This window comes from Sylvia atricapilla, chromosome 2 (genome assembly GCF_009819655.1).
Source record: "Sylvia atricapilla isolate bSylAtr1 chromosome 2, bSylAtr1.pri, whole genome shotgun sequence".
Classification (NCBI taxonomy): Eukaryota; Metazoa; Chordata; class Aves; order Passeriformes; family Sylviidae; genus Sylvia; species Sylvia atricapilla.
The window spans coordinates 104,541,654-104,645,646 of NC_089141.1; the positions used below are offsets into that span (position 1 = coordinate 104,541,654).

At 39.6% G+C, this 103,993-nt stretch overlaps 2 protein-coding genes and 1 pseudogene across 5 annotated transcripts; 1 reads left to right on the top strand and 2 right to left on the bottom strand.

Moving 5' to 3' along the window:
* Positions 1–16,602: 16,602 nt before the first annotated feature.
* TASL (TLR adaptor interacting with endolysosomal SLC15A4) lies at positions 16,603–18,174 on the bottom strand. Its single transcript, XM_066340065.1, has one exon. It carries the CDS (start codon positions 18,172–18,174, stop codon positions 17,299–17,301), a length of 876 nt encoding a protein of 291 aa, XP_066196162.1. The 3' UTR covers positions 16,603–17,298.
* Positions 18,175–44,883: 26,709 nt separating this feature from the next.
* GK (glycerol kinase) lies at positions 44,884–80,005 on the top strand. Of its 4 annotated transcripts, XM_066314007.1 has the most exons (21): positions 44,884–45,037; positions 52,651–52,724; positions 53,142–53,248; positions 53,792–53,869; positions 54,851–54,930; positions 55,940–56,077; positions 56,504–56,613; positions 57,314–57,380; positions 57,989–58,006; positions 60,256–60,291; positions 60,895–60,962; positions 62,335–62,377; positions 63,044–63,124; positions 65,002–65,080; positions 66,883–66,979; positions 68,495–68,579; positions 71,814–71,934; positions 72,127–72,270; positions 72,855–72,935; positions 74,381–74,467; positions 77,612–80,005. In XM_066314007.1, exons 1-21 carry the CDS (start codon positions 44,972–44,974, stop codon positions 77,617–77,619), a joined length of 1,668 nt encoding a protein of 555 aa, XP_066170104.1. In that variant the 5' UTR covers positions 44,884–44,971; the 3' UTR covers positions 77,620–80,005. The 4 variants fall into 4 exon arrangements, with proteins under 4 accessions (XP_066170104.1, XP_066170107.1, XP_066170106.1 ...); XM_066314010.1 differs by lacking the exon at positions 74,381–74,467; XM_066314009.1 differs by lacking the exon at positions 57,989–58,006 and having other exon boundaries at positions 44,917–45,037.
* Positions 80,006–92,203: 12,198 nt separating this feature from the next.
* On the bottom strand, positions 92,204–92,821 carry LOC136375184 (pre-mRNA-splicing factor 38A pseudogene; annotated as a pseudogene).
* Positions 92,822–103,993: the final 11,172 nt, after the last annotated feature.

Genomic DNA, 103,993 nt, shown 5'->3' on the forward strand with positions numbered 1-103,993 from the left:
CTGACCTTACTTCAGGCAACCCAGTGATTTAAATTGCACTGGCTGGCAGGAGAAACATTGTGCAGAATTGCTAACAAGAAAGATATGATGCCTGTTAGTTTCATGTGTGTTAAAGGGAAGGCTCCAGCTGTCCAGAGTTTTCACAGCAATGAAGATTTTCTGTTGTAATTATTTTAAATGGGTGTAACTGTATGGAACAGATGTGGTGCAATGTCATTTTAGAGTTCTTATCAGATTTTAGAAGGTTTGATAATGGTGATTTTATATCAACCCTATTAACTCCAAAGGACTGGAGAGTTAATGATTTGAAGGCAGCTCTTCCTTTAATTTGTGGATCTGTTCAAATCAGAAAGCATTAATGATTGTAAGCGGATGAGAATTCCTACAAACTGAAAAAGACCCCAAGATTGTTGCAGCCTCAGAAGTAAAACATTTCATACAGTTCCTAATTATTTTCATATCAACCAAGTACCAGCTTTCAGTACCAGCACTGATTACTGACCTTACCAGTACCTTCTCTGACCTCCATTTAGACAAGGTATACTGCAAATTATCGAGATTTTGAGTGAATTATGACCTGATTAAGATGACTGGTGAGCTATTCCTGGTATCACATTATGCAACTAAAACATTATGCCTGCATTCACATATTTTATAACTGTCTAAAAATTAAAATCTTTTTGTCAGCATAATAACATTGCTGGGACAGCACTACTCAGTTCCAAGGGTATTCTGGGGACAGGAATTAAACCCACAATGTTATATAAAAAGCACATCATCATCAAAGAAGTGATATACAGGAACAAGGTATATTTGGTGCTTCTGTCATTTGTCACTGGGGAGTTTCAAATCTTGACACCCTTTTTGCATCAAGAGGTAGTTTTGTTCTAATCTGATGGCAACAAACTATATGTTTTACATTGGCATAGTGGGAATTACAAAATAAATCTTAAATAGTATTCACCTAAAACATTAGACAACAAATAAGTCAAATATATCAGCAATGGCATGTGACTAATAGTGCACATACATAAAATATGGAAATCGCTTCTTCTCTTGTAAAGGAGCCCGTACTCACCAATTACTGCAAGATCTGATGGTGCAATAAGTGGTTGCTTCTGTAGGCAGTGCACACCCCAAAATCACAGAGCTTCTCTATCACACATTAAACCAAAAATCCCACCCTTGTGCTGTCCCAGGACTGCAGGGCAGGCCTTGGCATGTGCTCAGCTGCATCTCCCATCCTCCAAACATCACAGCCTGACATGGGGCATCCTGCACCTCATCATCAGCGTGGGGCTTGTCGGTGAGATGCTGCTAGGAGATTCCTTGTCTGATAGGAGTGGTACTGGTGGTCAGCAGGGCAAAGAGGTGACAATTTACACCTCCCATTTGCCGTACCTGTAAACTTGTTCTGCAGAGACTAAACCAGCCCTTAGTTACACCTGTGCTTTGACAGTTCTCTTGCAGCTGCAGAAGAGTCAAAGGCAAGTTATTGACAGCCAATCCTCTTCTCACTTATTTATTTATGCCTCTCTCTCCCCACCTGAATCCCAGCTCACCTGGATGCTGGGATATTTCCTGCATCTAACAGTGACACAAAGCTCACAGGTGAGGGAGTTTTCCATGATCCTTGAATCTGTGTTTTACTGCCATCGTGTAGCGTCCTCTGATGTATGCTCTGTATTCACTCAGTTTACATCGGTCACTGACTTCAGGGAATATTTCTGGGTTTGCACTTTCAGTAGAGATGAGGCAGCTCAACTGCCTGTTTTGAAGAGAACATGAAAACGCTGGAAAATAACAGTAAATAATTGTTATTATGCTTATGCACAGTAAAATATCCAGACAACTCCAAAAAAAGGGATGTGCTTTTTTACTCCTTGTTATGGTGTTATGGAGATAGATATTCTATGTCCTCATGCACAGAGCAAATGAGATGCTTTTACTTGCTTGCTGTCTCATTGAGTCATTAAAGTGAGTTGATAAACATCCATTTTTACATGAGAAAAAAAAACAACAAATGAGTCTTTCTTTCTTCCTTTAGTCTCACCTTCTGTTTGTAAAGTTCAAGGAATTAATAAAGACTGTCACTTTCACAGCTCACAGATGAGAATTAACCATCCTTATTGTGAGTTTGGAGATTGATTTAACCTCCTTTGGCCCTGTTATGAACTACACCTGAGGCATTGTTAATGTTTTACCACCTTAAACAGAAATGTAGATAATGAAATCCTGAATCTTCTAAAATCCCTTAAATATGTTTTTATTTCCTGTTTCTGAAAAGTACCCAAACACTTCTGTTTCTTCTGACCTTTTTCTTCCTTGGATTGCCAGTCTTCTGATTTGCAGCCACTTCAGTTCTCAGAGTAGCATTGCTCCACCACATAAACCAGGGATTCAGGGAGGTCTGATTTTGGGAACACCTGGAGGCTGAAAGCTTCAGGCATCAGTTAGACTGTGTGTCAGCCCCTCAGAAAGCTTCCAAAATCTGTCTGCTTAGTAAAACCCTTTGAGAAGTAATGGCATTTTAGCATAAGCAACACATGGACTGCATGTCAGGATGATGATGCATCGTTTCACCAGTCTCTTACAATTCATTTGCTACAGCCCCTGCCACATGTGGAATCTTGACAAAAAAATAATGAAATCTTTCCTCACCATGGGCTGCAGGGCACTAATATTAGAATTAAGAGCTGCTAGAGCTCAGAATTCCTCCCCTCAAAATACAGCCACATGAAAAGCTCCAGAAAATTATCCAGGGTTGAGCTAGTATCTGGCAGGTAATCAGATGGCACAGGCTCAGATTTCCCATCTTGAAGTGGAGCAGAGAAATTGTCCAAAATGTAATGAGCACCATTTCTTTTGCTTCTGTTTCCCTACCCTTGCATTCAACCAGTCATTCCTGTTCACACTTTGCTTCCACTCCAGCCCAGCCACTTGAGCTTGTGCTGCTCCAGCTGCTGGTGGTGAAATACAAAATACAGTGACTTACTCAGCCCTTGCTGGGGTGAAACCAGTAGGAAATGAAAGTGGGTACAAGGATGAAGACATTTAAATGTGAGCGGGGGCAGCTGAAGGAGGTGCCATTTGAACCCCCACAGAGCATCTGCAGTTCTCAAGCAGGGCTGGTTTCCCCAGGTTTGAAACAGCAGCAGAGGAATTTTTCTGAATGTTTTCTTCCTCTCCTTTTCTGTTCTTCACATCAAAAACTTTTGAAAATGGTTTATACTTGGCTTCTTTGCTCAGTTTCAGACTCTCAGCAGACTCAGAGAGATAAGAAATTCTGAGTATGATCACATCAAATTTCAAACTCTCCTTCATAATTTTTTCATACAAAAAAAAAAATTGCTTTTTTTTTAAATTAGCTGTCTGTCATTCTTGAATGCCCATAACAGACACATTCCATGGCTCTAGCTCTGTGTTCATTTCAACCATCGAATGCTCATTTTCAAACTTGTGTTTTAGCCTTAGTCAAACTTGCACTTCAGTTGATAAATAAATCATAGCAGCATGCCCACTACTCTACTTTATGATATTGTGCATAAGAAAAAGGGATGTTAAATTCATGCAGCTTTTGAGGAGGACAAGAGACTTGTTTTAAAACTGATCTGAGATTAAAGCTCCAGAAGAAAATTGCTCTGAGTTGGATCTTATAATCAGGACATGTCTATGCCAAAAAAGATTCCCTCTCTAAAACCCTGTTGTGCAATGTGTTTCAATTACAGGAGCTTTGGACTAACATTACCACTGCTCAGGTCAATTTAGCTAACATGTTCCTAAATGTATTATGGCCTACACTTTATAAAAAGAATTTAAAACCAAATTGCTTGGACCATGTGCTCATACATTTTTAGCTAGGCATCGAGATATAATTTCACTACCCTAAATATAACCACAATATTAAATCAGACTGTTTATGTGAAGATGATTATTTACATAATTCCTCAGAATTAGTCATTTGGTTCTTAAATTCAATTGTGGCTGTTGCATGTATTAATGCTAACCTTTAAATATATTTTTCCATTTCTGAGAAGCAAAGACCTCTGCTTCTTCTTAATATTAATGCCCTTTGTCCAACGTGTTCACCAGGCCCAAAAGTGAAAAGATCAAGTATAGAAATCCCCCAAAACTGAATAAAACCAAACTATTTTAAATATTCTGATGAAACGACTTCTCATTTTGCTTTGCTCAACCTTCAATCTTTCACAGACTAAATGCTCAGTAGTTCTTCAGTCATTCATAAAAAAGAAAAGATAAATAACTTTGTCTGGTTTGCTTTTGCACGTCTTTTAGTGATTGTTGTTTAGATTTAGCTCAGTCAGAACTCAGTCACTTTGTCCTCTGTGCAGTGATACATCTACCATTGCAACGGTGCATACTGAATTAATACTTGACTCAAAGGTAGCTTTCTGATGCAAATTTAGGAAATGTTTTTACTCACAGGTGGAGTAGGTGTACAGCAGGTGAAGATTTGTTCTGCAGTCACACCAAATGCAATGAAAAGGAAACAGAAGAGGCTGAACAAATGAAATCCTGAAACTGGTCACCAGAGAGAAGAGATCAGCACTCAGGACAGTTTTGTAACCCCTAGACACTGGATAATTTAACCACTTTCCATTTATCCCAGCCGTGTATGCCTGTATCACTGAAAGTGATGAGTGGACTCGTTTGGTTTAAGGTGCAGTTGAAGCTGGAGATCCCCAGGGGGAAGCATCTGCTCCCGGAACAGCCCAGACACTGCTAAGGGAATTCCCTTACTTTGTATGGAAGGACTGGGGGAAACTTTAACCTAAACCCTCCATCCAACCTATAAATTTTAACTCTAATTTGTTTCTTTCTAGGAAAGATGCTGCACAAATGGCTTGTGTGGCCAGGAGAGGTTTCAGATCTTCTAAACTTGCCTAATCCAATCCAGCATCTTCCTGAGTCATTTGATGTCCTGGTAACTTATGGAAAGTTTCCAATTAGGATGAGAAATCAATGCTCCCTGACTCCATTGATACGGTCAATCAGCAGGCACAGCTCGAATTTCAGCTGACAACTCACACTGAGCTGGTCAGAGTCCATTCACAATGGAATAAAATGCCAATAGGAAATCATTAAGAAAGCATTTCAATGGAATAAATGCAAGAAAATAACATTCTTCTAAGTGCATTTTCTGCAAGTACAAACAGAAACAGAAATTGTCCAGCTAATTGTTCAAGATGATTATTGAATACTTTTTATTGTTCAGATACTGAATACTGTCACAGAAAATACATCTGCTCTTCTCTAAAAACTCTTTACTGAAATAATTCGATATAAAGGTTTAATCTTCAGAGGTTATTTTATTCCTTGCTTGTACACTTGAAGTAGATATAAAATTCAAATCCTGTCTCTCATTGAACTTACAAGATTTGTTTCAAAATTCACCTGGGTGTGAATCAAAAGCTATGCAAAAAAAATGCACACATTATATTGTGCACATTTCCCTGTGAATAAAAAATCATATTGTCAAATTGTCATGTTTTCAAGAATTGTTTGCATATCAGCTTCACAATTAGTCCAGATAAATTGCAAATGTTGTTGCAAATAATGGCAGAGCTCTGTATTTTCCCTCCTAAGAGTGAAAGACAAAGTCAATGTATAAAACTGAAAAGTTCAAGAAGAGATTTTCACTTAATCTGCGTGTGGAGGGGTTCTGATGGCAACTTTTTAAGGTTTTTTTTCCCCAACTGTCTTTCTTGGCATGTCTTAAATAGTATTCATTTTTGCTTTGAGAGTTTGAGCCTCTCTTAATTCCTGTGGTTAGACACAAAAAATACTTAGTGGTTGTTGTCTACCCACAATCTTCACCTTATAATGATTTTTTTTTTTTTTTTTAGATTGCAATCCCTTCTCATTTCTTACAGAACAAAACTGTGCTCACAATTAAATTTAATGGAAGCCAGAAAAAAATATGGAGGTCAGACAAATGAAATTATGTCCTTTGCCATACTGCAATACACTTCTGAAGAACTGCTTAGCAGAATGGAAGGCTGTTAAAGTCCTTTTCCATTCCCATACCATGTTTTGTTTTACTTGTATGAAAAAAAACTAATTAATATGTCTGAAATAATTATTTTTAATGAGGAGTTATCTATTCTTTTTTTCATAGGAAGTTCTGGAACAGGAGTATACAATTAAGAGATGACAGCTCAGTTATCCAAAGTCTATTTATTTCCCAAGGTGCTATGGATCAGTCCAAGTTCCTACTTCTTTCTATAGACACTCTAATAGGTTTTCCATTTCTGAAGAGGATTTTTGAACAGTTAATCCCACTTTGAAGAAGTAAGAAGCTTTCCAGATGACATTTTACATTCATCAAAATATGTCATTCTAGATGTATTAGGCCTTTCTTCTGCTAATTCACAGACAAACTGAAGAAGGATAAAAAAAACTGATTCAAATTAGTTCTAATGATGTGCATCAGGAAGACTTCAAAATTAAACCTTAGTCAAGACATGGAAAAGGAACAGGACTAAATATGGCTTCAAAATATTGATCATAATATACAGCTTATATAAAAACGCATCCAGCTACAAATTCAGATCCAGTAGAAAAATGTAAGGACAGTAATTTCTGTATGATTTCTGCCTGCAACGCTGCATACTTTTTCTTTTCCCTTAGAGCTCACAGGTGAAAGCCAAGAATCTCTCTTGCTTTCCTTCTTCTGTATCAATAAGGTGTTTGCCAAGGTAGCAGCAAACATGGCTCCTTGTTTCATTGAAATTCAGAATTACACAACAGAATATCTGTTACCCTTACAAGGCTTGACACGCAAGGAACACCAGATTTATGACCCTTCTTTCAGTCAAAGATTCTGATCTTCATTTATCAAGTGCTGTGAAATCTCAAAATTCAGTTAGGTCATCCCTCAGTCTGCACAATGAAAGAACAGTGTCAAAAGAGTGCCTTAAAAGCAAGTTCCTGTCTTCCTTTTGCAAATGGATCTGGGGACAGTGCCTTTCATTTCATTGTCTCCAGACTGCATTGCTACAGCTGTCACTAATGTAGAAATGAAGACAAATACAAAATCTATGCTTTGAATAAATCCATTCCTATACAAGCTGCAGAGCAGCACACAGTGCTGCTGTCAGTGTAGGCTGTAAGGACCCTGTGCATGCTGGATTGGGTTCCACAAAATTGAACACCAAGGGTCTCTGTGGTAGTGTGCCTTTAATCAGGACAAACTGCTCTGAAGCATTTTCATTTTTTTAGTTTGCTTCTGCATGTCCCACTCCCACAGTCAGCTGAAATCTAGAGGCCTGATTTTTCAAATATATTTGTTTTTCTGGCTCCCACTACAGCAGATGCAAACAATGCCACAGCTGTGCTCATGTGGGATCCATCAGGTGACCCAGGCCAGAGGGAGAGAACTGAGGAGCAGAGAAGTCAGGCACGGTATGTGATACATGTAAAAGAAACTTAGATAATTCCAAGTGGTTAAAAACAATCTCCGGGGCATTCTGCTGAGGAAAAGCTTTCCCATGGTATGACTGTTTTCCTTTAAGTGTGAGTAAAGAATAAGAAATGACTAGCTATTTCTCTTCTCCATCTTCATCTTCAAGAGGAAAAGGAAGCCAGTGGGAAAGCTTCCATCTTTCCCTGCCTGAGGGCAAGCTGGGAGTCCACTCTCAGGGCTAGGCACACTTAGATACTCAAACCATTGCTCTCATCCAAAAATCCATTTAAACATTACAAAAAATACATATCCCATAACATAAGGTTTTCTCTACATATACATGTATGCTTCTCAACTGCATTCCTTTCTTCTTATTCTTATTTCACTCTGTAAAGTGAAATAGGAACACTAATATAAAATTGAAAGTATCTCTTGTCCTAGATAGCTCAGTAGACTCTTGGCACACTATCATGACATCTTTACTTGCTGTAAGGCTCTCTGATATTTGGAATTCATTGTTGGAAAGTCTCCAGAGGAAATGCTGAAAGGTAGCAATCTGCATTTTAGCCAAAAAGTGGAATCTGCGTATGCAGAATGGCAAGTCACATCAGAACAATTACCGTTCTTAATTTCTATTTCCCTCTGTTCTCTTACCATCTCCAGAGTAACCACTCCATTTATAAAAGTGAGAATGCATCTGAAGCCTCTAGACATTTCCTTCAGCTCTTAAGTTTTCTTAAGGAAGTATGTTTTTAAAATTGGTACTCAAGCAACTGCCCTTCTTTGCAAATTGACATTGTGCATCCTGGATCAAGCACTTCCTGGGACTCTCAGGTTTCTCTCTTATTCAACACTTCTGTTCTCTCCCTTTGCTCTCTTTCTTCTCATCTAAATGCAATTTTTTAGGGTCTTCTCTCCTCACATCTCCTAATTCCTGTGATATGAACCCATGAGTCTTTTTCTGCAATTTCATTCTATTTTTAAGTTTTTTCTCTCCAGTCTCTGCCTCCAGTTCCTGTGGTAGGTGTTGACATGATCCCTTTGGTGTACGTTCCACCACACATTGGGCAGCCCCAGTCAGCTCTCCAGGGCTGTGTTCACCAAACACTGGTCTCTTCTGATCTCTCTTTGTGTTTTACCAATCTTGTCATTTCCTGCACTTCTCTCTTTCCCACTTGTCCCTAGCCAACAGTATTGCAAACTTTTATATGGACACCCAGTTCTTCCAGTTCAATTACATTTTTTTCATCTTAAGATATCTGTTTTCTATTCTTTTTCCTTTCTTCTATGAGCATAATCATTGATTTTCCCTGTTTCAGCCATAACTTCTAATTCTTCCTAGACAAATGACTCTACTTTTTAAACTCTGTTGACCACAGCACTAGATCCTTTCACATCTTTTACCTGACATCACACTTTTTCCTATTTCCCCCTTCATTATTTTTCTTGATAAAAGAGCTGTTGGCCATGCTAAATTAAAATTACATTTTAACCTTTTGATTCCATGACACTTTACCTTTTCGTGACCTCATTTTTCTTGTTCATAATTTCTCCCTCCTTTTTAAATTTAATCTCCACTGTTTGTCTCCATGCCTTCGTGTCCCCAGTATAATTTCTTTTGTATTTCTCCTGAATTTTTGTATTTCTCCTGAATTTTTTTTTTTACCTTCACAGTACAAAGATGTTTTAAACAACATTTTTAAAAAGCCCTTTGATTCTCTTTGGTTTCAGAATAACTACATCTTCAGTTGTCCTTTTACCTCAAGTTTATTCCACATGCCAGTTACAAATGGTGTCCACCAACAGACACAGGTGGCTCTTGTCCAAGTTCTCAACTTCTGCATTCTCAAGCACTCCAACATCCTTGACTAATTCAGTTCTGCCTTCCCCATGCTTCTATAAAAATTCTTTTACTATTTCCTTGTTCTGAGCACGTCATTCTTCTCTCTTAATTCCTCCACTGCTATCCTGCCTTCATATCATCAAACATGAATAAAAATGAAGTGTTCCGCCCCCTCACAGCCTTACCCTATTCCATCTGTCAAAATAAGATAAATAATTAAATAAATTAATAAATAATAGCAATAACAAATGATCCATGGAAAAACACTACCTCCAAGATGATGAGATTTGAATGTCTCATTGTGAGAACATCAATCTAACTTGGCACATCTAACAGAAAGCTTCTCTCCCAGTTGTAGTCACATCACTGAAGTTACTGTTCATATGTTTTGGATAATTTTTCTTTCTTTGTATTAAAGGTTTGCATCTGGTGCCTTACTTAAACTGAGTAATACTTTGTTTCATTACTTAGTCCACTGAGCTCATGACTTGCAAAGAAAAGTGATATTTAATTGCCAAGATGAAACAACTTGCCTGTAACAAAACTTGGCTTTTAAATATTATTTTTAATTTTGTGTTTGAAAGATCATACTTTTTTTTCCTCTTCTTTCACTTTATTATTTTTAAAAATATGTAAATCACATCTAATAATCAAGGATCAGAGGCTGTGTGACTTCATTAGATAAAGGAATACATTTCATGGATTTTTCCATATGCTGTTGTTCATGTGAGCAGAATAAGGAAACAGGTAACTGATGAACTTCATTTCACGGTACATGACAGTTGGCATGCAAACAGAATGCAATCTCAAACTGGTTTATCTTCTTACAACTGCCTTTGATCTTCAATTGCATATTTTTATACATCAATGGTTCAATAACTTTTATAATGTATGTAATGACAGCTGACATCAGATTAATTGATTTTTACACAAGTACCTTAGAAATATGGTGAAATAATTACTAAATAATCATGTTCCTGACTGAAGGGTAATATAATATTTTACAAAAGGATGAATCTATCATTCTAATAATTTCAAATTGATTTAATGAATGTGATTCTATCAGACACCATTCTGCTTTGCTGCAGTCTTCAAAAGTACACTTTATTAATAGATCTTCTTTTTTCCACAGGAGTGCTCTGGATTCTATGTTCAGTCTGGAATTTTGGCAGGGTTTTTTTGGTTTTTTGAGGTTTTTTGTTGGTTGGTTGGTTGGGTTTTTTTGCAATAGGTCATAGGCTAACAGAAATAAGAAAATTTACTATACTTGTTTTAAGAAGCTTATGTTCTAATTGATTAATTTTAATTGTTTTTTCCAATGACTAAACCTCTAGCTTCTTATCAAAGTTCTACTGGTCAAGGCCTGAACTAAAAGTAGGGTGAAGGGGAAAAAAATCTATCCTAGAGCTGCTCTGTATATAACCACTGATTCAGTTGTGTAATGTGCCTGTGACATCCTTATGCCAAAGGAGAGCACATTACAAGTTGCCTGGACTGAAGGGATGCATCCAAATAATACATGGGATGCATCCAAATAAATCCAAGTAAAGTAACAGAAGAAGAAAATAACAAGACCAGAGGAAAGGAAATTAAATTAAGTGCTCACTGATCAAAGTTGCTAAGAGAAGATGATAAAGCAAATTTTATACAAAGAGCTCATAGCCTCATTGGAGTTACAGCTGTAAATTTGACACTATGAGTTTGAAGAAAATAGTTGGAAGCAAAAATTAGTTCTGTGAACTGAAAATAATTAACTAGTTCTCTTTTCTACTACTAATAAATTTCTTTTTACCATTGCACCCAATCCAACTCTCACATCTGTCTATAATGAACAGTAAAGCTTTATATAAAATTGAATGTCTTGATAATAATTTGAGTTGCATACTTTCATGGCCTTGAATGTACTTTAGTCAAGCACTGGGCTTCTGAAGTGACACTGCAGCTAGCTTTTGCTAAACAGGTCAACTAAACCTTGAGATTAATTTGTTTAAAAGTGCTGCAACTGAAAACCTCTAATTTCTCTTTCTTAAAATTGGTGAGCCTACCTTTGTTAAGCTCTCTCCTTTTTTTTTTTTTTTTTTTTTTTTTTTTTTTTTTTTTTTTTTTTAATGGTTTCTATGTAGAAATACACTGGAATGTGTCACCTCTGTTAAAATGGTACTGATCAAGTTATTACTGGTTGTTTTTTTATCCTGTTCCATCACTGCACTCCAAACAGGATCCATTTTCAGGCAAGGGAGCCTGTGTGTAAAGATGAACATTGGACAACTGCATCAATGAAAATACCAAAGTCAGCTCTGTCAACTGTGATTTCATTCTTATAGTCTAGCTCTGGTTACAGAAAAATTAAAAGAAAAATTACAGAATTGTTACAGAAAAATTAATTTGTAAAAAAAGTCACTGCATGGCCTGACTCTATAAGTTCTGTCCTTCCCATTCCCATTGCTTCTTCCTAAGAAAGGTTTCCTATCCCACTTTGTGTTTAACAAGCAGAGTTCAGTAAAGGAGGAAAATACCTGGTGATCAGAGCTGAGTAAGCTGGGTCTGGAGGAAGGCTGTGGAGTGTCTGGGTGGCCACTGAGTTGTGGAGTGTCCAGCAGCAGCAGCTCCTCCAGCCCCCAGTCCCCAGTGTCACCCTCAGGAGCAGGAGTGGAGGCTGGAACACGTGTGTCCAGCACAGCTGATGGGCACTGCTGTGGCCAGAGGCCCCTTGTATCCCTGCCCAGATGTGGCTGCAGAGGGAAGAAAGGAAACCCCATGTGGGACTCTACAACTCTTTATGCTTGAAAACTGCCATGGGTGGAGCTGGGGAGATTGCTGTCTTTTAAGTACAGAGACACTCCTTCCATCCAGGGAGTGGCTGGAAATGCTGGCATCCCTCAGGCTTGTCTTCACTGGGAAAATTGTGAAACCTCTTTCCTCAGCTCCCCACCGTCTCCCAGGATATTTCACAAACTCTGCGCTGCAAGGGTTTCCTCCACCTTCACAGGAGTCCCTCGCTTCTCCCACAGGAATTCAGGCCATCACCAGCCCTTTCAGTCTCCCATCTCCCTCTGCCAGTGGTTCCCTCCAGATGTTCAGTTCTGACTCTGCCATCGTACTGGTTGTTCTGGTTGTGAGGGGAGCCAGGATCATCTTCTCTGAGGGGGGGTTATAGGGGCAAGGAGTGCTTAGAGAGAACAGGAGTGCACCTTGCAAAACCACCAAATATAGGGTTGCATGGCAGGAGGATGGAGGGAAATGCTGGGGCAGTCCTGGAGTTTTTGACACAGCAGAAAGGCAGGAGCTCTCAGTGACCAGCCTTGTGGAAAGCTAAAGCAGGAGTGAAGGACAGCAGCACGGAGTTCAGTCATAACCAGATGTTAACAAAATGAGGCACTTTTAATACTCCTAGAGGGGATTTCCACTTCAAGCAAGGTAGTTCATTCAACACTTGCCCTGAAAAAGATGTAAGAAGGTCTGAGAATGAGCCTCGGGAACATTGTTCCCTTCAGCCCTTTGAAAGCCTGCCTAATGTTCCAAAAAGTCCTCCTAATCCTGTCAGCAGAAATGCCTGAGAGACAGTAAGCCAGCTCTTCCCAGCACAGCAGAAGCAGAAGTAACGCTGCAGTGCACAGAATAATTCTGGTTTGACCTAAACTTCTGTTCCTTTACATGTCAGTGATATTATGCTACGTATTTTTAAACTGCAAATGCTCTTCAAAGACAGTTTTACCTAGCACAACAGAGATTGGGGACCAGGTCTCAGTCCATGTTAGCTGACATGGCTCCAGCAACTAGAGACCAGCCCTGTCGATTTGGATGCCAATACATTGATTTAAGCTGTTGTCGTGCTCACACTCTATGTAATTAATGAAGATAGTGAAATTCATGTCCCCTCTGAGCACTGTCCATAGCCATTGTAAGAGTCTGTCAAAGAGGGGGTGATTGTGAACAGAGAGGTGCCAAGCAGACCCACACCAGCTGCCCTAGACACACAGGTTGCATTTAATGAGGTGTGTGGCAAGTCAGTGAGCTTTCACATGCCAATATTGGTTTAAAATCTGCAGTGAGATGTCACTGCAACATGGTGATTGATCTCCCTAAATTGTTAATTATCCCTCCTGAATCTGGGGGAACAAGGGATGCCTCCCAGCCCGTACTGTCCATACCAGCAAGATATGCTACAGCAATTCTGATAATCGAGGTAACAAAACCTGCCCAAACCATTTATAGTGGCAGCTGGTTACATCCCAGCAGGTCCTATCTCAGAAAGAAGCCTGTGGTAGGAAGAAGCTTAGGGAAGGGATAGTCCTAAATAAATCCCCACTGTTTCAATCTTTGAAAGGACAGTAGAAAGGGAATGAGATGAACCTTGGGGTGCTGGGAGGTCCCAACTTCCCCAAGGTGAAATATCAGCAATATGCCCGGCTGGAGTCAGCACTGTAGAGCTTTATTTCAGTTTTAGATGCTTGGCTTTTTGCCTTCATCTGAACCTAACAACCAGAGCATGAAATGCTCACTTTCACATTCAGTACAAATCCCAATCTGTACTTTATATCCATTTTTGTTCCCTCCAGTATTTCTTGGTACAGACAAGAAATCAGAGACAGCAAAGGGGCTAAAACAAAAGGCAGGACCTACAGGTTCCAACAAATTTGACAAACTCCTTTTCCCTCTCTTTTCTCCCTCTGCCGAGGGTTTTTTCTTGTCACACTACACATCCAGCCTTCCTGGAGTCCACAGGTAATGTTCATCTGCCATACTGATGTGCTCAGACTGTGCAGACACCGTCACAACATCTGTAAACAATAAAATTCCTAGCTGCTGCAATCACGTTGTGAGCAATGAGTAATATGTTCTGCAGAAAAGGGCTAAGGAAGCTGCTGGAGTATGCTGAAGATGGCTGTAAATGATCCTTCTGAGAACAGCTTCTTGACAGTTGGTCAAAATACCAACCAAAGAATTACTGAAATGTTCATCACAATTTTCTTTGCCTCCTTAAATTATGTTAGTCATATTAAAGTACCCATAGTGTTAAGATGTATTGTGAGGGCAGAATTCAAACTCTCCTCTCTAACACACACCTCCCAGACACCAGGGCTCTTATCAGCATTTTGATAAGCTCATGTCAAGAAATTATGTGCCCTTGACTAAAATTAGTTGTTTAAGAGAGCTACTAAAAAAATTGGGCCCTCTCTCTTTAAATGCTTGACCCTGAGGCAGAAGAGGAGGTGGGGGAGAGAGAGAGAAGGAGAGAGAATGCGATAATCGCTTTAGATAACAACCTGAGTCATGCTAATAGCAGCCTAATTGCTATCCAAGTGCTTTCAGCAGGAAACAGGCACACCTAGAGAGGCACCTGTGCAGAGCAAGATTAGGTTTAAATGGAAGGACAGAGGTATAAATGCACCTTCATCTGAGTGTAGCGCAAAGTAAGAAATAGTTGTTTGTGTAGAAACTGCCTGAAATCCAAGAGCTGCTTCAGATAACGGGATGTGGTTGGTACGTAATTCATGTAAGAAACAGGCACGCTGCAGGGTTCCAAGTGAAATGGGGCATTTATATTTAGACATAGCAGAGAAAATAACTGTATGTGGAGAAGAAGTGGCTGATGCTGTCTTTCCAGAATAAATCAGCTTCTGCAATGATTATGACCATTTTATAAAATAAAATAAAGTTAGTAATGTCAGTCTGACAGTACATAATAAGACCTTTCCTTGAAAGTCAGTACGGCTGCAGGAAGCGATTTGCTTGGAAGAAAGCTGCCTGAGAATGGAATGGTTCGTAGTTGACTGATAAATATCAAACATGCCCTTCATGTGCATAAGCCCGCTTTTGTACATTTAAGATTTGCTGTTCCTCTCCAGTGCTGCTCTCAGCACTGCCCCCGGCTGTGGCTGCAGCCTCCCGACACTGCAGCTGCGGGAGAGTGGCACCCGGCTTTGGGCAGAGCCCTTGGCCCCTGTTCTCCAGCCGCCCTCCCTCTTTCCTGCTTCAGTTCTGAGAAAGAGGACGTGGTGACCAGGTGCTGCCCACGCGTCTGGGGGGGAAATGATGGTCGGGATTTCTGAGTAAGAGACGATAAGATGTTGCTTTGTTTGCCCAGGACGAGGTCTGTGGACTGGCGAGAGCTGAGTGCAAGAATCGATTCTGTGCTCTGATGAAGGAGTCAGATCCTTCAGCAAGGGTATTGATTTACGCATTCAACTCCGCAAGTTGCTTTCCACTACGTCTTTTGCAACTGAAACTCAGTGATGGGAATGTCAATAGGCATGAACAAAAGCCTCGTGTTTTGAAAAGCCTGAATCTGTATCTGTAGGATATAAAAACTGCTATATTTCCATGCTTTTGCTCTCCTCTGGAAGTCATTTTCCAGGTTGTTGGTAACAGATGTTGTACGCAGAATATATTTGTGTGCCTGTGCATTACCATGATTGTTGTTTTCCCCTAAAAAATATCTCTTTTTTATTATTTGTAAATAGCATTCGATCACAGTCTAGAAATATTGCATGCCAGAAATTATCTGTCTTGAATTGCTGAATAATAGTATTTGGTTAGGCTGTTATGGCAACAGAGGTACACCCTCTAGATTTAAGCATCACAGGTTCTCATGGCAACTTTTTTTTATATACCTGCACATGCAGGAAAATATGCTGAGCTGTCCCAGTAATCTCTGGAAAATCAGCAGCAACAGAATAAAATAACATGTTTAGCACCTTGCATTTGTTTTTGAAATATACATAAAAACCTTCCTTAAATAAAATACATAAAAATAAACAAATGGGGGGGGGGGAGATGGGGAGGCACAAAAAGGCCAAAACAACACTGTGGAAACAAGAACATGAAATCATTTTATGAATATTTAGTATAAATTTGTATTTATGTTATACTGATTTCAGAATTTCAACCAATGATGGATTGGCATTGTCAATACACTATACATTATGAATACTCAAGAGTAGGTACCAACCCTTGCTATGAAGCAGCTCCAGTTATTGAGTTTTTTTTTCTTCTTTTTTAAGACCTGGTGAAATTTTACAAAATAGGACCTTCTATCAGAAATGCATCACATTCAGATGACCTTGATCTATGATACAACAATCCTAAGCAAAAGACCAAAAGAAATGTTCAGCCATGGTGTCAAATGCTCCATTTCAGGTTTTCTTCTGCATTCCAGGGCAGTGGATTTGGATTTTGGAGTAGCCATGCAATTCTCCGAACAAAGCTGAATTCTCCTTCCTCTTCTCCCTATATTACTACTGCTGTCACCACGTGACCCCTCCACAGTGTGTGTAAGCACCTGGCAAAGGTGGTGTCTGTCTGTGATCACAGGTCCCCAGTGCTCCTTGTGAGGGCTCAAGTCAGTGCAAGGCACACAGGCTTACACACACACTCCAGAGGATGTTGTCTGTTTGGAAACAGAGTTTGTGCTTCACAAAAAGGGATGGGAACTCTTGAACAGGAAGACACCAATTAAATAGTAAGGGTTAACATAGAAAGAGCTCTAAAGTGTCTATCCCTTAATATCTGTAAGAACAAATTATAAAACCTTCTGTGAGGGCTGTCCTAAGTAAAGCTCTTAAGGGCTGGGAGGTGAACTGGATGACATCCTAAATTCTGTATTTCTGTGGCTGTGCCGTCACTATGCTTCCTTGTCCTCACATGAGTGTAAGCCTGCACAAGCATGGACTCAGAGGTAGGATGGCAAATGTCAGAGAGAGGAAACTTGAAAGGATGCATCAAGTATGTGGGGAAGAAAGGGAAAACCTGAGCATCTGGAAATGTTTCATATGCTCTTAGTCATTTTTCTGTGAAACTTTTTTAATGTCTGAGGTTCATTAAAAACACTTAAAAGAAAAAAAAAAAAAAACTTACTGGTCCACAAAAGGAGCTGCACAGCACAGGAGTACAGGTTGTTTTACTTATTTAATATGTACTGTAAGGTTTTATTTAAGTGGTGGATGGTAAATACATTTTTATTAAGCAGAAAGTATCTCAAACTAAAAACTGACTTTGAAGAACACAAAAACCTTCTACCATTCAAACACTAAACATTAATATGACTATATTGGGAAATATGCAGAGTGGGTGTGCTCATTTCTGAGGAAATCTTCCCACTGGCTATTTGTAAGAAGCGGCTAATGACAATGTCTTTGGCCTTGACAGTCTCCATGTTCCTCTCCCGGGATATCTGCATGCTGATTTGATCCACATTAGTCATGATTAGCTCCGAGGCCAGGATCTGGGTGGGGGATGCCCTGTTTGCCGTGCTGTCCATAATGTACTGCTTGTACAGTTCCACCAGCTTCTGCTCCAGGTAGTCGTTCAGGGCGGAGTCGGAGAGGGGCTGCAGGTGGGGCCCCAAGCTCGCCAGCCGCCAGCACGAGGAGTGGCCTTGGGCTGGCCTGCGGATGGTGTCACTGGTGGGGGGACCCTTCACTGACTCCAAGGGAGGAGGAATCTCCGAGGACTCCAAGAAGGGGCCTATGCCACTGTCGCAGGCAAAATCTGTCGTGACTGAGCTAATTGGCACCACGTAGTCCCCAGCTATATGCAAATCGTTGTAGTTTTTGCAAATGCTCTTGCAGGAAGGTGGGACCAGGTAGGTGACTTTCTTTGTCTGCTCCTCATGGACATGTGTAGCTGGAGGTGGCTGCCCTGTGGGCGTTGGGTGCTGGACAGGCTGTGGAGGATTGTCCTTCTGCCTTCTGCTGTGCTTGCTACCTCTAGAGCAGACTGAGGAAATGCACTTGCCAGCAGATCTGCATCTCTGAAGGAGGCTTTTCCCTTGTGCTTCGCCTGTGGAAGAATAATTAATGGACTTCATTTCATACACCCCTTCATCAGGCAAACTCTCGTAGAGTGTAGGGTTCAGGTCTTCATAAAGGTAGATGATTCTATGAAGGTAACCTTCCGACAGCATCCTTCTCCAAGGGAAAGGAACCACCAGCAGATACAAAAATGATAAGAAGAAATTAATTACAAAAAGTTCATTTGAAACTCACTGAGCTGTGATTACACTCGCCAGTGTGTTACTAGCTGCAAAGAGATGTCTCCAATCTGGACATGAACAAGAGTCTCTCTGCCTTACTAGGGGCCTTGAGTCAGGGAGTGAAGTGATCAGCCAGTCTCCCTGTTGTGCTGAATCTCACCAAAGCACATTCCGTATAACATAACGTATGGCACATCCAATGCATCCAACAGCAAGTGAGTTGTGGAAAGAGGGATGAGAAGTCTTTTGTTATGGAATAGATGCTGGTTTAGCTTATACTTAAATACATCTAATTATGTCCTGGAGTTCATTAAGAAGGCAGGGGTTGCCCCCTTTTCTCATATGCTTTTAAGAGGTCAGGGGTTTCCCCCTTTTTCTCATATGATTTGAAGCAATTTTTGTTGTGTGTGGTTTGTCAGCTGCCTCTGAACTATGATGATTTGAGATTCATATTGAGAGTATCAGCCTTTCTGTTCCAGACTAATCAACAGCTGTAGGTGCAGTTCCTTTTTCATTAAAAAATCTCAGACAATTAAATTTGCACTTTGCATGTCTGCATTGTAATCAGTATGGAATTACTTATCTCTACCTTTTATACATGAAAATGTCAGTGGAAAAAGCAAAACTTTTTGGAGGCATGATTCATCTGGCCTGGTTTAGACACCTAAATCAAAATGAAATGAATTGTGCCCTAGATTTGCTTATCACTCTCCAGTTGCTATAAAAGGATCTTAAACTAGATCCTAGATATGGATATCTGCAGGGGACTTTTGAAGAGAGAGATTTCAGTGCAATGCATAGGAAAGTGCACATTTCAGAAGTACTCCAGCTCGCTCTTTGACTGTGGGATTAGTCGTACCACAGCTCTGGAATAAGTTTTCATTGCATTTCTGCAAAGGCACAGTCAGGTTCCAGCAGTCACTAACTCTCTCCACACTCTGAACAGGCAGCTCAGACCCAAAAGCTGCACAGAAATGTCAGTAATTAAAGGCAGGATTTGCCAGCAAGGACACACATTCTGCGCACCAGTAAATGTTCTGCCCAAGCTTTAGCAGCTTCACTACCAAAAAAAAAATAGTTTTAAATTAATCTCTGTCTTTTTTTTTTTTTTTAACAGATGTCAAGGATACAATCAATGGGAAAGTTGTTCTAAAGAAACTGTTTGGTCCAGCAAAAAGAAAGTAGATTTAGAGTAAAAATAAATTAAAATAAAAATAATTAGAATTATTTCTTTCATTATATACTACAAATGGTCTTTTCCAGGAGTGGAGGGACTCTAATTTCTTAGTAAAGTTTTCATGTGTTGCAGTTGCTAGTGCAAAATGCTGCACTAATAATCGTTGGCTAAATCCTGCCTAACCATGGATGTAGAGTTTACACACATGTTAGGGAGAAGACAGTGTGAGAAAAGACTTTCCTTGGGGGGAGGAAATCACTCCCACACCATGAAGAAGATTGAAGAGAAAGTTGAAGAGAAAATAACCTTCCTTCAGGCAGAAAATATTAATGGGAATTAGATGTGTCCAAACACTTGCATTGGTGACCCTGAATCCCCTTTGTTGCTGCCAGTTGTGTGAGATTTCCCACCGGCAGTAAAATGTAATTAAAGGTAACCTATTTACACAGAAAAGGGGGAAAATGTTTGGGGCTTGGCAGTCCTTGCAGCATGCTGCTGTTATCTTGCTTTGGCTTTTAGCTGTAATTAAGGTGCCTCCACAGAAATCTCAGCCAAATGCTAGAGCTGCTCAGCTTATCAACTCTCTCTTCTGTCTCTGTTCCCCACTTTTGCAAAGGCTGTTCCCTTCCCTCCACATCCATGCATGGCCCAGATGTCTTTATTGCAAAGTCACCACTAACCGTGTCTAGCTTGAACCTGGAACAATTATACATTTATTTGTACGTTATTTTTAATGTGGATTCGGAGAAATGAGTGGAAATGTAACATATGGCCTGTCCACTGCTCAACCAACATAGGCAAAGGCAGTTGTGTTCAGGTAGCATGTGACACTTTGGTCTGTCCTGCTCCCCAGCTGTGAGTTGTTTCTGCCATAAGGTGCTACATGAGGGAAATGAAACCATTGGTTTCATTTCTTCGCGCTGCATTCTGCTATGCTTATTTTAAGGGTGTTGGAACACACTGAGACAGTAGTGGAAACAAAAGAATTGGCAAATTCAAAAATATTAGGGTCTCTGTGCTCAGTGTTGTGTGTTCTGCTGAATGAGTTACAAGCTTACTGTCTGAAGGTGGCAAAGGCTGCCACACTAATCTTCCCAGCTCTGCAGCGAAATCTGACTGAAGTTTTGATAGGCAGTGCTGAGAGCATGAATGCAAAAGGGAGGTGCATGTATCTGGTGTTTCTTGTCCCAGTACATAATATAATATAGCTCTAGTCAAGTAATTATCCCATCACCCCAACTGTCATGCAACTGTGCCACCTTTAATTTTTGCATTTTAAATCTGATAAGAATTGAAGTTTTCATTAATTCTGCTTTCTTGTGCCTCTTCTCTTAATCCCCTCTCTGTACCACTGACATAGATACACCAGGGTTCCATGGGCATAGAGATTATATCTAATGTCTTTCAATATTTGGGTTTCATGCTCCTTAAATCCAGATTTCACTTATACCTGCCTGAAAATAATTGTGTAACTTTTTGTTGCACAACAAAAACCCATCTCTTTTACAATTCTGCTCTGACATATTTTGTATGTAAGGTGAACAAAATGAACTTTCCTTGTGTTGCTGCTGCCCTGGCAATGGGCATTGACTACATTCTGTCTAAGCCTAGTGGAGATAGAGGGAGAAGACTGTCAGGTTTACACTGTCTTTTCTATCTGACTTAGTCTTTATTACGGTCAGATGATCTTAAAAACTCATATGTCTTGCTCGAGGCTTTTGTTCAGTTCTTCAACAGAAGAAAAGCCTGAAGACAGGATGAATGTTTAAGGTCACATGGAGAATCTAGGGGTATTATCAGTGTGTAGCAGCAAATTTGCTAGGTTGTAATGCTTGTAGACAGTGCCAATGTTTGCATAAAGACCTCAGATTACAGTCTGAGAGCAGGAAAACAGAATGGGAATTCCTGGCTCAGGATAAGCAAAACACTTACAGAAAGCCTGAAAAGTGTGCACAAAGAGATATGATAAATTGTGTGCTTTTCAAAAACCTAAGCAAGATGAAAAGTTGTTAGAGAGAATGGAAAGAACGGGGTGCCAGCTGGGATCACAGCCCAGTGGGGAAAGAGACATTCTTCTGCATTGCAATAGGAGGGGATGGAAACTCATAGAAGAGACAAGCTTGTGTTAGATATGTCTGGTTTTCAGATCCCTGACAGGGCTCTGAGTGGCATTAAAGTTGTGCTGCTGGGGATCGGAGCTCAACTCTTATCACAGGGTATACCTTGTATACCTTGAGTTCTAGCTGAGATCCCAGATTACAGTCTCCCTGTCTCAAGGAAACTCAAATCCTATGGATCTCTCTTTATTTTTTCTGTATTTTAAGAGACATTTTTCCAGTTTGTGGAAATAGATCCCCACAGAGAGGTGTGGGATCCACCTCAGATTGCCAGATACACATGCAAGAGTCCTGGCAATCAGGATAGTCTGTAGAGCAAGCTTACATGTATTGCAGGACCCATATCTCACCTTCCCCTGGGGCTATGTGGAACAGCTCCCAGGAAGCCTCAGCACAGCCAGCGTGGGGAAACCACGGCAGTGAAGAAGATAATATAATGAGCTGTGCACATGGTTAAATACAGCCTCTCCTTAATGCCTGAAACCTGCAGATCTTAGGTATCTGAACCTCATTTGGCCTGGGTAAAGGTAATGCTGATTACACAAAATTGTGTGGTGAGATGGACACATTTTACAGGGAGACCTGCTGAGGCTGCAAAATGGGCCAGCAACAACAGCATCAGGTTTAGCAAAGGCAAGTGGCAGCTCCTGCACGGGATGACACAACCAAAGACCCCAGCACAGGGATATGTGCCTGGGGAGCCTTGCTGAGAGGGACCTGGAGGCCCTGGTGCACAACAAGGTGATCCTGAGCCAGCAGAGCAGGGCTGCAGCAGTGAGGAAAATCAAATCCTGGCCAGAACCCATTGGGCAGAGCTGGATGAGATAGAGACAGGATCTTCCCACTCAGCACCTGTCAGGCTGCCCCTGGAGCATCCAGTTCCGGTCCCAAAAAATTCAAACAAGATGTAGATAGACTGGAGAGGGTCCAAAGGAGAGCCAAGAAGATGATCAAAGGGCTGGAAAAGATGTCTTGTGAGGAAAGTTTGAAGGAGTTAGGACTCTTCTCCCTGGAGAAAAGAAGACCAGGGGAAGGGGACAGCTCATCATAGTATTCCAGTATCTGCAGCTGTAAAGAAGACAGAGTCTTACTCTTCACAAGCAGCCACATGGAGAAGATAAGCGGCAATGAGCACAAGTTGCATTGGGATAGAATCACCGAATCATGTAGGCTCAAAAAGGCTTCTAAGATCCTCTAAGTCCAACCATTAAGTCCAGCAGCACCACGTTCACTGTTAAACCATGATCCAAAGCGCCACATCCACAGCGCCACAGTTTTTTAACTGCTCCCAAGGATAAGAGGGAAGAGGTTTCATAACAATATGAGAAGGAATTTTTTTATAGTGGAATTTTTTTACAGTAAGGAATTTTTTTACAGAACAATCATTGACTGGAACAACCTCCCCAGAGACATGGTGGAATCCCCTTCACTGGATGTTTTCAAGATGGGATTGGACAAGGTTCTACATAATTTCATATTTCCCATGAAACGTTGGACCAGGTGATATTTTGAGGTCGTTTCCAACTTATGCTGCCCTCTGACTATGATTCTACAATAGCAGTGGCTGCTGTTTGATGTAGGAGTGGCTCACTTTGCCCACAGCAGAGGAGAAGATGAATTAGCTACAGGGGGTAGGTTTGCACAAGCATCTGAATGCTGCCCACTACATCCTCTCCCTGCTGCTGCTGCTGTGGAAGATCTGGGGCCCACAGAGCTGCACCATGAGACTCTTTAAGCAGTCACTGTCACTTCACTTTGATCTTTTGGTCTTCCCACAGGAGAAGACATAAGCCCTGTTCATCTTCTTTTTTCACATGTCAACAGTTGAACAGAGGCAGAAAAGCTGGAGTACCTCACCCATGGGCAAGTGTGGGCTGGTTGGAGGGAAACAAGTAGGTCTGAGAGAATAATATTCCTGTATATCAAGAGTATGAGGGAATCTGCTGGAAAGACAGGCTAAAGAAAGCAAGAGAGGAGACATCTTCCCCAAGAAGTCTGCTATAATGTTGAATGCTCTTGTCACACAAACGTCTACCAGTTTTTGATCAGGCTGAATGGATGGCAATGAGTTTCAGGAGCATTCAGGTTCTTTCACTTAGAATCAAATACATTCTCAGTGTATTTCTGAGTGCTGTTGTATCTTTAGGTTGAGTTGGGGGACATGCTTCCATTAAAAATATAATAAAAACTGTATGTTGGTAAATATAGCTTCTTGAGCTCTCAAAGTTTTCCACCCAAGTTTGTTTTATCAGTTCAAGATCCTTGAAACTTCATGCAGACCAAACCTAGTTCATCATTTTCCATGCTTTTCTTCATCATCTATGCCTATACAAAAGTTTAGGACCCCATCAATCTGGTTGGGTAGCATTTTACATCTCGTATCCACGGCTATAAACAACAGCACGAAGTCTGAGGCAAGAAAGAATCAGGCTCCACATTCATAAGGAATACTTGACTACATAATATTTCTACCTTCTGCTTTTATAATTTTCTTCCTGGGGTGGAAATCATTTCATGTCTCCGGATGTCCGTGTTAATTTTAATGAATTGTTAGCTGTTATGACTGAACTATGTGTACTGCAACATTTTGAATCTAGGCATTTGAAGTAAAGAGGCAATAAATCCACATGAACTCTTACAGAAGAGAATGTACTTTCTAAAAATGAGAAGACTAAATGGTAAAGCAAGAAAGACAGAAAAGGCTGAAGGTGTTTCCCAGAAGGAGTGAAAGAAATGGTCCACAAAAAGGCATTGAAATATTAGTTACATTTGCTGCAGAGCGCAAAAATGAGGGGACAGGAGGCATGTTGAGTGTGTATACCCTAGCTGAACTGTGAATTTGCAGCAAACAAGAAAATTCACTGAGAATTGGAAAAATGTGATCATGAAGTTTCTTTGTAATTTTTAACAACATCATGTTTTCAGAGAAGTCTAATCTTCCTTTTTATGAACTTTTTTTAAAAATATCATTCCTATATTAATCTATTTTGGTACCTATTTTTACTTTTTAATCTACAAATAGAGTACTCCAGTTGGAGGACATTACTTAGACATACAGTAACATACACAGAAATTTCAATAACAATATCTTAATTATGATAAAAGCAACACAGCTACTAAGGCTCACTTTTAAAATATTCTGAAAAACCTGTTTAGTCTGATTTTATAAAGTCTTTAGAAGTATCAGAGGAAAATAATTGTTTTCATTATGAAGTCTCATTGGAACCATGGTTCATCATGGTTGTGAATATGGCACCTTAGAAATGTTCTCATCATTTCTTAAGGAGGTAGAAAGTGTCTGTGCACAGAAGTTGAGACTCTGCAAACACATGTGCATTCAAAACAGAAAAAGTGCATCCTCATTTTACCAGCTATCAGCTGTGGTGCCACACAAACAGAACCAAGCCACTTTGATAAGCAAGGGCAACATTTTCATACATTTATATGATGCACAGTATATTTTAGTTCTTACCTCCAAAGATACAGCAGCTGACGAGGCACAGAAAAAATGATGTCTTCTAACTAGTTTGAAGCTTCCTGTGAGTCTGTCCTACCCCAAAATGAAATGTTCTGTTTTTATTTCCTTTTTAATTACACTTCTAAGATAACATCTGTTTTACTTCTAATCCTCTAGAGCAAAGAAGTATAGAAAGAAAGTCCCTTAGGAGATGAGGGGGTTTTATAACTGACTGAACTGCAACACACTGAACTTGCTTCCTCTTTTATGTCCAAATGAAACTTCATTGTGAAACTGTGTACTGTTAAAATAGCTGATTGCAACACGCTCAGTCCAGGCAGATGGACAGTTGCAAGGAAAAAAAAAAAAAAGCCCTGGAAAGTCAAATACTCAGAACAATCTTAGAGAAACTGTTCATCTGTTGGCAGCTTGCAGTGCACTCCATCTCAGCCATCACTCTCCTTTTAGCTGACACAGTGAGACACCTTGACATGGCAAGACTGTCATGCCAAACAGGTTGGAAGAGTGAGGTGCCAAAGCAGAAATGCATTACTCAGCAGGCCTAGTTTGTTGTCTGCAGACCCTTGTACATATAATTTTCCACCAAGCAGCACAGCACAGCTGCTTTCTCAGGTTTTGCTTCGGCAAGGTTGACACTTGTCAGGACAAAAATAGACCTGAAAGTTAGGCCTTGTCTGTTTTAGCACTCAGTGCCACACCCAGGAAGTTTGTCTTAGTAGGGGTAGTGGATGAAAATACCTGGGGCAAGCAGGAATTCATCCAAGTGTGAGGCATAAGAACAGTGAATATGGCTTTGAGATTGGTGTTGGAGTATTCCTTAATGGCAGAAGACAAACACTGTTTGAAACACATAACTGGACTATTTGAATTGATCCCAATAGGACATACAGAATTTGCTTTCAGAGGCATCCATATTTACTTATGCATCCATGTGTTGCAATAATAAGAGAAATATATTAGAAATGTATTTTAGTTCTCAGTGAATCAACTTCCTCATTCAGTGCCATGGGTTTTTCTCAGAAGCCTCCAACTCTGCCAGCCAGAAACAATACTTCTATTGATGTCATTTTCCTAAATACCCACTATGATGCAACATATGATTTGGATTAATATCAAAGACTTCTTCCACAGTCCTCTTAGACATAGGCATGAAAAAAATGCATCAGTCTGTCCCTACCTACACATTTGTAGCTAATTCATACAACAGTTTAATGAGTAATATTGTACCCAGTCATACACCAGGCTAGGATCAACAGCATCTAAACAGCACAAAAACTGGACAACACTGGCAGTTAAATGCAAGTTTTATCAGATATCTTTGCTGTAAAAGTTCTCCCTGTGGAAACAAAGCTACTTTTGTAACAGACCAACTCTTTTATGCTTAACATTAACATTAATATTAACATTATTGTACTTTTTTCTCTGATCTCTCATTTGTACTATGGACCAATCTCAGGCCTTGTCACATTTATACTGGCCCAATCCTTTTATTTCATGTTTCCTTACCTGGATGAAATGTATCCAGGGAAGCAAGAAATAAATCTCTGTGAGGTTTTATCTCTTCTGTAGATCCAGAGAGCTCTATATTGACAGAAGTTCAATATTTCTAGTTAGACTCTTGGGGAAAAAAATAGTAGTATAAAAAAGCATTTCTGTAAATGTCTTCAGAAAGTATTTTTTTAATAATCTAAAATACTGATCTTCTTCAGAAAGTCTAAAATATTTACTTCTTCAGAAAATATTTTTTTAATAATCTAAATCCATGCAAAACCAGGAAGATACAAATGGGCAGATACAGCAGAAGAAAAAGTGCTTCTACTACCAGAATAGCATAGCTATCCAGAACCACTTTAAAATCAATCTACTATCATAGATTTACCTAAGTATGGATTTAAGACTTATCTTCAGGCATCTAGATTTGGATAAGTGACCTTTTTTTGTACTGCATGTGGAATGTTTTCAGTTTTCTAGAGGAGCTCAAACATATTTCTGCATTTCTGCACAGTAGCTTTGTGTCCCTATGGAAGGAAAATACAAAACTGTAATTTCTTGTCACTGAAATTGCACATTAACACCTTGACAGTCTAGACTTTAAGGACACCCACTTATTCTAGTGACCTTTCCCACATTCATTCCTGACCTTGGAAGAGTTATCCTCAGCTAACAAGCACTGTTCTATATGAATTTTGCCATGTGGCTTATAAACTGCTCTGAGTGCAGCACTCTGAGGGCCAGATCCAGATCTGAATGAGCTGGGTACAACACAGCAGCACCTGACCCCTTTTGCAAAGATCCCCACATGCGCTGTGCCTCCCATGCCCAGTGAAACAGATGTGAGAGAGAAGAAAGCTCCAGCACCTTAGGGGATTTTTCAGTCAGTCTCTTCAACTGTAAATGTAGCTCAGATTGTCTGAGGCCATGCCAAATTATTTTTGTCAGTGTCATTCACTACAGCAAGCCCAATGCATCAAGACTGTGTATCCCTATCCACCCTCACCTCCCCCCCCCGCCCCCCACCAAATAAGAAAGAAAAAAATTCAAATACATTACCATGCTTCCTTCTCTACCACATTATTCTACTCAGAAGGAATTTCCTTGAGGAAATTGCTTTAATTTTGATCCTAAGTAGTTCTGATGCTTAGTTTCTTATTTCAGTTCAAGAGTTTGTCTTCAAGAAAAATGTGCCAGTTGTTTGCCCTCACTCTGCTTTGGTTGGCCTCTGCTTAGCCTGGCCTGTTTGGTCAGAGAGTGCAAAAGCAGCTGCCTTGTCATTTGCAGGTGAAATGTTTATCTTCTAAAAATGACAAATTTGAATCTTTTGATAAGACAATATTCCATGGCTTTTTGTTACATTTAATAGTAGGAATAAGTGCATAAAATAAAGCAATTCTCCTGTACGTATACTCAAGGAGGTATGTACACAGTAGGCTCTCTCTGGTTGTCAAACTATTTTAGCTCTATTCTTATTTGGTATGTCTATACCTTTAACCACAAGTTTTGAAATTTAAAAGGTTAAATATACCACCTTAAGATTACTTCTTACTTTATAAGTGCTTTGTGCAATAGGACAAAGGGGTTATTTTTAAACCTTTTGATCTTTGGAAGGAAAGATTTTATAGGAAGGAGATAAGCATGCTATCCAGTACTCCATCATAAAAAAATAATCATGAATGATTTATATTCCTTACAGCAGCAAAATCAGATCTATTTCAAGCTTTCCTGTATATGTGAAAGTTTAACTTGTTTTGACCTGAAAACCCAGTTTTCAATGCATTAATTGCACCAGTACAATCCATTATTTGAGTAAATCAGCAGTCTTTAAACAGGGAAGAATCTCCATTATACACTGTAATCTCTCCTCTTCCTTCACTACTGGTAGTAAAAAAATAGATCAGTAGAATTTTCTAGGTAAAATGCAGAATTCCCATCTTCCAAATGAGTGCCAGGCAAGTCTGGTTTTGAGAAAGCTCAAGCCAAATGGAGTCTCCTGAATTAATTACTCCAGCCCTTTATTTGTTGTGTGGAAAAAATGTGGTTGTGACATCATTCTTTTGGCCATGCATTTCCAAGGACGAAAAAAAGACCATGGATACACAGAGAGCCCTGCCATTTAGAAAACATGAAGGAGTTTTGGCGCCCACCAAAACTGTATTTGCTGTTTCCAGCTGCCCATAGCCAGTGATTGCCCACACAGCAATGAGAAGTCTGGCTGTCCTTGGGGCCCAGAACCTAAACTCCAGGAACTCAAGGAGCTCAGCACCTTCCATACAGTTATTTCCATCAAGTTCTGCACCCAGAGCATGAAACTTCAAAATTAAGCAATTGTTTCATCACATAAGTAACCACTAAACATTTAGTTAACTACAGAAGTACTTGTACTTCAAGTACAAATAGGGTAATAATAGGGAACATTTACTGCTTTTTGTGCTCCTTGTCCATTAAATATAACCTGTGTTAAATTTCTTTTCTCCTTTGTGGATCAAATAAATATTTAGTTATATGCAGAGATCTCTACAGGTGCAATCTAGGTGCAAATAAAGGAAACAAAAGCAAGGCCTTTGATATGATAAAATTATAAGCAAGAACATTGCACCCTCTGATAAAATCTCCAAGGTCAAGGAAAGTTTGCTTTGGGAAGAGATAACAGTATTGGATATAGCATATTGAAGCTGATTTACATTATGTTTCCCAGCACTAGTCTTTTGTAGTAACAAGTAGCCAATTAGTGAAGTCTTTTCAGTTCATGTTCTTGTCTTCTCTCACTAATTTACACAAACTAGGAGACTGATCTTGTCACAGTTCAGAAATCTTTCCCTTCAGTCTCAATCTCTCTTCATTTGTGACCCCTTATTTAACTTTAGTTGTCAAAGAGTTCTACCCGTATCTTTTTTCTTAATGGTCACAAATAATGCACTGATGCAGCCTGAACAAAGTACATTATTGTACAAGTGATCCCACTGATGGCAGAGACTATCCTGGGGTTTCCATGCATAACCACACATGGGCACATAAGCCTTTAAGCACTGCAGAGGGTGAATCTCGTGAATCACGAGTGACCTGTAAAGCATCAGAAGGCAGCAGGCTGGGCAAGCTGCCCTCTTTCCATTGTCTGTGTCTTCTCTTTTATTATTTTCTTATATATATATATATATATATATATATTTGTCTCCTAACTAGTACCATGATAACTTAAAAATGGATTTTTTAAACCAACAATCAATAATACCTAAATGGAAATGCCACCTACTTATTAGCACCCTCCCCTCAAATAACAACATGCATAAAATGTGGTCTACAGGGTGCAGATACATAGAAATATATTTACTGGAAATCCTGATGCACACCACAGGTACTGTGCAGGGCTTGCTCTGTGCTGCTGACTGAAATACCCCAGGGTCTGATGCATTTCAGCCAGCAGCAGAGAGGAGCCTGACCCTCAACACACTGGAGAGAGTGCAAACCACAACTACTCCTCAAGCAATGAACCATATTATTTCCCAGCTCAGCACCCAGCTCAGACAAAGGCTTTATCAGCACCTATAACTCTCCTGTTTGCATCTTCCAGATCTTGTTAGACAGTCTTCTGGAGTTATTTTTTAAGCTTCCCAGAATGCACATGTTAGTTCGGATCCTTTCACAGAATTTGTGTTCTGGTAGGCCTCATCACTCCTGTGAAAGTCTGGTTTTAGAGAATTTTAGCAATTACCTTTTTTTTGGTGGAGGGGGGTGACTTTTACTCAAGATGTATCATTCCTCTGTAAGTATTTAAATTTTCAAAATATGTCAGTATACACTGAAGGTTTGGTGGTTTATCTCAGTTTTGGATTAATTTAATGGTTTTCATACATTGAAAACTTCTTTAAATGCTTGAAATTTACATAAATCAGTTCAGCAATGTAAAAAAATCATAAACCTGAGTGTGCATAGCAAATAGAAGTGATGAAAATCAGTATTTCAGGTATCACACAAATAAAACTACCTCAAATCCCTAAACCTAAGGCATCTCTTGCAGAATAAAAAAGGGCTTGAATTCCTGACTGTCAGATCACTTCCTACCATAGGAAACCCCCAGGGATATTACACTTCATTCCCGGCTTCACAAGTCTGAAATGATTACCCACACGTGCTACCTAATTAAGTAGAAGCTAATTGCCTCCTTCCTATCAGATAGAAACGTGTACCATTGGGTTACTGATAAAGCTATCCAGTAGGCTGGGAAGGAAAGATTTTTGCTGCCTTGACCTTTTATTGAAGGAGTCTTTTTGCAGATGCAGTGCCTAAAGCAGAGATTCCAGCAGCCCACACCATCCTAGGGAGAGGGCAGCTTGACAGAGCTTGACTTTCTCTTCACAAGACTCTTTTTCTGCTTTCTTGCCTCTGGGTGAGCCCATGAGTCCCTTCTCAGCAGGTCTCTAGATCTAATAAACTCTAGCCTCAGCAAATCCCAGCTGATAAGAGGAGGAGCTTGTTCTTTCACCTGGCTGCACCTTGAGGACAAGGAAGACTATTCATCTCTGCAGGACAAGTGCATTACAGTATTTGCAGGTTTTTTTCTGGCTTTCTTCCAGATTCCCTCTGTGGCTACACACACCCTCTAGGATAAAACAGGACAATCCTAAGGAAGAACTGGTTAATTATATTATAAAAGTTTCGAATGTCATTTCCAAGAACAATAAAGACTGTCTGAAAGACTGCCTACCTGTACAAAATCCTGTCATATAATACATACCCTAATTCCAATGTTTGCATTGGGTCTTTGTTAAAAATAAATCGTGCATCCAGCTGCTAATGTACTTCTTGGTTCAGTGACAACTATTCAGGATTTATGTGGACAGGATTTATGATCAGGCAAAGAGCTTTTATCTGTAAAAAAGGACTTAGCGATAGATGAGGGCTTTACACATCTGTGTTCAACAAAATTGAAGAGAGTCAGGCTGCTAAGAAGTGGGGTTTTTTGTTAGTGTATCAAAATACCACAAAAAATGCAGAAATCCAAGAAGTGTTACATCAGTCTGGTTTCTTTAGGTGCATTGGCACATATCTGTAATTTCTAGGTAGAGCCATCCTGTGATAACTGGGTTTTCATGCGGATTTTTCCTCAAGTACTGGCTCCTAATTTGACTCTGATTTCTACATTCCTCATTTTCTTATTCTTTCATCTTTCCAGCAGTCAATTTTTACAGCTATTCTAAATTCTGTGTCAGGAACATTAATTTGAAAATTTTGTCTGAAAGTAACAATAGAATAAGCAATTGATCTGCTGAGTCCTTTTAACAAAATAATGATAGAAAACCCTCCTGCACTTTGGTCCATGAAAATCAGAAGTCATCACTGCCCACAGGGTTTTTTTGAGTTAGGTAATCCTGGGCAACCATGCCATGAGAAAAGAAAATCAGGAAAAGCAGAAAATGTAGGGGTCTGGAACAAGTGTGGACAAATCACTGGTTCCATCTGCTAAGAAATGAAGCTCAGCACAGTTTGCTGCTGCTGAGTATTATCCAGCGGCATAAGACCTGCCAAAGGAAGTGAGAGGGAGGAATGTTTTAATGGAAAACTATCTGAAAAGCAAATTGAAAGCAAAGGATTACCGAGTTGAATTTTTTGAAAGAGGTGGTTGCTGGAAAGGGGCAGAAAAAACACAGAATTGAGCAATTACATAAGGCATGGGGAACCAGGGAAGCCTTTTCAGATGGAGTCTGCAACCGAGATTTTGCAAGGAAGACTGGTAGGAAAAGGTTGTTTAGTTACATAAGTAAGAGGGAAAAAAAAATTCAGAAAAATGGATGCCGTGTGGTTTCTGAAGAAAACAAACATACTTATGTGAAGATACAACTCAGTGAGATAATTAGAAGTGTATGTTTGATGTGGTACTTAGGGAATATATGGAAGATGTATATATGTATTCAGAAAGACTGGGACAGAAACAATACAAAGATTTAGAAATATGATAGAACATTTTAAATTTAAAAATTTAAATTACAAGCCAGCAATGTGTCATCATAGAAAGAAGGCAAATATTATCTTGTGCTGCATTAGGTAGAGCATTGTCTACAGTTTCAGAGAGCTGATCCTTCCACTCTGCTCCAGCCTTGAAGATACTCAAAACCAAATCGACACTGTCCTGAGCAACCTGCTCTCACAGACTCAACTCTGAGCAGATATTAGCACCAGGGGATCTTCACAGGTGTTGTGATCCTTCCTGCCTCAGCTAGTCTGTCATCCTAAATAGGAAGGAGGCAGAAAATACAGCATTTGGTAGAACAGTCAACAAATATTTCTCTGCAGATGTTTGTTGCTACTGCAGCATAAAAGAGCATTGATGCGTGAATACAATAAAATGAAATACACAAATATGTGTGACTGTAAGCACAATGACACAATAGACAATAGCTGGATATAAAACTAGACAAAGAGGTAGCAGAATAACCACAAAGGAGGAAAATTGAAATTAAAGGTAAAGGAAGGTTTTTTCCTCAAAGCAGCATTTGATACTTGAGAATTTGGGCTATATTGGCAATGCTGCCAAAATCCTCTGTTTCCAAATGAGATCTGTAAATATTATATGACTAATTATCTCAACTGGTAAAATCACTTAATAGCAACCATGGGTTTACATAACACTTTCAGGGAAACAAGGCAATCTCTTGGATTTGATTACACAAAAGGGGGAAAAAAAAAAGTTATTTCAGTAACCACTAAACAAAACAACAAAGACAGTGGCCACAGGCCAAATGATAATATTTTCACGGTGAAAGGTATGAATGCTGGCATCAAGAATCTCAAAAGAGCAGAGAAATTTCTGAAAATCAGTAAGAGGCAGGAAACTTATAGATCTGAACTCCTAAGTCAGTATCAAGGAATGTTTGTATCTTTCTGGGCATTACAGAAATGTTTGAAAAAGTGTAAGGCTGTAATGTCAAGAAAAATTGGTCATATCCTTTTTTTTAATAAAATTTTTATCTTTTATTTCGAGTTAGATAGCTGGCATCTTTAATGACTTGGTAAGATACTGGTAGGTAAAGGGAAGAATGAGATAAATCATCAGAAATTAGAGATGGTTAGTATTTGTGCCTTTTTTTTTTTTACCCCACATCACATCAAGCCACACAAACATCATTATTTACACAGAAATTGCAACCTAAGGATTATAGTGACCTCTCAGATATCTGTATCATCATCAAACTCAAGAGCTATTCGTACTAAGTCAGACAAGGCAAAATAAAATAATAAAGATCTATAAAATAATTATACATACCAGATATCATGATAAGGAGCACTTACCAAGTATAATTCACATTTTGCTATGGATTTACTATTACCAGTAAATGGAAATATTTCACAATATCCTTGACTCACCCATGTGTGATACACGATGCAATCAACTTCCACGGAAATTTGTATCTAGCCCTTCACTAGAACAGTACTTTGAACCCCATATTATTATACCTTGGCAAAACTCAGGATTAAGGCTGCCTGCTGTCAAAGCAGGTTGTTGAGCACCCACAGACTGCAGGGAAAAGTGGGCATATTATTGACAATGTTCTCTGGTAGCCCTGAGGAACTCTAAAGTACAACTGCTAAGGTCAATGCTCCTGGTCTCTGATGATAACCCTGAAGGGTTGGGCTTTTATTTTGCTGAAGTGTTTGAATCACTTAAGTCATTCTAGAGAGAACATTGGACTGTGGAGACCATATCTCCACATCTCCCCAGTTACATCCCACAGCTTGTCTGCAGACTCAGCTGCACCTTCAGTGTAAAGCAAAATCTTTCCTTAAGAGCAGAGGCTGTTTGGTCACTGCCTTGCTGCCTTTCAGTTGTGGCTAAGGAGAGGACAGAGAGGAGACAATTTTAGCCATTCTGTTGTTTGCTTTTGCTGCCAAGCAATGTGACCTCTGGGATGAACTGAGCAGGTCTGACCAGCTCTGCACAGTAAAGGATGGGCATTTCCCATTAACTCTGCAGGTTCTTAGAGCAGCCCAGGGAAAAGGACAAACTACCAGTACCTTGACTCACAGCCCTAGCAGCTACGGAGGGCAGGGGAGAGGAGGAGAAGCAAAGTTACCCCTTTTGCTGTTTTAAGGTTAAATTTAATTACTTATGATTAGGACATACCTCTTACACAGTGGAATGTCTCTTAATGCAATAAACATCAAACTGACATGAGGAACAGTGGGTATCTTTGTAGAGCAGGAGGGAAGGAGCTTTATCCTGTCCTCTAAAAAATGGATTCTTAAGAAACCACTTGAGAATTGAGAACTTGTTTTACCTGAAGCCTGGAAAGAATCATTCTTTTTCATTATTTCTTTTTTCCTAATTCTCCATCCCTCAGGCCCACAAACACAGAATATTATTGGACTGACCTGCTCCAGCTGATATTGTGCATGTTTAAAGGCACAAAGGTGAGAAGGAACATTTGAGCCTCTTAAGATTTGAATTTATAAGTCTTAATTCATAAGATTTGCTAAGAAATGGACACTCCATCTTTGAACTGCTTCTGTTGCAGAACACAGCCCAGTTCCTCATTCTTTGCCTTCTGAGGTAAATGAACTGAGCATTGCTCGTGAAAGAGCATGACACTGTTTAACACCACAACGACACAGACTCCAAGATTCAGAAGGCTGAAAATGACTCCTTGATTTTTGAGATGTGTCTCCCTTATATACTATTTCACACAGACCAACTTGATTGGTGAAACAAAGGCAAACCTCTTCAATTACACTGGTCAGACCATAGGGATATCAAGAAGTCCCTCCTAGGAAAAGGAATGAATAACAAAGTTACAGTCACAAAAACATTTCTCCTGTTTACCGAAAATTCCCTGGGAAAAGAATTTCAGACAACCAAAACACCTCAGGCATGGAACCAGGGCTACAGGTGCAGAATGAACTTTCCTGGGGAAATTCCCTATAATCAAGACAGCCTGGGAACTTGAACCAACAAATGAGGGGCAAAGCAACTGTGGAATAAATACAGCATTCACTCACCTGCTGCTCTACATGTAGAAGGCCACACCACATTCAAGGAAAGTATCCTCTCACCTTTCTTCCAGTAGCCTCTTCCTCAGTGAGTGATCACCTCAGATTTCCTTGGGAGGCTAATTGTTTGAACTCTACTTGGTGAGGGCTTTTTGCATAGCCAAAAGGTAGTGTACTGTTCTTAAATCCTCCCTCTCCTGCCCACAAAGCTCCCAGGAGAAATGTCCTTTGTTAGCTGGGACCACTTGTTTTACATACACTGTCTCAGCTGTCAAAATTACAAAAAGGTTAAACCTTCTGCTACTGTGTACAAGGAAAACAGCATTTCAGTCACAGAAAAGATCCGTGTTTTATATCAGGTTTCTAATAATTACAAAATTTTAAAGAAGAAGAGGCAAAAAGAACATACAAATCAGTCTTTTTGGAGAATATATGGAAAAAATACTTTTATTTGGATTTTGTGGCCTCTGATAAATTAAAGCGCAGCATAACTGAATATCTAGGCAAAAAACAAATGGTGTTTTCAACTTTAGGAGAGGGTGATGGGGAGACTTTCTAAGTTCCCTCCCAACCCAGATTATTTTATTAAAATAATGGCAAAAACTATTAGAAAGCCACCTACTACTCTATGCTATTTGATGTATATCGTGATGTTATTTTAATGTAATATGTAGAATTATTATATTATACAAAAATTTATCTCTGTTTTTATTACATATATGTATATAAGAAGACTTTTGCGCGATCATATGTATTATACCTATGTGTACTAATTATAATTATTTAGTATGTATACCATTTCTTTTCAAAGTTCACATCATGCATATATTGTGAATTAATAGAACTGTGTTTCTCTATGTTCCATATGCCCCCGAGATTTCTAACACCCTCAGTTCTCTTTTGTTTTAGCAGACTCACATGCTCCACCATCTGAGAAGTCTGTACAAAATACACCATGGATGTAGGTCTTCTCTGTTCACTCACTGTTTTCATGTTGTTTACAAAAGTACAGCAAACAAAACAGTAAGCAAAGATAAGAGAAAGAAACTAATTTTCGTGTTAAAATTTTAATCTTGTTTCTTTCTTAAGTAAGCAGTGACAAAGCAAAGCAAACACACACATCAAGCCCCTTTTAGGGCATCCACGGGAGACAGGCACACCTCCTTGCCTTCTTAAATTCACTGCAAAAGCTTCCTTTGACTGCAGGGGGAGCAAGAATTTTCCTAAAGTATTTGTGAAGCATTTAGCTGTGGTGCACTCACTGTGCAGCATCTTGCTCATTAGCTAGATAATTATTTCTCCATAGAACAGAAAAAATAAACTACACAGCATACGAAACATTGAGCAGTGTGTTGCCTCAGGCTGACTCCCTGTATAAACAAATATATAAAAGAGGCTAAAGTTAGTAATTTAATTCCTTTGTATTATTATACCAAAAATATAATTTCATACAGAATGAACAGCCAGGTATAAATTTATCTCAAAATAAAAGGAAACTTGTATCGTTAGAAAGGTAATTTTTCTGCTTCTGCTATAAATAGATGAATTTTATCAGTGCTACACTGGTGTTCATCACCTGAATGTGTTACGATTTTATCTATGCCACTATTTTGTCCTAATAAGGAGTATATATAGACAAATCATTCTTTTATAGTCATTAGAATGTTATTAAACTACACAGAAGAATCAATGCAGCTTCTAGAAGTTAATGTACTCATAGGGATGACTCAGAAATAAGGCAGCTGGAACAGTTTCCACCCCAGCCCTAACTCTGCCCCCAAAGAACTTCTGTTCCTGCAGAAGAACACTGTAACCTGGAAAGAACCAAATGTTGTGAGTAAGCTCTTCTGATAATGAACCAAGAGCATTATTCAATTAGCAGTTGATGACAAGGAGCTGCAGTATGAAGATTGGCATCCATTCTGTTAATGAACCACTCATAGGTAGATTGGAATGTCAAAGGCCCTGGAGTATGAGGGGTAACATGACTACAGTGTGCTGCAGTTATCAGGAACTCACTTCAGGAAACCCGAGAAGAAAACTATGTTTTGAGGTATATGAAAGAAAAACAGGAACCTGCTGTTGGGAAACCACTCAGACAGTGTATAAATTCAACATAATTTGACCATGTATGGAACTCCACAATAACCAATTGACATAGACGTAAGTGACAGCAGAGGTGGAGCCATCTTCAAGATGCAAATATAAGCCTGTAACAAATACCTCCTGCTGCACAAGTGTCTGTGCTTTAGAATCCAGAATGCAAACCTGACCACTCAGCTTGCCTGCAGTGCTCCCACCTAAGTGTTACCTAACTGTCATCCCAGGGAAACACACCTTTTATCTTCACCTCTGATCCTGCATCCTGCCCAGCAGGTTTGGCTGTAAACCAGCTGGGTCTGACAGAGGCAGGTGTTAACCCCAGCATTACCCTGGGCTTCCAGGATTGACAAAGGCCTGGTGTCTGTGCTGGATCAGGACAGTATGGCCTCACTTTCATCCTCACTTTCCAGGACTGGAGCGGGAGGAGCTGAACTGGTCACTGTTTCAGACAAGTGTCTTTGTGTGTCATGCTCCTCCACAAAGTGCAGCAGGAAAGTGCATTCTTTAGATCAGCCTTCCTAAGTATTGCTTAAAATACATGGTCTTGGCAGATGCTCAGAAAGCAAACAATAAATCATCAAAATGTCAAATTCAGTCTTTGAAGATCAGTCCATATATCCACTTTCTCTTTGGGTGACTGAGCTTTTTCCCCTAATGATATCTCCTAGATATGTCATGGCGTTCTCATACTTTCCTCAGGACATTTTTGAGCTTACCTCACAAACTCAGTTATCCTCCACTACTGAAGAGCATTTTTCTCTTGGGCAGCTTCATTGATAGCTTAATTATCTTCCTCTCTGTGTTTTGCTGGGAGTTTATTTCAGTGGATTACATCTGAGAGTTTCATTTTTCTGGAGCAGAGTTGTTACTTTCTTTCTCCATGAGCACAGCTTTGAGGTTCTGCTTTGGCAACCACAGAAAGAAACATATGCAATATTTGCCAGATTAATTTCGAACCAAATTCAGTTCTCAATACAAACACAGCAAGGCATCTTTTATGAAGCTAGTCAAAACTGGTGTTCATTTCAGTGTCCCTGGTGAGAGACATCATGGGTTAGGAGTACTATTCCCCAATTTAGTATTCCCACTGTAAAGAAAAGCATAAAACACTCCCCTCCTCTACTCCAGTAAGAGAGACAAAAGGCAGAGATTACAAGTTGGAAACAGCAATGAGATAAGAAAGTGAACAGTAAAATAGCATTAATAATAAAAGCATACAAAAAGTGAGTGATTTACACACAAAAAGATGCTCACTGATATTCCAAGAGATCTATCTCCTCTATACTCTCCCACCAGGCAAAGCTATATGAAGCAGTGAGATATCCCAAGGTTTTCTCTTCCTAGGGCCAAGCAAACACATCTCTCTCAGCAGCTGTCTGTACACTATCTGTGAGCCCTCCAGAACTCCACCTGCAGGTAAGGAACACCATTTTGCCTTCTGGTATAACCAGAGTATAAAGAATCTGCAGAAGACTTCAGTGTAGCTGAGCTCTTCCGTCAGTTTTATGAGAGATACACTTGTTTTGTGATGTAAAATTGGAAACATCAGTGTATTAAAGTGGTTCTCAAAAGCAGACAGTACAGTCTAGTCCTCATGATAATAATGCAGCCATTAACATCTCCAGAATTTCCTAATAGATGGCTAACATTTGATTTGATGATATGGAGGCTGAAGGTCTGTCAGCAGCTGAAGGTCTGTCTGCAATCTAAGAGGTTGCAGCTGCTGAATATTTCATGCTGTCCCAGTCTCTTCCACATCATCTCCTACTTAATTCTTAACCTTTCCCATGCTCTTTGCTGTGGTAAGCTCTGCTTTTCCACCAGCTCTGGCACTCATTACAGCAAGTGAGTCAATTCAGCTTCTTGGCAGAAAACAAACCGCTTTTATTTTGTCTGGGTATGTTTTCTGCCATATAAATGAGCTCAGGGGACTCAAGTAAGGATCCAATAAAAACCAGATCCCTTGCACAACAAACAGAAACTGCATGGCCAGGATCAGGATGGTAGTGGTAAAAACACCATCCTTTAGAATCCATGCGAGGCTAGATCTACTTACCCTGTGGAATCCTGCCTCTGCCAGTTATTACCAGTTTATTCAGTCCTATCCTCTCTGAGGGCAACAGGAATGTAGTTACTGATTCCTGAGAAAAGCAGTGGCCAAGGAAAGCAATGCCTTTGGACCTCAGAGAAAGCTGTGCTTTAGCTTTGCTCTGTTAAGCACTTGCTACATGACCATTGGCCTGCAATTTAGCTGCTCTAGGCCCACCTCTGTATCTGTAAAAAAACCCCAAAAGCCATAGGCATTACATTTTCACAAGAGATTTCACAGAGATAATACATAAAAACCCTTAGACAAACGTACAGATCCTGAGGGCATCTAATTACCCAGAGTAAATTACTAGATGGCTTTATAATAATCAGTACTGGATTCTCAGTTCCTATCTGATGGTGTTGCACAGTAATTCAGCATGCCATCACCAAACTGAAGCAGAAAAGCAAAAAGATGGGATATATTTTCTTTACTAAGTATGTATTTTCCTTAATAGAACATATATTTGACAGTATGCTTTAATAAAAACTATCCTTCTGTACTCCCTATAGACATATGGCACCTCCCACCTGAAACTTTATATTCTCTTCCTTCACTTTAGTTCTTCTGCATGATATAAGAGCCTAGGTTTGTGCAGGATTAACAGAATTTAAAACCATTGTAGCCATGGTCTCAGGTCTTAGTGTAGTTCTATTGCTGCTTCTTGGTTTTAGTATCTTTACCACATATGAAAACCAGAGCCTAGAGTGTACATCACTAAATTTTCGACCTCCAACTAGGATGTGGAGAGGCAAAACTATCAAATATTAGTATTCAGAGAAATTTGCCCTTTTTCTAAACCTACCATATGCAGAAATTTCACATAACCCTATTTTTGGAAATATTCACTATGCAGTTGTCCTAGGATGACTCTATAATGCTTGTATTCCCAATCACCTGTTCTGTTTGTGCTGTATATTGAGTTCCGTACCTTTAAGACTGGTTCTGAGAGCAAAGACGGGGAAAAAATGGTCAAAAAAAAAGAAGTGAAAAGATGTTCCTTATGACCTGCAGTTGCCTTGCCTCTGCTAACTCAATGCTAAAGTAAAGTACAGAATGAGCCTATGAGAATTGGCCCTATCATCATCTTATGGAGCACTAATTAGATTAGCTCATTTTATTAAAAAAAAAAAAAGAAAATGAAAAAAAAAAGAAAAAGACCATTTTTATGAAAACAGTGGAAAGCTAACTCATATTTAATGTGTCCCTTCAATGCAGTGTGTAATTTCAGGAGTAAATTGTGCAGTAAGTTGCCATAAATTTTTATGCAAGCTAGAAGACCAAGCATTGCAGTTCAGGATTTTGAAGCATGGAGCAGCTACTATACCACTAATTAATTTTTATATTCTCTGAATTATTCATTTTAATCCCCATGAACATTTACTTTTATATATACAAAATTCTTGTGGGTTTTTTTTTTTTTTTTTTTTTCCACATTTAAATTTGAATAATAGGGCTTGGAGCAACCTGATCTAGTGAAAGGTGTCCCTGGTCATTGGCAGGGGAATTACCACTAGATGTACTTTGATATCCCTTCCAACCTAAGCCATTGTGTGATTCTACGACCCTTGTAAAGACTTACTGGCTTAATAACTGCTTTTTGAAGGACTTAGTATTAGCTGTCTTCAAAATGTGAATTCATTTTTATTATTGGTGTATTTTATTGCTCACCAGAAAGACAGCAACTGCAACAATGATTACTCAGGGTTTGAACACTGTGAGAGTGATTCTAAATATAAAATGTCATTCAGGGAAAACTATTGTCTAATACCAGGTCAGAAGTAAAACATCCTGCGAAACATTCATTGCCTCACTGCAGTCATGCTTCACTATAAAACAGTTCTTGCCAAATGGTGACAGAGCTGTGCATGTGCCAAAACAAAAGCAGAAGACAGAACATGTTATGGGTCATAGCAATGGCCCTGCCCTCCTCGGGAGCTATGGAAAGGTTCCCTGCACACGGGATGAGCTACAGAAACGTGAGGGCAGCCAAGGTCACGACCTGTTTGTGCCGGCTCCCTGCGCCAGAGCAGCCGAGTTTATCCACTCGGGCAGGCACAGGCACCCTCACACATACCACTCATCTTCCCAGTAGGCAAAAGGGTGCATGTGGCAGCGTGACTCGTTACCCTGGTGCCCTGGACACTTTAAAAATACACCTGTTCCAGCCGAGCTCCAAATATGTGCCTACTGTCCCTCCTGGGGGAACCCAAGGATCCGACATCTGCGAGGAAGTGCAGGACTTGACAGCCGAGCCCTCTCTGTCACTAAGAGGCAGAAGGGAAAGACATGGACCCCTGGCATCGACTCTTTAATTCACACTGTGTCACATGCTTGGAGTAGCCTGACACAGTCACATTTTGTCCTTAGCTTGAGGTCAGTAAAGAAGAATCAGCCAGGAAAACCAGAATGTAATTGCCAACTTCACTCTGCTGAGATTAAAGACAAAAATCAAACTGAAACTAAAAAAACCCAATCCTAAAGCAAACAACCGGGTTTATGTGCTATTGAAACTAGTTCTTTAGGAACTAAATTATGTCAGCTCTGAAAAATGAACCGCCAATATTTGTGTGCTTAATGAATGTCTTCCAATGTGTCAACTACCTTAAAAAGACATTTTAAGAAAGCAGTGGGGCTGTATTCAAAGATGGAAAAACCTCCAATTTGAGTTCAGTTTACAGAACAAGAGGTCAAAAAGCTGCATGTGGAACAAGAACATCATTTACAGGAATCTGCATTGCATGGGCAGTTGAAAATAATCAGCAACTTTATACTTTATACATGTTACATTTTGAGGAACTGAATTCAAGTTTCTTATAACTAAGTCTTCCAAAATCAATGAGAGCCTCCATTATTTCTGCCAGGCTGGAAATTGTTATAGCAAGTATATCTAAATTCCAAAATCTCTCCTTCTGTCAAGAATAATATACACAAGGGTCTCAACTAGCCCTTGAGCTTTCTTCTCTTTTTTTTTTTTTTTTTTTTTTTTTCCATTTTGCGAGTCCTTCAGTAGGAAAACAGAACAGCAAACAACTTCAGCTGCATTGTGTAGACTTGCCTCAGTGAGATTTGAGCAGAAGAAATTAGTCCACACGGATATCCGTGCTCCTTCCTTTAAAGGAAGCCAATTCCTCAGCCGAGTGTGGCCTCACAACATCTTACTGTAAAGGTATGGCCAGAGCTCCACCCTTCCTTCCCCTGCAGGCTTCCCTGGGACACTGCCCTCTATCCCTACTCTGCAAATAGTATTGCATAATAAATACTACAGGGGAAAAATGTTCTATTCAAACAGTGAATAGGAATGTGAAGGAAGCCAGAGCACGCTGTTGAACAAACTAGGAAGAATAAACTCTTCTCCCTGACTCAGTATTTTCTAGTTTTGGACTAAATTATTTCCCCCTTCCACCTGTCTAGCATGTCTGTTGAGGCTTAAGGAAATATCACAGGTTATTGCTGTCACACCTCCTGTTCCTGGTCTATAAACATTCACAGCATTGCTAAAGAACACCTAAGGAAATGGCACCTCCCAGAGAATTTCTGTAACTCTCAATCCTTAACAGTGCAGTGGTATTTCATGTTTTACACAAATGTCTGTCACGATATTGCTTCCTCCCTTCTTGGATCTAGAGAGACCTAGAAACCTTTCCTGAAAATTGTCACCTCCAATCTTGAGTTGAAATACACTAAGAACACAATACTGCAACTTTTAAAAGAAACAAAAGAAATAACACAAATCCCACACTTTTCCTAGGAATTATACTAATCAATTCAGATTTAAGTCAAATCCCATGGGATTAATTCCTTGAATTCCTAATCTACATGGAGATGTTGTAGCCTTGCATAAGTATTCCTAATGAACTGGAGTTCTTGGCCGTAGCTTTAGAGTAGAAGCTCCCTGTGACAAACATGGGAAGTAGAGGGGATCTCTGGCAAAGCCAGAAGGGATCATTATGACCTTTTAGTACAAACTCTTACTGGATCCCTCTCTAAGCGTTGAAGCATGTTCTTGAGCAAGATGATCTCTAAACTAGAGCTAGGTTAAAAAAAAAATTTAAAAAAATCAAAAAAAAAAAAAAACAGTCTTGGCAATAAGATTTGAAAATAACAGATAAGATTTGAGAATATCTGGCAAGTGGTCCAAGTGCTACTTTACTGTCAGACTTGAAAATGTGGATGTGGATCTTACCACAAGACTGTATTTGTCTCATTTCAGATGTTGTAGCTAAGGGCTGCAATGAAATCCCCTGCTATTACACATGAGCACTAAGTGCTGTTCACGCCCCATCCGAGGCTCCTCGATGCCAGCCGAAGCACTAAGAAACAAGAAACTGAAAGAGCTGGGTAAGGTATCCCACAAAACATTCCTAAGTGGCAGCAATTAGTTTTTGCTTATCGCAGAGCAGTTGCAGTAAAATACCCCAAGTCTGGACAACTACCAGTAACGTGGAGTAATGGCGAAGGCAAATCTTGTTAATGGTGTCTGTAGGAGCCGGTTTACTGGCACCGTGTGTCACTGGTATCTTTTCAGGCCCTTCAGTCAGCATTGTTGGCTTTTGCAATTCCATCCAGCTCTTACAACACCAGCGGTTTTTCCTGAACCACAAGTTACCAACATGCAGTAAGGAAGGAAGACTGAGATTCCTTTTTTTTTTTTTTAAGCCGATGAATACTGGGTAAAGCTTTAAAAGATAAAAGAAGCCGCTCTGAGGATGTATCATAAACACGTATAACATATATTGGTGATCCATGATCACTCAGCCTTGCCTAGTTTCCCGGCAGAATTCGCCGTGAACGGAAGATTTCCAGCGGATACTCCGCCTCAGAGAGAGTGGCGTTTCTTTCCGCTCTCCCCGATACCGAGCGAGACACCTTTCCCTCGCTGGAACGCCGCCTCGAGGCACAAGTGACCCGAGCAGGGTTCCCGGGGCCTGATCCCGCCGCTCCCCCGGGACCGACCCGGGCTGCCCTCGGGAGCCCCGCGCGCGCCCCCGCCGCCCGCGCGCCGCCGCCTCACGGGCGCTGGGGCGGGGCGAGGGAGGGGGGCGCGCCGCGCGTCACGTGACACACCCCTCGCGCGCCCTTCCCGCGAGCCGGGCCCCGCCCCCTCCGCTCCGCCCCCGCCGCGCCCCGGGCGCCGATTGGCTGCGGGCTGACAATGCGCGAGGCAGCGCCCCCCGCCCCGCCCCCCCCGCCGGCTTCACCCCGGCAGCCACGCGCCGCCGGCCGCGAGCTGCCCGCGCGGCGCCGGCGCGGCCGTTACGGGAGCGGAGCGGGCGCTGAGGGGCCCCATGGCCGAGTCGCTGGGGCCGCTGGTGGGAGCCATCGACCAGGGCACCAGCTCCACCCGCTTCCTGGTGAGCACGGCGCGGCGATCGGGGCGGCACCGGGGGCAGGCGGCGCCCCCGCGGCCTGAGGGGAGCCGCGGCTTCCGCGCCTTTACTCCCCTCCGTGCCGGCGGGGGCCTCTGCCGTGCCCTTGGGGAAGGGCAGGGGAACGGGCCGGCAGGGCCGGGGGAGCTGTCCCGGCCGCAGCCTCCTGTCTCCCGGAGAAGCGGCGCTGTCGGCCCGGGGTGCCGGGTCCGCCGCTGTCCCTCCGGCGCGTTGCCGGGGAGCAGCGCCCGTCCCGCCGGGAGCGGACCCGGGCCGAGCCCGAGACCGGCGGCTCCTGCTGCTGCTCCGGGGGCTGCGGGATCCCGCTGCTCCGAGCAGGCTGCCTTTGCAATCTGTCAGGTTTTCAGTCTGTCAGGTATCTCGCCCCGAATGGAATCAAATGGACTAGGTCCTCATGCGCTGGGAAGTAGATCCTTGCGAGTTCAGTGACTGTGATTAGCTGGTGCTCAAACAGTTCGATGGTTCCGCTGTGTTCCCCGCTAAAACCTGCCCGGGGCCTGCTGAGTGACTGCTGCACTTCCAGCCCTAATGTCAGTGCACCTTGTGCGCTATAGGTATTGAAGTGGCTGAACCTGCACGCCTCGTTAAACACTGATTTGTTTAAACACTAGAGGAAGATAAGTTTAAGGAGAGGGGAATTGATATATTAATGATATATCTGACCCTTTAGTTGAAGGATCTAGTTATTTCTGTATTATGCAATAGACTGTAACTAATGTTGTCATGTATGAAACCTACTATAGATACTTCTGGCTTGCAAATCGCTACAAATGTACTGTCCCCTAGTCAGTTAAGTCGTGGTAGTTTGACTTAATTAAAGCCCTATGACAATTTCCTCTGTGGAAGTGGAATAGAGATAATTACTAGATATAAAATGTCGTCAAATGTGCGAAGTATGAATTGGGAAGATGAATGTTTTGGTTTGCCCTTGCTGGGTTCTTTTGGGGTTTTTTTTAATGCTTCCCCCATCTGAAATGTTCCTTCATGAAGCAGGAGACTAGAATATCTTCTTGACCTCTGTTACCATTATTACTCAATATCACGACCTTCATGCGATTGTCAAATGAGAAAACACAGCTCTGGGGGTGGAGAGAAACTCCAGACTGACAAATGACACCGGGGGCTGTCTTGGATGCCAGTCAGGAGTCCTTTTTGGGAACAAACTTGAAGAAGGTCCCTGTAATGCTTTAAGATGAATTCTGTTTGCTTTTAGGTATATGCCGAGTTAACTTTTTTCCTATCCTAAAAGGATAACACTAGTAGCAGTAAAACTTAAGCTCTTTTTACAAGTATTTTCACAAGTTCCTCTTAGGAGGAATTTCTTACACTACACACGTTCATCAGTGGCTGTTATGCAATTGGGGAGATTTTGCCTGTCTACAAGAGGATTCAGATGCTTCCTAATTTTTGCAAGAAGTGTATTGTGTCTGTCACTTTTAAATTCTTCTCGTATCCATCTCATTGTCTCTCAATTAATGTCAACATACAGCATTATCTTAAACTTGGCAGTGTGGTCATGTCATTATGATAATAAAGTTACACATGGACTTGAGCAAACAAGATACATGATCACTAAACTAAATCAGAACACAAGGGAGAGGGAAAGAAGAGGGTAAAATGTTCAGAGATCTGCTACAACTCACCTCAGTCATTCAGATAATAACACATGTATCTGGAGACTTCTGTGCTGGGAGGTGATTGCTGCAGTTGGAAGAGAGATTTTGCCTTGAAATATTTTAAGCCAGAATGTAATATATTGTTGTCTGTGCCCAAAGTATTTCCTTGGCTCTGTTGTTCTTTTCCTTTTGGTTGTTTTGGTTACATTTCTCACTGATCTCTCTACATTTTATTTTTAAACATAGTGTTTCCAACAGTTTTTGTCTTCACCAAGTTACAAGTCAAAATCAACTTGCTAATTATTTTGTACTTGTGTATTCAGTAGTTCAGAGCAACTGTTACCTAATTTTTTAAGTGGAAGACCTATGATTTTGACTTAGGTTAGAAAGTTCTTCTGAGTGAGAAACTGTCAGGTCCAATTGGGCCAAAGAATAGTGTCAGCATTTCAGTGTAAAGTCACAATTACAGGTGGCAGATTTACCAGTGGTGTCCATTGCAGTCAGTAGCAGGGGCTGATACCCCATAATATTTTCATCAATATCCGTGGGCATGGTCGGAATGTTCTCTCAGATGGGAGTGACCAGTTGGCTGAAATTCCAGTCAGAGAAGGAGCCTGCCAGAATATTCATAAACTTAAAGTTTTAGCACTTGAGACAGAATGCTAAGAAGCTGCTTAGTGAAGAAAGATACTCCTGCTGGACATGAAGTTGGATATATGTGAGCAGTACATCCTTGTGGTGCTGCACATTAAGAAAAGTTCAGAAAGTAATTGTTGCCATCTGTGTAGCACTTAGGAGGCAGCATCTGGAACACTGTGTCTGGTGTTGGACACCACAGAGGAAGAGCTGGATTTTATCCAGCCAAAGGAATCCCTGTGCTGCAGCGCAAGGCTGTGGAAGGAGGGTGTGGGAGGTTAGGGGTTATTTCTTCACAAGAGAGGCTAAGGGGTGTCCTCAGCTATCTAACCACAGTTTGTGGAGGACACAGAACCAGCCTTTTCTCACATGTGCACAGGAAGACAGTGGGCAGTGAATACAAGCTGGAGCAAGTGAAATATCCAGTAGATGTAAAGAAACAATGTTTCACTATGGGGGCTCCAGGTCAGCGGCTGGAGAAGGTGTGTGGAATTTCCATCTTTGCAGGTACTCAGTGCCTGACTGAAAAAGGCCCTGAACAGCCTGGTTTTAAATTTAGGCTTACCTGAGCAGCAAGTCAGGCTAGGTGACCTCCTGAGATTCAGAGTAAATTATCCTGTGCACAGACACAAGTTGTGTTTCTCCTGCTTGTGTGAATGAGGAGGCTGTATGAGCACAGGGGCTATAGAGGCGCCAGAACTCAGGTGAATTTCTGTTACTGTCGCTCCTTATTTACCTTTGTCTCTCACACAGCACACACACCATTTTATGCTGTAGTTTTATCCTCCACAAACCCTGTTTTGGATATTTACCTTTATTAACTACTTTTGCAAAATAAGCTGTAATTATTTTTGAGACTGTAACTTTTCTGTTAAGTTGGGTTGAAGCTGGGTAACAGATTCAGAGTTACCAGGGAGAGCACAGTGCTTCGAGTACAAGGCAATTGTTTAAGACAATACTTTAAGGCTAATTTTCTTTAAAATATCAATCAGGAACATAAATTGGATAGACTAAATAAGTGTACCCAGATGACTGAATTCTGGCCAAGATGTTTCACTGAATATTTTCATCTCTCCTGTTCTATTTCCTATTATTCAAGAATCATAAAAGTACACTATAACTTCTTTTGTGAAAAGTCTTAGGATCAGGAGCTAATAGCCAGCTCAACCATTGTTTGATCTCTTGAAAGATATTTGCTGGATAGTGTTTCTGTCATTTTATCCAGGAAGAGCAAGAATTGAAAGACGCAGTGAAGTGCCTACACAATACTTTAAGTTCTAAGTTTGTCAGTTAACCACAGAACATTTTTTCCACCTCTGTGAAATATTTCTCTTTTCCTTTACTTCATCCCCAGAAGAAACAATCAAATAATGCTAAATCACTCTGCAAGCATTCTTTTTCAATAAATAAAAACTGATTTTAGGTAAGGAAGACATTCATACCCATTGAGCTTTCTCTTCAGAGGAGAATCCATTTTACCCCTCTACTGAAGTATCATGACCTTTTGGGAAAGAGAAAAACTTGATTGTACAACTAGCAAAAAGGGTTAAAAATGCTGTAAATACAGTTTTTTCCCCTAGCTCTTACAACTTAAAATACAATGTAGTTTTACTTTTAAATCCCATAATTGTAAGCACCTCCTTGATGGTGAAGGAGATCTGTTCATCATGAGCCTTCCAAGAGAGGTCATTTCTAGGAGACTTGTTAAACTGTATTTATTCATAGATTCTGGCTGTGCTACTCCTAGTTAAATACTGGAGAGAGAATTACTGTTTGTCTCTTATCCTTGCCCCAGCTGGGTTGATTTCAATGCAGTTTCAGAACTCCAGCTCTGAGTTTGTTTGCCTGCAAAACCATGGCTGCTCCAGCTTGACAGAAACTCATGAAGACACAGCATAGAATAACAGAAGTAGCTTTTCTGCAGGCAGTTACATTGAAAAGCTTGAGAGATATGAAAAGTTACTTCTGAAATCATTTTTTCAGCTGTGCGGCTTCTTGCGTCACTACCATGGGCCTCCTATTTCTGTTCATTCCTTGAAAATTGTTGCAACTGATTGATAGGAATTTTTTCCACTAAGATAATAAAACATGAATATAATACACAATAATATGTAATAATTCGTAACTGCATCCCTTGATGTGATGCATTATATTAAAGACCCTATAAAAAGCTTGAATTAAGTGATCAGCCCCTGTGCCTCTCTGCTTGTTCACATAGAGGAGATACCTATGTAGGCCTTTCTTCTCTGCAGTCCTGAGACTCAAGGCTCAAGCTCTACTCCTCTGTTGGGAGTAAAGGGAGGATGTTATTTATTCCTTTTCTTTAATCTCTCACTAGAGAAGTCGGTACATATCTGGTGGCTTTTACTTTCATCTCTGTTCAACACAGCTGTACAAGTCCAAATAGCCTAGACAATTCTTCATTATTACTGCTGATAAAATTAGGGCAAAGCTGACTTTGGCTTTCCCTCCCCCACTCACAAGTGGGGAGGATACAGTTTATATCAGTAGCATAAACTGGAATCAGTTCTTAATAAATATGAAAGGATTGAAAGCCTTTAGTCCCAACAAATTACAGAAATGCACTTCAAGCCTGTTTCAACAGGGATGTATTGACCTTATCTGAATTATGCGTACTTTCTGGCACTTATTTTTCTATCTCTCCACTGTCAAACAGGGACTGTGTATGGGATTTTTTTTTTTACAACAGTAGTGGCTTTTTGGAGGGAGTGGGAAAGGAAGGCTTTGAGGTCCCATTTGATCTATTTATTCCCTAAATTTTTTATCATTTTTGTAGGTTTAAATTTAGTGACTCATTCACCTTTCCACATATCAGAATTCTGTTTATCAGTGTAGAAGTCATAGAATGATTTGGGTCAGGAGAGACCATAAGGGTTACCTGTTTCCACCCCCACCATGGGCAGGGACAGCTTCCACTGGAGCAGGGCACCCAGGGCCCCATCCAACCTGGCCTCAAACAGGGACTGCTCCCAGTGAAACTTTTTACTCCCTTGCTCTGAATAGCAGGGAGTGTCTGCTGCTTTTGTTGAGAATGGCAGAAGCTTGCAGGTTTGTTTGTGGTGGATTAGCAAAGTGTGTTTACCTAGTTCTTCTCTATAGATATGAAAAAATCTGTGCATTTGCAGTGTTATTGCTTCCATTGAAAATGTATTCCTGTCACAGTTGATTGCTGTGTCTGCAAGTCACACAGTCCACATTCACTTGATAACACTGTCTAATTGAATCTGTATTTCTTGCTACCTGTAGGAATCCTTTGCATTACCTTCTGTTTAAAGAAATACTGAATGAGTAGTTGTGAATGATTACAACATGATATTTTACATTGTTAGTATGTCAGATCTATACATACAGGTTAAATAAAAAGCCTTCTATCTTTCTGTCTTTATTCTAAAAACATAATAAATGCGAATATACTTTGGGCAGAAAGACAATTTCAAGTGAAGAAATCTTACTGCATGCATATAAAACAGCCTGTCCTATTAAGTATGTTGTGTAGCATTTTGAGATTCATCTAAAAATGCTACACAACTTACTTAATAGGATATTAATACTTAATAAGACTTAATTCCATCTAAAATGGAATCAATCTAAAAGTTGCTTCCAAATGTGTAGTACTGGCAGAGCTTTCTCTTGTATTAGGATAGATTCATCTGAAGCTTGAGCTGGTAGATGAAACATAGATAAGTAAATAAAGTAAAAATAATTTAATGATGCTCTTTCTATGTAATCTTTCCAGCTGATAGCAGAAAAGAATGATCATGTACCTTTTTATGACTTCTTTTCTGGGTACTGGAGCTTTCAGTGTTTTCCAGAGTTTGTGCTGTTTTCATCCGTGGAGGTTTTCAAGACTTGCTTAGAAAAGTTCTTGAGCAACCTAATCTAATCCCATTGTTGATCCTGCTTTGACCAGGAGGTCGCTAGAGATGTACTAGGGATTGCTCAAAGTCCCTTTCAGCCTGAACTATTCTGCAATTCTGCTTTATAAGTAGAATGTTTCTAAACTTGAAAGTTTCACTCTAAATATACTCCTTAAGGTTCGGAAGAAATTGGAGAATCAGAACTTCATCTTTTTGAAGAGTTGTTCTAATAGTTTCAGAGTAAAGTGTACTGTGTAGATGATACCAAGAGTTTATGGATTAAAAGCTTTAAAAGAAATTCCTAAAATTTGTCAAATGAGAAGAGAGCATTAACAAGTATAGAAAAGATTCAGTTGTATCCTAGAGGGTGGATGGATATAACTGAATTTTGTTTCTTAGGCATGTGAGTGGTTTCTAAATGTGGTTCAGCTCTGCTTGCCATTAAAAGGTAGGATGGTGTCCTACTGACATGTTCTGCAGTTCACCTGAACCTGCTGCCCAGACTTTACTTTCTAGGGCCCAGAACGTTCTTCACACAAGGATTCTGTGTGGTGCTGGGGAGCAAGAGGCGTTCCCACAGGAGTGTCCCCACTGCCCAGCCAGGCACTCTGGCCACCCGCTGGTCACTTCCATTGAATGTTTCACTGGGTGTCCCTCAGCTTGGCCTCGGCAGAGATTCCTTTTGGGAACAGGCCGAACAGGCCACTGCTGGTTAATGAGGCTTATTGTGCATTCTTGATGAGCTTCTTCACTCCAACTTGTGGTTCCTTAAGAACACTCATTGATAGAGTCCTCGTGATTCTTTACTCTGCTGGTTTTTAATGTAGTGTATCCAAATTTAAGTTACTTTTGTGCATGTTCTTCTCTTTTTTGATGTGTTGTGTTGCTGCCGTGGGATTCTTTTCTTGTCAGATTGTGAGCTCTGTACTTGTAGTTTGTTTTGAAACAAAATGGGTTTTGCATAGGTGCTTTCTTGTTCTTCAGTTTGGTCCCTTGTATGTGTTGTCACAGATTTTCACTCTTCCTAAAAGTGAGCTAATGCAAGAAAACACACAGATAACTCCAGCAATAGGGTGGCCCAGCAAAAGCTGAAGAAATGTTATTATCAAAAACAGTGGGTATTTTACTGAGAGAGATTCTAAAATGCATCAGGAGTTTAACTTTTATAACCACCGCGAGAAAAAATCTGGTTCTTTTCCAGCCCATCAAGGAAAGAAAAAGCAGTTAAAATTGACAGAGTGACAGCAAAGTTTGCCAAAATAATCTTTGCCTACCTTAATTTTAAAAGTGCATATATCTGGATCCTTGTTATATAGATATTGGGGTTGATGATAGAAAATTACTATCTGTTGTCACAGCACTGCATTTGTTCAAAAGAATAAATGTTAATTATTGTTGTTTGGACTTGTGTGTTCATAGAAAATTCAATTATGTAATTTATTTGCAGGTTTTTAATGCAGAAACAGCAGAGCTTTTGAGTCACCATCAAGTGGAAATAAAGCAAGAATTCCCTAGAGAAGGGTATGATTTTTTTTTTTTTCCATTTGTGTACAGCTTGGTAGAGCTTATGATTTTTTATCTATGAGTCATCAAAACTGAAGCTGATTAATAATTCTTAGTAGCACAGTAACTGCTGTAAAAGACTGGGCAGAAAAAATGGCATCAAACAGTGGGTGTCCGGAATGTGCCTGAGTTAGAGAAACTAAAAGTTCTTGGTGTTTGGCTCTGATCGCTCATTTACATATTGAATGTCTAAACGTTGCAGTTTCAAGTTTAAATGAGACTTAACATCTCATTGAAGGTGATAAAACTGGTAATTTTTACATTTGAATCACAGTCTTCAGCTCGGTCCATAGAAAGATCTTTGTTCTCTGAGGTTTTGTTGGTTTGTTTGATCCTAGTAATTTTTTATTAACTGATGTTTACTGTTTGTTAAAGATGGGTGGAGCAAGATCCAAAGGAAATATTGAACTCTGTCTATGAATGTGTGGAAAGGACCTGTGAGAAAATGAACGAACTGAACATAGACATCGCAAACATAAGAGGTACTTCTGGGTGGAGGGCTTTAACATGCTCATGGTTGGGCAATTCAGATACCATAGTTTGTAAGTTCATAAATAGAAACGTGGCAGCATGTGCCAGCCTCAAACAAAATGTATTTGAAAGCAGTTTTTTGGGGGAGGAATAATGAAAAAATAAGTCCCTTTTGTTTATTAACAATGCAGAATCTACAAAGTAGACTTAACCTAAGCTTGTAAAATCACAGAGACAAGTGATGAAGAAATTCTGAAATTTAGTTAAGGACTTTAATTCAGGAAAGCTGTTTTCCCTGTCACTGTTATTGCTGTCACAGTTTGTGGTTGAAAAAGAGAGGTTTGGAGCATATAGGTTAATCAGCAAAAATGAGTTCTTAAAAGTAATATTTCTTGATTATACCTTGAAAAACTTGGAAGCTTTTTATTTCCCATTTACTTTCCTCTTCTCCTTACCTGTTCCTCCCTCCTCTCCACCTCTCCGTTCCCTCTCTCACCCCCTCAAAAGGGGAAAACAAACCTTCTGAAAAGGATACTTTCTGTTTTGTCCTGAAGCCATTGGAGTCACCAATCAGAGAGAAACAACTGTGGTTTGGGACAAGACAACTGGAGAACCTCTTTATAATGCTATTGGTAACTATTATACTTTCTGAATATGTAATATCGTAATATGAACATGTTGTGGAAAAAATGCTTTTGTAGTTTCCTGTGCAGATCTGGTTGTTTTTACTAGGCCCAGCCTAGTGATTTTTTGGGTTTTTTGATACCTGTATTGTAAGATGTGTGTTTGTATACACACCAGTGCAGTTTGAAAAAGCCTATTCCATAAAAAATAATGCTTAATAAATCACTTTATTGGTTTTCAAAAAAGCCCCCAGTGTTCCTGAGGAGTTCCTGACACTAAATGATCTAACTTGCACCCAATCACTTCCTTAAAAATTTTCAGGATGCTGTTGATTTTAACTTTAAAGGAAAATCATGTTTGGTAGGTTTAATGAATACTTATTGATGACTTAATGAATACTTATTAATACTCAGGGTTTTATTTTTAACTGGCCTTAGGTTTTTAGATATTGTCAGCTGAAAAATGGTAATTGTCTATAGGGGTTTTTTTAGGTCATGTCAAGTGACAGATAAAGTTTGACATAGTATGACTGTAAAACCAGGACTTTTCTATAGTCAAATATATGTAGTTAACAGCTTTATCTTTAACCCAGCTATATGTTGATAACTCCAACATAGTCTTTTAGTTGAAAGTTTACACAGAAATAGTAAATAATCAATCTCCTATCTAGTTTAGTTGTAGTCATCTACTGCAAAGTAGCATTAGTCACTTGCTTATATTCTGATAAAGTAAATGTCCTATTTATGGAAAATCCTGCTTCTTTCTCAAATCATTTGTTATTCTAAATCAAGTGAATTTTTCTAGTAACTTTAATTTTTACAACAGTGCCTTTGAAATACAATGGCAATACAATATTCTTTCAGCTGCATGAGAAGATAAAAATAGACAGGAATTCACCAGCAAGAGCTGTGGTTTCATAGAAGCAGGCAGAACATGTCACTTTTTGTGTATTAAATCACATGATCAATTAATTTTATTCATGTTATTAGTGTGGCTTGACCTGAGAACCCAGTCAACAGTTGAACGTCTTCTTAAAAGGATTCCAGGAAAAAACAAAACATTTTCTAAGGTAGGAGCTATTCCAGAACATTTAAATGATATCTGCTGCAATATATAATGTTTTGTATATATGTGTTTAAAATTCCCCAAAACAAAGTCAGATGTAGTTTCTGGTCCCTTCTTAGCTTGTCAAATTATAAAAAATGAGCATAAGACACCAATGTGAGACTAGAAAATTCTTCATTTCTTTAAAATAAATGTTTAACACTCATTTAATTTTTCACTACAGAGGTTAAATGAGTAATCGTGAGACTTAATCCTGTGCTATCTAGGCGATATAAAATAAACATTACACACAAAAATTAATATTTAGTAGATAAAAATCTAGGAAATAATTTACTATTATGAAATAATATGATATGAAATGTAGTATCCATTCTCATGCCTTAATACTGAAATTAATCACATCCAATCTGAGAACAAGAAAGATCATTCGTAAAGAGCAAATTCATTCTTTTTTTGTGAGCACATGTATAATAATTTGGAAACTAAATGCTTGCATAAAGGTGTCACAATTGTTTGATTAATGTTGTCCTCTACTGATTGAATAAATATTATGTATATTTTATAATATATGTTTTCCTATAGGCAGGTAATGGATGTCAAAAACTGTATAAACTTACTTGATTTTCAAGTTCTAGTAGAATGCAAATTTCATCTTTCCTGTGTTGCCCTGCTTGTTTTTGTTGTTGTTACTTATTGTCTAGTCGTATGGAGATATCCTAGATAAGACAGGCCTTCTGCAAACAACTTTTTCCACGTACATGATCTTTGAACTGCATTTGATCAGCTTTGATCTTTGTCCAATATCGCTCTGTTCATTTGATTTTGATGTTTTCATACCTCTGTGTTATATACTTAGTACTTATTTAAATAATTACACAAGTTTGTGTAATTTCTCTGAGTTTTGTATCTTTTTTTACCCTTACTGTCACCATTTTTACATACAATACAATATTTATGGGGAAAAAAAAAAACGACTTGCATGGTGTTTTAAATTAATTTTTTTAATTTCACAGTTTAAGACCGGTCTTCCACTTAGTACTTATTTTAGTGCAGTGAAACTTCGGTGGCTTTTGGATAACGTGGAAGAGATTAGGAAAGCAGTTGAGGATGGAAGAGCTATGTTTGGGACTATTGATTCATGGCTTATATGGGTATGTATTTGTGAGTTTATTAGCTCTCTTCTTACAATGAACTGCTATATCATGTAAATCTCCATGCATGTGCTACACAATGCCCACTGATGACACAATGATGTAAATAAAAGCTACTAAAGACATTCCAGTAAAGTTCCTTGCAAGGTGAACTTTTACTGTCCCTATACCACTATAGTTTTTTCTAGATGCTTATGTGTAGTTTACCATCATAGTTTGCTGTAAAACTTTGTTCACACTTTCAGAGAAATCTTGAACTTTAGAAAGGTGTATTAGGTCTGCCTCTTTAGTTGTTGCAGAAATACCAGAGTTCCTAATCCCAAGGTGAACACTTTGTGATTTTGAATTTTATTTTTTTTTTTTTGTAATTTGTTGAAGTAAGCCTGTATCTCTCCTTGAGGAATGCTGTGGTTTTATTTTGCTCAGAGTTTGACAGGTGGAACAAATGGAGGCGTTCACTGTACAGATGTCACCAATGCCAGTAGAACAATGTTGTTCAACATTCATTCCTTGGAGTGGGATCCTGAACTCTGCAAGTAAGCTCAGTTTTTTGTTAATACTGTTATTTAGAGTTTCTAACTCGTTTAAAGATAAGAATCTCATATCTAAACTAGGATCAGCAGGTACTGTTCTATTTACTCTTGACATTAGTAACTGAGATTCATTGTTCTCCAGGCATCCAATTTACAATGGTCTGGATTAACTAAAAGCAGCAGAATCTTTCTGTAGGTGGAGGCCTGGCTCATGGAAACAATTTAGCTCAGTTGATGAGAGCATGATGCTAATAATGCCCAGGTTGTGGGTTCAGTACCTATATGGGCCATTCATTTAAGATCCTTGTGGGTCCCTTCCAGCTTAGAACATTGTGTTTTAATAGTTTCTTTATTACTTAATTAAATTTGTACAGCAGCTGGAATGATAGTGTCTCTATTTGAAATTTGAATTAACTAACAAGTGTATTATTATGATATAGTGAGAAGAGGCAACGTAGGTGGATTTCTATGTAAAAGAGTTGGATATGTCCTCAAAGATTGAAATACATACTGTTTTACTCCAAAATTCAGTGTCCACTGGAACAAGTGGAAGAACACATAGCTGTACATTAAAACCTAGAAGCAAAAGTTCCTTTTATAGTTTTTTTTCTTTATACCTTAAATTTATTTAAGAAAATAAATGCAAAGTGCTTTCTGATTTAGCACTGACTATATAATATACATTATTTTTTGTTGTGTTCAGGTTCTTTGATATTCCTATGGAAATACTTCCAAGCGTACGAAGCTCCTCTGAGATTTATGGCGTGATGGTATGTTTTCAGTATTTGTGTGAAATTTATCTTATAAAAATATAACCGTATCCATTTGGATTTGACAGATTTCATAGATTAGGACTATTGGCTTTTTCTAGACCAGTGTTGTTTGGTTTATGATTAGTATGACGTTATCTACTGTTACATAATATTATAGGAAGTTGAGTATTTGATTACTTCAATGCATCACTAATTCTTCTGACACAGTGGTATCTAATTAATGAACTTCAAGATTGGATAAACTGGATGTTGCAATTTTATATTCTTTTTCCTGGTAATTTGAGTTATTGTTAAATAAAAACACGTGTATTCTGTAGTGAACACAAGTTGCAAGATGGATTTTTTTAAATAGAACTCTAACTTCCCTGAAATGTAAATATTTTTGCTAATGTGCTAATGGAATTGCCACTAGAAGTCATTGCTGACATTTATTTGTGTGAAGGTAGGGTAAGAGTGAGTTGTATTAAGCTGAATGAGCAAGGTAAATGGAAAAAGGTACTGCCTGACCACCTGAACAGAATTGCTCATCACTTTAAATGTGAACTTCTGTTTCTCTTCCCCTTTCTTTCCATTTTTTTTCTTTTTCTTCCTTTTGCTGGCTGTAGAAAATCTGTCCTAGCCGGGTGAGTAGAGGCTTCCATTAGGCTGACCACCTATATCTTACCCATTCTGCTCAGATGCTGTGCATTTTCATTGGTTTAAGGATTAAGAAAAGTGCACTTTCTAGGTCAAATTTGCTGTGTGTTTCCAAATCTGAGATAATAGAATTAGAGTTCATCCCAAAATTATTTCTAAAATGTGATCTCAGTGTATGTGTTTGTCTTAATTTCTATGCTGTTGAATATTTCTTTTTATAGTGAGCCAAAAAATACAGCTACTGGCTAATAAATGTTAGCTATAGTATTTTATAAATGAGAAAAACTGTCGATTCTATCTAAAAATATTAATTCTATGGCAGCTAAACATCAGATTCATGTATAGCTTTTTAGTGCATTTATAACCAGTTATCTTAAACCCAGTTAATTAAAATGAAAATTAAAGAAAAAGATATTCAGATTGGAAATACACTTGCATGGCTTCACTGAAAATGCATTTTCACAATTGCACAAAAAAAAATTAAAGAAACAGGTAGAAATTGTCAGGAAATAGTTAAATTATTAAATAAAGTTTTCAGGATACCCTCACTAAGTTTGCACATGACACTGAGCTGGGCAGAAATGTTGATCTGCTGGAGGGCAGGAAGGGTTTGCAGAGGGGTCTGGACAGGCTGGAGTGATGGGCTGAGACCAACTGTGTGAGGTTAAACAAGGCCAAGTGCCAGGTCCTGCCCTTGTGTCAGAAAAACCCCAGGCTGAGCTGCAGACTGGGGGAAGAATGGCTGGAAAGGTGCCCAGAGGAAAAGGAGCTGGAGGTGCTGGTCAGCAGCAGCTGAACATGAGCCAGGTGTGCCCAGGGGCCAGGAAGGCCAATGGCACCTGGCCTGGATCAGCAATGGTGTGGCAGCAGAACCTGGGCAGGGATTGTCCCCCTGTGCTGGGCATTGGTGAGGCCACACTCAAATCCTGTGTCCAGTTTTGGGCTCTCACTCCAAGAAAGGCATTGAGGGGCTGGAGGGAGTCCAGAGAAGGGAACAGAGCTGGGGAAGGGTCTGGAGCACAGGTCTGATGAGGAGCAGCTGAGGGAGCTGAGAGTGTTTCTGGAGAAACCAGAAGGGTTACCATTCTCTGTAACTGCCTGAAAGGAGGTTGTAGCCAGGTGGGAATTGGGATCTTCTCCCAGGTAACAAGTGATAAAACAAGAGCTTTCACAGTTTCTCAAATATTGGAACAGGCTGCCCAGAGAAGTCACCATCCATCGAGGTACTTAAAAGATGTATAGATGTGGCACTTAGGGATGTGGGTTAGTGGTGGACTTGGCAGTGCTGGGTGACATCAGAGGCCCGGGGGTTCCAGCTAGCTCTCACCCCAGCCTTGCTGATCAGGAGTGGCCGTCCTTAGGCTGCAAGCAGTCCAAATAATGGTAGAGAACAGAGCTGTTTTCTGCTCTCTTGGTCCTGCATATCCTCGATATCTAGGTTCAAGAGTCAGAGAAGGCTTTTTTCTTACAGAGGTCTTTATTCTTCAAGGTGGTACAGGAAAGAGCAAAGGCAGGGTCCCACGCTAACATTTAAACCAGGGGGGCAGATAGGTGATTGGCCCCAGGTTAACACAGGGTGAGGTCATAGAGGGACAAGGGAGGAGATATCTTTGGAAGGTACCTCAGTTATCAGGGGCAAGGGGGAAAGCAGGGATGAACCTTTGGCATAAACAATTCCAAAACAGCTTAACAAAACCCAGCACCACAGCTGGATTAATGGTTGGACATGATAATCTAAGAAGTCTTTTCCAATTTAAATGATTTTATGATTCTGTAACAGGAATGTAACTGAAAAACTCTGGTAGTGTTTGGAAGAAAGCCAAGACTTAAAATGCTTAAAATCAGGCATCTACCTTTGCTTAGGACGTCACCACAGCCATGTTTTTTTCCTAACCATTTTACTATTTTGCACTTTTGCATTTTACACTTGGCATTTACTTCACAGCTTACATTGAACTGAATTTTCTGTATAGTAGTATTTCAAGAAAATTTATGCTAGGAACTTCTGAGGTCACATAAAGTATATTTGTAAAACTTCCTGCTCTCCATTTTTTAGTGGTTTAGACATGAGCTGCATTAAGCTGAACCAAAGCGTATGCCTGAACTGAACCATGTTGCTTACATGACCCTTCTTGGTCTTCCTTTGAGCATTAGAAGTTTAGCTTATTTTTCATTGCCTTCAATTCTAGTCATGGAAAGCTAACTCAGAGTCATTCTTTCTCTTTTTGCAAAACAGGAATCTGGAGCTTTGACAGGTGTACCAATTTCTGGGGTAAGTCCTACTTCAACGTAGACTCTGGCATGACAACCTGAAACTGCATGAACATAGTTTCACAGGAAAAAGCTTTAAAGATGAGTGAATCCTGCTATGATTTAAGTTTTTGGGTTTTTACTTCAGATTAAACAGGAAGTAAACTTTTGAAGATTAATCACTATTTCGCTTGATCCATTATTATTAAAGTCTGGCTGTGGAAATACAAATAAGAGCTTTCTTGTATATGAGTAGTGCTGTTGGAAAATTGATATCTCTAAGTAAATGAGTAACATTACAAAATGGAAGCAAGCTCTGCTTCACATATATATATATATAAGAGAAGTATATGCATAATCCATAAATTCTGGGCAAATTCTCAACTTTTTCCAATAATTTGTAAAGATAATAAATTTTCATTTCTTTAAATTGCCCACCATAAGTAGCACAACACATTTCATTTGCAGTTCTTACAGAGGAAAGAGTAATAAAAAGCATAGCTTTTTTCTGTAGGTTTTTCCTGGCTTTCAGTTACCCATGTGCTACTAATAGATTAGAGTTATTGTCAAATATGTAATTCGTGTGAGGACATTTGTTAAAGGAAAAAAAATCTCTCATTTTCAGTGCCTGGGTGACCAGCATGCTGCTCTTGTTGGGCAAATGTGTTTTCAAGATGGACAAGCAAAAAACACGTAAGTTATTAGGAAAGTAAATAAGATAAACACACTGCTCTGTTTTGAATTTAGTATCACATTCTCTTTCAAGTAACTGCCAAATTCTTTTGTAGTTAACGTGTAATTACAGATCTACCTTTAGAGTGTGTTGACCCACAAAGTAAACCATGTCTTGACTCTTATATAAATAATGAAGATATTGAAGTTACATGGCTTGTGAGGGATATTTTTGGAACACAGTCATAGTGAGGAAAATCTCTATGTGACAGCAGGGATTTCATTTTATCATTCTTCAAAACACAGATTAAAACAGTTGCAGTGTCATTTAAATGGTGACTAAGGTGAAGCAAATCCAGGACGGTGAATTAGATTGCATAGACTTGAATGACACAGCTTTGCTAGATAGGAAAGGTCCCTTTCAATTGCAGTGCTTAGTTTTGCTTCTATGTCCAGCTTAGAGTGGAGAATTTTATGTTTGCTTTTTCCTGTTTCTCAGCTTCTTGGTGTCCTTTCTTTAAAAGAGCTGCTCAGTTAAATCAGGCAACTGGTATAATCAAACAGTCATTGGAGGAAAAGCTAAAATAACTGTCTGCTGTCTGCTGAAATGACTTACCGTTCCATTTACAACCAGATGTTTAACTAAGCATGTAAGGACATACACAGTATGGGAGTTTCACAAATGTAATTACATATTAGTCTATACTGTTTTAATTCCTTTCTGTTATTGCTTTACTATTTCTTTTTCCAAATATAACTGGAGGCTATCTCAGTACTAGTTTAAGCTATTAATTTTGAAGATTTAAAAAAGGTAAGGAATATTTTTCTCAAGGATAACCTCTTAGAGTAAGTTGGAGTGATTTGTAGTGTTTTGTATTCCTTATATTAAACTATGTTCTTGTATGAGTGTGTAGGCACACACGTATATGACTTGGTTTGCAAAAGGGAAACATGCCATTTTTAGAAATTTTTGAATGGGATATGTCTAAAGAAAACCCTCTTTGTGACAGGAACAAAGTTTTAAAATTTCCTCTTTAATATTGTGAAATATTTGTTTAATAAAGTGGCTCTCATAGTCAGCTTAAATTGAAGTAGGTAAACACTGCCACCAAGGAGGAATTTACACTTAGTTTTCAGCCATATCTCTCCTTGATCAAGTGATAGACAAAAAATAGTGTGAGAGAAAGAGAGAGAGAGACATGTGTCTAAATTTTTAGCTTCAGGCTGCATTAAAAATCAACTTTTTGAGAATAGTTTTATCATCAGTTAATGATAGCAAAATCTTCAAGGGTCAAAAAGTGGTGTCTTGATTCTTCGCAGGGGTCCCATGGATTGCAGTAACAGGTTATTCTTTAAACATTCTGGTTTTAACTTTGCTTTGCTTTCTTGCTAGGTATGGAACAGGTTGTTTCTTGCTGTGCAACACAGGTCAGAAGGTCAGTTGCATTTTTGAGTTGTTTGCTGTTTTGTTTTTCACAATCTATTAAAGTTCTGAAGCTCAACTGTATGTTAGCCATTCTTGGACTCATTAACAACAGTTATATTGCCAGACAAAAGAAAAAACACATACTGAAATCTGAAAGGGTTAAAGTTATAATTTTTTCAAAGTGTTTCTGTAAGACTCCGTTTCCTGCCACCTTAAGTTTCCAAACAGAACTTTTCTTTAAAAATTTCTTGCTCTTCCCTTGTATATGTTTCTTGTTGTCACACAGAGAGGATTAAGTGTTATGTTATTTAACCACATGCTTTTTTCCTTGTCTTGGCTGTTTAATTTCTTCCCTTCATTTCCTTTCATTATTTCTTTATAGTTGGAATTGAATAAATAGTACAAAACTCTGGTTTTCATCTCATTTATATCTCCCCTTAAAGACCCCCAATTCTTTTCTATAAGGTAGATTAAAAGATCTGCAGCAGCTTGTGGAAACAAGCTGAGTGTTCTATCATAGGTGTTTATTTAGAGTGACTGATAATTTACTTTGTTTAAATGTTGCATATTTCATTTGAAGGTATGGTCTCTTGTTTATTATAATTTGAATGTTTTTATTTAAGCATTTTCTGCCTCTGTTCATGCTTTGCTTTTTCTTTTCCCTTTCCCCATTTAGTCTGTGTTTTCTGAGCATGGTCTTATAACCACAATAGCTTACAAAATGGGCAAAGACAAACCTGCTTTTTATGCACTAGAGGTAAGTTCAGTATTTCTTCCTTTTCGTAATGATGCATTTTCTTGTTTACTTCTGTTATATGGTATTTTTATGGTAGCATCAGCTGTGAGGAAATGAAAACAGCTCTGTGTTCTGCTTGTGTCCCTGAAGGCTTCTGTGTGGTTTTGGTTATCCCCATCTCTGATCTATATCATGTAATCTAATAAAAACTATTTCTTCTTTGCATTACTTATACTTTCAGAGCTAGATGGCTAAAGCATTTTTTCTGTTACTCAGTCTCTCAAATTTTTAATAAATACTATAAATAAACCCCATCAAATTTAAAATACTAAATTGGATTTAAGAAAAGGGGGAGGAAGTACTAATGTTTCAGTTATTACCTCATAATAAAAGTCATAGCTAAATGTTTTTATTTTGTTCTAATGGATTTTACTTCTAACTTTTAAAAATGTGAATCAAATTTCTGGGGAAAAAATCCTCTTACAATTTAGGTTTTTTACTTCTTTGATTCAGGTGTCTACTTAGACAATTTAGTTTCTCAGTTCTCCAAACAAGTCTGAGGGCATCCAAATTCTATAGAAAATTGTATTTATGCTTAAACTTTGGGGTTCATTGTTCTAAAGCTCTGCTTCTGATGCAGAGATCAACTGAGCACCTATTTGGCACCAAAGCTTTGTTTAGAACAACAAAATTATTATTCTTCCATCTGTGCTGCTTAATGTGCTAAGTACTGTAATATAATAATTACTTTTAAAACACATACACTGAATGCTGATACTGAGCTTTTGTAGACAGACTGTTTTCCATGTGAAACAGACAGCACAGGATTTTCTTCACTGCGAGAATAGTTTGTGGCTTATGGTACTTTATTAGGATGTGTGGAGGCTGCATTTATTTCCTTTTCCTTCCCTGAGAAAAGTGAATCTTATATTTGCCATGACCATGGTGAACTCAGGGATTTTTTATTTTGTGTGGGTGTGTGAGAGGTTTGTTTTATTTTTAACCCATGTTCTTAAAGCAAGAACTGAAACTGTCTTGAGAGTGATTTGAATTCCTGCATGCTGAAACACCTGCACTTTGTCTTAAAGTCTTTAATGATATTGTCTGAAAACATGGCTTCAACAGAAACTGTTAAGTGTGCTTTGTCCTGTATCCATTCTAGAATTATCTACAATCTCCTGACTGAGGCACTGCAGAGAGGCAGAAAATGTGGATTCAGCATTTTCATTTAATCAAACTGGTATCTTGTAACTGTAATAGCCAGCTGCTTAGAAAACACCCCTGCCCCTTTAGCAGTGGCTGTGAATGAAAATTGTTTTACTTGAAGCTTACTGGACTTGGCTTTAGGGTTTAGATGGGAGCCATACCATCCATCTATGATGTGGTGATGCCATTCAGGGCCATTTGCTGGGGCAACAGAGCAATTTTGCTGGCAGATGCAGAAGTGCCTAAATTTTCTGTCTTTCTGGATGTTTGTATTTAGACTAGAAATAATTAGTCTTGGTTTGTTTTTTTTTTTTTAATCAAAGCATAAAAATATTAGTGTGTCAGGAAAAGAAGTCTGAGGCTACTGAACCTCATAACTGTATATTCAGAAGACAAGGTTAGAAGGACAAGACTGCTTATGAAATCTCATTGTAACTTCTCCTCATGGAAAAAAGCATATAATATGCACCTTTTCTACCTGGAGTCTGTGTAACAGGCTGCCCTTTTTACATGGCAGTCTCCAGATGCCAAGAAACTTTGTGGTTTTGTTGTGAGCATACTTGGGAGTGCTTCAAGCTGTGACTGTGAGCCTGCAGGTGGAGGCCACCGTGACCTCTCCTCCCCAGACTTTTTAAAAGCAGCACAAAGCTACCAGTTGTTGTCTCCTAATGGAGTGACTTTGTTTCCTTCAGGGATCTGTTGCAATAGCTGGGGCTGTTGTTCGTTGGCTGAGGGACAATCTGGGTATTGCTAAGACTTCAGCAGAAGTTGGTGAGTAAAGAGTTTTCAGTTTTTTAAGTTTTCCCATGTCACAATGTCTCTACTGGTGAGTGAAAGCTCAAAATATTGAAGTAAAGAAAAGCTGGAAGGTGCATATATTTTGCTGTATTTAAACACAACAAAAATTTACTTTGCATCCATGAGCTCACTGTCTCATTGAGTTTGGTACATGTATTTCACAGAGCCAATCAACACAGTCTTGGAAAGGCTTTGTCAGCTTTGCTCTGTTACAATCTGTACTTTTTGGGAGTTTCCCTGGTAAGCAGATATACAATACTTACAGAGTATCTCGTATTGAAGTTTCCAGAGCCAAGAGTTTTTAAGTCTGTATTACAGAAACCAGTATATATTTGATCCTAAACCACCTACATATTCTTGTCATAAATATGAGAACCTGAGGCCCTGCAAGTGCAAATATTTATGCAGAAGGCTTCATATCCATTGAGTTAAGGATCTCAGTTTGCAAAGTTGCCTTTGCAGTAATCCTTTAGCATTTATGTAGCTGATGTTTTCTGATTCAGATGAACTTAAACAAGCTGGTTTGTGACATAAAAACTACAGACATATCAAAATTTGAAAGATAAAAAATGTCAGAAGCATGCAAGGACAAAAATTTGAAAGTGACTGAGATTTAGGATTGAAAAACACATTCATTATATATTTTTAATAAATTGATATCTTATTCAAGTTCTAAAATTTAGAATTAAAATTTATGTAAAACTTCAAAGGTTTACCACAAACTTAGAGCATCAATCTATTCTTCTGAAAGAAAGCTTTGAAGATCATACAGAAAAATATAAACTGCTGTCACAGAAATCAGCCATTTGTTAAGACTGCAGTACCTCTTCACAAGTTGGACAAGTTTAACCTCTTTGGAAGGGTTGGGTTTCAGGACCTTTACCCTTGTCAGTGTTGTTAAAGTCACATGGAAATTCATCATCTCTTCCCGTTTCACTGAACTTCTGCCTCCGCTCATTTTTTTTAAGCGGAGTCTGTATGAAAGAATCATTTTTAAAAGACTTTTTGAAGATGTTTTACTAATTCTTTCCTACACTGCTGTGTTTCTCTGATCAATGCATACAGAAGAAATTTGCAAAAGCAGAAAGAAAATGCTCCTTTCTTGTTATAGAAAAGAGCTATTCATTAGCATTATCTCTTTTGTCATACTACATGTCTTAATATAATTTTTAAAATTACAAATATTTTGGTATTGAGGAGTTCATATATCCACAATTATTACTGTCATATTTAGAAACTTCAGATTTCCTTCTAGCTAGCCTTGTGATTAAATACATAAGCTGACAATTTGGAGCTCTAAATCCATTTGAAATTAATGGGAATTTAGTTCTTAACTCCCTTTGGTCTTGATCCAGTTTCACTTGCTTGCCTTGATTTAAATGCAAGTAAAGTGTGACCTTTTGAACTGCTTTGAGGGTTGGACTGTTTACCCACATGATAGATAACATTTGAAAACCTCATAAATCTAGGTCAGAATATTGAGTACACAGTTTTAGGTTTCACTTTTGATTTTTCATTTTTCATTTTGCATTTTACATTTCCCAGAACTCCCTATGTTCCATCTTCTGTTCATGTTGTTGCAAAAGGAAAACTGTTTAATAAGGAGCAGAGTGCCAGCATTAGTTGTGTTTTCTAGTTCTATACATGGCTGGATTATGTTTGTAGCTACCTAAGATATCCTGAATATTGTTCTTAAATAATAACACTTTAAAGTGCTGTGTTTAAGTGTTGGTACAGTTGTGGAAAGCTGAGTAAGTGTTTTCTTTGTGCATCAGAAAAACTGGCTGCAGAAGTGGGAACTTCTTATGGCTGCTACTTTGTGCCAGCATTTTCAGGACTGTATGCACCATACTGGGAACCCAGTGCAAGGGGGTAAGGATCTGACTGGATGCTGCATTTGCAGGGGGATTTAATAATTTTACCATTTAATTAAATACCATTCCTTCCAGGTATGTGAAATTTTCCCTTTTTTTGCCTTGATGTGTCCAGATGCATCAGATGCATCATTCTCTGGTATTTTATGAGCTACTGTGTTTCTGTTTTATACTCTAACCTGTTCAAAACAGCAACTGCTACTGGAAGTTATTCATCCTCCTCTCCTCAACCCACTCCTCAAAAAAAAAAAAAAAAAAAAAAAAAAAAAGTGTGGGACACCAGGGCAGGGAAAACAATTTCTGGTTTGGAAAGGATTTTTATCTTATGTATGTAAAAGAAGAGGCCTGCCTCCTTGTGAACTGTCAGGCAACAAAAGTAGTAAAGGATGAATTTTGTACTGATTAACTTTTTTGAGTTCAGTTTCAGGCAATATAATTCCTTCCCACTTTGCCTCCTACCCCTTGCATACAGCTTTCTTTCCAGTTGATTGAAAATCCTTTTCTACTCCTTTTTTCCAATCCCTTTCCTGGTAGTTCAGACTCAACCACCTCGTAATAGTTCAAACAAAAGGTTTTCATTTGCCTTTTCTGCTGTTGTGAGCTTGCCTGCTGTTGCTGGAATCACAACATGCCATGGCAGTCATGGAAGCATAACAAATTTAATTATAAAATAACTTTCCTAGAGTGGGAAAAGATGTCTTAAAGGCTAACTTGTTCCCAAGGTTTCAAGAAGTTGCATCTTTAGAATTTAGATGCTTCTTGCATGTATTTTTTCTCTAAGGAAAAAGAAAAATCACTGAGTTAGATGTTTTTACAGTTTTCATATCATAGTGCTTAACTTTTTAATGGTTAAAAACAGATCTTTGCAATGGTAAGAATGAAAAATGTCCTTTAATATCTTTGAGCTTGCATGTATCCAGCAGCATTTCTGTGTAGTATCATGGTGTTCCTCAGCTGTTGATATAGTATAAAAGATGGTTATTTGCTCTGCCCTTCAAGAGTACATTGGCAGAATTCAACTCACTCATGGTTCGATGTAGCATAATTCCCATACTCAAAAGTCTCTTTGAAAGTTCTGAAGCAACTAATGATCCGACTAGATCTGCAAACAATTCAAACATTTAGAGAACAGCACTGACCCATATGGGCTTTTTTCCTTAAGAACTGAAAGCATTAGAGAATTTATTAAGATTTTAGGGATAATTTATATTCTTTTTTAAAGATAAATCAACTTCAATCATACTTCTTTTTTTTTTTTCTTAAAGACAGACTAGAATTTGTGAGGATGTTTGTGTGTGTTCACGGATGATTTATGTCAACTGTATTGATTGGACCCTGAAAGTACCTTGTCAGGAAATGAGAGAGTTTAGATTAAACAAAAACAAGCTTTTTAATATTAAAAAGTAGTCTTTATACAATGGAACTGAATGAGATTTGAAAACCTAGATGTGAAGTATAGGTTTATGTCTGATAAAGAAGAGTGTCCTAATTGGATTTTTTCTCTTTTCAACAGTATCATCTGTGGCCTTACTCAGTTTACAAATAAAAACCACATCGCCTTTGCTGCACTAGAAGCAGTCTGCTTCCAAACACGAGAGGTAAAGGCAAATTGGGTCCTAAATTCATTGTAAATTAGTGTGATAACAGGAACTGTAGCTCTTCAGGAAAAGAGGAGATTTTCATTAAAAGATTTAATGAAGATTAGTCATATGCTTTATATTGTACTTGGATGCTATTCTTGTCTGTACTTGTTGCTAATGTTGTAAAATTGCTCCTGTGGACTTAGCTAAAATTGAGTGGTACATTTTTTGGAATGGTCATGCTGCTTTTATCAGCGTGCAAGATAAGATGAACACGTTTTGTGAATATTTTGAGAGACAGAACATAGAATGTTTAAAATGGCAGGGCCAGTGACATAACTACAAAGTCTCATTAGTGTAGGAACCTGCACTTTATGGTCTGATGTGACAGAGATGGCTATGTCACTTTTGATAAACAAGAACAAAAAGGAGTTAAAGCAAGACAGCAGCAGACATACCAAGGGAAGTCTGGCTTCACCTCCTGCCTGCTTCATCCTTCAGTGCCTCAGCTGGCATTCGGTAATAGCCAAAATTCTCACAGAGGAAATGAATCCCCCAGCCAAATCAAAGGGGTTGATATCAGTATGAGCATTGAATCTTTATATCACCATCTACTCCTCCCTGTGTTTGCAGTCCCTGGGTTCTGTGTAAATATGGGAGGAAATGAAATCCCTAGACTTTGCAGGATAACAGTCAAGCCTTAATTTGATTACATTAATTAAACTGCTGTTATTTAAGCATACTGATTTTTAAAATAGCATCCTGCTCATACCATGTAAGATGAGGGAAGCAGTGTGCTGTTTCTGTAGTGACACAGATTAAAGTACTCATTGAAAAAGACTGACAGAAATTTCACCCAGGGTTCTGCTTTTGAAGCTGTGCTGACAGCCTCTGAGTGCTCAGAAGGCTGTGAAGGAAATTGGAAGTAGCATTCTAATTTTCTAATTCTTGTACTTGAAGTCAGGGTAAAGTTACAGGCAACTGAACTGATTTTTTGTCTGCTCCTCTTTCCTTGTCCATCCTCCCATCCATTCCCTCTCATGTGACAGCTCAGTGAACTTTCCAGCAGAAAATTATCCCTTTTTTTTGCTGGGCTATTTTTCTGTTGGATTAATGACCTCAGCTGCCTCACAGAGGCATTCAGCAAATGTCAGAATGCAAGGCAGGGCTTGTGGCTGGGAATAGGAGAGGGGGGAATAAAACTGTTGGACTGAGTGAGGGTGAAGTTCACTATTTGAACAGATCTAACACTTCCCCATACTTCAGTCACTCTGATTTTATCACAATGACAGGAGTACCTGATCAGGCACTGGACACTCTTAAATGAACAGATTAAGTGCTAGATTATTTACACAGGTAAAATATATGTATGTTTTCTAAAGATACATCATTAGTTCTGCCTTGTCAAAAACAAACTTCTTTCAATTCCAGTAAAAACAGAAGTCTTCAGGAAAACTCTTCATTGGAGGTCACCTGCATTGGAGTTCTTGCCTGTTTGTGACAGCAACTCCTGAGTACCTTGTTATCCAAAAAGACAGATGGTACTTGTTATGTTTTTATCTTCCAGGAGACATTTTGGAAAAATAAGCAATTTTTCAGCTGTTAAGAGCTGTACAATGCTGTCATTAGGCAAAATCTGCACACTTGGATCCTTGCTCTTCAACCAACCTCTGTACAATAGAGATAGCAGCAGCAAGACCATGATTTGTTTTGTTCCTTCATCCCTTCCTGGTTTCTAGCATTCTTTTGATTATTTTAATGTCTGCTGAGTGCATGCTGATCCACCATGCTCTTACACAGTGGGAAACAAACCCAGAGCCTCCAATAGTGCTGAAGTTCTGAATGGTAAAAAAGGCAGATATTATCACCTTAGACAAATGTAAAATGATGTATGTGAAGGAAATAAGTACTAGTATAGTACTGCCAGCAAACTTAATGCAAGAATCCTGGTTTCCAATTTGTTTCTACTGCACTGAACATAGGCAGATGCTGCTACCTTGAAAACTGGCCTTACTCTTCTTACCTTGTAACTTTTAATCTTTGTTTATCCTGGGCAGTTCCTTTAGTTCCTTTAAAGATTTTTCTGGTAAGGGACATTGCTGACTTTCTGGAAGCTGGGAGAATCTCCTGGATAGTTCATCTCCATGTAGTTTTCACTGTCTTGCAAGCCTACAATTTTTTTGTTCTTTTTTTAAATAGCGTGTTGACTTTTCCTGGTAAATATTGTATTACTGGGTAGTTTGTGAGCTGTAGAACAGGGCAGAATGCATTGTAGTTTTGGTCTTTTTTGTGGTCTGTGTTGCTTTGTCATTTAAAGCTGAGAAAACACACCTCTTTTCTTTATTTAAATACACTGAAAAATTCAGAGAGAAAATCTGTACTTGTTAATGTCTAACTTGTGAACAAAAATTATGCACTAGCCTTATAAAATGTAAATGAGACATTTACAAACTGCTTTTACAAAACCCTACAAAAAACACTATTCTGTATTTAATGGTACTTGTGGAGTAATGCCATGGTGTTACCAGTAACTAAGGTTTGAGGCAAGTCTTATGCTCTAAAAAGCATATTGAGAGGTATCAGTGAATCAAATACTCTATCTCAGTTAATTATCCCTTTGCAAACACTTCAACATTTTTCAGCTACAGACTATGCCCAAAAGAAGGAAACATAATTTTACAAAAAAATTACACTAACAGTTTATTCTTGCTGTCTGTCATGTTTGATATAAAATTCTCAGTTTTCAATAACTAATTGAAAATATTTGAAGTGGTTGCTCTTTCAAAACATTTCAACATTCCTCGATTCTTACTGAAGAGTCTTCCAGATTGCCAAATGTTTTAATTCTTTAATTCTTTAGTCCATCAAATTAGAGAAAGTATATAGACAAAGGAGGATCAACTGAAGGACTCCATTTATTATTGCTGCTTCCTTTGTTAGCTTTCATAAACGTTCTCATTAGCTTTTCTTAAAATTCCTCTCAGGCTACAATAGCAGCACACAGGCTACATCCGGAGTACCTAAGGAGAAAGATGCCCTACACTAGGGTTTCTGTAATGAAGAGAATACACATGCTGTATATTAAACAAAACTGTGTTGTCTCTACATCTGTTTTACCTGTTAATTTTTAGGAGAGAGGAATGAGCTACTTAACCCTCTTCAGCAAATGCTGTAGTATCAGTGGTTTACACTCAAAGAGTATCAGAGCATTTCTGTGCAATTGAATTGTAACATATATTACTCTTATTTAAGATTCTAGATGCCATGAACAAGGACTGTGGGATTCCACTAAATCAGTTACAAGTAGATGGAGGAATGACCAATAACAAAATCCTCATGCAACTTCAATCAGACATTCTCTGTATTCCAGTAGGTAAGATAAATGTACAGTTCCTGGTGTTTTTTTTAATGCTGAAAACAACATTAGTTTGTAATGGCTGTTGAGAGCAAATTGGGTAGCTTGCTTTGTTGTTGTATCTTGACAGATATGTAAATCTTTAGTTCTGATGTCATCAAGGTAACTTCCATTAAAAATTATTATGGTCTTCTCTGTGTTTTGCTTCAGTAAAGCCATCAATGCCTGAAACAACAGCTTTAGGAGCTGCCATGGCAGCAGGAGCTGCAGAAGGTGTTGAAGTTTGGAGTCTGAATCCTGGAGATTTGACTGCAGTGACATGTGAACGATTTGAACCACAGATAAACCCAGAGGGTACAGCTTTTTCATGTTATCTGAATTGCAAACTTATTTTTTTCACAGATGTTGACATGACTGGTTTGGGGTACTCTTCTTTTGGCTTTAAAAAGCTTACATTAATTATTGCTTTTTAGCTAGCTATCTTTCTCATCAGCTCTTAAGTGCTTGTAGAGATGGAAAGTATGTACTTGACATAATTAATCAAGATAAATGCTTTTTGTCTTTTCAATTATTTCTTAATTTTTGGTACATAATTTTGTCTTACCATTTTGATTATAATTACTTCTAAAATCCCTTCAAGACAGCATTTGAAGGGTTTCTCCATAAACATCAATTGCTTAATTTTGTCCTGCTTGTAAATCTTACAGGTGAACATGAAAAAAATTTCTTCTATTTCTTCTTACTGTGCATAACTATGGGGTTTGGGGTAGAGTTTTTTTGTATTCAGCGAAGGATTTTATATTACTTTCTCTGTGCAAACAAATGATACTGTGCAAAAGAGTGAAAAACTCATATTGCTACATGTGATTCTTAAAATACTTGTGGTTGTATTTCTATGCACTGAGAGGCTTTTCTGTTTTCTGATTTTCTAATTCCAGAAAGTGAATATCGCTATGCCAGATGGAAGAAAGCTGTGATGAAATCTATGGGATGGGAGTCATCTGAAGGTCCTTCAAATGGTAAACCAGAAATTGATGCAGGTCAAGTATCATTATTAGCCAGTTAACCTAGGTAGCTCATCTTGCTTTTGTTAGCCTTTTCTGTTCATACCATCTCTGGACAATTATAGTGAATTAAAGGTCATTACTGAAATCCTGTGGAAACAAACAGGAAAACAGATAGCTGAGCCTTCCTCCTGAATAGCTGCAAGTTTTGCAGAATGGCACTGGTTTGCAAAACAAAAAGTCTCACCTGCAAGACTAGATACAGCACAATGCTTAGAGCACAGGGACTTTGTAAACTTTCTTACCCCGTAACCTCATGCTGCAAAGGAGAAGAGTTCCATCCTCTGGTTTTGCTTGCTGTATCTTGCCTTCATTTATGCTTTGTAGGAAGGAGGGATTGATATCCACATTAAAACCTATTTGACCCATAGGGGGTAAGAGCAAGGAGTTATCATAATGTAAAGAATTACACAGACTTATTGTTCATGTACAGAAAATATGAAAACACTTTTGAGGGACTGAACAAGATCTTTCTTCTGAAGTAGAGGCCTTTCTCATCTGTCACATTTGAATTAAATTAAACCTGCAGTCTTCTTTGATCTATAATTGGAATTTTTATTTTAATACTATTTGATGTAAGTTTTTAGTCCTGAGTAATAATATAAAACATCATTTATGGGCTTTATCTTAATTTAGTTTCCCTTTTTTTTGAAAAACTGTTAAAATGAAATGTATTAAGTAAAGAATCCTCGATATTTAAACTCTCCCCTCATAACCCAAAATCCACAGTTGGAGCCCTCAAGCTGCATGTGGCCACTTCCTTCTTGAAAGCAAAATTTTTTCTTTTGCCATCCTTGATTGGTTTAAATATTTTATTTAACACTGTGGTTTACAAACAGTTCTGCCAAGGCTGTTGGGAAGGGCAGCAGGTAATTTAACATGAGCAATACGATTCCCTTCAGTATTGACCTGTGTGATTTAGTACCCTTACATCTAACCTGATGCTTGTCTTACTAGGATAAAAATTTCTGCCTTGCAGTAAACAAATCTAGATTTTTTTTTCTTCAGTTTATGTGAAGAGATATGTTTATCAAAACTTTAATGATTTTCTGATCTAACACCTGGGGAGAAAATGTTATTTTCCTTAGTTCTTTGAAACTTTAGGGCTCGGTTAGGATTGGAGAATACTAGAAATGGGCTCAAGCTAGATAGTGCTGACAGTGGAATTTGGACTTGAACTCTTACAGAAAGAACCTGTTTTGAATTATTATGGTGCTTATGCATAGTATTTTTTTATTTCTTCTGCAAATGTTACTACATTTGTTACTTTTTACATTTGTTACTTTTTTTACATTTGTAACTTTTCATATATATTTGACACATATATTGCAATTTATATATATATATATTTCTCTTTTGATTTGCTTGACTGGAAACACCATCCCCCTGGATGCCATCAGGTGACAATAGTATCTTCTGTAATCTGCCTTTGAGTATTTTTATTATGAGTAGCATGGTAATCTTAATCGGAGCAAAGTACCTCTCAGGTTAGTTATTATTTGAACTAGATCCCTTTAAAAACTATCTGCACTAGTTTAAGTTTTGGGGGTTTTTGTATTCCATCTGTTTGTTTCTAGCAAAAGCGGCTGATGCTTTTTGTTGTTCATGCACACAAACATTCAAGGGTGTGAATCAGGCATAATGTACCTAAGGGAACCAAGGGAATGCCGTCTCAAATCCATCCTCATGTGCCATTTAATTTGTAGTTGTTGGATGCACATGAACCCTTGGACTCTCCCCTCCCTTTGTCTGTCTGTGCAGATTGCACACAGTTTATAAAAGGGATACAGGTTGGAGCAGCCTAGCAGAGTTATGCATTGCCTGCTTTACAGTGTGCATGGCAGATAGAATAAGGTTCCATCCTTTATCCTGTATTTCTTCTTGCACTGTTTTAATTATTTGTTTAAATTAAGTGAAAACATGTTCTTCTGTTTCTGAAAGGCTTCATGCACCCATTTGATTTTTCTGGACCTCTTGAAACTACTGTATTGTTAGAAATCTTCATCTACTAAATCGATAAAACATTCTTCTTGTACTTTGCTGTTGATGGATAAGTGAATTAATTTAGTCTAAAAAGATGAGGCCTTAAAAGGCTTAGCTACAAAACTGAGAAGGACTGTGTGCATATGCAATGAAGATGCATCCTCAACCTGTTATTATACAATTTATTTTAAAAGAAAACTCTTCATATAGATGACAGTGTTAGTTACTTATGCCAGAAGTAAGACATTTCATTAAGATATTCTTACGGTAAGAAAAGGAAGTTTATTTGATAATATCATTTATCCCTTGTCACAGAATTTCATTCCAGAGAAAAGCATTTTACAGTATAGGCATTGTTGCTGCTTAGTAAGCTGTTTGGGGGTTTTTAGTTTCTTTTTTTGTTTTGGTTTTGAAGGGATAGGCAGGGGGTCCAAATTCAACAGACAATTGAGACAATCTAGCTTGCTTCTGTGGTGATGTGTTTGTAGTTTTTTTCTACTCATTCAGCCTGAATTAACTATTCAGTTGTAATTTTCCTTGCATGAAAGAGATGGTTGCAGCTTGTAGGAGAACTAAAATCCAACTGAACAAGTGCTAGGAAAAATCAAAATGAACAAATGGATTGACTGATTTACTAACTCTGGAATGTATCTGTGAGTGAGAAAGATCTATATTATGAAGAATAAAGAAAAAACAGCTGTGAATAAGTGGGTAAAATTTTAACAAGCTGAACAAAGTAACACAAATATAAATTTTAGGTCAGGTGCTTCACCACATGAAGGGTACCTAAAATAATATGGAAAATCAATGATAAATGAGCAAATAAGCAACTTAAATTCTGGGATTGCTTTTTAAAAACAACTAATCAGTAATCTGCATATTAAACTTGCACTGCTGGAACTCATAAGAAAAGATTGCTTTTTCTCCCTTCTTTAACTTGTCAGTGACTTTCTGACCCACTATTGGGAAACATATTGATCTCAACTCACCATGGCCTTAGGTACTCATTTTTGTCCTTGTTTTCAGATAAAAGTAGCTATCGATATGGTTATTGTTACTATGTGTATATAGTGGTTATACATCCTGGTATAATTACTTTCTATATGAATATATTGCATTGCTATTTACATGGTAAGCTTGGGAAGAAGAGAAGTTGTGAGAAATTTCCTGTTCTTTGTTTTAAAAATTATCAAATGGTCCCAAAAGGAACGGCGACAGTGATGTTCCATGCAGGTTGTAGTTTTGCCCAGCTGCACGTTAGTGTAGAACATGAGATTCAGAATTTGCACTGTCAATGGAGCACGGCTGCTTCCCCCTTAGACACTTGCTCTGGCAAATATCCTTTTGTTTTTAAAAGATAAAACTTGCTGACCAGGCTTTCTGTCTAATTCAGTGCAGAAACTCCATTTAAGTAATTTGTTACATTTTATCTTTTAGTGAAACACTGTAGCTCCAGTGCAGTCAGCAGGGGTAGTAGGTTTGAGGATTGAATTTAGGGAGGATTGAATTCATCCTTCATGTGCTGAAACAGCAGTAAGTCCCACATAGCAACAGTGCTGATGTTGAACACGGCTCTCTAGGGCAGGGCCATGACTTTACAGCTACTGAAATGTGAAGGGAAAATCTGCTGTGCCAGAATAGAGAACACTAGCATAGCAAAACCCCATCTACAGAACTGCTAAGCTGCCTTTTTCATGTGGCACCTGATGACTGAACAATACTCTATTTATATATCATTTCATAATTTCATCAAAATCAGGCCAATTACTTGTATTTTATTTTATGATCTTCATTCTTCTCTCCTAGAGAGAAATGGATGGTATTATTTCACTTTTGAAGCAAGCTGTGTATAATAACTGGAGTCCTTAAGCTAAGATTTTTTAAAGTTTTTCACATTCGTTTTGGAAGTGGACATCAGAGAGATTTCAGTATATTCCATAGCAATACCTTTTTTTTTTTTTTTTTTTTTTTTTTTTTTTTTTTTTTGACATGGTATGGGTAGGAGTTAACTGAAAACGATTCTGTATTTTATTAGAGTCAAATTTAAATAAATGCCTTAGTGGGCTTAAATTGGCATCTCTCAGGTGAGGCTTAGTGGGGTCTTATGTGGCATGTGGTATAAAGCTGTATTCCCACAAAGTTCTTTGACTTTATTCTCACAGACTGAGACAGTGCTGGTAGCAAAACTGTAGTCTCCCTGCTCTAAATATACTGTGAGGGTTTTTTTTTAAGATTCTGTTTTTCCTTTTTAGTTTCCTGTGTTGTGACTGTTACTGCCAGATTGCTTACTAATTTATATATAGGAATCACTGCAGTTCTGCAAGATAGTTGCAATAACATTTTCCAAATTTCTGAAAGTTGAGTTCATATTTAGAAGATAATAAGCTTAAATTACCTTATTTCAATTCTTCTACTTGTTAAAAATTTACCCATCTTAGTAGTGTGGTCTCTGCTCCCCTACTGTGCACATCCTACACACTTAAGAGCTGCCTTATCTGGTGTCACAAGACACATCTAATTTATAATTGCAGTAGTTGAAAACAAACGTTGGTTTTACTTAATTCCTCTTATAGTTCAGCTGTGTTATAGAATGTCACTAATGTTTTAGAGTAAGTTCTGTGTTCCTAATGCACATTTTTTTATTTAAGGTAAATGAAGCTACTTATTGGACTCACTGGATGCAGCTGATTTTTTTGTTTCGGTTTGTTTTGTTGTCTGAAGAGATTCCACCACCAATGTGATTTTGCTACTTTTGTGGTTCAATCTATTCATGAATCCATCTGTCACCTGTCCCTGCATAACTTCCCAGTGGTGTACTGCAAATTCAGTCTTCAGCCCTTCATTACTCTGTTCCCTTACCCAAATCAACTCCAGATGCACTGGAGGCCTTTGTGTGGACTATCTCACATCATTCTCTAAAATTTCACAAGCCCTAGCTTTGTCTGATAAAGTGGTATGGAAGAGAAACTGCTGTCTCTGAGGTAATGATGGCACATGTTTAGCTGTCCTTTTTAGGGGTTTGGTACTTCATGCAGCACACTTCAGAAAGTTAATGATGCACTGTGGAACTTTATAAATATCTTACAATTCTTCCAGCTGCTGTGAATTACATTTCATACGCCAATGGTTGCCAAAGATGTTTTATTGCAGTTGCCACTGGTCTAAAACACCCTCCATGGTACAAACCTTTTAAACACTAGCCCAGATGGAATACCATAGCACACATTGCCACTGGTTTGGCAAGGAGGAGTTTGCTGCTAGGGTCTACAGAGTATTGCTAGTACATTCAGTTGCAAGGTTAAAAAGTTGGGTTTGGCTCTGGCACATGTACTTGGGCCATCGTAAGTATTTATGACATAAGGTCCTGTAGTTCTGCTTTAAAGAGATGAGAGACATAGTGTTTTTGTTAAGGCCATGTTTCATCTCGTGGTTTTGTGCTAGCTTGGAAAAACAAGTTGGATGCAGAATAATATTGACAGGACAGCTGCTTGGTCCTCAGCAACTGACAACTCTTCAACTACTCTGTACAGTGCACTTTTCTTGACCAATACTGCTATATCCTGTCATCCTGCTTAAGTGACTGTTTGTTAAACTTTAGAAAGTTGAAGCTAACTTAGTTTTCATTAAAGAGGGTCCACTCCAAACTAAATATCAGTGCTTTAGTTCTTGAATTCATTCAGTATATCTCAGGGACCAAAAACTCCCTTTCAGTTTCCATGTCCATAGTTTTAACTGGAAGTGGTTGCAGAATATGCTGGGACAATCCAAACCCTGGCCTGAAGTGGGCCGCTGGAATTTACAGACAGTGGTGATGACTGAATCACATCCACTTTGAAATCTTTTATTTTCCACATGAAAGGGGTGAGATAAGATTATTATCTTCAGCTTTCTTGTTTGTACCAACAGCATCCCAAATGCCAGCCTTATTGGTTAGGTCAAGGAAAAGGTGTTCTGTGTAGTGATGTTGGATCAGTATGGAATGGCAGCAAGGTTAAATGTGGGAACAACGCAGAGAATTTCAAAGATTCGTTTAAATGCACTAGGAGTTAAAGGGAGAGGTTTTTTGTGTGCATTTGTTCTTAAAGATTTTGTCTTTAACGAAGTTTTTCTTTGATTAGAGACTTAGTTTTTAACAGGAGTTATATATGTTCAAAGCAATGAATTGCACAGAAGTTCAGGTCTGTACAATATATTTAATATCAAATGCATAATAATTGCCTTTTTATTGTCAAGTGCAATGACTTTTGAAAATGTGACTTTTAACTTAGAAGATAGAGAAGGAACATTTTCGTCCTGTGGTTGCATGTATAACTTCAGCAGAGAGAAGGGATTTTGTACACAAGTGAAAATATAACAGCATCATTTAAATCCTGTCTCTCCTGTAAATACTCACATGTGAAGCGTGACAGCCAAAATTTCTGGTGTTTCAGTTTGTTTGGAGAGGTAAAGAGTGAAAAAAAAAAATAAGATCCCACAGAAAAATTTTCATACTGCTTTACCTTTACTCTGAGCTGTTTCTGATCCCACTGTACTCTGAGGAAGAGGAGTGGAGCAGCCTCTGGAGCACAGAGAGCAGGGGCAGCACACACCTCAAACTCTGGACTTCTGATATGACCTCTGAGTCTTGCCAAAACCACTGAAGTGCTGAACCTGTGAACGAATAATGCTGAAGTGTTGCCTTTGCCAGTGATAAATGTGGCAGGGGGAAAGCTTGTACTTAACAAGTAGGAGGAGGGAATTTTTGCTGCTTTTCTGACTTATCTTTTACTGGGAAACACAATTCTTATTAATTTTTCACTGAGTAAGAATCATTATTTATTTTCAATTGCTGTTGCAAATGTTTTTTAAGAGTTTCACATCACTGTTAACTTTCTACCAACATAGTTGAAATATATTGTAAACTGCTTGTTGGCGGGGAGGGGACAAACTGTTAAAGTTAGCTTTTTGTGAAGCTGTGATTTATTTTTTTTATGAATTACCAGTTATAAATTCTTAATTGAGAAATGCATTAACTTGGTATTAAAGTACCATAAAAGAATTGATGTAAGGTGTCGTTGTATTCTTGCACATCATCTTTCAAACACATTGTCAGTAATATTTTTACCTGAGGTACGAGTATACACCGATGTATATAAAGCAATAAAGCAGCCTCTCTGAAACATGCTTTAAGTTGCTCAGATGTACAGGTGAAATACATGCAGTTCTGCATGCTGCTTCAGTGATGCAAGGACTCAAGGACTGGATTAGAAATCGCAATTCCTTAAATCCTTCCATATTCAGGAAAAAGCAGGAAAACACAAGTAAAATGACTGGAAGGAACATGGTCATAGTACAGGTCTGATGCAAGGGTGGGCTGGAGCCAATACACCAAACAGGTTTTGGTCTTATACCATAGTCTGGCAATGGCTACAGATTCAAAAGATTCAAAAGCCTTTGTGAGCTGTGGGGAGAAATGTTCATGAAATAGCAAACATTGCTGGGGGTGGTAGCTGGGAGGAGAAGGTGCTTCTGTTTTTTTTAAGAAAGGAGCATGGGGTTGTATCTGATAGGTACATTTAAAGAGTGCACCTGCAGGATTCTTTTTCTGTCTCTGTGGCTTCCAGCTGCCTTCTACACATCAGTGCTCTGTGATTATCCAAGGATATGGCCTTCATCTGCAGCCTTTACAAATCCTTAGTCTTTACAATCCTTAGTCTCCTATATGGAAATCAGTGGTGTGGTGTCAGAAACAAACAACACACACATCGACACACAGCCTGAAAACAAAAATACATTTAAATTTCACATCAGCACACAAACCTGAGGTAACACCTTATCACCCAATGTCAGGCTTCTCTCTCTGCTCATGAGGCTCCAGTGTCTTCCTTTTACCTGGCAGAATTGCAACCTTGCCCTTAGCTGCCCTGCACAAGAGCATACTCAAATTTCATGACTCATCAAGCTGGAATATTATGAGAATAGAAATTCATTAATTTAATTAGATTCTGAATCTTACAATTTTTTTCCAGTGAAAGCTCATACAATGTCTGTTACTGAAACTCTGTGCAGTATAAGCAAGCTTCTTAATATCCACGTCAGCATCCAAGCTCTAATCTTCCCATCTAAAGAGCTCTAGATCTGTATCAGCTATTGGAATGCTGTCCCATTATGAGCTGTAGCTGGACCCAGTATGATTGCTGTATGTACATATATGTTTTTCTAATTACTATATATATATATATATATACTGGAATTTATGGAAGTAGTACTCATCAGTCATGGAGATAAAGATGGGCAAATGCGAAGCAGCCCTCTAAAGCTGGAAGTGGGGCAGGAGCATTGCTGGAATGATTTGTCCAGAGGGCCCAGGGCTGAATTTGTCCAGAGGGCTGTCCTAAGGGATCTCTACAGGCTGAAGGAATGGGCTGGCAGGGACCTGGCAGAGCTCTGCAAAGAAAAGTGCCCCAGGATGGGTAAACACCTGCACTGGGACAGGCCAGGGATCAACCTCTGGAAAGCAGCTCTGCAGGACAGTCCTGGGCGTTCCTGGTGGACACCAAGTTGAGCCCTTGTTTCCAGCAATTGAACAAGAAGGCAACAGCCCCTCAGGCTGGGTCAGGCCGAGTGTCAGCAGCAGGTCAGGGGAGCTGACCCTTCACTCTGCCCTGCTCACACACACCTGCTGCTGCCCACGGGAGCTGTGGGTGCCCCACCCCCAGAAATGTTTGAGGCCAGGTCAGATGGGACTTTGAGCAACCTGCTCAAGTGGAAAATAAAATGCCACTGCCTGTGGCAGAGCAGCTGGAACTACATCACCTTTAAGATCCCTTACAGGCCAAAGCAGTCCATGATTCTGTGATACCCGGAGTGCTGCATCCTGCTCTGGGATTGCCGGGATAAGAGAGATACAGACATAACAGAGGGAGACCTGTGACAGGCCACAAAGACGGATGAAGTGTTAGAGCATTTGTCATGGGTGAGAAGTTGAGACACCTAGGCATATTCAACTTGGAGAGAGCTCAGATATAAATTCCTGACACAAGGACTAAAAGCCAGACCCTTCTCAGTGGTGCCCAGTGACAGAACAAGGGACAACAAAGGACATAAGTGAGCACAGGAAATCTCATTCGAACAAAAGGAAACCATGTTTTACTCTGAGGGTGGTCACACAAGGGAGCTCAAAATGGTGGGATCTCCATCCAAGATACTCAGAACCTGATGGGACACTGCCCTGGTCTCACTGACCCTGCTCTGGGCAGAGGCTTGGCCCAGACAGTGGTGCCCTCCTGCCTTGGTCCATCTCTGGGGCTGGTTGGAATCGCCCCAGCTCAACCCCAGCACAGGCTGAAGTCTTGGGCCAGCTCAGAACAAAGGCTAGGGGAAAGTCCGTGCTGGTTTATTGGATAAAAGCAGTTCAGTTTGTATGAACCAGCAGTCACCCACTGTTGTATTTCAACATTCTTCAGCTGGCAGCCTTACTGTGTTACCCTGTGTATTTGCTTTGGAAGAGTCAACCCGACTGTGTGGGCTGCTTATCTTGCTTGGTTTAGTCCTGAGAGACATTCTCTTAAGCAGTTCCAGTGGGAGTTAAAGTAAAATTATTCTTTTTCAGATTTCTGATTGCTTTAATCTAACACCCTATTTTTCATAGGCAATTACACCACCAGGTGGTTCAAAGGAGCCTAGAAGGCAAGCATGGGATAATGTGTTTCCAAAGACATTGCAGTTAGCAAAACCTGAAAGTATGGGTTCCTTAAGTTTTTGTAATGGGAAGATATCAGTTTGGGAGTAATTTTTTTTTCTGTAGTTTGTTTTTTGGTTTTTGTTTTTTTCTTCAGCTCTATGGCTGCTGGTCTAGGAGTTCCTTCCCTGACTATCCTTCAAAGTACATCCACTTCAGCTGGAAGGATCTCCCATTGTTTCCTCTTCAGTTCTGCAGGTATGGGGTGCTTCAAGAACAGAGGATCCAGCTGCTCTAGCTTCCTGATCACCTGACACAGTTCCTAGGTCCTGTGCAACTAGAAAACAGACAAGACGGCACTGGCCATCAGTTGTCATGGTCTAGAACAAACATTTTCCCTCCCACCACTAAAGCCAGTTGCAGTTGTATTCAGTTTGTTTTGGCAAGAGGATGAGTTAGTGTTCTTAACAGCACCCACATTTTCTTTGCTGCTTCCTAAACAGCTTCAAGAATTGGGGGTATATCACTTCAGAGACTTATTTTTGCTAAGCTTTCAGTCCTATCCCTCCTTCTTGCATAGGTTTTCTTGCAGGTGAAGCCAATGCTAAAAAACTGCCCACAGAGCTTATTGTTTGATACAGATTGATAAGCTCTTTGCCTTTAGCTTTTATGAGTACAGAAATCCCTTTGTTATTACTACTTGCTCTTCAACAGCAGGAGTCAGTTTGAGAGGAGACATAACACAAATATTAATGCCCTTCCCTGCATGATATTTCAGTATTAAAATTGCTTTCTTCCACAAACACTAAAGCCCAGTGCTGCCCCACTGTGAGGGAAGGCTACCTGCAAAACTATGTAAACTGCTTCAATATATATCAGCTTATAACTAGAACCTAACTCCAAGTCTTCTGTGGACAGCGTTTTTGGGAAATGAATGTACCAGTGCAGCTTGTCAGCCTTGATTTCTCAAGGGTAATTTATTTTTCAGTTGTACAGTTCTGAAGAAATTACTCTTCAGCAGAAGAAGGTGCTTTAACGGAATAAAATGCTTTTAGAGATCTCACAGTTGAGATACAGTTGAGATACTGGAGGCATCAGATATTCTCCTTTTTTTTTTTTTTTTTTTTTTTTTTTTTTAAGGAAAACCAGGAAAAGGGGGGAATCTGGAGCATGCAAGAATCATGTTGTCACTGTGAAGCAAAATACAAGATGATAAGTATAATATTGTTCTCTGTTAAACTTCATGTATTTTTAAATCTCTCCACCAGGAAATAGGCATGTATCACCAACACAAGCTATTTTTTTTGTGGACTCTAGTCCTCTATAAGGTGCAGACCACTTCAAGTGCAACATGATGTCTCTATCCTTTGACACTAATACATTAACCTTAAAGAAAACAAATTTCACCTTGTCTTGCTTTGGATTTCAGCTCCCTGATGAACTTCCAGCTCAAGTCAGGGGCTGCCATACCCAGTGACACATTTTGGACCATGCCATCATTACTTTAACTCTTGCCAGACTTCCTGCTTGACTCCTGATATCACACCAACAACAAGTGCATACAAGGCAGGGTTTGTCAAACGTTGAAACATTAAGTAATGTTGAGCAATGCTAAGCACAATTTATGTTAATATAATTAATTATTAAATTATATGAAACATAATCGTGCCGAAAGATTTTATTTGCTAATCTTGAAATAGGGTTATTTGCTTATTCATGAGGATGTGAAATACTGAGTCACAATTGATGTGCAGATGAGCTACGGTGTATATTGGAATATGCAGGTCGGGTTTTATTATTCAGTGTGTGAGGTAAGAACTCAGGAAAGGTAGGAAAAAAGCCATACCTGAATTTTAGCAGTTCAGAACACAGTGTAACACAGTAGTAGATCAATGTAACAAGCCACAGGATGGTTAAAGATCATAACAGTAGGATGACACTGCTTGAACAGAATATCCTTGATGTATCTGAAATCATTGGAAGAGTTCCTTATAGCTTCATTAAAGAAAGCAGATCAGTTATTCCCACTTGGTTTTCAAAATCTGTTGAAACTATCATAGCAGCATTTGGCACGGTATTGTCAAAGTGAAAATGTTGAAATCATAATTTAAATATTTATGCAGAAACATGAGTCACAGCTGTACTACCTTACAATAGAAACAAAGATAACATCAGCATGCAGGCAGCACACTGTAGATCAGGACTGCCAAACTAGTTTGCACTAAACATGTGGTACTAATCACTTAGGAAAGACAGTGAGAGCTTTCATAATAAAATTTTAAATAAGTGGTGTGGTAATTCTTGTTTACAGATATTCCCTTAAGATTGTTCATATTATGAATTTCCACCTAAAAGTCAGGAAGTTCCAGCACCAAGGTTACACAGAGACCTTGTAATCCATATCCATTAAAGTATAAGTAGTAATTTCTTTCTCTCTTGGGTATTTCATTTTGGACACTGCCTAGACTTTGAAATGACTGGTGTTCCATAATGAAGAAAATGGATGTAAGTAAGATCCATGGATCTCTTGTTTCTCTTTTATTTTGAAGTCAGAGCTTTTGTAGAGCATAAGACACTGGACTGCAATTACATTGAGCCACAGCCTTTACAGACACACCTCCAAGGTGCCTCTCTCTCATCTCTTCTGGCACCATGAACAACACAGACATGTTCAGACAGCTGCTAGCAGTTGTTGGTTTATTATTTTGGGTTTGCTTATCTATCCCTCTGTCTGCTTATCCATCACTCTGTCTGGTCATGGTGTCAGTAAAAGCATTCCTGTTTCAGAGCAGGAACAAGGAGCCAGGGTTTCTCCATCTGTCCCCTCACCCTGCTTCTGTACTGACATAATGTCTTAGGGTATATGGAATCACACACAGATGCCAGGTATGATCCTGCTTTCAAAGCACATTTTCAGACCTTGGACTCCTTTTTCCACCCTTATCATGTATCCTTTCTCTCGCTGGATGGCCGTGTAGCTCCAGCTCGACAGAAACACTGTACAGAGGGATGAGCTAACCAAGAATTCTGCCAAAGTCCACACACTGAGTGTTTGTTGGGGTTCAGGGTAGTATCTCATGGATTTCTGACAGGTCTGGCTTACACCATGTCAAGAACAGAGTACCACTTCTGGAAATTCTGGGAGTGAGAAAATAAGTGTTTGTTGCACTACATTGGTATAAATCCAAACACTCCCTGTCTTTCCCAGGCTCAGTGCTGAAGCCAGGCTCACAGAGCAGCCCTTGACCAGCAGAGCTGGGCTGCCCATGGCCAGAAGGATGCTCTGCCGTGGTGCCTGCACACCCCACACATAATGGCACTGCTGTGCGCTCACTGGCTTTTTGGGCATTGGGGTGGGGACTGATCTAAAACCTCTGTATCAGCACCACAAAACTGCTCTACTGCTGTCTTGTTTCTCTGCATTTTGCAGAGCTCCCCTTGGCATCTTGGGCCTGAACTAAACCAGGCTGTTACCAGAGCAATTTCAAACAGCTCATTTTTCAGGGCAAGTCACATAATGCTTCTAATTTAAACAAATATGAACAAATAGAGAAAAAAAAAAAAAAAAAAGAAAAAGAAAGAAAAATCTTTCTTCAGTGAAGACAAACTTCAAAATCTGCAAGAAAAGGATTACTGGTGAGAGTTTACAAAAGCCCCCAGTGACAGAATCCCTTCATTTTGGGTGTGTGCACAGGTAAGATTGATCAATTCCTCATTTGTCCTTTCATTGAGTTTGGGTAGCATCCCACACAGTGGAAATTTCCGAAGGACAAAAAATAGATTTGTCACCGCTGTCATTTTCTTACCAGAGCAGATGTTTAGGAAATATGGTCCTGACTGTAAACATCTAACTGACTGCTTGATCAGTCAAGTAAGTACATTCCTGGCCCCATGTGTGGGGCTTATCATTTAGCAAAGCATATTTCATACATAAAAGTCATTTGCATAGATATTTATTATGTTATTATGCTCATTTTCAACAAGCCTATATTCGCTCTTCTTCTTCGACATTTTCATTATTTGCTAGTGCCACCTGGGTTAACATTCAGTTAATGCCACAAGTGACTTGAAATAGTAAATAATTGTGCAATTTATAAACTGCAATATAAACAAAACAAAATATGTCCACATGGTTATGGTAAGTTCTGCTTTGAATCTGAAGTTTTGACTGATGAAAAGTTTAAAGCACAAATTTTCTGAACAGAGGAGCTTTCTTAATCACATTTTGCCTTTGCTGAAAAGTACCATCTGTTTATAATTTAAGAAAAGACACTTGTTGACTGTGTTAATTTCTCAAGAAAGCTCAATTCACTTATAATTAAAGGCGCTCACTTGGCAGTTTGACAAACCGAAGTCCTTTGTTTATTCACAAAGCCAGCTGAGTGCAGGCAGCACACTAAGCCTTGCTCTCTTACCCTCTGCATCACATACCCAAGCAGATTCTTGCTGCCAATTAAATCTGAGCCATCTTTTTGGGCAGTGGGTGTGTGTTGGTGAGATTACATTTGTCCCTGTGCAGGTCCTTGTTGGATGGATATGGAGAAGTGTTTAACACCATTGTCAGGAGGTGGGCAAACACCACTGGCTTTGTGTCAGTGCCCTGTGGCTGGATCTGTCAGGCAACAACCTGGCATCATCCATCCTGGCATCCTCATCCACTCACCTTCCTTCATTCATTTCTCTTCTCTTCATGCACTGACTATTTTGATGTGGGCACACCCTGTTTAAATGACTCGATATAAGACTAACAGTAGTGGGACCAGCAGCTGGCCCTGAACTCATGCCCAGTGTGCACCACAAGCTGTACTTTGGGAGGACTTCAGGATCTCTGAGGAAGGATTTTGGACCTTCAAAGGCAGTAAGGTTTGAGTTTGTAATGTAAGTCTGAGTTTGTAATAGGACTGAATAACTCACTGGGGTCACACCAGGATTCTTGTGCTAAGGGCTGTCACTCTCAAAGGTGTCAGCAGGACCTAAACAGAAAGGTGTAGTCTGGTCAAAAACCAAGTCCTTAGCCAGGATGGTCTAAGCTGCCACAGGCAGCTCCCACTCAGCCATTCACATCATGTCAGCTTTGCCCAGGTGACATTTAGAAACCTCCAGGGTCTTTGACAAAAATAAAGCAAATTTAATACTCCAGAGTACTGCAATTGCTCAGGTTTATCAAATTTATCAGATAAATTGTGTAAAGGAAGTGGACTGAAAGCACTACAAAAGTTTTAATTAAAACTTATTTCAGTATGTAAAAGGAAATTAAATCTTGGCAAAAGGATTTTAATGAAAATGCTAGCGTACAAATTACATTAATTGTGTAAAGCTACTCAATATGGCTTTCTCTGCTGCTTTGCTGATAGAGTAGGAAGAAGGATGAAAACACCATGCCAAAACCTCTCTGCACAAGAGTGGCTATTACTCACTTCAAACTCTTTCCTGTTTGATAGAATGCATTAACTTAACTTTCAGAGGGAGGAAAGTAATATTCTCAGTGGTGAAAAACAGCTGGGTATCATTAATGGCTTGAAAGTGGAGGTGGTGCTTTCATCACTTCCATTTCACCTCCTCCTCCATTCTGCCTCCTTTTCAGAGCCATAGCTTTATTTCCCCTCTTCTCACTTAACTGACTCCCAATTACAGCTTGTGGCAAAATGAAGCTGGATTTTGGAGGTTTCCTTCTGTACCTTGTCAAGCAAGACACTGGTGGGTAGTGCTCAGCAGATTTGCTTTTCCTCTGGGTTGTGTTTCTTTCATTGTCCAAGCCACCTCACAAAAAATGTGAGAAGCTCTTCTACATCAAATCCCCTCACTCCTGACTCCTTCACAAGTGGAGCTGTAACTTGGATATCAAAAGGACAAACTTCTATTATGTTCCCTCTGTTTCCATCAATGACTCTTGTCTCCACAATGGGGGCTGCAGCCCTCTGTGCATTCTGCTCTGGAGAGCCTTGCAGTCCCCTTGCCCTGCCCCAAAGCCACAGCTGGAGCAGAAGGCAGGCTGTGTGCTGCACAGCCAAGGAGACATTTTCCTCCTCTAATCCCAAATCTGTTTGTCTTCCTTTCTGTGATCCATTGGCAGGAGGAAGGACAAACAGAAATGGGGTTTTATGTGGCCCAGTCTCCGTCTCTATTACTTTCTTATGCTTGTCTTTGCAGAGAAAGAAATGTTGATGGTTTCTGAGAAATAAGAAAGGGAAAGGCTCTGCCTTTTGCAGCAGCTGCTGCTTGTTGCTCTCCCCAGGAAGGAGTTGTCAAGCAAAAGAGGGATTTCTTTGGGGCAGTCCAATAGCTGAAGACCAGATTTTGCAGGGTTAGCTCCAGTCAGAGACAAGATGTCATCCTTAAGGATAGGTCTGAAAAAGGTCACTAAACAGAAGAAGTGTCAGCCTGTTTCTATTTGTTCCCCCCATGGCCAGGATCCAGCGTTATCTGGGTATTACTGTGCCCAGTCTTATATTAAAGAACTTCCCTCTTCTCCCATACTCCTTCATCTGGTGCATGCTTTTCTCCTGGTTACTGCTCATTCCTTCGACAATAGGAGACCCTGCTGCTCTTTGCTTTATGCATCAGGAAAAGCCCTGGAGGCACTCCTGGATGATCAATAAATGAGCCACAGCCCGTGGCATTTAATTATTTACAGCTTTCAGTGATATTTACAGGTTTCAGTGATATGGCTGTAGTTCTGTGGTGGAAGGTAAAGCTCTTAATTAATAAATTGCTCATCCCAGAGGGATGGGGGTGGATGTTTATCACTGCCACCAGCTCATCTGTTACTGCCAGCCTTTAACTGGTGAGGAAAGCCATGAGGTCTCAACATTGCCCCAGGAGTGGTGCATTTACCAAATGAGGTAGGTGCATATCCTAAGGAACACAAGCAGGACTAAGGGTTTATTCTCTTCCTCTAGGGGACTACAACTGGTTTTTCAGTCACTGTTTGTTTTTTGGGTTTGTTTTGTTTTGTTCTGGTTTGTTTTGTTCTGGTTGTTTTTGTTCTTTTCTGTTTTCTCCTTCCCTACGGATCACTTTTCCACTTACAGGGATTACCTTTGTTAACTTTAATTATCTTAATATTCATTGCTTAGAGTTCTGGATTAAAGATATTGGTTGCAGGTATAATTATGTGCATATGTATGTATTTTAGTTTCTATTTTTCACCTCTTCTCAGGCTTCAAGGAGAAGATAATATAATTCTATTTTCAGATCATGTAGTGTTTCTTTTGTTGGACTTAGAAGCATATTTGTGTCCTCTAATTGGACTTTGGAAGACAGTTCTCAGATAGAAGGTCTGTTGGGATTCAAGGGATTATCTTCTTTTTATGTATCTTTTCTTTTTCTCTGTGACGTAGTGTGAGTATGTCAGGGTTATTCAATTTGAAGTTTATTATTTTTCTGTTGCCTTCCTTTGAAGATCTTGAAAGAAAATCTTAGTTATACTGCTTCACATAGTTGTAATATGTTAAATAGGTGATTTTTATTTTTGACTCTCTTTTAAAATTAGATGGTATTTTCTGCTTTTTAGGATTGGATCTGTAATGTGATGAATCATTGAAAAATTGCAGTTTGATATATTTTTTCTGATTCACAGAAAAGTGAATACAGCAGTTCCTTATTAGAATGCGAGAAGTTCACAAATTATTCTGAAATCAAAATGTGAGTAGGTCGATGAATACATAAACTCCTGGCAATTATTGTGCTTTCCAGAGTGCATGGTGGGACTTGTATTATTTATATTCTGTCACAGATCTATTACCTATTAACTGTGATGAGCCATCAGTTCCAGATTAAGTTTTGAGCCAATATGCTTTTTCTTTGCATGATCATTTCAGTTTCAAAATAACCTTTGTTCTGTTCCTGCTGCTCCTGATGGGGCTAATGAGCAAAGCTTGTCTAAAACACCCCAAAGGCAGTTAAAACCCCAGAATTTAATTGCTAGTTAGAAAAAAAACTTTTGCTGAGAACATTTCTATCCCAAGCCCTGAATAGTCATTTAAAATCACCCAAGTGACGTTTATGTAGCTCCTTCAGGGTAAATATTTTGTACTGAGCTGTTGACTGGGTCTCTAAATGTCTTTGGGATTTCCTCAAGTCATCTTTGCTCATGAGTAACCCAAATTGTGTCTGAATAACTTCTTTGCTCATTTTCAAACACTGAAATATCATTTGAGAAAGTGAGGATAAGTGAGGAAGTTTTGGGAATGTGGGCACATGGACTGGGCCATGAGCAGATCTAATGAAATGTACCCCAGTAGTTACCAAGGCTGTGAGTGGGAATCAAGATAGGCTGTCTTCTCCTTATTTTCCTCAGTAGTAGGAGCAGCTTGGCAGTACCCAAGGACATATATATATATATTTTTAGGTGTGCTGGTTTGAAAGCAAACCTGTGGGAGAAATGGACCCCACACAAATACCTTGAGAGAAACTGTAGGTCAGCATTACAATATAATAACATTACAATAAATGCAATGATAGAGAAAAGCTGGTTTAAATCCACAAAGTCAGAGTGCAGCCTGGCACCCTAATCAGGGTAAGGGTGGTGGCCACAGTCTGATTAAGCAGTGGCTGCAGTCCTGGTGAAGCAATGGTTGCAGTCTGTGGTCATAGGATGTGGATTTAATTAGCATTGCCAGTTTGATAACCAAGATGCCTTGGCAAGAACAAACAGAGCTTTAAAGATTACAAGAATATTGGAGGAAGACTGGCAACAGGAAAAGAAGATTGAATCAACCTCTGCAAACAAAAGATGTTGCAAAATGTATAAGTTTGTTTGTGTGATGTTTAACCTAATCATTATAGTAAAAAATTACTAGCCTTCCTAGAGTAGTATATAAGCATATGTAGCTCACGGTGAAAAACGGATTCTGATCACCAGTGAGCCTTCCCCATCTCTCTCTCAATCACCAGTAGCAGTCTTGTTGAAAGCAGTAGTCCTGTGGAAGGACTGGTCCTTCTGTGGAAGTTTGGGTCCTCCTCTGGATCTGTCCAGTGCTTGTGGCTGTTCCAAGCCCCCAAAGCACCCAGATAATACATGGTCAGAGTCAGGCAGGAAGGCTGAGTACCTCCCCCAGGGCAGGGAATGTCACACTGAATGTGTCTGTGATTATGATGATGTGCTGGAGATTTAGATTTTGATCTGTGCTGCCTCTCCTGGGACCTGCTCTGGTGCCATCTTGGGATTTTGCTGCCGTGCCTCTCCTAGGACACTGAGGGGCTGCTTCACTTTGGAGAGCAGCTGTGTCTTCTTGCAGCCACCAAGATTCATTCCAGCTTTTCACAGAATCATTAGGTTGGAAAGACCTCCAAGTCAAGTCCAACCCAACCCTAACCTCAACTAAACCATGGCACCGAGTGCCACATCCAGTCTTTTCTTAAACACATCCAGAGATGGTGAATCCACCACCTCCCCAGGCAGACCATTCCAATACTTTATTAACCTTTCTGTAAAAGACTTTTTCCTTATATCCAGCCTATGATTTCCTTGGCACAGCCTGAGACTGTGTCCTCTCGTTCTGTCAGCTGCTGCCTGGAGAAAGAGACCAACCTCACCTGAGCACAGCCAACCTTCAGGGGGTTGTGGAGAGTGATCAGGTTACCTCTGAGTCTCCTTTTTCTCCAGGCTAAACAACCCCAGCTCCCTCAGTCGTTCCTCCTACGGCTTGTGCTCATCTTCCTCACTGCATTCTGCATCATCCATCTCTTCTTCCAGAGCACTAACACAAGGCTGAAGTTGCTCAGCTCCTTCCAGAACAAACCATTTCTGCAGCTGAGGTAGGATGATATGGCATACATGGAGCAGCTCGACAAAAAATTCATCCATGTGCATCAGCTCAAATTCCCCACATCTGTTCTGACATTTTATTTTCCAACAGTCATTGTACAGTGCCAGTCAGCCTCAAGTACAGCACTCCAAGCACTCGGACATACTTAAAGTCCTCATTCCTTATGAGCTCCATGATGATGTCCTTCTTGGGCTGGACCTGTGGCATTTTCAGCATCAGGCACAAGAAGGGTGTGGGTTTAATGTTCCCTCCATACACAGACACCTCCCATATACTTCAGCTCCATGGCCTTGTCCAGCACCAGCTCAGCCAAAACTCTCCTCCTTCTGGTACTTGGACTGGTAGATGGGGGTGTGGAAGACCTTCTCCTCCAGGTTCTGTGGGTTGGTGCCATGGCTGCTGAGCGTGTCCTTCACCATGGTGGCCATGGTGGGTGCTGGACAGCCCTGCAGCTGCATCACAGCAGCTTCAACTCCCCTCCTCTTCCATGAGGGGCCTTCTGTCTCCTCCTCAGTCCCTGCGCAGGCTGATCCAAGCTTGGGTTACCTTTTCAGAACAGGGGCGACTGCCACCGGCTCAGGCTGTCCTGGCTCAGTGATGGTTTGTGTGGATGTGGTGCCTTTTGCTTTATTTCCTTTCCCCTCTGGCTTGGCTGGTTTGAAAGCAAGCCAGCAGGAGAGATGGTGGCCAGAGTGGTGGCTGCAGAACTATTGAAGCAATGATTGCAGTGTTAAAAGCAGTGCTCCTCTTGTGGAAGGTCTGGTCCTCCTCTGGATCTGCCCAGTGGTGGCTGTTCCAAGTCCCCAAAGTGCCCAGATTATATACGGTCAAATCCAGGCAGGAAGGTTGAGTATCTATCTCCCCCAGGACAGGAACTTTTGCAATGGAATGATGCAATCCTCTGAAACACAGGGTATTTTGAGGACTCTTTCATGGCCCAAGTGGTTACAGCTGCCCTTGGCCCTTTGGGCCATTGGCAGAGATGAGCCCCTCGGGCTGGGTGTAGCTTTCACAACTGAATCAATTTGTGAAGACAAAGAAAGGCTGCCCTGCTCCAGGCTTTGCCTCTTTCCCTTACCTGACACCCTGCTGCCTGCTGAGAACCACCATTAAGAGTTCTTAGGAATAATGCAGTCGGGGTAGAAGCCATAGTTTGATTACAGGCAGCACACTAAACAATAGATTAAGTGCAGAGAACAGAAATAGAAGTGAGAAGACTACTCACTGGAGGTTTTCGTAGCTCTGTTCCCAGAAAATCCTATGCACTGGCCACAGGCTCATCCTACAGGCTTCAGCAGGCTGAGGACAGCTGGGTGGAGTGTGTCACTGGTGAGGGTGTGTACACACCCCATTCCACCATCTGCTTGTTGGTAAAGCAGAGTTGAGGGCTGCTGGTGGGAGGATGATGATGGTCTAGTGACTGAAATGAAGAAGCAGCTGTCAATCCCTCACTCCACAGTCACCTTTCTGCCCGACATGGGCCTCCCACAACAGTGGTGCACACAGGATTTACCCTGCTCCTGCCCAAGCACAAGCCTCAAACAATGCTACAAATCCTTCATTCATTGGACAATAGTTCTTTTATAATCATATAATTCGTTCTTTTTAGATAAATATCCTGTATAAAACGTACACTGTATCAAATGCCTCTGCCTCCTTGAAATAAGTATGGTGCAACTATAAGTCGTTTCCAGGAATAGGAGAATCACTTCTGGAGAAGAAAAGGAGTCTCCTGAAGGAGATGGGCCTTCTCCTGAGATGGGATTACTTATGACCCGGTGATCATCACCTGACTGGGATCTTATCTACATGGAACCAGTGGGCGTGTGTATGCCAAGTTCTCAAAAATCCAATCAGAAGTCCCAACACGGCCCAGAAAACCATTCACCAAACCAGCAGAGGGGAAAAAAAAGAAATGTGATTTTGAAACACCCACAGAGTGGACAATGGGGTGAGGCAACTTTTGCCTCGAGCAAGAAAAACTCTATAAAACTGGATTGTGCACGGGCAGAATTTGTGAACCAGGGAGGACATGGCATGCTGTCGAATCTGAGGTTCACCCAGCACTGATCCCAGGGTCCATGCTGTCTGATTGATTTTGGCTTTTCCCATAAAACTCTATTTTGCAAAATTTTATCAATCAATTGGCATTCTTTTATGAAATTAGAGTCGTTATTTATAACAGTTCTATTCTTATATTAACTTGTTCAGGGAAAATTGTTGCTTGCTGTGTTCTTAGTAAATGCAACACACAAAATTTTACTTTGATTTTAAGAGAAGGAACGTTATTGGCTTTTCAGCCTGGAAAAGAAAAGGATCAGGGAGACTTCAGTGTGGCATTCCAGTTATCTGAAGTGGGCTTATGAAAACGAGGGGGAGGAACTTTTTATAAGGGGGCAGAGAAACAGGACAAAGGGCAATGGTTTTAAAGAGAAAAAAGGCAGGTTTAGAGCAAATTTTAGGAAGAGATTCTTCCCTGAGAGGCTGGTGAGGTCCTGACACAGGTTTTCCAGAGAAGCTGTGGGTGCCCCATCCCTGGAAGTGTCCAAGGCCAGACTGGATGGGGCCGTGAGCAACCTGAGATAGTGAAAGGTGTCCCTGCCCAGGGCAGGAAAGTCGGAAGTGGATAACCTTTAAGGCCCCTTCCAACCTAAACCATTCTATGAATCCATGACTTTAAGTTCTACAAGATACATCAAAGATTTCCTGACAATTTATAAGCTCCTTTCCCCCAGCAGTGAAATATTGATCCATCTTTTCTATGATTAAAGCTGGAGTTTAAAGCAAAGGCATCTATTTGTTGGTATCTGCTACTGTATCTATATTTGAAATTTGATTTTGCAACTAAACAAAACCATTGATGCCATTTGATAGCTTAAGAACATCATAAAAAGAAACCTATAAAGGAATAGTTTATCATTATTTTATTTATAATTTAATCATGATTTAAGTTAAATAAATATATGCAAATCAAAAGATGTCTAGTCATTACTTTTGTTGTATTTCATCTTGTGCTTTCCCATCTTTTAGCTGAAGGACAGAAAAGGATTTTAGTTTTCCCTGACAGTGCATTTATTCTTTAAGGGCAGGCAAATGAAAAAAAAAAAAAACAAAAAAAACCCCAACAAAACAAAAACAAAGCAACCCAAAAAACCCAACAAAACAACCCACCAAAAAAAAAAAACCCAAACAAAACCAAAAAAACCCATCAGGACAAAGTGCTGGATGTAATAGCTCTGATCCAGGGAAATGTCTTCATTCAGAAAAGGATTTTACTGTATTTTAACATTATCATCACCTTCAGTGAGAAAGAAGTAGGTGTGTGTTTCCAGAATAAAAAATCAGCTTTGAACAATTTGCTTGCTTCCTCCTTCTCCTCAGGAGGGGCAGGAGGTCTGAGCTCCTTGATGAATGAGAACAATGAATATGCAGATCCAGTACAGCAGCGTCTTAAGCCCTTTCAGGAGACAGGTAAAAATAGACAGATCAAATAGAAGTAGGGGAAATCTCAGTGTGTCTCACATCACTGGCTCTTTGAAATACGGAGTGCCTGAAGCAAAGTGAAACCAGTAAATGTAAGGACAGGTTGGCAAAACTGGAGTAAGGATTTTTCAGGGAGAAAGAGAAGTTTGAAAAAGTAATAAATGTTTCATTGCCTTAAATTCTGAAAGGGATTTGATCAATAATGGGAAAGGTACCAACATTTTTTGCATCTCAGTATTGATTTTCATGCTATATTTATCCTTTGAAAGGCACAAGCGGGTCAGTACTTGAATCAGATAGAAGAGCCCTGAAAAGCTGAGGACTTTTATCACCCTCCAAAGCTGCATATTTGTCACTCAAGATCACAGTGAGCATTTATTTTTGGAAAACCATTAGTTCCCTGTAGTATGTAAGGAAGAACAGTCCCAACTGTCAGACAACAAGCCTGATGTTTCTGCTGCTGTCTGTGAGGGTTCAGACATCATCCTTTATGTTGGAAAAGATTCTTTTTCTAGCCTAACAAATAATCTATTAATTTACTTTGGCTTTTCAGTTAATCATTACCCTGCACTGCACGAGTAGCAGATTTGTAACCCTCTTTATTACAATTTTGTGTAAAACCCATGACACTTACATGTTGGCACTTACATGTATAAATAAACTCTGGATTAACCAGAGGCTCTGTCAAAGAAAACAAATACCATCCTGATGGCTAAAAATTTCCCCCTCCCCTGAGAGAACTTGACAAGCTCTGCATTTGCGTGAGGGTTCTCAGGGCTTGGACTGTTCCCTCCTTGGTTTCCCACATGGATCCTCTTGCCAAAGGACAATGTGCAGGCTTGTTGCAGCAGCAGTAGCCAAAATGCCCGTTGTGCAATGTTTATTTTACAACTTCCCTATATTAGCTTGCCAGCCTTCTGTTTAATTACAGTTTAAACTTAAATGCTAAAAAAACTACCCCTTTTTCAGTACCTCGTTTCAGTGCCCTCTCTGCTTCATGAGTACTTTTACTTTATCTTAGCCCTTTTTTTTCCTTCTATTGCTTCATGAGGAAGACAATATTATCTTTAAATATTAAACAGAGTAGGACATAAAGAACAAGGAAATCTGCAAGTTCAGCCTTCTATCTCATTATGTTTTACAACTTCATTTCAGTTTTTACTCTAACAGCCTAGCAAGATCATGACAAATTGCTTAAACCCTCTTTCCTCTACAGAGATCAAATGATTGTGTTGGAGTAAAAACCAGGATTTGTTTAGGGGATGATAAATTAACAGCATGACAGTTTATAATAAATGTCCTAGTCAGAAAAGCTGACTGTGAATGAGGTTAAGGGGGATGTGCTATGGAGGGGTGAGCAGCACTGCAGTGGGTCAGACCCCAACCTCTGCTTGGCTGTGCCTGGTGAGGCACCAGCAAACAGCTCCACCTGGATCCTGTGAAAAAAGCAAGACTAAACTGGTGAATTTAATCTGTGTTACTTTGGGGAGTTGTGAAGATCAGGAAAAGCAAAGTAAATAAAACGCCAACGCCCCAAAACACCTGCCCCCACTGGTTCTTTTTTGCAGGTAAAAGATGATCAGGATGTTAAAAAAAGCATGTTGTCTATAATTTATTCAATTTTTTTTACTTCAGGTTTTAGTGCCCCAGTTAATAATAGATAAGGTATTCAGGCTTTCTTTGGAAAAATAATTTCAAACTTTCCCTGCAGACAGGGATTTTTTGACAAGGGCTTTGTGCTGAGTGTCTGCTTTAATAATTCTGTGAGCTGCAGTAAAATAGAGTTACAGTGAACCTTAAACTCAACCCCAGCATCCTGTATAATCTTCCCGTGTCTAATGTCTGTAATTTACATAGAATCTGCTCTGAAGATGTTTTCTCTTCATGAAAAAATGCTTCTTTTGCTCTTTTAGTTAGACAACTGCTGCATCTTGTATTATTGAAAGGTAATGCCAGACAAAGCGGGGAAAATTTAAATTGTACAGATTAATTTCTTCTCAATTTTGAAAGATGTGTTTTTTATGTTGATGTTTTCTAAAGATTAAAGGTCTTCAGGTAGAGAGCTTTAAAGAGTAATTATTCCTGTCAGGATGAAAGGGGGAATAAACGGACTTGAAGGTATTTGCTATTTACATTGATGATATTCAGCCTTGCTCTAAATGTCATTAGGTTTACAAGATAAAGTAACCTCTGTGTTTTGGCATCAAATTTTACTGCCTTTTTTAATGTACACAAAAGCTGTCCAAACAACTGTTGACAGCTGTCCAAGCTGTCAAAACAAGTAACAAATAGAATGAAAAGGAACCACTGAAATCTGTAGAAGACGTGGACAAAACCTTTTTTTCTTACTGAAAAGAGAACTGAGCACATGAACCAAGGAGACGTTTTCCCATTAATACTCTTCCCTGAATTTCCATTATTGCAAAGGTGCTTTAGTGCTGAAAATCAGAACTTGCATTATTAATATCAGAGCTGATTTATTCCATATTTTCCTATTAATTAAAATTAGCTTCTATAAATAAACAGACCTGTGTGTTCCAGGCTAATACCTTTTTCCTCTGTCTTGTAATCTCTGTAAGTGCTGCAGTTCAGATATTCCAGGAATACACACAGAACACTGACTGCTGGACACTGTGCTCATTACATTCTCATAAATATTCCTGTAAAGCATGTCAGCAGTGTCACACATCCAAATCAGTAAATGTTTTGCTTGTGTTCTAAGTTGTTTCAGGCAGAATTACATGAATATCCTAAATTCAGATAACATGAAACAAAATACTACTAAAACCTGTGAGATTGTTGTTTTATTTACCCCAAGGCTCTAATTTGGGGCAGTAATATGGAAGGCATGCCTGTGACAAACTGGATTCTTGCAGAAGTTTTGGAGAGAGGCAGATTTTTTATTTCCCTTTGTAGCTTGGTTTTGAAGGCTCCTTGTACCTTACCTGAAGAATTTTAATGGAATCAATCTTGTGCCGGAGGCTGCTTCAGTGTGAAAAATGCCATTGCAGGCTTGATATTGAAGACATGATTTATTGTGAGCCATAAACTCATGCACTAATGAAGTAATAGTTCAATTTGGGCTGCTCTACACAGGCTCAGTCCCAGCAATTTCACAGCTGTTTTTGGCTGAGCTGATGCATATCCAGTGTGGGGGATAACTCAATTTTAATGGACTGAAGGCAAACATCTCTTTCTTGCTCTTCTGTATTTATTAAGATTTTCCATTTACCTATTTTAATTTCATGGAAAATGGTAATGACCAGCTAGGCATATTTTATCTGTCCAGAGAGGGGGTCCTGTTTACTGTTACTTCAGTACATTAATAATGGTAATGTCTAGTTTTGATGTACCAAAGGATGTTTTCCTTTATTTTCAAAGCTTATACTATGTATACTGAACCTTTTCTTTAATACATGTAAATCATAAGAAACTAGACTTGTGGGTCATTGTGGGTCCCTACCAACTCAGGATATTCTGTGATTCTGTAGTTCTATAAAGTGGTTAATTGACATTATATTGGTGTTCATTAACGTGGATTTTTCTAATACCACCTAGAAGTGGATGCAGGTGTTTTTAACCATGAACTGTAACTTGTTCAGATGATTTCCTTCAGCAGCTGTCCCATAGCCTGTACTGAGATGAAGACTGCAGTGTTCATTTTGCTGTATGGGACTGATCAGGAAAGCAGTGATGGTGTTTCCTGGCCAGGTGCCTGATGTCATGGCTGGGGTCACACCAGGGCTGTGACAGGTTTGGGTTCAGCTCAGTGTGTGACACTGGGCCAGTGCAGGGTTTGTTCCCATGGTTGATCCCTTCCAGTGGGGTAGCAGCAACACTCTGCTGCTGGCACAGGATAGTGTGGGAATACACTGGCTTCAGTGCTGTCCTCTTGAAGGTCAGCTGCTTAACTGCTCAAAAATAGCTTCCTTCCATTGTTTTGTTAGAAAAGTAACTACTTCATTATCCCAGCTCAGGATTAATGGAACTGTTTGATGAGTGGCTGGGAGAGAGGAAAAGAAAAGCTTTCCAGGCATTCCCTTGGCTTATGGCTTATCTCAGCTTTAACAAGTGACACAGCAGCACTGTGCTGACCTCCAGAGAAGGATGCTGAGCATGGTTGTACTTGGTAATTTTACTGCATCTAGCAAAGGACCGATGGTATCAGCAGGTTTGCTCAGTGCAGCGACTGTGGCAAGTGGGTCCTCAGGAAAATCAGTAAAACTGACCACTAAGCCCCTAGGAAAGCAAGACATCACCCTGAGGGCCCCATACCTGCAGATACAATGCCTGTCTCTGAATCTAAATTTATTCCATACAATGACATGATTGTGGTGAACTTCATCATATTCCAGAAATTTACCCTTGTAATGTGTAGTTTTGCCAGGATTTGGAACGGAAAGCTTTGGCTGAGTGGCAGCCTTGGTGTTACAAGCAAGTATTGGTAACTGCCTTAGCAGTGACTGGGTGTGGTCGCAGATTAATGTCCCCACTGCTGTCTCAGATGCTGAGAACACAAACACTACACACACTATAAGCACCAGGAGCCAATTCCCAGAAAGTAAAATGTTGTAGTTTCTCTGCAGTTAGAACTGAACAAGAAGTTAAGAAGCACAGTTGCTCTATCCTCCTCTACCTGACTTTTAGGCTGTTACACAAACATCACAATGATCAGGTTTCTCGAGGCACTCACATCACTCTTCACCAATTTTCCCAGGCCATTCTGGCTTGTTTGGATCATGATCAAGTGTTTGGACCCAAGTAGAAGTGCTGATCGGTTTCGGACACCTTCAGAAGCCAGGGGATGCTGTAGAGCAGATTGTGTGAGTACATCTCTGCAGCTTCAATTCCTTTAAATCCAGATAAATCCTGGATAAATTCCTTTGTCCAGGTAAATCTCTGGACTCTTGCAAGCCCTTTCCAATTCAAGAAATCTTTTCCTGATTGTTACTTAGGTCCTGCAGCTCACTGTGGACACTGACATGTCAGCGGAAATGGTTCAAAACCTCAGTAGGGGAGATTTAGACTGGGTATTAGGAAGTATTTCTTTACTGAAAGAGTGGTCAAAACCTGGACCAGACTTCCTGGAGAGGTGGTGGATGGCCCAGGGCTGTCGGTGTTTCACAAGTGTTGGGACAGTGCCCAAAACAATGTGCTTTAACCTGGTCAGCTCTGAAGTGGTCAATTCAGTGTTATGCAAGTGATCAGCCCCTCTGGGACCAGCTCCAAACCACGAGTGAACTGGATTATTTTATATTTGTTTACACATGCATCTGCACTCCCAAACATCCTGCTAACAGGGCAGATAAAGATCAGGTAAAACTATCAACATCTTTTTATCAGATGAAAAGAAAACCGAAATAGGTATGAGTACCCATCTTGTGGTTCATGTCATGGATATGGCCTTTGTAAGGAACTTTCCTTTGTTAAATTCAGTGATTCATCTGCAGTAGAAAAACACCACAGCGATTGCAGAACTCTGTATATTGGAAAGTGAGAAACAAAAGAAAAAATCCCTTGGAGAGGCCCTTGCATCACACCAATGTAAATTGAGAGGAATTAATATTGGTTTTGCTTTCAAAATCTGTCAGGGATGATAAAGCTGATGGATGCAGAACAGGTGTCAACTGCTGCCATGCACAGAGAGCTGGAGACTTTGCCTCCTATTCCATTTCTCCTCCTGGGAGGAACAGGGCACTGTTTCAGTGCTCAAGTAAAACTGTTGCTCTTTGTAGGTCTGAAATCTTAGAAAAGGGCTTTGGGATTAACCTGTCAGAAATTCTGAACCGCTGCAGTGTGGGAATAAATGTGACCTGAAGACTAAGAAGTTTGTTTTGAAGGAATATTAGATTTTACCAGCATCTTCTCCTGACAAAGCTGATGAGCAAAACCAAGTCATACAGATTCAGTGCTACCCGTGCACCTTTCAGAATTAGTGCAGCACGTCTCGTAGCCTTACCTTAAAAAAAATTAAAAAAAAGGGAGGGGAAAAAAAAAAAAAAAGAAAAATAGCAATAAAATTTTCAGTGAAGGTGTGACATTTAGAGCCTTAATCTAGATTATATCTCTCCCTACAGCACAGGAAGAGGCTTAATCTGCTGCAGAGTTTTGACTGCTGATATTTGAAATGGTGGCAAACTGAACATATTACTTGGCAGAACGTTAATGTTGGTGCATTCCTGAGAATCATCCCTGAGCTAATGAACTGCATTGTGATGTAGGAAAGAGTAAGAAAGAAAAGGAAACAAGAAAGAGAATTTGGCCATTTAACTGCTATTTATTTATTACAAAATAATACTGAAAGTATCATCTATATTTTATCTGACCCTTTTTCATGGCTTTTGGGAACAGGGCAATAAGGGCACCATTGCCACAGTGACAATAATGGCAAACTTGATGACCAAGTGCCCCCCAATCCCCCAGTGTGTTTGCAGATGACACCAAGCTGAGCGATGCATGCAGGTGACACACCTGAAGGATGGGAGGGCATCCAGAGGGACCTGGACAAGCTTGAGAAGCAGGACCACGGGACTCTCATGCAGTTTAGACCAGGAGCTGGTTCTGCTCCTGGCCTGGGCATTCCCAGGCAGCAGCACAGACTGGGAGAAGAGCTCAGGGAGAGAAGGACTTGGGAGTGCTGCTGGGTGAGAGGCTGGCCTGGAGTTGGTCATGGGCACTTGTAGCCCAGAAAACAAATGGTGTCCTGGGCTGTATCAAAGAAGAGTGGCCAGCAGGTCCAGGCAACTGATTGTGTCCCTCTATTCTGCTTTCATAAAACCCACCTGGAAAGATAACCACTATCAGCAGAAGTTAATCCTAATGTCTCGAACACAGTATTTAATGTAAATGACTACACCAAGGTACCAACACATCTTTCTCTTGATGTTCCTCACTATCACTTTACTCTTCTCACACCTGAATACTGAATATTATAAATAAACATAGCAACTGGCTGTAGTTCTTCACAAATTCTGTCACTAAACTCTTAAACCTGTGAAGTTTCAAAAGTTGTTCAGATTGGCTGCCCCAAAATCAGACACTGAGAAGCAGATGCCTTGAGAAGTGACCAAGACCATGAGAGGAGCGCATGTTTGAGGGTGCTGGGATTTCTGAATCCTAATGGCACAGCACATGAGGATGTGTCAACCTCCTCCCGTAAGAAAGTGGCATGAGGGTGTATCACACACATCCAGGTCACACACGTATGACGTGCAGGAGCCCAGAGAGGCCTTTGCCTGCAACTGGCAAAGGCAGGTGGAAAAATGTGAGAGCTGAAAAAGAACATGACCTTAAAATTATTTGAACATCTGCAGAAGCTAGAAGAACTCAGACAAGACAAAATTAATATCTGGGAGACAGTAACTTATTCCTCTGGATAAGGAAGAGGTACCTTATTTGTCAGGGCAGAGAATTGCTTTCAAAACAGTTTCTTTTCTAGAACAAATTTGATGCAAGTAGAATTTGCGAGCTGGAAAATGAGGTAAGTGGTTATCTTTCACTTCCAGTTTTAAGGAACAGCTTTGAAAACTACTGGGAAACATTCACACACTCTGCATTTATTGCTGCAATAAACTTGCTTTCATTTTTAAAGCCGAGCATCACCACATGGGAATTCTACACACTTGGTGGTTTTTATAGCTCATGAAAACATCTGTATTTCCCTCCTTGGTGTAGAGATGATTCCAGTTTCACCAGAATACCTGAATAGTGCAGCTATATTTAGTGTAACACCCTGCTATTGCTGTGCTGCCATGGCTATGATCCTCACACGGGATCCTGCACAGCTGGGAGCACACAAACATCCAGCAAGGATGCCCCAGCAGCAGGGAGCAGCCCAGCCTCTCCCTTTCCCCTGCTGTTGGCATCTCTGCTTGTGTGCACCCAGGTTCTCCTCCAAAGGCTTTCTGGCCTCCTGGACCATGGTATGGTATCTACGCACCCTGATCCAGGAGTACAGCTTGGACCCCATAATCTCATCTTCCACAGCCTCAGTAGTGTGGACATCCTGGCAATGCCATATGACAATCTCAGTTCATTCCCAGTGAGGGAGAATTTATTTGGAGAGCGCACCAGGCCATGGGAGTCCTTAGAGATGGATGACCCCAGTGCGTGGAGTG

Excerpts from the sequence above, each read along its gene's own strand:
- TASL (XM_066340065.1), bottom strand. The coding sequence starts at position 18,174 with ATGCTGTCGGAAGGTTACCTTCATAGAATCATCTACCTTTATGAAGAC.
- GK (XM_066314007.1), top strand. The coding sequence starts at position 44,972 with ATGGCCGAGTCGCTGGGGCCGCTGGTGGGAGCCATCGACCAGGGCACC. Across the intron at positions 54,931-55,939 it reads AAAACAAAACATTTTCTAAG|TTTAAGACCGGTCTTCCACT; the intron begins GTAGGAGCTATT and ends TTAATTTCACAG. Across the intron at positions 60,292-60,894 it reads CAGGTGTACCAATTTCTGGG|TGCCTGGGTGACCAGCATGC; the intron begins GTAAGTCCTACT and ends TCTCATTTTCAG.